The sequence below is a fragment of the Lontra canadensis genome, unplaced genomic scaffold (assembly GCF_010015895.1).
Source record: "Lontra canadensis isolate GAN:19392208 unplaced genomic scaffold, GSC_riverotter_1.0 scaffold84, whole genome shotgun sequence".
Lineage (NCBI taxonomy): Eukaryota > Metazoa > Chordata > Mammalia > Carnivora > Mustelidae > Lontra > Lontra canadensis.
Window position 1 is genome coordinate 3,892,208 of NW_022631078.1, and position 116,984 is coordinate 4,009,191.

Below are 116,984 nucleotides of genomic sequence, written 5' to 3' on the forward strand. Positions count from 1 at the left end.
CTGGGGAATGAAAAAATGTAGCATGACTTCCAGGTGTTTTCTTCACCTGAACTCACTTGAGGACCTTGACGGGACTTAGGCAAGGGGGCTTACCTCCTGTCGCCCTTCATGCTGGTCCCTCCAGGACGCCAGGACACCCAGGCCCTCCTGCCACCATGCTGCAGTGGTCCTCGGAGCACCTCACAACAGAGATGGCTTTCCAGTAGAATAGAACAGCCCAGACCTTCTGGAACCTTCCTTCCAACTTTCTTCGACTACCAAATCAGCAAAAACGATCTGGTCTAGTGTGTGTGTGCCTTTGGCCTCTCATCCTGCTTATGAACTCGCTTTCCCTATGGTGATTCCCCTCTATTATTTTGTCCTAAGGCCACAATTAAAAAGCGATCACTGTTGTCTGGGGCCCAGAGGCCTGGCTGGTTCATATTCGCTGGTCGGGAAGGCAGCTGAAGCCGGCCCTGGCAGGAACTCCTTGGCAAGAATAATGGGACACGTATTGGTCCATCGGGTGCCCGACCCAGAGCACGATATCAAATATGAAAAGTTGGGCTCTTGTGTAATCAACACAATTGTCTCCCTGGGCTCTCATGGGTGGTTAAGAAAAGGAAACGCAGAGTGCACTGGTGTGGCCTGGTTGACAGTGGCCATCGCTGCCATCGTCACCATCATCACTTGAATGATGAGTGAAGTAAGGTCGGACACAGGCACGCGGCTCCTGACAGGTGCAGAGTGCTTCTGGACTCCGGGTCTCCAGTGCCGCGGGCTGCCATCGGGGGCTGGGCGGCCGGGCAGGGATCACTGCCTCCACTTTGCAAGTGCAGAAACTGAGGCTGGGCGGATGGCGGTGACCCGGGCTGCTGGCCCCTGCCAAGGTGAGGTCTGACTCGGCCTCTCTGGCTCTGAGTCAGGCGGGGCAAGGGCCCGGCTTGCTCTTCTCCCCTCTGCTTTCCACCAGGTAGCTCCCTGCCCTCAGCACTTTCCCTCAGCCCGCTCCCACGCCCCCCACCCCCGGCCTAGGCTCAGGAAGGTTGATTGGCCAACATGGATCATACGCTCCTCTGAGAGCCAGTCAGAGACAGGAGGCAGCTCTGCCCACCAACGGCAGCTCCCACCCTAACCCCTATAAAAAGAGTGGGAAGGCCTTTTCCAGGGGCCCTCGCTTCTGTCGTCCCACTCTGCCCCACCCAGGAATCCGGGAGTGGGAGAAACCTTCCCAGATCTCTGAGGGCCTGGGCCCCAGCTGCCTGGCCCTTGCAGACTTGTCCCCCAAATTGCAGGCAGGAAACCAGAACCCCAAGTGGTTTCTCACTTCTTGCCCATCACCCCAGGCTTCCATTCCTGTGATCGGACCCCAGGTCCCCCCTTCCCCACCAAGACCCCAATTCACCGGCATCCAGAGCTGCTGAGACGACTTCCTGGACTGTCCAGGCCCATCCCGTTCCCCCTCTTCCCAGCAATTCAGGATGCCCAGACCCTGCAGGTCTTGTGCCTGGCTGGCCCCGGCCTGGCTTTGACAGAATAATGCCCCAAATGAGGGGCCTCAGAAAGGCAGGAGGCCCCAAAGGCAGCTAGAGACCCCACCCTGCAGAGTGGAAGTAGCGCTCATTTGAATGACCAGAACGCCAGCCACAGTGAAATCCTAGCAAGGGTGACATCCCCTGTGGGGCTAAGATCTCAGCCAGTGCCAGGGTCCGGGCTGCTGAGATGAGCTGGGGCATGGGAGGAGAGAGGCTCTGAGCCCCAAGCGGGGTCCCTGCCTAAGAAGCTGGGAAAACCCAGGGCGGGGGGCACCTAGAGGAGGGGCATGTGTGGGAGCGAGGGGCCCGGATGCTGAATCCCCGTGGGTCCCAGGGTGCTACTGAGCATGGGCTAGGCTGGGCTCCCTGCCGATGCTGAGGGTGTCGGGAGACCCTATAGACTGGGCCCGTCCACATCTCTCTGACGCAGGGCTTCACAGATGAGTGGAGTTCGGTGTCTGATCAACTGACTTTGAATCCCATGTCCCTAAAAAGCTTGCGACTTGGGCCATGGTGTCCCTCTCTTGGAGCCCTGTCTGCTCACCTCAAACTCCTCGGGTTCTGGGAACAAATAAATGAAGCACCACAGGCCGAGTGCGTGGGGACTCCCCGTGCCCTGGGGTCTCTCCTTCCTGATGAAGACAATCGTTATTTCTCCCCGGTGATTTCTAGAGGGGACCAGAATCCCATACACAACACCATCTCCTCAGGCAGGGCTGGGCGTGGGGCATGGGGTGAGCCTGAACCACACTTGTCAGAGGGCGGGTGTGGAATCGGAAACGACGCGGGTGGGAAGCTATTCCTACGCACAGGCTGGGCCCCACCCAAAACCTCTGCAGGGGGTGGGAGGGTGTCTGAGAAGGTGTGAAGGGACAGTCCCAAGAGCTTTGCTAGTGGAGAACCTCTTCTTGAAAGACCCTCATGCACAGGCCACCAGGAGGATGACAAAGCTGTTTCTTTCCCCACCTCTGATGAAAAAAGACGGATGCACAGTGCAGAGAAAACCCAGCCATTCCCTCGCTGACCACGCAGGGTCCACACTTAAACCTAACAGGCTCTGTCTCTCCCGAGGAAATTCTCCTGCTTTAACAGATCTGTAACACACCTTCTAAGTGCTCCCCGAGGCATCGGGGCAGGGCAGGTCATACTTGCTACTGGACAGCACCCACGTCCTTGGACACACTGCATCCGATTGGCGAAAAAAGTACCAGATGTCAAACTACGTATGATCAGTGCCGAAACTGGTTTTCTCTCGGCGTCTAGACTGGCTGCCCCCTGAAAAATGTCTTTCTTTTCTTGATCCTTACCAATGCCCAGTCACCCCCCCCCCTCTGCCAGGGTAGAGAACGGGAGCAAACTTTAACCTTGGAGTCAAAAAATAAGCAAGGTTTTCAACAGACAGTTGAGTAACTGGACTTGTTATTTAAATACCAAAATACACCAGATGAACTTATTCATCTGGCTTAATACATGTTGGCCTAACGCTAAGACAAATACATCAATTTAAGAAATGTCGATGGGGACAGGCATGGTTGGTGTGGCAACGACTTGGCCCGGAGACACAGGTGTGGCCGCATGGCACGGACAGGCCCTCAGAACCAGTACTCGGAGACAAAGATGTGCACGTTGACAACGTTTCTGTGGGACACCACACCCCCGACCACATAGTTCATCTCCAGCTTCAGGACGGCATGGAACGGGCCCACAATGGGCCGCACTTGGCGCACGACACCTAGGGAGAGAACAGAAGGCATCTCAGACCTCCTCGCATCCCACACGGAGCCAGACGTTTGAATCCCCTGTGTAGTAACGTCTACCTCTGGTGGTCGCCCCTGGGCTCTGTTTCCACCTCCAGAGGACAAATGACTGTGAGTTCATTCTGGCCATCTACCTGACAGAGGATTTGGAAGAGCCTAAAAGCGGGCCTGGTGTGGCGTAGACGCCCGGGAGACACCCGTCCGTCTCCTTCCTACCCACCGTGTCCGGTTCTGACCCAGCAGAAGGAGCAAAGCACATGTGATCCTGTCTTCTGTGACACGGAAGATCACAGTGGAGGGTGACACTTGAGCTCACTGCTCAGTGTTGGTGGGAACCGATGAGCAAGAAGCATCTGCCAACAGAGTCTCAGAGCATTGCAGCCTGAGCAGCGGGGCCTGGCCAGGGCCAGAAGGACAGGCGGGGACAGGCGATGGAGGGACCACACGAGGGCCATGACCGGCAGCCTGCAGTATGGGCTCTGCCAGGGCTCAGAGTACAGGGCTCAGACAAAGCCCAGCTTGGAAGACACCCTGAGATTTAGAGGGGAGCGGGATCGGAGGGGAAGAGCAGATTCTGTAACTCTCTCCAAACCGGCGCCTGGGCATCTCCCTGTCTCTGGGCCAGGCTTTGCAGGCACCTGCTTGCCTCTGCAGGACACCCAAAGGCTCAGAGCAAACTCTCCTGCCTTCTGGGAGGAGACAGATGGGACTACGGTGGGCATTAGCCTGACCGGACGGAGTCGGGGAAGGCTTCTTGGAGGAGGAAGCAACACAAGCAGTCTGCAGGTGGATGGATCCCCGGGACATGGCCAAGCAGGTGCCACCAACAGCTGTTGACATCTATGCATGAATGATGTCCAAAGTCCTTTCTCCATCCCACCTGCTCTGATAGGACCTGCCCCAAGTCACGTGCTGTGGAGGGGTGGGTCTCCCGCTGGACTGCACAATTTCCGTGGCTGATTTTTAGCTACAGAGGCGACGTCACTGAGGCAGGGGTGGGAAGTGTGGACCAGCGCCTCTCAGCCGACTGTGGTGGTGTGCTGCCCCAGCATGTGGGCAGAGAGCAAGCTGGGGAGTCGCAGCTCCGCAACCATGTGCTGTGAACTCCCCCGATTGTTTCTGCATCAGACTACTGACCGCCTCCCCCCGCCAGACCTGGGAACCAAGCCCAGGGCGGTGTGCAGGCCCCCAGGGCCGTGTCTCTGCCCATGTCAAAGGCTTGGGGTTGGGAGGCCTGCAGGCTGGCAAACGCCTTCTGCAGCGGCGCTGGTTCCCGGTCAGGAACGCCAAGTTCACGGTCAGAAGGGGAATCTGGGTGTGCCATTCCCCCTTTCACTCTCTGGGCTCATGTTTCAAAAGTGAAATGCCCAACAGCCAAGGTAGAATTCCAGGCTATTCTAAGTAAACAAGGGCTTTTGCTCTGATGGAGAGATATTCTGCAGGTTGTCAGCACCCTTCCTCTGCCCCTGCCCGGCGGTGACACCGTGGCTTTGTCCTGGGTGAACGCCGAAAACAGCTTCAGCTGTTAAAGACGCGGCTTGTCAGCGGCCCCTGACGGCCCGGCCACTCCCGCCGGCCCCTCCCGGGCATAGAATCTGGACGGGTCGGTGGGGGATCCCCGATAGCCCCCCTCCGTGTCACCCTCTCCTCTCCCCTGGCCTGAGGCCCACAGTGCTACCTGAGGCCACCAGTGGCCTGGGTTACCTCCTGACGTCTCCCACGCTGGGGACAGAGGTTACTGCTCTATTTCCAGTGCTCAGAGAAGTTTCTGTGTCTTCAAGGAAGAGGTGAGAGGCTGGGGGAGCCTGAGAATGATTTTGGGACAGAGGAACAGTGGAGTGCAGAGTACATTTCTCCAAGTAACGATCAGATACGTATTTATTTCTATTAATCATCATTCTGTTTATATAGCATATAATTAATATGTGATACAGATTATAATTTTATATATGTTATTATTATAATGCCAAATATATAACTAGATAATATGAAATATGTAAATATACTTATTTAGAATATATTAAAAATCTGGGGCGCCTGGGTGGCTCAGTGGGTTAAAGCCTCTGCCTTTGGCTCAGGTCACGATCTCAGGGTCCTGGGATCAAGCCCCGCATCGGGCTCTCTGCTCAGCGGGGAGCCTGCTTCCCTTCCTCTCTCTCTACCTGCCTCTCTGCCTAATGTGATCTCTGTCTGCCAAATAAATAAATAAAAATCTTTAAAATATATATATTAAAAATCTTTTATATAAATATATAAAAATATCTATTTTAAATTTATATAAAATTTTCTATATCCATATATTTTATATAAATTTATGAATATTATATAGAAATAGAAAATGTATACATTTGTACATTAAATAGAAATATTATAAATTATTATGCACACACACTTGAACAGCATGAACAGTTCAGACCCACAGACGTTCTGAGTGTTGCCAAGCACACACTAAGGACGTGTGTCAAGGAGATGTTGGGCTGTCCTCGCAGCTCAGCGTGGGGACAGGGAACGGCGGTACGACCCCAGAAGAGCTTGTTAACCTTCCTGCGTTTTAACGTGCTCTTCTGTGAAACAGCAATGAAAAAAAGCAACCTTCAAGATCACAAACAAAACAAGCAGGAGGACACCTTCCTCCTCCACCCCCAGAAATGACTACTGGACGGCCAAAAAGCATTTTGCGATTCCAACTTGAATGCGACCTGATGTTCAAAGTATGGCTGAATTCTTGCCTGACGGGAAACCAGAGCAAGTGTTGAGTATTTTTACTGGATTGATTTTAAAACTGGACTGAAAGGAAGGCCCCAAACGTGTAGAAAACATTTGTACGATATCCGTCGCGTTGGGCACTTTCCCAGGTTTTGTCTCTGCCGGCCTGGGCCGTGGCTCATTACTCGGCTGCAGCTCAGAGATGAGACAAAGGGGTGTGGGAGGAAGCCTGGGGCTGTGTTAGCGAAGGGGGCACTGGGAGGGGCCACCGGGAGGTGGGCCCGAATCTGGTGCAGGTCACGCTCAGAGCCGGGATTTCCTCAGGGTCTTGGCAATTAACAAGAAAAATGATTAAGGCAGAACAAATATGCGTGTTGCCAGTGGGAAATAAGAAATTGTGAGTGCATGTAGGAGGGCTCAGAAGCATGTCCCCTCCTTCCCACCCCCCAGGTCCCCCACCTCACCAAAAGGGGCTTCTCGGCCCCTTCCCTCTGACCCGAAGTCAGCACTAAATCCCCACCTCTAACCACAAACCCAGCCAACCCAGGGCTCCCTTTCCAGGCCACACCCACTCTGTGGACCTGACCATGACTTCTTCAGCTCAGCCACGTTTCCCCTGGAGCTCTGGTCCAGGTGAACATGTTCCCTCCATTCCCAGCATAGTCCGAGCTTGAGTTCTACCTCCTAGTCCTCCCTTTGACCAAATCCAGGTTTTCTCCTGATATCACTTCTTTCTTTACAGCTCTCCTACCCACTCCTATCCACTCACCATCCATCCACCCAATCATCCATCCACCCACCCACCCGTCCATCCACCCACCATCCACCATCCATCCATTTATCCATCCATCCATCCACCCACCCACCCACCCACCCATCCATCCATTCTGGCTTCCTCCCCACCACTGATTCTAGACCAGCATCCATTCAGAACCACCATCAACCTTCCTACTGCAGGGAAATAAGCAAGGGAAGAAGAGAGACTCGTGATGCCCATCTGTGACCCCATAGAGTTTGGAAAGCCTCCCCCAGGGGTCCAACTCCCCTCCCACCCCCGCCCATCAACTTGATTCTGTAGATGTGATATTAGTGTCTGCTATGGACCAGGCTCGGGGGACCAGCTAGACCACTTAGGTCTTTTTCCACGAAGGCTCCCCAGCCCTGGGGTCCATGATACCTCAACCCCGCGGCTATAACGTCACCTCTGCCCATGGCTGGGAAGCTCCAGTCAGCTCCCCTTCAAGGGAGATGGCATCTGCTACTCGGGCGTCCCACTGTCCCCAGCACGGGGCCTGGAGCCCGACGCAGAGGGAGCTCCATTGTGATGACTGAGTGAGATAAAGGTGGAGGAAGAAAGAAGGCAGGAGGGAAGGAGGAAAGAAGAGACGGCAGTCCTTGAAGCCCCACAGTCTGGGAAGGGAAACAAAACTCTGTCCTGAAGGAAAAAGGAACCACAGAAGGTTCTGGAAAGATGGTAGTTAATGACCAGTCTAGCAACAACATGCAGGCCAAAGGGAGGCATGCTTTTCCATCGTGCCTGGCGTGTCCACCTGACCTGTTGGGGTCTGTGCCTCCCCAGCATCCTGGAGCCCCAGAACAACAACAAAAAGACCACGGTGCCGGGTTCAACTGTGTTAATCTTCCAAATCCTCGTCCTTGGCATTTCTGCTTCGGGTCTCAGATGCTGCTGGTATTCCTCGGCGTGTCTGTGCCTCTTAAAGATATAATTAAGCCTTTTTTTTTCCCCTTTGAAAAATGTAGGCCCCTCGGGCACGTCACCTTCACGTCTTGTCTCTGCTTTGTAAACTGCAGCTGATGTGCTAGAAGCCGGGAACCCCACAGGAAGCACAAGGGTCCAGCGGGGACCCTGGTCATCCCAGGGGTCTGTGGTCAGCCTTCCTGGTCCTCAAGCCACACCCCTGCTCCCTCCCCCCAGCATCTGCTGCTCAGAGTGGCACCCGAGTGCCCGTCCGTCGTTTGAAAGGACGGAAAGCAGCTGTGGAGCTCCCTGCACGGGTCTTGTCTCTGACACAGATGCTGATCTAGGAGGAGACCCGGGATCATAGCCTCGGGTTCCGGGGCTCACCGCACACAGACCAACGGTGTGACCTTGGGCAAGTCACCACGCGTTCTCAAGGTCAGTCTTCAACCCAGAAGCCCTGTGATTCTGACCGACGAGGTGTAACGGCGTGAACGGGACTGTCGGAGAGGATTTTAACAAGCCAGATGACGCATCAAGGAACTTCGTGGTGCTCTCATGTCCGTGGAAATGAACCATGCGTTTCAGAGAGATCCAGCTTAGGAAAGACGGGTAAGAAAGTCGCAGCCCACAGAGCAAAAAGAGTGAGGAGCTATTGTTCCTCAGAGACAGGCTAGAGAGCCATTGCTCTCTTGGGGGTCATCAGTCTCCACACGGCCGTGAAAGTCCGGAGGCCAACAGCCCCGTCTTTCCCGGCCACTCCGGTGTCTCCGGTGTGTGGCACGGAATAGGTCCTTTGTCCTACTTTGCACGTGACACACAGGAGAACTCGGCCCACATTTGCTGAATGACTGAATGAACGAACGTACACGAAAACATTAAGTACAGTTCGTAAAGTGGAAACTGTCACCCGGAAGGGAGAGCATGGGGAGCGGGAGAACGCAAAGTGGTTGCGGGTCCTTGAGTTTCCTGGCTCGGGTGGGAAGGGGATGGCGAGGAAGAGCCAGGCCTCATTGTCTGGCCTTGGTGGCCACCAAGCAGAGCCATGAGCAGTGAGGAAGGCGGACCGCTGGCCCGTGAGGACAAGGTGCTGGGACCGAGAGCCGGGCAGTCAGAGGAGACCCATGTGGTCCCGACAAACCCACACGAGACGGGCAGTCAGGATGGGTCCGTCATTACGCACGTCTCAGTGAGGTTTCCTCAGTACCAATGATGGTCCCTGCAGAGGAGAATGAAAAGCACAGACCAACGGCAAAGAGGAAAACCCAAGAAAACAAAGATACACTGTGGCTACATAGAAAGCAAAACACTAGATGGGGTGCTTGGCTGGCTCAGTCGGGAGTGTGTGATGCTTGATCTTGGGGTCGTGGGGTGCTTGGCTGGCTCAGTCGGGAGTGTGTGATGCTTGATCTTGGGGTCGTGAGTTCGAGCCCCATGTCGGGCCTAGAGATTACTTAAAACAAAGCGGCACCACCAGAACTAGAGCACGGACGGGCTGGGACAGGGACACGCAACTGGTGAAGGGGAAGGGAAATGAGTGGATCCCACATGCCCATCTGTTCTTAAGTCCTCACCACAGTGCCATCAGGAACAGACCTTCCCCACCCTTCCCTGGGAGGAGTGGAGTGGGCTCGAGGGCTGGATGCCCCAGGTCACACAGCCCACACCTCCGGAAGCCATCCAGCTGGGACGGACCCAAAGCTCAGCTCTTCCCATCCCCTGCATCTCTTTCCTCCTCACAGTGCCACGTGACATGGAGGAAGCTTCCAGAATGCGCTGCCTTGGCCTACATCAAAGGCAAGAACGGCAGAAAGGAATCATGAAGCAGTCCCGTCTGTAATCGGCAGTAGAGGAACTGAGCTCCTGAAACTCCGTCTTTCCTTCTTGCCCTAAGAAACACCCAAGCAGGTGCTTGGAAGGAAGGAGGAGGGTGTCTGGGCTGCATATTTAAAATACCAAATGGCCTTCAACATGTCTCCGCAGAACTCGCCCTCCGCACTTCTCGATTATTATAAATGTGCTCCCCCCACCGGCCTCCCCGGAGCTCGAGCAGCTTGGACCGGGCGGATGCAGGCGGCCGCACAGGAGGCAGCCTCCCCGAGGCCAGCTTTCCCCTCCAGGAGGAAGGGAAGGTCGCTCTGCACTAGACCTTTCAGCCTCACTCTCTGACGCGGAAGCCGACGTCTCTATGGTGCTTTGTCCTCAGGACGCCCACTCCCGTCTGCCGTCTCGTCCTCCTCAAGTCAACCTCACTGTCTGTGCTCCTGGAGGAGGAAACCGGCTCCATGCGGGGAAGTGAGTTCTGAGCGTCAGGGAGTCAGTCCTGGGCCACAGCCCCCTTCCACGGAGCTATGTGGCTCACCAGAGGAAGAGGAGGCTGGGCCCTTTTCTGGAAGGGACTCACCGTCTAACGCACTGACTGTAACAGTTGGCCAAAAAGCCGCCCATGAGAGAAGGGATGAAAAATCATTTCCTGTCCCTACCCCTGCCTGCTGGGGTCCTTCAGCCCCAGACCCAAGCTCATCTGCTCAGATCCCCCCAGATGCCCCCTCCCCCCAAATCTGTTGCCCTTCTCCAGTCTCCAGAGAACGCGGACCCCTCCTCAACAGGCCTCCTGGCTTCTGTCCATCCCACTCGGTCACCGTGGGGACAGATGGCTTCCATGCACAAGAGTGTCCAGACCCTCCTGTCTGCTCCAGCCCCAACCCCACCCTGCCTCAGGTCATACCTGACCTTACAACACTTGCTCCTCACCCCCAAAGCTCTCTCCTCACTGCGGCCACAGCCAGCTTTCCAGAATGCAGGTCTGATCCTGGGGTTGTGCTATGGCTCTGCCAAAAATCGTGTCCCCCCCACACCAACCCCCAGCTCCCAGCAGGTGAAGCACCTTGCTCGGGTCCCCCACATTCTTAGCACTCTGCCGCTGCCACACTGAACCCCTCGCAGTCCTCCCAGGAGGCGCAAAGGTCATGGAAAGGCAAGTGTGTCTTGCCAAGGGGACTTAGGATTAGGGCTGGGAGTACCGGGGAGAGATAAGTCCTGCCCTCTGCTACATCACCTCTTTCTTCAGAGGTGATAAGGCCCCAAGGAATTAAGATGCCGGCCCAGTGTGCAGCTGCCAAGTTCAGAGCAGGCCCCCCAAGCCTCCACCGCTGGCTGCAACACGGCGCCCGCTCTTCTCTTTCCTTTGGCAAGCATGGAGCTGGCGCTGTGGGCACAAGCTTGCCCAGAGCCGGCGTGGGACCTCGTGGAGCTCTCGGCCCCCTGGGGGAGTCTGACGTAGAGGGCGAGGCCGCAGAGACTGGGGAAGTGAGGAAAGAGGCTTCCGTGGAGCTTGGGGGAAATGCTCACCCCAAACTGGGCACTGGCCACCCCAAAAGCGTCACCGAGGAGCTCGTCTCGGCTGAACGTCGGCAGACAAGCCGGCCTGGCAGGCACGGTCTGGGGGCGTGCTCAGAAGCGCAGCCGAGGGGGATTTCAGGACTGGGCTGGACCCCGAAGAGTAGGACTTCGCCCTGCCCAAGGTCGCCCTGGAAGGTCATGCCCCAGGAACCCCACACAGAGTCCCGACACCCCGTGTGCTCTCCTGACTCACACTCCCTGAGCCCGAGCCTCAGTTTCCTCCTCTGTGGACGGGGAGAATCACCCATAGGCCTGCTGCAGTTAGGATCCCTGACGTGCCGGAAGAGTGCCTGGCTCACAGCTGGGTCCCAGGGGTGTGAGTTCTTTGTCTGCTGGCGGTGACAACTGGGACGCTGGGGTCCCTCGTCTCAGCCAAAGAGTGGACGTTCCTCGCAGAGTCCGTCCAGAAATGCCTGACATCGAGGCTCTTCCTGCTAACAGATGACGAAGGCATCTGGGTCCAAAGGCATCTGGGTCCTTTGCACATTATGGTTGTCAGGCGAGAAGCCTTGAACTTTCGGATTTTCACCCAACTTTCCTTTCTCGAGTTTGCATGACATGCCTCCACTGCTGTTTGCCTAAAACACTGTATTTTTTTTTTTTTTAATAAAGAGCGATTTATGAGTGTGCCCAGTGCTATCAAAGGCTTTTCCAAAGGTGCATGACAGCGGCAGCAGGAGGCTCACGAATCATCCTGGCTGGGCACAGAGGGTCCCGGGGGCCACCTCGGGGGATGCTGAGAGTCTGCTCTGGAATCGCTTTAACCCCGTGGTGACTCTGGAGTTCAGCGGACCCTGGGCCTGGGTGGTGACCTCCTAGTGTGGTGGGTGTGTGCACACACGTGTGTGCGAGAAAGACTGATGGAGGGGGCCGTTGCACAGAGGAGCCCCTCGTAGGTCCTCGCCTCCCGGAATTCACAATCTTTAGAAGAGCAAATCCAGCAAATCCAGCGAGAACTCGCGAGGCCGTGACCACCGCGCCGCTGCCGTGGGCACGAGCGTTCCTCTGCTCTTGTTCCAGAAGGAGCCTCCAGTTATCCTGCTCGGAGCATCTCCCCACATCCTGTTCTCTGGGAGGGCCTTGCCAGGCTCACCAGGGGCCTGGGCGTCACCGAATCCAATGGGTGTGCCCTCCTCTGGGACACGCCTTCCCCTCTTCCAGGATATCAGGGCGGCAGGCACGGCGGCAGGCTCGCCGGCTCACCCCGACCTCGAGCACAAGGGCTGTGCGCCCCGTCTCTGCCTCTTCTCTCTGTGTCTATACTCCCTCCTCGGTGAGCTCATGGGGTCTCGGGCTCTGACCACCATCCACACGCTAACGTCTCCCAGGCTCATCGGTTCCACGGAGTGCCACCGTGGGGCTGTGGAGTCCTGATCCCAATGTTCAAACTGAACCTCCAGCCTCCCCGAAGCTGTCATGTCTTGGCCTTCCCCTCTCAGCAGTCTTCTCTTTTTTGGGCCAAAATCTGTGGGGTTATCTGCCCTAAACCACCCCATAACAAAACGTGGCACCCCCTTCCAATGACACCTGAATCTGTCTCCCTCTCACGCCTTCTGCTGGGCCCACATGGGGGCCCACCATCACCTCAGCTCAGTTGGCTATGAGATCCTCGGCCCCACACTCGGAGTCAAACTTTAAAGCATTAGGTCATCTCACCTTTCACCTCAAGACCCTCCTGTGGCTCCCACCTCACTCAGTGGAAAAGCCAGAGGCCTCGAAAGTCCTTAAGACCCCGCCTCACCAGCCACCAGCTCATACCTCTGTTCCAGCCTCATCGGCCTCCTTGCTGTGGTTCAAAGACACCAGGCTTCCCGTTGCCTCAGGGACTTTGCACATGCTCTCTGCCTCACATTTCCATGTGGCTCATTGCCTCAGCTCCTCAGGTTAGACAACCATCTCCAACTACCAGATTTAAAGTCATTTCTCTGCCCCACATCCCACCGTGCCCCTCCTCCTCTCCAGCCCTCCACGTCACACTCACCACCCCATGACCATGAACATATTCTACTAATTTCTTATCTGCTCCCACCCTCTGGAATAAAATGAGTATGTGGCAGGGTTGCACGTCTCTCTAGGTCACTGCTGTGTCTCCTGGACCAGGACCTGCTCTGCAGGGCACAGACATTGTTTGCTGGAAGAAGGGATATGAGACGCGTCCCCAAAGAGGCCCATCCAGGCTGTTGTGGAACACAGGGGAGAAGCCAAATACTCAGTCGGTGGGGGTGCAGAGGACAGGCAAGAGGAGAAAACAAGGCTTTGAGGGATGGATAGAAGTTCACCCAGAGGAGGAAGCAGGGAACGTCCTAGCTAATGTCCAGAAGAAGAGAGAGGCCATGGCTTCCCACAGTCTGAAGCACAGGCTGGGGTTGCTGGAGACAGTGGACAGAGAGAGAGGAGGGACAAGAATGCTGAGCGCTGAGGAGGACAAGGACAGGCCTAGGTGGAGGACATCTCTCTGGCTGGGCAGCGGGGGCTTTACAGTTGGCTGTGGGGGTGTGAGGGGAGCCACTGTAGAGGGTCCCCAGCTCCTGGCTTTAGGAACCGAGTGGCTAGAGCACCTTTTGCCGTGACATGGAAACACTTTGCTGAGAGAGGAGGGATGTTTGGCCGGGCTCAGCTGGGCCAGCTCGGACCTCTGGGGCCGCTTGAGCAGGAGTGGGCTTCCCTGCATGCCTCACTTGGGTGGACTCCAAAGCCCTGAGCCCCACCGAGCCCTCGGAGGGTCCAGTGCGAGCCTGGAGGGCTGCCTGGGGGCATCATCAGCTGTGTGATGGGGTGACCTCTGAGAGTCTGTCAGTGAAACTGGCGGTCGAGAGCCCTTCTCATAGGGCTCTGGGGGCCTAAAGCTGTCATTTGAGCATGGTGACTAGGTCAGGCACAGCACTGGGTCCTGTGCCCTCCACCCCATCTCTGCTCCCTGGGATCCCAGCACAGGGGCACAAGGAGTGTGTGTGCCTATCATCTCCATGCCATCCCCTTCAAGAGACCCTCCCACCTATCCTCTACCTCCCACCGCCCTCAGTGAGGCTGCCAGCCCTCAGGGTGAAATCAGGCCACAGCCCATCCCCTGCCCCGAGGCAGCTGGGCCGTCACCCCAGGAAACATGCTGGCTGTGGGCCAGGGTGTGGCCTGGGGTGACAGGCGGGCTGTGCCTCCAGGAGGAGAGAGAGCGCCTAATCCCCAGGATTTGCCGTGAAAGCCGGGACAGGGCCAATCACTCGTCACCCGGCAGGGACAGCCGCACTGTTGTTTTTAGGTGGAATTTCTCAATGTCATCTGTAATGTGTACTGATCCCAGGCCAAGCTTTCTGAATCAGGCCGCAGGACGGGGTCAGCAGCACATGTTTAACCCCTTAGGGGGTAATGATTTTAAAGAGGTGATCTGCCCCACCTGCTGGGACAGCTAACTGGGACCTGAAGCCAGATTTTTGGGCAAGCAAGCGCTTTGCTCCCTGGGGGTGGGAGTGGCGGACAGAGGCGCTGTGAGCTTGGGATCTTCACTCACAAGGTCTTGTACCAGGACGGCCATGTACTAGTCCGTATGTTGTGCACCGCACATGGAAGAGGCTGCAAATGGTAGCCCCCTAGGGTTTTGCAGTGCACAACATATTCAGCTGGATGCGGCAGGCCTGCCACAGACCAATTCTCTCTCCCTCTGAGACATGAACAGGTACGGGGCCTACAGGAGCTCAGATGGCAGGACACTAGGGAAGGTAGGAGACAGCTCCATGAAAGCAGGCTCTGTGGCTTGGGTGTAAGTTGGCAGCCCAGTGCCCAGGCCGGGGCTTGGCCTAGAGTAGGAACCCAGGATGTTCTTGCTGAATGAACGAGATAATTCAAGGATGGCAGAACTTGGAAGGCACAGCCTCCACCATCCTACTTCTGGCTGGGCCTGCCTCACCCGCCCAAGCCACAAGGATGGCCCCCAGGCAGCTGGAGCTGCTTTGGGGTGAACACCCCCGCGCTGTCATTCCCTCAGGTGACACAAAGCTCTCACCTGCTCCAGCTCCGAACGGCTCCCCACCGTGGCTCATTCATCCCTAACAACCCACCCAGCCACGTTCACGCATGCGAGTCCCCTCCAGTCCTCCTGGTTATCAACCCAGCAAGGCAAGTATTGAGGCAGTTTTGCTGAGATGAAAACTGAGGCTCAGAGAGGTTATGCGAACTGCCTGGGGTCACACAGTTAGAAACGGGAAAGCAAGAATCAAGCCCAGAAAGTCTCACCCTGAGTCCAGGGCTCCGACCGTGGCCACAAAATCACATTTTGCCCCAGAAGAGCCACCCCAACTACTGATAATTTTCAAACAGTAAACTTGCCATCGAGTAAGAATCCTTCTACCCACAGATGAAATCGGAATGCTATTTCAAAGCTTAAATGTTTTTACTTTGCTTTAAGAGGGGGTACTGTATGAGGATGCCCGCGCCCTGGTTGGCTTGGACAGCGGGGCAATTGGGGGCCGCCAACCCCTCTCCACAGAGGAGGCTCAAGTCCCATTAGGATTGACTTTCTGCACAGTCATTGCAGGCCAGGCACGGCTACGAGCCTTCACACAATCCTTCCAACTAATTGCATTAATAGGTGTCTATAATTAGGGCACATCCCTTCTGCACCTAACTGGGAACCATCTCTAAGGTGAGTGGGACAATCACGTGATCCTCCATTCATTCCGTCTTTACTGAGTGCAGAACCAGCTGCCACGGTGCCAGGGCGAGTTTCTTGGGGGCCCAGGGGCCTCAGAGCAACCCACGAGGCCAGGGAACTCAAGCCAAAGTAGGCACGTTGCCGACCAGCTCTCCAGCTGCAGCTCTGACTGCTGGCTGCAGGGCCCAGGGCTGGCCGTTCAGTTTTGTCTTACAGCAACAGTGATGCCATCCCGCCAGGCAGCACGAGGAGGGGTTTGCTCCCAAGTGTCAAGCTTGCAAAGGGCTCTGTGCACGGGGATGAGTGAACGCACACAGGGGCCCCAGATGACTTCTCCCCTCCCAGGTGAAGCTGTGAGCAGACCCTCCAGACCCTGGCCCTGGGTCCAGGATGGCTTGGCGCTGCGGACGCGAGGCTGAGCCTTGATCTTACAGGGTCACCCTTCTCCCAAGCCAGCAAGTATCCCCCATCTCAGAAATCAAACCCTATGTGTGTACCCCCGCCCATCTTCATGCTCCTACAGACCTAGATGCTTAGCCTCCCCCATGCCTACACACACCTGCACACACTCACCTGGAAACTCACACCCACCCACCCACACGCACCATGCACGCCCACACATGCAAACACACACACACACACACACACACACACACACACTGTCAGACCAGAGGGCTTTCCCAGAAACAAAGTCACAACTAGAGTGGGATCTGAATTTCTCTCCAGACCCGTAGGTTATAATTAAAGCATGTTTCTAGCCAGAGTCCTGCCCGGCCTACACATAATCCCCTAAGGTGCAAGTGCCCGTAGAGGGTGCGGCTTGGCCCAGGCTGAGCAGCTCCCCACGGCGGTCCCAGAACCCCGTCCCCACCAGCCCGCTGTGGGCAGACGGGGAAGAGGCAGGCCCAAGGGTCGCGAGGAGCAGCCCCCGCTGCGGCCGCCTGTGGGAATGAGAATGAGTCGGCCCTGGTCAGGTGAAGGACCAGAGAAGGCTGTTTGGGACCTGCTCCCTCCCGGCACGCGGTGTCTGAAACCCGTCTCTTGACCATGTGGGCTTACAGGGGCTCTTTACTCACAAAGGGGTGACCTGAGGCCCAAGACCCCACGGCTGGGAGGCCTGCAGCTGTTCAAAAGGAGATGCTTCATGACCTACCCCTCTGACTACTGCCGCCAGCTGCTAGTGGTAGAGATGCCCGCCGGTGTAGACCAGAGGAAAACGGGGCTGCACCATGGGGACCATCAGGGTGGGAGACTCTGGAGACAGGTGGTCCAGGTCCAAACTTCCATCCTCAAGTGCTCCCCAACTGAGAGGCTCCAGCAGGCAGCTTAGTTCCCCCGGCCTCAGTCTTCTCATCTGTGAAGTGGGGACAACCACCACGGCGGGCTGCGGAGGGATCTAGAAGCACCATGGGCAGTGCACGCCTCCCAAGAAGCACTGCACGCCTCCAGTGGCTCCCTGTGGGCCACCGAAGTCCACGGAGGCCTGGCCCTGTGACACTTCCAGCCTCTCTTCTTGCCCTGCTCTGGTAGCACCAGACTGTGTGGGTGTCTTCCCAGACGCTGCCTCTTGTCACATTGCCCCTGGGCCAGGAATACCTCTTGGCCTTGCTCACTCCTACTCAGCTATCAAGACCCAACTCTCGTGTCACCTCTTCCAAGAAGCCTCCCTTGACCGCCTGTGGAGCCGGCTGGGCTGCCTCTCCTCTGCCTGTCCGGCACATTCCACTCCGTGCTGGAAGGGACAGCTTTGGTGTCCGCTTCCCTCTGTGGGCTGGGAGCAACCAGAGAGCACAGGGTGCCTCCCAACCACCTCAGCCTCCTCGAGCCGAACCGGGGCTGGGCCACAGGAGGCCCGCATGTGTTTCTTGGACTCCAGGGAAGGTTAGGTGACGGGGCGACAGCGTTGGCAAGACCGCCAGGTACACCGCACTCGGCGGGAAGCAGGAGGGGAGCTGAGGGAGAGCTGATGCGCAGGTACAAGCGCTCGCGTGCCTGCAGCCGCTGGAGGTAAAACCTCATTCGGTGGCAGGTCCCCGGGTCCATGAAGAGTGCGACGTTACTCCAAACCCCAGAACCTTCGGAGGGTACCGCTGAGAGGCGTTGCCCAGCACAGACAGTTAAGGCTGAACAACACTTGAGTGGAGACGTGTGTAGGGGGTTGTCTTGAAGCTTCCAGACCACACGTGATGACTTACGACCACGCCCCCTTGAAGTTGATATGGTCAAGATGTTCAAAGCACCATCCCGCTGAGGGTGGGAACAAGGTCCGGGAACAGCCTTCTCTGGTTCTTCACCTGGTCAGAGCCGAGCCTCCCAGGTGCCACCTCCTCCTGGCAGCCCGCAAAGATTTGCTCAGGCAGGGGCCACCAGGCTCCGCACCCCAGCACCTCTGTGCTCTCCTGTCCCGCTCCAGAGACAGTGAGCTCCCTAGAGGCAGAGAAGCAGGGGATGGCGTTAGCACGGCCAACATTGGATCCTTGCAGACCGCCAGGATGTGAGCAGAACGGGACGGGAAAGCGGCTGCTGGAAGGGCCGTGGGGACAGCACACACGAGAAACCCGCACCGGAAGCTATGATTCATGCCCGTGTAAAGTCCACACGGGATGGTTTATTTCTGGGATCTCTGCAGCCAGAACGCGGGGATGGTCTCGGCACAGTTTGAGTGGAAAGACTGGTCAGATCTCACGAGGCCCAAGGCTAACACCGCTGGTGACGCTGATACCAGGCTGTTCTTTTGTGTTCCTGCTCGTTTTAGTAAAAGTAGAGCCTTCCCCGCAATCGTGCAAAGACTACAAAAGGGAACTCCCCACTAGCTGCGGAAGAGCAATTAGCAAGCCCATCTCGTTTACTTCAGCTCACTTTGGGGCTGGGAGGGCTCCCTAACTAGTAGTTTTAGGGCTGTTCTTATCTTAATTATCATCATTTATAAGGGATGTCTGCTAATACAGTCAAATTTTAGGATCCTCACCTCACATACCAGCAGCCCGGCATGAAGGATTCCACTCCAAGCAGGAAACGTAGGACCCAGAGAGGAATCGCGGCTCCATCCCAGTCTGGTGGCCCTTTCTTGCCGGGGACGGTTTTGCCTTGGGAGGTGGGACCCACGGAGGCTGTGTGACTTCTGTGTGCTTCTGTCCCTCCCGCGTGGCCTTGGGTAAACACTCGATCACTTACTGTGTGTCCACAGCTGATGGGGAACCAAGGCCCGTCCCGGGCCCGCACAGAGCTCACACCGCACGTGGCTGACGCGCTGTCCCGAGGCTCCCCGAGTACCCCCAGCTCACGAAACGGGTATGTGGCAGGAGGGGCTGACTTCCAACAAGCCACTAAATTCCCCATCCATGCGCCCGCTGGCCAAGGATGGGTCGGGCCTGCACACAATTGGAAGGTGGGTCTAAAAACCACTTGGGCTCCACGCTGTCCAGCTCCTCTTGGATTTGGGGAGGTTTTCACAGAAATGTTGGCAAAGCTGACCCTCAGGATAGACAGATTTTATGTTCCTGTCCTCGGAAAAAGAGCTGAAAAGAAGCAGGGAGGAGGGGGGGGTGGCAGGGAGGACCGAGGCTCTGAGACTCGCCGGGGCCCTGAGGCCTGGGGAGGGGGCGGCCCCCAGCGGCGGGGGGGCTGACAGGACCCGGCCTGCGCCCACTTGGCCAGGGCCCCCTGCAAGCGCCGAGCCAGTACCAGAAGGGCCCCTTCTCAGCACAGCCCCTGACCGCAGCCTGTAGCCCGCAGAGCGAAGTCTGAGCGTGGGGCTGGGTGAGGAGGCCTTCGTCGTGGCCCGAGGGTACCTCAGGCTTTAAGAGGGCATTTTTTCACGGCCTAAAAATGCTTTCTTCATTTTTCTCTGACAGCTGGTGAAGGAGGAATGCAACAGGATGGCCGCGCGGGCTTTGGGCAGACAGCGGGCTCAGACCTGGGCAGAGCCGCCTTTATCCCTGCTAAGAACGGGCTTTTAAAGGATACATTAGGGGAATATCTGGCCCTTTTACGTTCTGAGTGGACTTGGAGCACTTTCTTCTTCTGTTATTCGGGGGCAGAATGAGCTCTGTGGCCTCAGGGTCCTGGCACTTGTGCACACCACGTTTCTCTGGGACCCAAATCCTCCGTCACTTTGCCCAAGTCAGCCCCAGCCGTCAGCGGGCTCTAGCCCTGGATGTTCGGGGAGCACGGGGCTCTAGGCCTGCTTTGCCCCCAACACCGAGTGGCCAAGGACAAGCCTCCTGCTCTCCTGGCTCTCACTAAGTGTCCGTCGCTTCTTCACATGTGTCAAGACTCAGCTCAGACCTCACCTCCTCCAGGAAGCCTTCCTGACCTCGGTGTCCAGTATCCATATAGGGCATGGCCTAAAGCAGGCAGGTGTTCAGCTGACACCTGTGAGTGGGTCAGTGTCCGGTCCCAGGCAGTATGGGCAGCGTGGGGCTGCACATTAGTTCTCTTTGGGCCCCAGGAGCCCCCCCGCCCCACATCCTGCTGGTCACACAGAGAGCAGGTGTGAGTGGCCCCAGAAAACACTTTCTTCCTTTCCACTGACATACAGGGTTCCTAAGACGTTGCTTGAAATGAGAACTGCACCCCTAAAAACAAGTTGGCAGATACCCCGGCCCCACTGAGTTTCAGATGCCCGGTCCCAGTGTGGTTGTTTAACTCCATTCCCTTCTTTGCCCGAGGGAGACGATCGCACCCGTCCCTGAAGGTATTGGTGAGACCCAAGAGGCGTGCGGGGTAAACAATTTGGCTGCAGCTCGTGGGCTACTCATGCCTGGGCTCAAGTCCAGCAGCAAACCATCCACCACAGGTGGACAGGCCTGGAGCTGCGCTACCCCGGCCACCCCCAGGGGCCCAGGAGCTCCTGAGATGAACAGGAGTTATTTGGGGCAGAGGAGGAGAGGGAAAGAGGTGGGGCTAAGGAAATGCAAGGAGGAGACCCAAGCAGAGAGATAAGGCAGCCACCGGTGGGCAGAGACAAGAGCCCAACCTGAAACCCAGCCCAGGTCCCACCCCAGCCAGACCTTGCCATCCGGACTCCCCTGGCCTCAGTCCTCAATCTGGGAGCTGACATCAGCACGAGGACCCTGGGACCCCATGCCAAACCCCGGCCAGATGGATGCCCGGCGATCACAGCGAGGAGTGGAGGAGGCCGAGTCCGCCGGAAGCCGAATGAATTCCCCGGGGCTGGCCTGGGCCCTCCTCCACGCAGCCCCAACCCGGATTCCAAAGACCAGGGCACGCGTGACCAAGCGCAGTGAGGGACAGCACATTCCATTCCCAGGGGCTCCATTCGGTTCCCCACTCTGCCCTGAGGCACCGTGAGAAGCCTGGCACACCCTCTCGCCTCTCTGGGCCTCGGTTTCCCCCTCTACAAAGCAGTTGGAAAGAGATGGTCTCTAGGAGCCTCCAGGCTCCAACACGCCAAGATTTTCTGCCCCAGTGGATGGGAAGCTGCAAAACAGAGGCTCCCAGGTTGACCCTGTCTGGAGTACAGATGCGGCTGGAAACATGCACTGGTGGGCACTGGATCCGGGCCCAGCCGCTGCTCAACCCCCAGGCGTGGGTCACCCAGGAAGGATTGAGCCGGACCGTGAGGCACAAGCACTACAAGGTGCCACCCCCTAGAGAGGCCTCGTGGGGCCACAGAGCCCTGTCAGTCTCTTCAGTGTCAGATTTTGATGATCTGTTTTGGGGTCGTCGCTCTCCCCCGCTGGAATGCAAAGCCCCCCGGGGCAGGGTCTGCGCGGTGTTTATTCACCTGTGTCCCCGCAGTGTCCAGTCCGGGCTCCCGGACAGATGGGGGCTCAGGGACGGAGCACAAGGGAAAGAGAGAGCGGGTGAGGCAGAAGGCTCTGAGTCCGGCTCTTACAGTTCCAAAGCTGTGACTTACCCTGCAAGGGGGTGATTCACTGTGCCAGGGGGTGAGTTACCCGCCGTGAGGCAGTGTTGCTGCTCCCCCGCCGTCTCAGCCTCACGCACGGGGCTGGGAGGAGGTGGGCTTCTGGAGGCCAGTGTTGGCAGGTAGCGCTCACCACGACCCCCCAAACAGGACAAAGCCTGACCCTCCCTCCTCCTGTCTGCCCTCCTCCCCGGGGCCCTGACTGTAGGGCCTGTTCATCTAACGTGGGGGACACTGAGGCCCAGGGTGGGCAGTGACTCAGGGCAAGCAGCCAGTTTTAGGACTGCTGACAGCCCAACTGCATCCCTCCCCCTGGAATCCCAGTGAGGACTGATGTACCATTAATTGTAATTAACTAATTATTCCTGCTGCCAACTAGCGGAGGAGGCGGCTGGGGGTGGGGAGCCCCTAAATGACTCAGTCGTGTTTACAACATGCAAACCCATTTAAGAGCTTGTAAAGTCGCTATAAATGGCTCTCTGGCAACAGGGGAGTAACGATCCCGGGTCTCCAGCTGCCGCGGTAACAACGGTTGGCGCATCCGGGCGCAGGGACCCGGTTCGGAGATCCAACAGCGCCACCTAGAGACCCTGTTCCGAAACGCTCTGCAGAAGGGACACCGCTGGGATCCAGGGCTGGGACACCACAAAGTCCATGCCGCCCGCCCACAGTGGAGAAACTGAGGCCCATGCGAGGACAGGGCCTGGCTCTCGGCTGCTCATCTCTCATCTCAGAGTCTAAATGACCGCTGTGACAGTTTCTATCCCCCACGACCTCGAGGTCTCTAAAAGGCGACTGTTCAGGAGAGGTTTATGGGCGAGTGCCCTTCCCCCACTCTCTGCTCAAGGGTTGTGCGCCTGACCCACCGGGAGGGACATCGACTGGACACATGGCAAGGCAAGCGGTCTGGGGCTGAGGCCGGAGCGCAGGCTCAGACCCCTGTTCGCTATTCCCTCTGTCACGCCACAAGAATAAACTCCATCAGGTCCCACTGACCAGGGACTGTCCGAGCTCTGAGACAAGTGCGTCACCTGTGTGATATCGTCGGTTCATGACTGTGACACAGAGATCTAGTAAATCCGCCCATTCACAGGCAGGACATCGAGCCCCCCAGGGTGGCCCCCCGAGACCTAGCACACAGCCAGGAGCAGATCCCGCTCCTCGTCAGTAATTGCCTTGAGGGGCAGGAGGAGGCTCCAGCTGGCCCTGAGGGACAGGAGGGACTTAGGAGGGGACTCAGATGGGACCTGGGTTGGCCCAGAGAGGTTTCCCCAGCAGCCTAGTCTCACGGGCCTCCGTCGCCCAGGCGGACCTGAACGTGCCTGGCCACTCACCCACAGTCATGCCATCCATGTAGCGTTTGATGATATCGAAGGAGTCCCGCAGGTTCCCTTCCGTGATGTCGAAGATGATGTCGGCATGGTTGGCAGGATACACGGGCATGATGGCCCGGAGAAAGATGATCTCTGCGGGAGGGAGGCACAGCTTGGAGCCCCTAGAGACGCACCCTTGGGTCCCGAGAGCCCAGGGCCGGCGAGCCCCGCGTGGAGAAGGCAGAGGGGGCCGAGGGCTCACAGGTCATCACCTAGACGCCCGTTGATCAGTGGGGAAACTGAGGCCTGGAGAAGCTTTGGGTGCTCCCTGAGATCCTGTGGCTAATGGGCAGCCATGGCAGAGCTGAGGCACAGTTAGTCATTAGTCACAGATCTTCGTGGAGCTGGGGAGAAGGGGAAGGGGGGTGGATGCGGGGACAAAGGGGAAGAAGTCAGCAAGGGCAGGAGAGCGGGGTGGTCTGCTGTCCTGTGGTGATGTGGGTCAGAAAAGCCACTTTTCAGGGTGGACTGGGCAGTCTGGTGGCTGTGTCCATCTCCCCGGCTACCCCGCATAAAGCAGGGCCAGATGCCCTGGGCTGGGGGCACAAGGCCCTGATTCTACCCTGGCTCTGGGCGATCTGGAGGTGTCTTCTCTCTGGACCTCCATTTCCTCATCTGTAGAGTGAAGGAGGCAGACGGCCAGTGGCCGCTAAGGGTCCTTTCAGCCCTAAAGGTCAAGGTCAGGATTGCCTGGGGCCCAGATGTTAATAGACATCCCCAGCCACACTCAACTCCCTGTAGAATCCACTCCCAGACCAGCACTGCCCTAGAGGCCACAAAACCGGCTGTTAGGGGTTTCGGAAGGGTTTGTCTGTGGTTTGGTGGAACCTGTCATTTGGCACAAGACAAACACCAGACAGTGACTTCCTCCGATGCAAGCCCCTGCCACCCTGCAGAGTTTCTGGGCCTCTCCTTTTTCTAGAAGAACGGGTCAGTGTGGGGGGGGGATAGGGGGGATGGGCTGCCCGCTCTTTCAGGCAACCATATCCTTGGGGAGCCTCTCCTGCCCTCAGCACTCCCTCCGCCCCCCACAACGGGGAGCTGTGTTCTGGCCTGTGCTCCCGTGTCTCCGTGGGAGGCTACCAGTGTGTAGACATGGGGTTCGGTCATGCTGGCTCAACTGCACCTCTCCCCTCAGGGGGCCAGGGAGCTCTTCCTGATTGCTGTGCCCCAGAGCCTGGTCCTGAGCCTGATATCCCGGAGGCCCCATCCACGTTTGCCCCATGAATCAATCATGGTACACTCCTCCCAAGGCCAGGGATGAAGACGCCACAGAGGAAGGGGTGGCCAGAGACCATGGCAGCCTCAGCACAGAGGCTGCACTCCCGGGAGCAAGGCGTCCAGGTGCCGAGAGGGTACCGAGATGCAGGTCCCACCCCTGCAGGAAGGGTGTTGTGATGGCCGGTCTATACAGCTGGCCAGGAGCCGCCTGCGGGGTGGGGCTGGGAACCCTGACTTTCTCCTGGGCTCCCTGGATCCGGTCTAGCCCCTCAGTCTCCACGGCGACCTTTCTGTGTATGCCCGTAGCATCGGGCCCAGCCCTGTGATGGCTCCCAAGAGCCTCGCAGTGGAAACCTCCGCCCCAAGTTAGGGCTTACCCCTCCCAGCCTGTCTCTTGCCAAGCCTCTCCCACTCTAGCCAGGAAAACTTGGCTTTGTTCCTCCGATACCCACCGCCCCCCAAACTCACCTCCAGACCTTTCCAGATGAGTTCTCCACCTGGCACCTTCCACTCTCCTGGCTCCCCACTTTCACTATTTACCTCCTACTGACAACGTGGGCCCCGGCATGGAAGCCACTTCCTCCCAGAAGCCCTCCCTGATGCCCTAGTACTTGGCGCAGAGTCAACGCTCAACAGCTGTTTGCCGAACAGCGGTGACCCAGAAGAAGCGTTCTCCTGAGTGGAGAGCCAGGAACGGGCCGGCGTGGTGCCGTGCGCCCTGGGGACACCGGGAGCTGCCGAGGCCACTCCATGTCTTTACCAGGATGTAGCTCCTTGGAGGCCGAGCTCTTGGCTCAAGCTCCACTCACCTTCAGGGCGGGTGAACTCTCGGAAGGTGGGCAGTGACACGACGGTATGCGAGATGGTGTGCACTGGGTCCAGCACGCAGGTGACGTCATTGGGCCGGCAGGACTTGACGCAGCGGACGGTGTCTGTCTTCTCCTGGCGGAGCCTGAGGGGAATCACAGCACAAGGGGCGGATGGGAAAGTCGGAACTGCCCCTCCCCCAGAGACCCAGGTTCCACGAGGAGCCGCAGGTGGCCTGACCCAGAGACGGCCCCACCGGAGAGGCGCGGTGGCCTCCGCGGCCCAGCTACTCGGCGGGGCTGCCGCAGAGCCCTTCCTGCCAGCTGGACCGGGACCCACACTCCGATGTCCATCTGCCCTGGCTGTGGGCAGGCGAAGCTCTGCTGTTGGCCCAACCATATGGGCCGGGCTTCAGTTTCCGCCACTGCAGATTCACGGGCTCGACAAGTGTGTGTTGAAGCCCTACTGGGTTCGAGGCACCAGGGACGCCGAAGCGAACGTGAGAGATGTGGTACCGCCTCCCCAGAGCCCCCAGCCAGGTGGGTCACAGGGCTAGGAAGGGAGGGAGCCGCAGACGTAGTGCCCAGCTCAGTGCCTAGCACGAGGAAGTCAGACCCCCAGTGTCATGCGACAGACTGGGAGTGGGGAGATGGGGGGGGGGTTTGTTTGCCAGACAGATTTTAAATCCTCCTTATTGTAAAATAAAACACAGATACAAAACCTACCCGGAACAAAGACACCGTTTAATGAGTATTAACGATCGCCGCTCAGGTCAAGAAAGAGATCCTCCGTCTGCTACCCGAGACCCCCTCATGTGCCTGCACCAACTTCAACGCCCCTCTGCGTGCCTGCCCCCTCCCAGGACCCCTGTCCTGACGGTGCCAGCGTCGCCCACCTGGCTTTCTTTGTGGTTCATATCACAGGGGCGCATGCCTCGAGACGTAGCCGTTTAGATTTGTCCGTGAGAAAAGCATGCTCTCAAGTCCTTTTTAATCTATGGGTTTCCTCTGTCTCTTCACTTCCCAGAAGTTGATCTGTTAAGGAGCTGGAAGTCTCTGAGCCATAGCGCCTCCTCCAGGCGGGCCCACCTACTGCACCCTCCCGGTGCTACACAGCGAGTTCTGTTCCCTGCGTTTCTGCCACCCTGGCTGCTGGATCCAGACCCGATCAGATGCAGCCCCGGGCCCTTTGGCAAGATGATAGTTGGTGACGTCTCTTCTATCGGGGGGCACCTGGTGTCTGGTTGTCTCTCTCTCTGTGATGTCAGCAGCTGTCGATGCTCAGGGCCTAGACCCGCTGATTCATCGGGGATTGCAAAATGCTGGCAGTCTGATTCTGTCGTTTCTTTTCAGTATGTTAGTTGGAATACTTCTGGAAAGAGCGCTGCCCCTCATACGTGGTCTGGTTACAGGGGGGATCGTTCATAGAAGAAAAGGAAGATCAATGCCCGATTCTTGCCTTGTTTTTACAAGTTTTCAGGATCATGAACTTTCTCTCTCTCCATCATCACCCAGAGCATACCCGTTGATTTTTTTTAAATATCAGTATGAACTCATGGATTTAAACTATTTGATGGATTTCAATCCATTGCAATTATTATCCTTTGCTAGAACTCAAGCTTCCCCCTCTTTGGTCAGAGGGAAGATCAGAGGGGCTCCAGGAATCTTCAGTAGCTCTCTTACTCTATGTCACAACAGGGTGGTCCGTCTCATCTTGTACTTTTCCTTCCCCAGCTACTCCTCCAAAAAGTCTTGGGTTTGTTTGGTTTCTTTTTAAAGTGGAACATGGTATTTCAAGACTACACCCTAGGTACCAGTTATGGTGGGTGCTGCTGGCTTCGCCCTTGCCTCCAGGCCTCTTCCGTGGATTTTTAAAGGTAAAATATATCATGAGTTCCTACTTCTATTTCTAATTCAAAGCAAGAACCACACAGTCGTTTAATCTCTTCTATATTACAAAGGAATCCCTTTTCTTCCATGACAGAATCCCGGCTCTTAGGAACACAGGAGATGATAGAATATTCCACAATTATTGATGTAATTATTCCATATTCTGACACGTTAGTCTCAGAAGAGCAATGCTAAAATTATCACCACTGACATAAGTACTTAGAATAATGTTTGTCTGGCAATGTCCTCCCTACTCTACCTGCAGTTTTTAACAGATGTGCTCTTTCTACATTGTTTGAACGTATAACAATTCACAGAATATGATTTCCGTATAATACTCACTTGGTTGTAGCGGGATGTGTAACTATGCCTAATGCTTGCACAGCAATACTTTTGCATGTTGGTAATACTTTGTGTCCTTTGTGCACACAAGTCTGTTTTGTTGGGTGTATAATCTTGGCCTATGTTTTCTTGAGGATCCTAAGTATTCACCTTCTTCTAGCATAAGTGTTGCTGTGAAGAAGTCTGATGTCAATATAATTTTTCCCCTTAAGCATTGTTGCTGGTTTTACCTAGATGCCTGCTAGATGTTTGTCTTCTCTTTCTTTCATGGTCTGATAACTTTATAAGACTATGTCTTGGTATTTGCAGCTCTGAGTAGGTATGTTCAGGCATGCTGTGTGTTTTCTCAATGTCTATTTTCAAATCCTTTTTTTTTTTTTAATTTCTGGGAACTTCTTTGAGTTAGCATTTTTTAATACTTATTTCTTTCCTTTGTTGTGGGCTCAGTCCTCAGAGAATTCTATTATCTGTATGTTGGGTCTTCTTTGTGTGTCTTCAATGTCTGTCACTTTCTCTTTAAGCCCTTTCATCTCTTCTATTTCTTTTTTGATCCGTAAAATTTGTCTTCTTCTTGGCCACTCTTTCTCTCAAATATTTATTTCTGCAGTTATAATTTTTTGCTATAATTTTAAATTATTTCCTGGGTTCCATCACTTCATTTCTCAATTTTTCCTAATTCTGACTTACAGTTTTCATCCATTTTTTACCATTTTCCTAATGCTTTTACTTTGTTTTGCTATAGGTTACAGTTTTGATCTGGATTTGGAGCATATCTTTCTAGTGTGCCTATATTATGCAGAGAGATGCCATTCCATTCCTTTTCATTCTTTCTCTTACAATAATTTTATATGCAATTCGGCATTGATACTTTTTGGTTGATCATTTCCAAGTGAAATTAATTATCCTGAAATTTTAGAAAAAGGCATATTTACAGCAGCTGTTCTGCTTCACAGAGCTCCCTTTTCTGTCATTTGCAGCAACTTGCTTTCTAATATTCCTCTACATTTACCTGGACTTTCTTTATCTGCAGTCTATTGTCTCCTTCCTATTCAACTCTGCATTTCGCTTCCAACAGCTTCTCCATAGTGTGAGATCCTGACCTTAATGCAATCCTTGCTGGCTCCAGTTCCAAGAGTTCCTAGGGGCTAGATGGCTCCATTCCCTCTAAACGTCCATGAGCTCTCGCACACACTGCAATGGAATGAGTAAAGTGTCTCCCAGTCTCAGCCGCTGCTCCAAAATTTTTCTATTGTATTTTCTAGGGAATGTCTGTTGACTCTTCTGGAGTCTTCCACTGCTTTCTTCTGCACAGGTGCTAAGACCATGCAGGTGGACATGAACTGTATCTTGGGGTTCTTAAGGATATCATGTCACCTTGTTTAGTTGGGCATGTTTTCCGTGATTTGTCCAGCTGTCTGTGTGTTTTGGGTTGGGATCCAGAGAGCTTCAGACACTATGCAGCCACATCTTCCCAGATTCTATGTGCTAGAGAGTTCTCACACATTGTCTCATTTAATCTCCACAGCTTTTCCCTCTATACCACATTGCCTCTCTCTTTAGCTAATAAAACGTCCTATTCTATACCTGGGAATGACAGAATAGGGATTGTATCCATGATTTCAGAAATAAAGCCAGACTAACAATCTGACCAGCACTGACAAATCCTGGAAATCCCACCCTCTTCACAGCATTTGAGGCAGCAGGGGGGCAGGGTTTCAGAGAAGACTCCAGAGCCAGGCTTCCTGGGTTTGAATCCCATCGCCACCTGATACCAGCTGTGGGACTTTGGGCAGGTTACTTATCTTCTCTATGCCTCCAAGTCTTCCATGTGAAATGGGGTAATCATAACAGCATTTTCCTCACAAGGCTGTTGGGAGGGTTAATAGAGTTAAATGCTTGGAGCAGTGCCTGGGCCTCAGTAAAGAGTACACGTGTTAGCTATCATAGCTATGATTATTATCATTATAATAATGACAATCATGATTACTATCATTTACCCTTGGGAGCTAGAGTTAGTACAGTGATCAAGTCAGAAGAACAGAGGCCTAGGAGTTAGTCAGAGGTGATGGCAGTGACCTTGGACACATTCAAACCCTCTGAAGCTTCATTTCCTGTTCAACTCAAGGTCCAAATGAACACTCAATTCCTTCCAATGAATGAAGAAGCCAACACTTACTGACTGCCTACTATATATACACCAGATAATGCCTCATTTGCAATTGCAACTAATCTTCAAAATAACCCATAAGGAGGCTATGAAGCTCTGAAAGGCCAATGACTTATCTATGACTTTGAGTAGTTCATAAAACTAGTAAATGTCAAGGAGGACATTCCAACTCTTCTTTCTTTTGTTATATTTCTGCCCTGCATTATCTCAGCCGCACGAGGTAGGACTATCACTATGTAGCCCCAAGGAACTACAGGGTAGAGATGAGCCTTCAGGTAATGCAGATATAGCCCCTCGTGTGCTCTCAGGCACACACACAGAGACAGCAGAGGTGTCCTAAAATGGAATAGGCCACCTTAAGATGTAGGGAGTTCCACAAACAAAGGAGAGTACAAGCAAACCTGGAAGGTCCGTTGGTGGGAATGTTGCAAAGGGGACTCTGGCAAATCCTGTAAGGTCAATGCATGGCCTCTAAAGCCCTTGAGAGCTTTCCCCCACTTGATACTCCTATGGACATGAAGGAAAAATGTTTCTTCCAACCTGAATAATCTGTATCATGATGAAAGAATAATTGAATGCAATAACTAGATCCCTGCTGTAACACGCTGACTTCACAGAAGCTGATATTTGAACTGAGCCTTGAAAATATCATCCATACCTCCAACCATCCATCATCCATCCATCCAGCCATCCATCCGTCCAACTGTCCATCCATCTATCCGTCAATCATCCATCCACCACCCATACATCCATCATCCATCCACCATCCATCCTTCATCATCCATCATCCACCCAACACCCATCCATCCATCCATCCATCCATCCACCATCCACCATCCATCCATCATCCATCCACTATCCATCCATTCATCTATCAACCATCCATCCATCAATCTGTCCATCCAACCAACCATGCATGCATCCATCCATCTATATGTTTATTCAGATGTTTACTGAACTCCTTCTAGGCCAAACACTCTGAAGTTGTAGAGAATACAGACATAATCCCTGTCCTCAAAAGGGCCCCAGGGCAGTAGGGATAATAAAAAGTAACAAACATAAGATAACAGGGAAAATGTTCAGATGGAGTATGTCCAGGGCTATGAGAGCTCAGATTAAGGAAAGTCTTCACGGAGGAGGTGATCTTTGAGCTCACACTTCAAGGAGAATAGCAGTTTGCAGAAGGATGGCATGGCATATGCTAAAGACAAGGGCAGGCACATTCAGGGAAGGGCAAGCAACTCTGCATGGCTAGAACAAAGAGGATGAGCTAGGATCAAGCTAGAAAGGTGGGCAGAGCCTTGAATGCCATCCAAGAGAGTTGAACTTCATCTCTTCATAGAAAAGAACCACAGAAGGTCCTAATGAGGGAGGGACATCACAGACCAGCCCTTCAGAGGGGATCCTCTAGTTGTAGCTTGGAGAATACACTAGAAGATAGGAGACTAGGAGCATGTCCAGACCAGACATGATCAGAGAGAGGTATGGGAGACAGATTGGAGAATTGAGGTGACTGGCTAGAAGCGTGCATGGTTCCATGGCAACTTCATTGCTGCTTATATCAAAAAGGACAGGGCACAGTTTCCTGTATGTCCGTCTCCCCTACTAGACGGCAAGGCCAGGACACCCTCCCCCACCAACTTACATGTCATTGTAGAAAGGATCTTAGGATCCTGCAATATCCTTTACTTGATTCCTCTGTGGCGTTCTGCCTTCCCCTCTTGTTTCTGCTTGGAAACAGCATCGGCAGTCACAGAAAATGCTAGAGACATGAGCCAGTGTTGGCAGAAAGTCATCCTTTCCTTCAACAGATATGGACAGACACGTACTATGTGTTAGGCACCTCACCAGGAGCTAGGGACACATTGCCAAATGAGAAGGAGCTGGTCTCTGTCATCACAGAGGCTTCTGGGTGGTGGAGAAGACAGATGTGAAACACAGACACGTGGGAAGTACAAACAGTGATAAGCATAACGATGAAGTGTTATGAGAAAGACTCAGAGGAGATGACAAACCCAAGGGTGCTGAGGAAGGTCTCACTGAGAAAGGAACGCTTAAGCTGAGCTTCAACCAACTTTCAAGCCAAGGGTGCAAAGCATGTGCAAAAGGCCTGAGACAGCAAAGAACTCAGCAGTGTGGCTCAAGGAAGTGACCAAGGGGAGAACAATTCAAAGGCAGGCTGGAGATACATGCAAAGACTAAGTTACACATGGCCTGAAAGGCACTCTGGGGCCTTGTGACGATGGTTTGGCTGGAATCATGGTGCGGAAGATGAAGAGAGGCAGGTGGGTCAAGGCCCATGCTGAACATACTGTGGTAGAAAGGAATTATCCGAGTTGTGGAACCCTGTGAAGCCAAGGTTCAAATACCAGTTGTGTGATCTCGGGCAAATCACTCACCCTCCCCGAGTCTCTAGGGGGATGAGACACCTGCCTTGCACCCCTGGAGGTAATGCACAAAGGGTCTGAAGCACGCTCAGTGGTTCCCATGGGCGGGCACATTTATCGTGTTGTCCTTTACCGCCTCCTGGCACGGGGGCAGAACCCCCAACAGAGGCAACCAACCTTATTTAGGCAAGAGCTGCAGCCAAGATTCTACACCTGTGTCCAGTGTTTTCCCACCACAAGTTCAGGCTTCTCATCAAGACAAACAGAAAAGAGGCTTGAATCTCAGAATCAAGTTTTTCTGACTCCAGTAAACGGTCAGCTCCATGCGATACAGCAAGGAAACCTAGCAGAGCCAGAAGCCCTGGTCCCGCGGCCCGGCTCTGCCACAAACGGGCCACAAAACCCTGGCCAAGCCCCCTCCCTTCTCTGGGCCTCGGTTTCCACGTTTGTAAAACGAGAGAGGAAGGAGCTCAATGGCCTCAATGATCGCCTCCTCCCTTGGGCTCAGCGCAAAATGGAGAAGAGATGTTTATCCAAAACGATACAGGCGAGCTTCCTTCTCCCCGCCCTGCGGCTCCCTGGTGAGGTGTTCGGTGACCTCCATCAACAGGGACCCCCCCGATGCACGCTACCATATGACAAACATTTCTCCGTCACCGCACGGGGGTGGGCTGGGCAATGGCAGGTGCCTGGCGCCCCCTCCCCGCGCACGGTGGTAAACAGCGCGGAGTCCCCACAGTGCGAAATAAAACCAAGGCACGCGAAGCACGCTGTGTAGGGATCGCCTGCTACGACTTTATTAAAATCCCGGAGGGGAGGGTTAGGAAAGCGACAAGAGGGAGCCCCGGGCGGCCCAAAGCAAGTGCTCAGAGCTCTGCGGACACAAAGATGAAAAGCTTGGCAACAAAGGAGCTGACGGTGTCGTGGCGGTAGAGGTCCATCTTGACGGTCAGGAGCAAGTCCCTGGGCTCAGGGACAGGTTTGGTGAGGGCCACCACCCCACTGTGGTGGCTAACCTTCCGGGTGGTGAAAAAGCCCTCCTCATTGCCGCCGGTGATAGCCAGCTGCATGCTGTCCCCAGGGACGGCATTGGAGGGGCCCATGCGGAAAACCACCGCGGGCACTTGGATGTTGGTGGGGAAAGAGAGGTGGTAGTACGTTATTCTCAGAGGCAGCTTGGGGCACTCCTGATTCTCATGGCAAGGCAAGCGCTCGCAGCGGCTGCAAGAAAAGTGGACAGAGAGACAAGAAGAGGGTCAGAGCAAATTCAGCAAGCGGAGGGACAACAGAGCGCAAGGGAAAGCGGGGGGCTCGCTGTGCGGGGCCTCCCGCCACCCTCTGGCCAGTTCGGCCAACAGGAAGAGCCCCCCTCACTCACCTGCGGGAGGTGCTGTGGACCTCCGGGCCGCTGACTCAGCCACTAGCCTCTTCCAACACCCTCAGGGGGCCCTGGGTGGCTGGGGCCTAGGGCTGCGCCGGGAGTGAGGTGTGTTCCCTCTCACTGGCAGAGCCCCACCCCGGGCCACGCTCACCAGGCACACCCTGCCCCCTGAGTGTCGTCCGGGAGCCTGGCCCCTCACCCAGACAGTGGTCGGGGTCATACAGGGTTCTTGGTGGGTCACAGAGAGGACCCCGGAAGTGATCATCTCCGCCATTAGCAGTCACGGCTGCCGCCATCTATCAGGCGCTTGGACATTCATCATCAAGCTTTCTCTAGTGGGAACACAGGAACTGCTCTGGGGCCATGGGTTGAGTGCCATTCTTCAGATGAGGAAACTGAGCCCGGAAGAGTTCGGGCCTTCCCAAGGCCGCAGAGTGAGTGAGGAAGCCAGATTCGTGCTCTGGCAGGGAGGTCTGTTCCTCCGCCCCCTCGCTGAGCCTCGTGCCCCAGGCGCAGGTTCCTGTGGGTCCACAGGGACAGCCAGGGCTTGGAATGGAGGAGAAGACAGGTTCTAACTTGCTGTGACAGGATGGTGGTAGTTCCTAACTTCCTGTAACAGGATGGAAAGAGGTTCTAACTTCCTGTGGCAGGTTCTACCTTCCTGTGACAGGATGGGGAGAGGGTCTGACTTCCTGTCACAGGTTCTAACTTCCTGTGACAGAATGACGACAGCCTCTAACTTCCTGGATGGAAAGAGGTTCTGACTTCCTGTTATAGGTTCTAACCTCCTGTGACAGAATGATGATGGCTTCCAACTTCCTGTGATAGGATGGAAAGAGCATCTAACTTCCTGTGGTAGGTTCTACCTTCCTGTGACAGGATAAGGAGAGGGTCTGACTTCCTGTCACAGGTTCTAACTTCCTGTGACAGAAGGGAAAGAGCTTCTAACTTCCCGTGACAGGATGGGAAGTGGTTCTAACTTCCTGTCACAGGTTCTAACTTCCTGTGACAGAATGACGACAGCCTCTAACTTCCTGGATGGAAAGAGGTTCTGATTTCCTGTTATAGGTTCTAATTTCCTGTGACAGAATGATGATAGCTTCTAACTTCCTGTGATAGGACGGAAAGAGCTTCTAAATTCCTGTGACAGGTTCTACCTTCCTGTGACAGGATGGGGAGAGGTTCTGATTTCCTGTTATAGGTTCTAACTTCCTGTGCCAGATGATGATAGCTTCTAACTTCCTGTGATAGAATGGAAAGAGCTTCTAACTTCCTGTGACAGGTGCTATCTTCCTATGGCAGGATGGGAAGAGGTTTTGACTTCCTGTTACAGGTTCTAATTTCCTGTGACAGAATGTGACAGAGCCATCATCATGGCTCCTAATTTCCTGTGACAGGATGGAAAGAGACTCTAACTTCCTGTGGCAGATTCTACCTTCCTGTGACAGGATGGGGAGAGGTTCTGACTTTCTGTCACAGGTTCTAACTTCCTGTGACAGAATGGACAGAGCTTCTAACTTCCTGTGACAGAATGGACAGAGGTTCTGACTTTCTGTCACAGGTTCTAACTTCCTGTGACAGGATGGAAAGAGCTTCTAACTTCCTGTGACAGGATGGGAAGAGGTTCTAACTTTCTGTTATAGTTCTAACTTCCTATGACAAGATGGTGATAGCTCCTAACTTCCTGTGATGGAGACAGAGACAGGTTCTAACTTCCTGTGACAGGATGGGGACACGAACTATCTTCTGCCTCCTGAAGGCTGGCCTTCACACTCTGATGGCAGCCACCTTAGGAAGTGGAGCCAAAGTGCATAGCCCTATGGGGTATGGCAGAGCCTGTCCCAGAGAGTTCTGCCATCTTGACCGTGCTGGGATGCTCCACCCGGAAACAGGTACTGTCCTAGTCCCCTGTCACGTCTCCCTTTCAGCCCTTCATGTTTCCAGGCCTCGTGTCAGGTCACCTGGACTTACTTTACACTTGGCGAGTGTGGTCTCCTTCTACATCCTATCTCCAGCTCTTTATCGGGACTATTAGGAAATCATTTCACTTACTTGGCCACTTGCCATTCTGAGCACTTAGAAAGGACAGCCCTGGAGTGAGCTCCATGAGCCTCCCTGGGGGATGGCCCCCCATGGTAGGCGACAAGTCAGGCACGGGGGGCCCAGAGACAGAGGGGAGAGACAGTAAAGAAGGTACGCAGAAGAGGGTGCTTTGAGGGGCGGCCTAACCCCAGGCACACCTAGTCCAGGCCAAATGGGAGTGTTCCGGGTGACCTGGGAGACCCTAAGGGACGGCGCCTGGCATTGGGCTGGGTTTCTCCTTTGTGTACTCACGTCGCTGTCCCACTTTGTCTTCCTGTTCTACTGATGGGACGGTCAAAGCTCAGCGAGGACACGTCCTTGACTCCACGCTGGAGTAAGCGGGGGACACAACATCGCGCTCCCTGGAAAGCCTTCAGGCGCGCATGCGCAAACACGCACTCACCGGCTATTTCAGGAAGGGCCTGGTGGGTCTGGCCAGCAGGTGGCACTAGAGTCTCCTTCATGGGACTTAGGCGGGCCCACATCTGTGTGGCCTGTACCCTGTCCAAGGACAGGGTTTTGATTGGCCAGATGCAAGCGTTAGCCCAGCATGTGTGGGGGGGATCGTGCAGTAAGCGTGACGCTCTGGTACAGCTCCCGCAGGCCTCGTGCACCAGAGAATGTGACACTCTTCCAGGGGCTCCCCTGACCCCAAAGCCAGAGTGCCCCAGCACTGTGTCTAACAAGGCGATCTGAGACTGGCCCTTTCTAGAGCTCTCCTTTCCCAAGGGCCAGGCCATGACTCTATGGCTTCATCTCCAACACCCAGCACGGGACACTAGTATGTGCTCAGTAAACGGACACAAATAACTACGGCCCCCGTTTCCCCGTCAGTTCCAACCTCAACGGTCCTTCCCCGCTCTACCCTGCACTTACTGACACATCACAGAAGTCCTTAACTACTGCATCTGGGAAACTGCCTGCCTGATTGGGCCCGACACAAAAGCCTTCGTTAGTGGGTATGTCTGGGCCGAGGAGGGGCCGCCATCACGCAGAGAAGGGCCAGTTCCCGGGACCGCACGCCTTGGTTTCCATCTCATCGTGTACGAGAGAACAACGTGCCCCACTTTTTCATTCAACCAGATGGATCAGAACACCCTATTATCTGAGAAAGTACAACTACTGAAAGTTGGCACACACCGGAGAAGGAAGGTCCTCCAGGCCCAGCCCCTTCGCCTGGGAGGCTTGGGCACCGGGCCCCCCCCCCCAGGCTGTCTCACGCTCACAGCCTTCCCGGCCGGCACTTCCCTGACTTCCACGCTCTTGTCATTCTGGAGAGAGGCCCCAGGAACAGGCTGAGGTGGGACACTCGCCCCTCTGTCCACCCGCAATATACCCTCGGGCCCAGAGCCACGCCAACCAGGGCTGCCCGGCCTTGCTCTGGCTTCCAAGACCACGAGTGTCAGGGCTCGGCCCTGCTGAGGGGATAAAGAGGATGTTTTCAGTCCCATCCCAGGCTCTAGAACATTTGGACGTTCCTCCTATGGGTCGGAGGGAATCGTGTGGTCAGGATCTTACCAAACGACATGATCCTAGAGGCCCAGCCCTGTGGTTTGTGTGGCCCGGCCTGCCGGGTCATGCTCCAGTTACCACCCCTCAGCTGCCAGGGACACTGCCCAGAAGGAGGCTGTGTGGAGACAAAGAGGAAGTCTGAGGCCCAGAAAGAGAAAGAGAGAGAACATGAGCGCCTTCAATCTTCCCTCTCGAGGCACCCGAAATGCTCACCTCAGAAATGCTGGCTACTGGGTCTTTCCTAATGCAGCTCTTCTGAATTTTACAAATTGCTTTCTGAAGGTCAGATAATAAATTCTCTAAGGGGACTTTTGATGAGGAGGAAAAGAAGCCATAAAAATGGTAAACTCCAGCCTGAGCCGTTAGTGGGGCTGAGAAGATCGGCCCCTCCTTGCTGGGAGCCCTGGCCAGCCTCCTGCCCGTGTAGCTTCACAACTTGTCCGAGGCTGACACTAGGCTCACACTAAACTCTGAGTTTCCGTTAACCCCCCTTCCTGGGAGGGGGCAACCAGGATAAGCCCCGTCCTGTGGCCACTCAACCTGGGATTCCGGTCCCAGCCCCCGCTTCCTACGATGGGCTCCTAGCTGGCCTATGATACCTCACCGGGATCAGCCAAGGAGAGGAGTGTAACCAGATGGGCTCCCATGTGTAGGGGTGGCGGCCCCGGCCACCCAGCCCTTCAGAGCCCCCACGTAGTCACCCATCTGAGGGTGGGGCAACTCCGCTGGTCACACGGTCAGTCAGCCACAGAGCAAGAACGGCAGAGAACCTCCCCGTCGGGCTTGCTGCCCCCCGAGGTAGAGAAACGGGGATGTCTGGTGATCGTTCTCCTCCCCACGACTTTTTCTAACCATGGGCACTGGGGTGGCACTGGGCTGGATGCCTGGAGCTCATTACCGCTAATCCTCGCTAATCCTCGAGGTCTTGCCAAGCAGGTGTTGCAGACGCAGAAAGGACCCCTGGGTGGCCAAGACATTGACCTGAGGCCACAGCCCCGACAAACAGGAGAACAATTTTGGAAGCTTAAAATCCCAGCCCGGGTTCTTCCCATTTCCACACAGCCCCTCAGGCCAAGCCCGGACCTGGACACCAGGGGCCTCACCCACCTTCCCTTCATCCATGAACACTGGCAGTGAAATACGCCTTTGGGGTAACTACTCACACCCCACCAGGCTGAACCCAGTGTGAACTTCATGAGGGGGCTCCGCCCCACAAACCCTGCTCATCCCATGCGAACCGGACGGGGGGACATCACCGTCCCCTTGACGACTGGAGTATGGCGGCTCCGAGAAGCTCAACAGACCTGGAATGGACTGAGCTGGGAGGCAGACATGCGTGAACCTGACTCCAGGCCAGCATCTTTCTAGAACGCCTCAGCATCCCCACGGGGCTTGAGAGCACTCAGCGGGGCTGGTGGTCCCGGAGTCGGGTCCAGACTCGGCTCCCAGCTCCTTTCTCCTCCCCCTCTGCTGCACCGCTGGGTGGCGCTGGGGAGCAGGAACATGTGTCAATCTTGGCCATTTTGGGGGGTGTGGCTGGAAGACTTCCTTCCCTTCTCGCCTGTGTTGTGGGTGGGGGCCCACTTTCTGTTCTCACGGAAAATGATGAGCCCCCTGGTTATCCGTCCCGGGCACCGGCTGATGAATCAATCCATGGACCAGGACAGACTGAGCCCTGGAGCATCAAACCCCAGTGAGTGGAACGCGGGTCCAGGTTCCCTGCTGAGCACCCCATCTCACAGCCGGAACCCCTTTGCTCCCCTGTCCACGGCCCTTCTTCCATCCCACCCACCACCCCTTCCCTCTCTGCCTGACTCAGCTCTTCCCTCTCCCTTCACTCTAGCCTCGCCTATTCCAGCACGCCCTGCCCCCCACTCCAGCCCCGTGGGGACCCCACTACACTCTGTGGCCACTGCTGTTCCGTCTTGTGCCCTTAGTAGGCATGGTTCAGGGGTGGGAGGCTTTGCAGCCCGCTGTCTGCCCATGGTCCCCAAACAAGTAAATGACTTTGCCCAGTACGCGCCAACATGCGGCGGTGAGGGGACCGGTCTGCCCCTTTCAACCACGACCTTGACACACAGCGTCCACCTGGCAGCCGGTGGCTTGGGAGACGTACAGATCCCCACAGGGCAGCTGCCTCCTCTGGGTTTCATGGCTGGGTGTGAAGGAGAAGTCCACGCCCTGCGCCAGCCGGTCTTCCAGAGTCCTCAAACTCAGACACAGACAAAGGCCCCGGAGAGCAGGCACTTAAAACACACAATGGCAGCCCAGCCTCGAAGTGAGGACACAGAACTTTCTTAGCAGTCAGAGGAATGGCCTCGCTGCCCTCTGGACCTCCGGGTAACCCACGAGGTCTCTGGAAGGCTGCACACTCGCAGACCCAGCTCTGGAGGGGCTGGGAGTTCACGGGGGTGCAGGGAGGGCGCGAGCGGCTGCATTTCCAGGAGGGCAAATATACCCATGCTGGGGGAACACAGCAGGCCTGAAGACGTGGGTGGCCAGAGGGTGAGCGCAGACCCCAGGAGGAGCCCAGAGGGCCGCCAGGGAGACGGGTTATCTGAGCATCTCCCGTTCTGGCACTCGGCGAGCTGGAGGCCGGGCCAGAACCACAAGCCAGGGCAGCCGCCTCAAGGCTGCGCAAGTGGACACCGAGGCCGGGTGCACCAGCCAAGAAGGCCTTGACCCTCCAGCGGGAGCCGCCGACTCAAGGTTGAAAGGCCGAGTCATGGTCAGCCTGGCCGTGTGAGGGCTTTGAGCATTTCCAGGGGTTGGAGGGAGGAGTCACGCATCTGTGCTCCCGAATCTGTCCCCCGTGGACAGCTCTTCCTGAGACTACAGACGGGGCACCCAACGAACCAGGGGCAGGGTGGTGTGTAAGGAGACCAGAGGGTCCTCACTCTGCCCTGAGGAAGGGTGTTTCTAGAACATTCCAGCACACATCCCACTGGCCTGGGAGGGAGGGAGTTTCCAGTGACATGGGAACACACAGCTTCAAGTCTGGGACACAGACCCTTCGTGCTGGGCCCACACTGTCACTGGGCTGAATGGAATCTGGCTTTTAGGAAGTGGGGGGTCATGGATGGAGGATGCCCCAGCAATCTCAGCTTTCCCAGAACCAGCACTACCTTCATCTGGGTCAGAGGACGTGTCTGTGAGAAAGCTGAGGCCCTGCGAGCTATGCCCCTGCCCTGGTCCCAGCCTGGGGAAAGCACAGGCCTGGGCTCCGCCAGGGTAGGCCTACCTGCCTTGAAGTCATTCCCCTGGCTCTCTGCACTCTCCTGGCGTTTGGGGGCTGGAGCCTCAGGGGTCCCCCTGGTTTCCCAGGGCTCCCATGGCGGGGGGTGGGCACAGTCAGTGAAGTACCCGCCCAGCCCAGGAGCCATGGCCCACGGGAAGGCTGCCGCGGACACACCCCAGGGCCCCGAGGGACTTACGTGTCTGCGGAGCGGCGGTAGTTCTTGGGGCACTCGAAGGCCAGGCAGCGGAACCCCCCCTGGATGTTGAAGCAGGTCTCGTTGATGGAGCAGTTGTGGATGCCGGTCACACACTCATCAATGTCTGTGGGAGACCCCAGGGCAGCCCGGTGAAGGCGGAGGCTGCCCGCGTCCTCGCCATCCCGGACAGGGAGCCCAGGCCTCCCACCAGAGCCCCTTCTCTCACAGAGTATCGGTGTTTATAGTTTGTACTTATTATGCACAGTTCCTGGGGTGAGGGGGAGAGGAGCAGGCCTGGAAGGGCCCCATACAGCACAGGTGAGGCGACCCGGGCTTAAGGGAATTCTAGGCTGCACCCGGGGCCCGAGGTCAGTGACGCTGGGGGCACCGGCCTGAGAAGACCCTGGACGCAGGGAGCTGTCCCCTTCCCACAGCTCTCTGGAGCAGCCCCATGGCAGGGTCCGGGGGACGCCACCACGCCTGGGAGGCATCTGTGAAGAGGGGCCAGGCGCCTGATGTTGGTGGCAAAAACAACTCCTAATGTCAAAGACGGAGGTTCAGGAATGTGCTTCTGCTGGTCCTGGCGGAGCACCCGGGCTGCGGTGAGGGAGGCTGGCCAGAGGCAAGAAAGTCATATCCTCCGCCAGAAAGGAGAAAACAAAGAGACTTCCACCCAGAGCTGCGGGCGAGCTGAGTGGGTCCCTCCCAGGAAAGGCCGCAGTTCCCGCCTGCCTTTGATCAAAGTCACATTCTTCATGACCAGAGCTGACAGGGCAGAAAATGGGGCCTCTGGAGCCTCTGGGTTGAGAGTCCCGTGGAGGGGGGGGGCTCTTGAGGAAGGGGCCCACAGACCCAAGCTCTGTGACTCAGCTTCTGGGGCTGTCCCTGGACCCATTCCTAGGGTCCTTCCTTCACACATATCCACCCGGCATCCCCTCTCAGTTGGCAAAGAGCTCAGTTCCGGAGCTCACGATGACCCCTAGAGTGCTCTTAGACAAGGAGCCGAGTACAGATGCGTGTCACTGGCCCCCTCATTTAGCCCACACTGGAGCCGACCCTGGCCCCAGGAGGACCCTCATGGCCATCGTGCTCAGAACTACAGAGACAGGTGAGCACACACCAGAACACGCCCGTCCTCTCACCCAGGCAGGCACCATCAACACTTTGGGACAGAAACCTCCAGCACCTGCTCCCCGTTCTGTCCTTAACTCGTGGCAGGCTCCCATCAAGGGTTCATCGGGTGGGAAAAATGCCATTTGGAACGAGTGGCCCTGTGCTGTGGAATGGGGTCTTCTGGGCGCCGATCTCCCCTTTCCTCCTTGGCTAGCATCTTCCTAAAGGCTGTCATCCCCCATTCTGGCCCCCTGGGGGTGTCGAGGGCCCAGCAGGAGGATCAGAACCCCCTGAAGACAAGTGTGCCAGGTACGGGAGACCCGGGTAGTGTGCAGAGTCCTCCCGTCCCTGTCCCAGATGCCCCCATCTGCGGTGTCGCCCCTGGGCCAGGGAAACACATGCCCACAATGGGGCGGGGGGGGCCGCCCGGACTCAGCTCCCCGCACTGCAGAGCCTTGCGCACGGCCTGGGCCACCCCAGGGGTCCCGCACGCTCACCTTGGCAGTTGCGGCCGTTGGGGGCCAGCCTGTACCCAGACGGCGGGCAGCTGCACTGGAAGCTTCCAGCGATGTTTACGCAGCGATAGGAACAGATGTGGCCGCCGGTGGGTAGGGCACATTCATCGATGTCTGCGACGGAAAACACCCCTCAGCATCCCGACTGGGCTCCGGCCAGGCCGCGATGGGGCATCCGGACACAGGAAGCCTCCGGATGCGGGGGCGGCCTCAGAAACTATCATGCCAGAAAGGGAAACTGAGGCCCAGAGAGGGGAAGGGGCTGGCCTAGGGTCACACAGCGAGGTGGTGGTGGAAAGCGTGGCAGACTGGGGGCTCCGGGAGGGGGACGGCACACAGGACGGGTGATCCGCAGGCCCCTGGGGCGTGCTGATGCCGAGGACAAATGTGCTCATAGGGCCGCCGGGGGGGCCCTAACAGCAGCTGCCTCGAGAGCCCGCGGTGCACCAGGCACCCTGCAAAGCCCTTCCAGGCCGACCTCCGCTTTAATCCTCTGACAGCCTGGCAGGTCTGGGCTCAGCTCTCGGGGGCAGAGGACACATGGCCCCGGCCAAGGGGAGGCAGAGCTTCGGGTCAGGCCTGCGAGTGGCCCCCTGGGCCCCCGCTGTATCCCAGGGTCACCACCAAGCCCGGCCACACGCGGTTCCTGCCATGCATTTCCAAGGTCCGGGCCCACATGACGCTCGCCGGTTACGTGTTCGCTGCTTTCTATTCCTCACTCGCTATGGCTTCTTTGTATGCAAATAAATCTCAGCTGGAGGGGAAAGGACCCCACCACCCACCAGCCCGGAAGGGCGTTCAGCGCAAGGGGGTTGGGAGTCCCCTCCCCTCGGCCGAGTGGGGTGACCCCACCTTCGCAGGTGACGCCGTCCACGTCACTGAGCTGGTAGCCTCGCCGGCAGTAGCACTGGTAGGAGCCGTACACGTTGGCACACTCCTGGCTACAAGGGCTGCTGCTGCACTCGTTCACGTCTGAAAGACACGGGGCACCGCAGGTCCGTGCCTGGAGCTGGCCGCCCACCCTGCTCCTGGGCGGGGCTGGAGACGCAGCAGCTCCCTCAAGGCACCCCAGAGGAAGGGCCAGAAGTCCCGTGGCGTTCAGCACTCGCGCTTGGGGCTGGGGACCCACCTGCGGTTGTCCTGAGGGAGCACGGCCCCCACTCCATCCCCCATGCCGGACGGATCTGGAACCTCTCATCGGGACCACAGTAAAGCCTCCAGTCTTGGCTCCTTCCAGTGGGTTCTCCCCAGCCTACCGCCAGGTCAGTTCTAGTCCTCAAACGGAGCTCTGATCACAGCCCTCCCCGCTGCACCCCAAGACAGTGCCCTCCGCAGAGCAGGGGGCCTGGGTGTAGAGCCGAGATGCCAACATTCCTAACACGCCAGTGCTTGGCACGCACCAGCCCACTGGGCAGCGCCGGGCTCCTGCTCTGTCTCCTTCCCTTAAAGCAGAAATCAGCACACACCCGGCCCACCACCCGGTTTTGTAAATCAAGTTTTATTGGCACATAGCTACGCTCACTCCCTCATTTACCCAGTCTGTGGCTGCTTTTGCAACGCAGAGGCAGAGGCGATAAGCTACAACACAGAGCGTAGCTGGCTGAGCCTGAAAGATTTACTATGTGGCTTTTAGGGGAAAAAAAATGCCAACCCCTGGCCTAGAAGTCCCTTCTCACATGTATTTACTGCTGACTCCTAGCAGGGCAGGAGGGGTGAGCAGCTTAGAGTGTCCATTAGCTTCTCACCCCATGTTTTGTCCTACAGTAACCTCGTGCCCAGCCTGGCTATCACCTGCTCACCAGGTCGCCTGCTCAGCTCTGCCCCCTGGGGTTTGTTGTCACATCCTACAGACACTCCTTGAAGGCAGAGACCACGTTCTCGCTATCCACCTTGCCAGGGGGCCTTTATAAATGCTTAGTGGAATGATGCGGCCAAGCTGGCCAGGCCCTGGTTTTCTGTCCCCAGCGTGGCCACTAATGTAGATGTGAGTATCTCCTCTCCGGTCACTTCGGAGTGACAAGGAATGGCATAAGCCATGAACGATAGCAGCAAGGACATCGGCGGTCTCCACAGATGGCACTTTGTCTCGTGCGGGACCCTGCCCTGGGATGAGCTCGTCCCATGCTTCACCCTGACTCCCGGTAAGGTGGGTCCCGCCACCCCCCGCATTTGCAGAGGAGGACGCTGGGGCCCAGAAATGGGCCTTACTCCTTCAAGGCCATAAAATGGCAGAGCTAGAATTAGAACCCAAGCTCAAGGGAACCCAGCCCACGTGTGAACAGTTTCCTTGCCGATACCCATGCATTGGGTCTGTTCTTGGGGGCAGATCCGAAATTCTTGTGGGGACCCTAGGGTCTAGGAACCCATCTCACTGTCCAGCCTCCCGTTTGAGAACTGTGCGTCCTGGATGCCTCTGAGCATAGTGGACTTTCATGATCCTTCCGTGGTTGGCCCAAAAGTTGTGCGGGACAGTGGGAGAGGATCGCTGAGGGCTGCCAAAGCTCTTTCCTTTGCTGACCCCAGACCCTAATTCCCGTAGAAGATGTGATAGCTGTTGAGCACCTACTGTGCTGAATGTATGACCCACCATCTTGGTCCATGCCCCAAGGAGGCCGGTGTTCTGTGCTAACCGAAACACTCGGCACAAAGAGCTCCGTCCAACCCCTACCAGGTGGACGGAGAGACCCGACCAGACTTCAGCCTAGCTTCTACGGGACCAAGACAGGAAAGCCTAGGGTGACGGGCTTGGAGCCTTAAAATGCCTCCTAAAAAGCTCAGTGCTGGGGCACCTGGGTGGCTCAGTGGGTTAAGCCTCTGCCTTCAGCTCAGGTCATGATCCCAGGGTCCTGGGATCGAGCCCCGCATCGGGCTCTCTGTGCAGCGGGAAGCCTGCTTCCCTTCCTCTCTCTCTCTGCCTGCCTCCCTGCTTACTTGTGATCTCTGTCAAATAAATAAATAAATAAAATCTTAAAAAAAAAAAAAAAAAAAAGCTCAGTGATGCCCAAAGGAGAGACTCAGTATTCCGACCAACACCTGACAACATGTCCTGGCCTCCTCTTTCTTACGAGTAATTACTTGATAAAACTTGCAAATGCAAACCCTCTCTCTGTCCCTTCGAGATGTAGCCTCTGCAACCCAAGAGTCTTTCTCCAGGATGCAGGAATCATGCCTTCGAGACGTGATCATCAGGAAGGGGAGGCCCCCGTCTCCCATTCTCTGTGGGAGGGAGGAGCTGGTTAGCAGGTGCAGCCGCCTAAGCAGGCTGACCCCCCCACCCAGCATCGTGTAGGACGACTCCTGAGCATGGCCCAGCATTTCAAAAGCCTGTTGCCTTTTGTTTCAGCAGAGCTGAGATGGATCTGCACTGATGTCTCTCTCTGCTACTGCAACAGTCTGAGTAAAACCTGTCTTCCAATTTACTTGAAAATCTGACCTCCCAACCCCGTTTCTCCTGTTAGGGCACAGGGGCAGGTGACATCGGCCACTGCCCCCAGTCAGGTGAACACAGGGTGTGTCAGACGCCGCCAAATCCCACACTCTCGGCCACAACCCACACAGCTTCTTCGGCTTATCCACCCCCGTGCGTGGCCCTGGGCGGACGCCCCCAGGCGCTCCAGGGCCCAGGAGGGACTGGGTGAGCAGTCCTCTCTGACAAGCCACCTTTGACAGGCGCTTCCCCAACCAGCGCGTCACCTAACACGTGCTGGGGAAACAAACTCGAGGCCATCCCGTGGGTCTGCAGGTTGAGTAGTGGCTCTCCCCGGTACCGGGCATCCCGGAGCGCCCCCCCCCCGGCCACATGGCCTCACCTTCACACGACCGGCCGTCGGCAGAGAGCCGGAAGCCCACAGTGCAGCTGCAGAAGTAGGAGCCGGGCGTGTTCTCACACTTGTGGCCGCAGAGACGCCCGGGGTAGCGCCGACACTCGTTGATGTCTGCAACAGAGCGGACGGGGCCGGCTCAGGGCAGCATCCCCCACCCATGTCACCTCTGGCCACGAACTCCCAGTGTCCCCACTGTCCACAGCCACATCTCTTGGAGGAGAGAGGCAGAGTGACTGATCCCAAAGCCCCCAAGAGTCAGTGGGCGTGCTGGGGGCCACTCTTGGCCCTCCTGTGGACGTGCCCACCTGCCAGTTCTCCACCCCAGAGCCTTGAAGGACGGTCCGCTGGCTCAGACACGCGGCTCTGGTGGTGGGTGGGGCAGTTGCCAGCCCTCCCTTCCCCCGAAGCAGCCTGGTTTTGGGGTGGCAGGTGGCGGCCTGCAGGGGTCTGTCCCGTTCCCAGCAGGGAGACAGCCATACCACCATTCATTCTTCCGCCGTGAGCCCTGACTCTGGGAAGTCACTCGTGCTTCTGGACATTTGGAGAGCCGGCTGTAGTCTCCTACACCCCTGCCCGCCTTGGGTCGAGCAGAGCACCTGCTGTATGGGTGGGGGCCTGGGTCGCACCTGGGAGTGCAGCGGCAGGGCTGGAACCTGAATGGGGGTCCCCCATCGCGGGGTCTGCTCTCTGGGGCTGCTGCACCAGGACTTTCTCAGGGGGCCACCCGGGGCCTGCAGGGACGCCCACGTACCCACACACGTCCTGCTGATGCCGTCGAAGTAGTATCCAGCCTTGCACTCGCAACGGAAGCTTCCGGGGGAGTTCATGCACAGGTGCCCCGGCCCACAGGGCTCGGCGGGGGCCGCACACTCATCCACGTCTGGTGAAAGAGAATGACGCGTTGAAAAATGTTTAGTGTGGGTTTTTCTTCTCTCCCTAAGATGATCAGAAAGGAAGACAAGAAAGCAGCAAACTAAAATGTACGTTGACAAAGCAGCATTATTTATTCCTCAACACGATGTCACAGGACACCTGCTGCGTGCTGGGCCCCGTGCTGGGGAGGCAGCTGACCCAGATGCAGCCCCTACGCTCAGGGGCCACCTACTCTGGCTGGCCAGTGATGGCCCTGGGAAAGGCAGGAAGTACCTAGTGACCCGGGGGAGCCACCAGGGAAGTGCTCTGGGAGTCGGAGGGAGAAGGACTCCTTCCAGCTAGCAGGGATCTGGGTCCAAAGGAATGTAGCAGCAGGTGGGCAGAGGAAAAGGTGTAAAAGCAGAAAACCACACAGAGAGGAAAGAGCAGAGCTGGCTTAGGGAGCAGCAAGACCTATTTCATCTGAATTATAAGGTTTGCGAAGTTGGGGCCACCTCAGGAGGACTGAATTGTAAGCAGGGTCACTGCCTGTCCCCTCTCACCACTGGAGATTGTGAGTGGGGAGGAACAAGGGAGCTTTCAGCTCAGGACACCCTGGACAGACTGAAATGGACAAAGCTGGGCACAGTGGGAGGCTGGCATCCTACTGTAACAGTCCCAGCAATCGATAAAGGTCTATGCTTGGAGTTGAGCAGTGGGATGGATGGAGAGGTAGAAACAGCTTCACTTTGGGGATTTCTTCTCCCCTTCCAGGGAAGGAAGGGATGTGCTGGGAGCAGATAGGAAAGTTCATATCAGACTGGTTCTCTTTTTAAATACCAACCAACACAGCGGGTTCCCTCCTCGTTGAGATGGTAACCACGGCCACAGTTGGGCACATTCTTCTGGCATGTGTAGGAGCCCTCTGTGTTGATGCATGTCTGCCCAACAGGGCACGGGGCACTGATACTTAAACACTCATTGATATCTACAGCAGGGAAGACAGAGCCAAGGTGGTTAAACACGGGGGGCCTCCAAAAACCCAACGACCCGATCTCCAAAACACCACCACATCCCCTCCTCACTGCAAAACCTCACCCAGAGGTACTATGAAGCCTGCTCACCCTGAGCCACACACCAGCCCCCCAGCTGGCTCCCAGATCTCGCCAGCACATGCCACCTCAAAGACAACATGCCTAGGCCGTGTCCCTGGCCCTGAACCTTCAGCCCATCCGTCTTTCCCTGCACGGCATCTGAGGCTGCCTGCCTGGCTCTCGGGGCCTCCCACTGTCAAGTGGCCATGTCCCTTCTGAATCCCACACGCCCAGAGAGTGCAAACCAGTAAACGCACAAGGATAAACGCTCGGTCCTCCAGCTCCCCTTTGGTGCAAAATCACAGAGGCAGGGGCACCTGGGTGGCTCAGCCGCTTAAGTGTTCAACGCTTGATTTTGGCTCAGGTCACCATCTCAGGTTCGTGAGATCACACCCCCATCAGGCTCCACGCCAAGTGTGGAGTCGGCTTAAGATTCTCTCTCCCTCTCCCGCTACCCTTCCCCTCACTCCAGTTCTCTCTCTCAAACAACAAGCCATGCAGGCTGAACTTCTTACTAGGGAGAGAATTCTAAGGTTTTTAAGAATTGCCTTCTCAGGGCACCTGGGTGGCTCAGTGGGTTAAGCCTCTGTCTTTGGCTCAGGTCGTGATCTCAGGGTCCTGGGATCAAGCCCCACATCAGGCTCTCTGCTTGGCAGGGAGCCTGCTACCCCCCTCTCTCTGCCTGCCTCTCTGCCTACTTGTAATCTCTGTCAAATAAATAAATAAAATCGTAAAAAAAAAAAAAAAAAGGAATCCCCTTCTCAGATACTTACAAAGCATCTAGGGGACAAAAAGAAGGGAGTGATGGTAGAAGACACCCGAGCTGACGTCGGAAAGAGGGACCTGCTGTACTTCTCCCCTCCTGGCCTCACCCCAACCTCCTCAGACTGTGGTTGACCAGCCGCACCCTCCCCCTTGAGTCAGCCTCTCCAGCCAGTGTAGCACTTAACAGTTTACAAAAGCACATAGGTCCCTGCTGCCCTCGCCTGCCACAGTTGGCCTGCGAGTTAGGCAGGGCCAGGATTATTCTCTGCGTTTTATAAACAAGGAAACTCCCCCAGGACGAGGCTGGTCCCAGGGACCACTCAGCTCTATAATCAGGGAGCCCCGCCTCCCAGCCCTTAAATCAGGGGTGAGCAAACTGCAGCCTGCCGGCCAAATCCAGCCCACTGCCTGTTTTTGTCAATAAAGCTTTATTGGAACACAGCCATGCCCATTCTCTTACATACTGTCTACAGCTGTTTTCACAAGCTACAACAGAGACCCCATAGCTCATGAGGCTGGTACTATGCAGCTGCAGGGCTGTCTGCCGGTGGCCGGAGGGGAACAGGCAGGCTTGTGGGGTACCAGATGGTTCCAGGTTCCCCGGGAAGATGAATGTGGTTGCCCATGAGGTCAGAGCTTCCCACCACCTCACACTGTTCTGGAGGGAGTGAGGGTGCCGTCGGCAGAGGTGTGCAAGCTGAAGACCCGGGTGCACACAGGGGAGGGGAAGCGGCCTCTTCCAGACAGCCTTGAAACTAGCATTGGATCCCGACACGCTCTCTCCTTGTACAGAAGTATTTGGGATGACCCAGTCGTTTGTTTTTTTTTTTTTAAATGACATAAAGGTACTGATGTAAAATGATGTCAAAATACGATTGTTAAGGAATGGGTGGGGGCGGGGAGCATGTGGCAGCTGACTCTGGCCCCATTTGCATCAGAAAAAGAGCCTCCAGAGAGCGGGAGCTCGGAGAGGCACACAGACTCTGCTGATCTAAACAGAAATGTTTCCTTTCTGCACTTTGGGATTTGCTTGCATTTTTGTAAATAAAGATTATACATATATACATATTTTATATATATACAAAACTTTTGAAATCAAGAAAATTTTTTAAAGAAAGAATCCTGAGTCTGGTTGCAAGGATGGTGGGCCCAAGAAAAGGGAGGCTGCCCCAGGTTGAGACGAGGGGTGCCTCATGGTTGGTTGCAAACATTCTGAATCACCAGGTGCTGGCCGGTGGGGCTCCTTCGGGGCTTTCCTGCACTCCCCCAGGCTCTCCCCGCGTCTAGGGGAGGACACGAAGGGGGCCGTCCCCTCCCTCCCGCTACTCTCCCACCTTGTCCCTGCACGCTCCGCACCCCATCCGCACCCCACAGAGTGAGAGGTGGGGGCCTCCCCGACACTTGCCAACGGCTCCTCCCCACGGGCATGGGGGGCTGCGCCTGCTATGAGTCAGGGTTTCCATTCCGAACGGATGCCAGCCTCCTCGCAGAGCCCCCACCCAGCGCACAGCAAGTCTGGGCAGGCCCTTCCTCCCTGCTGGCCCTGGGAGGGCCAGTCAGCCCCAGGCTCATGGTCCCCTGTGCTGGGTGGGAGCTGGGGAGGGGCCAAGCCTGGCCAAGCTGAGCCCCTCCCACCTCATCCCTGCTCCGACACTTCCCCACACTCCCGCCCATCCTGTCAGGGGGGCTGCTTTAAAGAAGAAGGCTGGGGCAGGGCTCCAAGGAGGCCCCTGTCCAAAGTGGGGGGTCACTGTTGTATTTGTCTTTAAACATCCCGGGGTGGTTAAAAAAGGGGGGGGGGGCGAGGAGAGCTTTCAGTCCAAACTACCATTCCAAATCAAAGAACAATACAGATTTCTCTGAGAGGCTGAGCCAGACCTAGGACAACACCTGGCCATCCCTCGTTCACAGACCCTTCAAGGAGGGTAAGGGGGCAGCCCCAGGGAGTATGGGTTCTAACAGGTGGTGTCTGCAGCTCTCATCTGGAGAGAAGTCTTCCTGTCCTTAAGGGCAGGTTCTAAAAAGTTTCTGCAGAGCAGAGGCCAAGGCCAGGTCTGCGGATCTAGACGCCAAGGCCAACAGCACGCGGTGCCTGAGCCGGGAGTTAGCCAGGCTGAGTCCAGGAGCAAGGGCAGGCCCCTCCCGTGTGTAAAGCCAGTGACAGGTCCGCTCCACTCCCTGCCCCTCCCTACCTGAGCTTCTGGCCAGGCCTCCTGCGTTTGCAGTTTACTATGTTCCCATGGAATTTTCTTCCTCCCACAGTGGTGGGGTTTTTTGGGGGTGAGATACATGTGACAGAAAATGTGCCACTTTCCCTAATTTTAAGTCTCCAGACAGGAGGCGTCCACTACGTTCGTGCTGCCATGCAACCATCACCACCGTCCAACCACACAACTTTTTAATTTTCCCCGACTGAGACTCCCTGCCCAGTCAATACCAGCTCCCCACTCCCCTGCCCCAGGCCCTTGGCACCTCCCACGCTCCTCTCCACCTCTGTGAAACTACTAACACGGAGTATCTTTCAAAACACGTTTTTAAGACCACAGGCACTTCACCATCCTCTTGTTCGATCCTTGCCTCAAGCCTCTAAGGCAGATGGCATGAATATTCCCATTTTACAGAGGAAGAAATTAAGGGCCAGAGGAAGGGAGTCAATTACCTTAAGTTCTAAACCAGGTGTAGACTCCAAAACTGAAGCCAAACCAGGGCTTTTGTCTAAACCCGGGGTTGCTAAACTCTACCCCCGGGGCCAACCCCAGCCTGTACCTGTTTTGGTAAATCAAGTTTTATGGGGACACGACACTGCCCACTCGTTCATGTATCCATGGCTGCTTTCCGCAGAGCTGAGCCCGGATGGCCCACGAGGCCTCAATGTCTGCTCCCCGGGCCTTGATAAGATACGCTTGCCAACCTCTGCTCGGAGGCCCCCCACGATCCGGAGACATGGCCCAGCTCCGGGGCATTCGCCCCGCCTGGGGGACCCTCTCAGCCCTGGTGACAGCATCTTACCAATACAGTTGCCTAGAGCATCCTGTATAAAACCATTCTTGCACTGTAGCTTGGGTCTGCAGCGGAAGGATCCCAGAGTATTCTGACAGATAAAATCGGGGAGGCAGTTATGAATACCACTCTCACACTCGTCAATATCTGGTACATCATAAAAAAAGGAAATTGTTAGCAAGAGTCCTGTCAGAAACATCTCACAACATTTAAAAATCACAAGAACGCTTTTTTTTATATGCTCATTACTCAGACTACAACCCAAAACGTTCCCATAGAGAAATCACATTAAAAAAGAGCCTTGGTTGGCCAAATAGTGCTCGCATCGCTTAAGATTGAAAACTCGCTCTCTCTCTCTCTTTTTTCCCCAAGGCTCTTATGAGGCAAACTTTCTGTTATATGATAAATATCGCAGGCATTTTCCTGGCGGTATGTGGGATTTTTTTTTCCTTCACTTGAGGCTAAGTGCATGTTTAGTTTAGATAATAAGCAATGATCTTCGTGGCAATAAACACTGTCCCTCTAAAGTTATTCATTCTGAAATCGTCACGATATTCCAAATAGGAGCAATGGTGATTGTCATGATTGGACACGTTGGCTGCCCTTCCCCTGAAGTTCATGGCTGTCAAGTGTTCCAAAGCGTATACTCAGCTGGCTGGGCCCCTGGGTTCTCAGGGCCCAAACCGCCCGGCAAGGGTGGAGAGGAGCGAGCTTGCCCAAAGACCCTCAGACGTTAGGAGGGTGTGCTTGGCCTTTGAGTTACTCTTGTAACTCGACCAAAATTTTCACACAAGTGGTTTCGTCATTCTGGAGGGCTGGAAAGCCTCAGAAGAAAACTATGTCCTCAGAGATCCTCAGCAAAGCCTTATCTGCCAAATGACATCTACGGCTTGGCAGGGAGAGGCCGGCAGCCAGAAATGTCATGTTTTCATGCAGTGGAAGAGATTATGTTTGAACTCTGAGGAAGCCTGGAGTCGGAGGGAAGGCAGCTGTTTTCAAAAATAATTTTTTTGGGGGGGCGATGCGGGGAGAAAGCACATGGAAGCACCTGAAATTCACCTCGGGACTTGTTCTGAAATGATTCTGCCCTAAGCCCTTCCAGAAATGCAAACTCACCACTGTCATTAACTCAACGTTACAGTAGAGAAGGTAAATCTTTACCAACAGCTTAACTGGGCAGCGTCCCCGGACAGTCACGGGGTGCGACACACGGCACCAGGGAACCCAGAGCCCCCCCGGAGCCCGGTGCCGCCTCTACCAGCACATCCTATCTAGTCGCGGGGAGCTGAGGTGTGCGAACCCAGAGCATGTCATACCTTTGCAGTCATTGTCCTCCGTGAGCTCGTAGCCAGTCCCACAGCTACTGTCTCTCTGGCAGCGGAAGGAGCCCGCGGTGTTAACACAGGACTCTCCGAGCCTGCAGTTGTGCTCGCCCATGACACACTCGTTGATGTCTAGGAGAGATGGAGGCAAAGCAGGAGTAACCAGCCAGAACCACGGGCCCCCACGTGCTTTGTCGCAAAGAATGTTCCAGAAGGCGTGGCGCAATTGGTTCCCAGCCTCTGTCCAGTCCCCCACGCACGTGCCTATGTGGGGTCCTGGGCACCACCCCCCAATCAAAAGCAGTGGTGTCTTTCCCCTGCTCCGTTTCAGATCTGCTGCTCTCTCTGAGCACCCGCGAAGCAAGTGCCAGGCCCTGAACCCGAGGCACGTGATCCTTAAGGCCTCTACGAGAGGCGATCCCCTTCCTCCATCTGCCTCGCCTCAGACAGGAGGGGCCAAGAGAGGCCGAGGGACGTGCCCAGGGCTACTTGGCAGATTCTGGATTCAGAGCCTGCTCAGACCCCCAAAGCCAGCCCTCTTCCCCAACACGGTGCTTGGCACCGTGCACCGTGGACTCCAGGGTACGCTGGTTTTCACCTATGGGGTGGGTGGGGGCCCGAGGTGTGCAGGGTGGGCCCTGCCCAGATGTCAAGTCGAGGCAGAGGCTCCCAGTGCGGCTGCGAGCCCTGCCGCGGAAGCATGGCGACGGTTACCTTCACAGGACACACTGTCAGGCAGCAGCTGGTAGCCCACAAAGCAGGAGCAGACCACCTCCTCCCCTGTGTCTCGGCACTGTTGCTTGCAGGGCCCACCGCCTGGAATCAGAACAGATCAGAGCAGATGTGAGCCACGAGCCCAACACACACCAGACACCCCTGGGTTTCCAGTTCTGTTTGGCCTGGGCCAGAGCAAATGCCCTTGGGGTGGACGACACACAAAGGTGGGCTCCCCATTTTGGAGGCCTCCCTCTCCAGCCTAGCGCCCCTCCCTTTCCTTGGGAGACCCCCCAGGATCTGGCCCGGGACAACCTTGCGGCTGCTGCTTCAGGTCCCAGCCCTGGTCTGACAAAATGGCAGCACGCCGGGCCAGCCCTGCAGGCTGGAGTGGGGCTAGGCAGAGAAGCCAGAAGCTGCCGTCCAGCACAGACATGGAGGGGGCCATCCTGTGAGGGTCCCTCAGTGTCCCTGGTACCCCCCATCCCCCACCAACCACAAACCCGCAGGCAGCTGGGTGATGCTCAAAGAGCAAATCTCCCCGGGACAAAACTCTACCAGCTAAAGATGTGGCCAGAGTTCTGACAACTGCCGGGCCTGCAGGCTTCTGCCCGCTTCCCCAGCCTCTTCCTCTGTCCCCCACCGCAGCCCTCCCCCGCGCCATAGCCTGCCAGCCCAAGTCTGCGTCTGCCTGTCTCCACTCCTACTGCCCAAATCTCTGTCCCAGGGGCACCTTCCTGGCTAAGCCACTGGCTACGTCCTCCCCCAGGAAGGCCTCCCACACCCCCCAGGGAGCTTTCTGGGCTCTCCGCCCTCCTCCAGCATCCCCATCGTCCCCCCCCGCCCCCCCACCCCTGTGCTGATGTGTCACCGAGCGCGGACCCCATCGTTTTGTGATTGCGCTTGCTCCCCGTTAACGCGCCCACCACAGGGCAGCCTCCGAACGGAACTGGGGAGCAGACTCGCCAGTCTAGACATGTGGGAATGTTCCATGAGAGAGAAATGACCTTTTATCACATGAAAAACAAACCTGCCAGGCCCCACTCTCTTTAAATTTGCAAATGTCTCCCTGCGAGACAAATGGATACTGTCCACGGCACCCGCTGGGGCTCCAGGACCCAAAGTCAAGTAACACTCCCCCCGCCCCAGGTGTTCTCCCCTCACAGAGCCTGTGTTTAGGTGGGTGCTGCGGGGTGGGGGGGCTTCTGACGCCCGCTTCCCGTAGGGCCCCTCCCTGTGAGCCCACCAGGCCCCAGCTCGAGGGGAAGGAGAAGGGGGAGCCCAGCCGTGCAGGGAGGGCAGAAGGACCTGGGTTGCCTCACAGACTGAGGGCTCATCCCATGTGAACCTGAGCAAAACCCAAGGTCCAACTCCCAATGGGATCAGCCCTGACTCTCCTCCGGGAGGCGGCCTCACCTCTGCAGCGGTCGTTCAGGTATGGGTCCTCCTGCTCCCCCTCCATCTCCGAAATCTTGGCTGAGGGGAAAGAGAGGCAAACGCAGTGTCCGGCATGTCTCAGCAGAAAGAAACCCTAAATACTTTATCTCTTTTTTTTTTTTTTTAACATATTCTTTTAAAAAAAAAAAGATTTTATTTATTTATTTGACCTAGGGAGAGAGAAAACACAAGCAGGGGAGTGGCAGGCAGAGACAGAGGGAGAAGCAGGCTTCCTGCTGAGCGGGGACTCGACCCCAGGACCCCAGGATCGTGACCTGAGCCGAAGGCAGACGCTTCACCGACTGAGCCCCCCAGGCGCCCCGCTTTATCTCCTTATAAATATCAGGCAGTCATGCCCATTTGGGGAGCTCAGGGATTGCCGAGGGACGTTAGGCACTCACGTTACCTGCCTATTTCAGCAAAGACAGCTGCGGCCCTGCTCTACACCGGGCCACGGCCCCCAAACCTGAATCAATGTGCCCAGTAAAAACTTGTCGTGATGGGGTAAATGGTGTCGCCCCAGAAGATGTTGAGCCCTAACCCCCCAGTACCCACGCACATGACCTTCCTTTCAAGAAGAGTCTTAGCAAAGATGATTGAGTTAAGGTGGGTGAAGGTGGGCTCCCGGCCAGTACATCTGTGTCCTTCTAGAAAGAGGAAAGTGGACACAGAGACAGGCGTGCGCAGAGGCAAAATGACAGGAAGATAGAGGGAGGAGACGGGCCACCCATGCCCCCGAGGCTGACAAAAACCAGGAGAGCTGCTTGGAGTAGATTTTCCCCCGGAGCCTCGGGGGGACGCAGCCATGCCAATACCTTGATTGGAGGCGTCTGGCCTCCAGACTGGGAGATAGAACATTCGAGATAGAACATTCCTGTTGTTTGAGCTCCCCCCTCCCACCTCCAGTCCATGGAGCTTTGCGAGGGCAGCCCCAGGAAATAAATGCACATATACGGCCCACCCGCAAAGCCCCGTGTAGCCATCAGCAGGCGCTCGCTGGGCTCATTCAGACGAGGCGTCTGAGTAGATCTGCTCTGCGGGCTGAGCCCTTGGCAGAGACAGGGCCCTACTCACAATAGGAACGTCAACCAGCGGATTCCCCTACTGTAGTCTGATGGGGTGGTTTTCCACTGGCCATTCTGGGGTAAGAGAAGAAACGAATTCATCCCTTTAGCTTGTGTAAGACAGCCAGGGGCAGGAAGGGTCCCTAAAAATACCCAAAAGCCACACCCAGGGAAGTCGCAGCCTCATCCACAAGAAAGGATGGCAGCGATCACAGTTCAGGCACGAGTCGGCAGCTGGCGTGACGGCGATGGGCGGGAAAGCGTAAACCCATGTGTGTCTGTTGCATGTGCGAGAAGCAAGAGACACAGAGAAAACACGGAAAGGAAAAGTGACCTGATGGAAACACAATTTCTCTCTGTGTCAATTTCCTCTTCCCTCTGCTTTCTAAATCTGCTAACACACCCACGGTGAGTGTGTAGCACACTCACACCAGAAAAATGAAACATCATCAAAAAGAAACGTATTAGGAATTCCGCTTTAAAATTCAATACAATGTAACTTACACACACTAGGCACAAGGCAGGCTCTTTTCGGGCTGTTAAAATGTGGTCAGGGTCCCCCAAGTAAACCTTTCACTTGGCCAGGAACTAAGCAAAAGGCCTTTAGAGTGTGAATCGTCTCTCCCAGGTCAGGAGGCCGGGAGCACCTTTGCTACGGTTATTCAACTCGGGGACTCTTGGCTCCCTTGGGGCATTCAGTCAAGGCCAAGACACAGGGCAGAGTGTCGGCCAGGAGGACTGTGAGGAGTTCTCGCCTGGGTAAGGAGGCCATCAAGGCTTCCATGGCGTTCCTTGGGAGCCAGCGAGCCTGGCACAGAGCCACTGCCAATCCTGCCAGAAAGAGAATCCTAAACCTGGGCTCCCCCAGCCTCCATCTTCCCATCTGTAGAATGGGGGAACCAATATATATCCCAGCACAGTTCCTCCCAGACTCTCTGCGGTAAAGGGACAGGGCTCTTTCCCCCATCACAGGCTCATACCTTGATAGCATGTCATATGAACGAATTACCAGAAAAATTAAGTTATGAGAACAGACATACAGGCCCCTGTTTAGATGAAACTGGTATTAAGTTACACTCTCAGATGCATATAAAAGTTTCTAAAAGCTTCCTCTCGATTCCCAGACTTATTTTGTTAGAGGCCAGCAGCGGTCTGTGGAGCCTCTGTGTGGGCCCATGGCAGCACACAGTAGGCCCGTGATAAGGGTCTGGGTCTGGGAGGAGGAAGGGCAGGGAGTCCTCACAGAGACTTTGAGGAGAGTCTGGGGCAAGAATTGAAGCAGATAAAAGACAGAAGAGAAATAAGACATCTGGAGCAGCAGCAAAGCTCAGAGACGGTTATGGAAACAAGACATAAATCAACAAAAATCCTCCCCAGAGACACAGGAGAAAATCTCCACCAGGACGAATAGTTTGGGTTTGTTTAAAGTGAAAATATCATCTCTGGTTTCAAAAGTCAAGGAGGGAGCCAGAATGCGGTTCCAGACCTTCTTTATGCCTGAGATATCTAAAATCAGCCCCATGGCATCCATGAGAAATCAAAAACAGAGGGAGGCTGGTCTGCTTGACCCAGGACAACGAAGCCACCGGGGTCATGAAGCCAGGGTGATAGGCAGCGTGACTTAGGGAGCACGGTTCTGTGAACTCCTCCTTCCTAAGGCCTTCCTGCCCGTGACCCACCTAAGCTCCCTTGAAGCTGTCCTTGGGGTCACTCGCCGGTTTGCTGAATAAGTATCTAATTGTTGAAAGAACACAGCCACTTATTAATAAGGTACCCCTCCCTGCCTGCCTCTCTGCCTACTTGTGATCTGTCAAATAAATAAAAATCTTAAAAATAAATAAATAAATAAGGTACCCCTCCCTGCCTCTTGTCACCACATCATTGGCACCAGGTGGAGAGAAAAAGGGCAGAAGGGCAGAAGGCCAGCGTTCTCCCTCCCCTGGGTGTTGACCATGTGATCTTGAGCAAGGTCAGCCACCATGCTGACTGTTGGAGGGCTGTTGGAGGGACAAGGAAGAATTGCGATGGCCAGCATTCATGGAGTTACCCAAACACTCTATACTCATTCTCCCATATAATCCTCCCAGAAACCTTACAAAGCAGGACTATGATTATACCCATTTCACAGATGAGGGAACAGAGGTCTGGTACATCTGTTTATTTAAAATACATGTTAGGATAGAGACATGAACCCAGATTTCTCAGGTTCCGGCTCCCAAGCCTTCAGTCCCCCTCCAGGGCAGGGCTCTCTCAGAGCAGGTAACGAACTCGAAACTGATCTGACACCTAGAATCAGTCTGTGCTGAGTTAAGGCAGCGGCACACGCGTGTGCCCCACTCCCTGTAATTTCATGTGTTCACTTGCTGGGGTCGCCGTACCCAGAGACAGGGTCAAGCATCAGTCTGTATTTGCTGTGACCATATATTACTTTTTTTTTTTAAGATTTTATTTATTTATTTGAGAGAGAGAATGAGAGAGAGAGCATGAGAGTGGGGAGGGTCAGACAGAGAAGCAGACTCCTTGCTGATCAGAGAGCCTAATGAGGAACTTGATCCTGGGACTCCAGGATCATGACCTGTGCGGAAGACAGTCACCTAACCAGCTGAGCCACCCAGGCGCTCCTGACCTTATTTTAGATGAGATTAACATTTAAATCAATAGACTTTCAGTAAAACCAATGGCCCTCTGAAATGTGGGTGGGCCTTGCCTAATCGGATGAAGGCCTTCAGCGTAGCCCCGCAGCAAGGAGGAATTCTGCTAGCAGATGGCCTTTGGACTCAAACTGCAACATCAGTTCTCCCTCCGTTCTCGGGCCTGCTGGCTCAACCCGCAGACATCAGACTTGCTGGCCCCCACGATCGAGGGAGCCAATTCCTTAAAATAAATCTCTTTTCTCCGCATCCTATTGGTTTGGTTCCTTTGGCTAGCACTGACTAATGCCCTGGCCAGAAGGCAAAAAAGGGGGTGGGGGAATTACCTGCTTCTTGGATGTCCCCGATGTCGCTGGGGGCAAAGTCTGCTGTCTCCTGGCCCTTGACGCAGCATGCCCGGAACACCAGCCCACACTGGTAGCCGACCATGAGGGTGTACTCGCAGCTCTGGCCCGCAGCCTGGGCCGCCCTCCCCAGCAGGCAGCAGTGGCAGCACCTCTGTGAACACAAGCGGAGAGTCAGGGTGGAGAAGCCACCCAGCACTGGAGCGCCCCCAGGCCTCTCTGATCCCATATCCACACCGCCCACGCAGCAACGACACATGGGACTTACTCTCTCTTCTAAAGGTTGGCCGTTAGCATCTCAAGCATGCTAAGCCTGAGGCATGCTGTCCCCCAAACAGGTCCCGGGTTTAAAAGGAACCTTAAAGGGGTTTGCGTCCAACACGTACTCCCCCACACCAGACTATACCCATCAACATCCCTGCCCCACCCCACTCACATACCTCCAGGAGAAATTAGCTATGACAGGGGCGCTCTGAGGGTCACACAAGAGCTCCCCAAGCATCCCCTCCTTGTGTGTGGTCTACAATTTCTCTACCAAGCCCGGAAAAATGAACAAGCCCTTGTCTCTTCCCTCCCGAGTGCAGGGGGTTTGGGCAGCGGAAGCAAATCGTGCATTTAAAAAGCACGAGGACCTCGAGACAGGTCATCAAGCGAGGGACAGAGTTACCGCCTGTCACCTTGACCCCAGTGTTCCCAAAAGTGACACCTGAATCCTGGGGACAGCACTCAGGCTGATACAGGAAGAGCCCTATTTCAGTCCTTACTATCCTAAGAAAAAGCACAGAACTTTCCAAAAGGCCCAAAGCAGGGGTCAGGTGGTGTGGCTTTACCTCAGTTTCTCTGCGGGCTGGTGGGTCTTCTATCCCAATGGTTCTACAACCTCTGTGCCAGGAAAAGTTGTGGGGGGGGGCCCAGTTACCTCCTCCACCTTCCAGGACACAAGTAATCCTTCCGGGAAACACTGATCACCCATCGGCCAAAGTGGCCAGTTCCTGCTCCTGCTAGAATGTTCCGTGTCTTTTTCACACCTCCCTTTCTCTCTAGTCTGGGGACATGGGCGGACGGCGTCTGCAGAGCCCCAGCCCTGCCCGGGGAGGCAGTCGCTAACGCCCAGGCTCCTGGCTTCGGGGGCCCCGTGACCAGACCTTCCCACCCTCGCCCGACCCAGCTCCCGCACGCCAGAAACCTCCTCCCGTGAAGGCCCAGGAAGGCTGAGGGTGGGCGAAGGGGCTTTGCACCCCCAACTCCTCCATGGGGAACCTCCCTCTGCCCTAATCAGTGTGAAGAGAGAATCCCCAGAAAGGAACCCACCCCCACCCCCCACCCAGAATTCAGACTCCATTCCAATTCGTGCTCCTTGAAATCGCTGCCTGGCCCTCCTAACAGAGAATGGGAGAACTTTCTTCCTGGAAACGCAGCTCCGACAGTAACCCAGCTGCCCAGCTTAACGGCCGGCCGAGCTCCTTCCACTCAGGCTTGTTTTTCTCTGGCAGTGGGTGGTGAGGGAGGGACAACCTGGTTAATTTGTGGTTTCGGGCCCAGAAAGCAGTCAGGAACTCCTCCACCGGCATGGGAAGGTGCAGACCCCCCACAGGGACAGAGGCCCCAAGGGACCGTCGCAGACCCAGGCTGCCTGGCATCACTCACTCGGCACTCACCTCCCCCTGGGCCCGATGGACCCAGGGCTGCCTCGCCAGACCCCTCCCCTGCAGGTCCTGGAAGCATCCTGCCAGACCACTCTGGAGTGGCCTGAATCTGAATCTCTGAATCTCTCTCTGAATCTCTGTCTTGTCTTCTAGGACAGTTTGGGAGGTCGTGTGTTCTCAGAGCCCCCGTGGGGGACCCTTGTGAGCTCCGGGCCACATGGACATCGCCCTGGCGGGCAGGAAAGCTCCAGGGCCTCCTGCTCCTGGCAGACGGGGGTAGGGACGCCCGCCTGGAACAGTGAAGAGGGTTCTGAAGGCCCCAGAGCCTGGGTCACCTCTGCTCTGATCTCTGCATTCCGGCCGGAAGCCCGGGGACTGGATGTCCTCAGGGCCAGCCTGGGTCCCTTCGTCCCTGTCTCCTCCAGGTCGTCCAGGGTTCCCTGATTAAACTGCGGGGGCGGGGAATCCGAGAAGCGCCCTCCTCCCTCCCTGCTGCTCGGAGGAGGCCTGCGCAGGGGCTGAGGCAGGAGAGCACCCAGGCCTCCAGCAGGGGACGGGGCGGCTGGCGGGCGGGTCGCACCTTCACGAATGTAGCCTCGAGGCTGGCGTTGTCTCCATGTGGCGTGGCGCAGCTGTCCTGCTCGTTGGCCAGGTTGATGCCCGTGGCACAGTGCAGCTCCTCCAGCTGGCTGTGACAACACTGCTCCTGGACCATCCTGTGCGGGGGAGGGGGAGTGCTGAGGACAGGGCCCTGGGAGGGCGGGGCCCTGCGGGGTTGGGGGGAGGCGCTGTAGTCCCTCAGAGAGGGGAGCTCTGGCCTCACTGGGTGCCTCCCCTTCCCAACCTACTGCCACCCTCACACACACACACGCACGTGCACACACACGCACTCGCATGCCCACACTCACTCCACCCACCACCCACTTACACGCACACACTCATTCACACCTGCATGCATACACACTCACTCGCACACACTGACTCACACACACACACTCGCCCAGTCATTTGTACACATACTCGCCTGCACACACTCACTCACACACGCATGCACAGTGCTCTCACATGCACACATGCAGTTGCATGTGCCTGCACACACATTTGCAGGCACACATACTCCACCCCCTCACCAACCCCCCCACACTTGCATGTACACACGCACTCGCATGTGTTCACACACAGATGCCCATATGCAGCCGCCCACGCTTGCACACACACTCGCAGGCACACATGTGCTCTCATACATGCACACACACCACAGCCGGTGGATGGAAGGTGCTCCCGAAGTGTACAGTTAGAAAGGCTGAAAGCAGAGAGGTGTCAGGCCCCCACCGTCCCCTGCCTCCACGCTGCAGGGCCGGAGCTCTGCACCAGGCTTCCCGTTGCTTCCAGAACCACCTGGAAGGATCTGTCTATGCTCGTGATCCTACACATTTCACTTGTGCTTTCAGTGAATTTACAGATGACAGGTATTCCACCGGATTGGACAGAACAGCGACCAGACAGGGGCGCATCTGTCCATGCATTCAAGGACGTTGGCTGGGCCAAAAACAGTGTTAGTGAGGGGGGTACTGGAAGGGTTAGGCACTGCTGGTGGGAGTCACAGATGCTGTGGCAGCTGTCAGGCAGCTCCTTGAAAAATTAAATACACAACGAGCAAATGGTCCAGCGATCCCACTGGCGGGTATACACCCAGAAGAACCGAAGGCGGGGGCTCAAGGAGGTCCTTGCTCATGCACGTTCACGCCAGCATCATTCACAGCAGCCAGAAGAGAGAAGCAACCCCATGCGGTGCCCACCGAGGAAGAGCCAAGCAGAATGAGGTCTATCTGTACGGTGACACATGATTCAGCCTGAGCAAGGAAGGACACGTTCCCGCCCCTGCTAGGACCGCACGGACCTGGCCTCTCGTCCTCGTTCTTCCTTGCCCACAGCACAGAGCACCTTCTCACAAACCCTGTAGTTAACTTACTGTTCCATCTCCTGTATCCTGTAGAAGAGCTTTTGTCTGTTTTGCTCAATGATTTATCCCTGTCTCATTGAGAACGTGCCTGGTGCTCAAAGTGGCCCGAGGTCTTGGGCAAATTTAAATTTAGTTACTAAGAAATGTCGGCCCTTGGTTCGGGTTGGGATGCAGGTGATATGTGCACGGGGGAGCCTCAGAGCTGCTGTTCCCTGACGGCCCCCAAATGTGTCTCATGTTAGAGGCTCCGGCGGAAGCTGAATGCCCCGGGCTAGAGCCCGCGTGCGCAGAGAGGGCTCATCCCTCCCGTGGTCCTCTGGGGTCGCTCCCTCCCCACCCAGTGGAGCTGACTGCCCCCAGGAGGGCTCGTCTGCTGTGTTATCCCATCCCACCTTGAGTGACGCCCCACTTTGAACCAACAGCCCACACTCGGCCTCTGACCTCTGCAGACTATGTGGGGTTCAATCCCCAATGTTTGCTGAGCAAAGGGGAAGCTATGCAGGGGTCTGGAGGGGCACAGACAGTGACACGGCTAGAGCCAGTTCAAGTCAACGGCTCACTCTTCACCAGGAGGCCTGAGACACATGTGCAGCCCGGCCCGTGAGTTCCCCAGGACGAGCCAGCTGGCCTCCTGGGGCCTATCTGGCTTTGTGGTGCTGACTTTCTCCCTGCCCTGTGTCACTGTCCCAACCCTGAAGGGCTGTTGTCATAATCCTTTTCCACGTGGGGACGCCGGGGCCCCGAGGTGGCTCACATCACACAGCCAGCAACCCAGCCCCAGTCCATTGAAGCTGCCGGGCCGGGCTGCTTCTCATGGGCACAGTCTGTGGACAGAACGCTCGGCGCTGCCCACCAGCTCCGCCCCGGCCCCTCTGACGTTTCCAGCCCGGGGCTGCACTCGGGAGCCAAACTCCCAGCTCTCACTGCTCAGATGCCCCAGAAATCCCAACAGCCAAGTGTCCTGTTTCCTCTTCCTTCGTTTGGTCCACAATGCTCTGGACTTCTCAAGAATTCCCTAAACCGAGATTTACATCGTCTGGCCGTGCTGGCAGGCCGCACACGATGCTCACCGCCAACAAAAACGTAAAAGTCCGGGACGAGGCGAACAAGCCTGCCCTACGCATTCTTTCCGTGACAACTCTCGGCCCAGCTGCCCCCAGCCCGGGTGGGGCTCGGCTTAGACCGGGACGGGAGGCACAGGAGAGTGGGGGCTGCTCCAGGAGGGAACGTTGCCTCCCCGACATTTGCTCCCCAGGTGAGCAGATCTGGGTTCACGTCCTAACGCTGTCACCTACCAGCTATGCCTGGGGGGCTCAGGCTCGTCATCTGGGAACAGGGATTAATAACAGGTTGAATGAGGTCACGTGCCACAGGGCATGGCGCAGACGACGAGCTTCCCACAGGCTTGCTGCTATTACTTTCATGGTGACGGTCAACGTTACAGATCTGCATCCTTCACTCTAAGCTTTTCTCTTCCCAAAATTTTGCGGGAGCTTGGGTCCATTTAAGGGAAGAGGAACCACGGATCCATGAGCCCGTCTGGGGGACCTCTCTGCTCCAGATTGGCTCGTCTGTGTTTTTGGGGTCTGAAGGCTGTCCACACTTTTCACTCGCCAGTCACGTGATCGCATCCGACCCCACAAAGGACCTGTTTTTGTAAGGAGGCGCCTGGCTTGGCCGCAGAGCCCGGTGGCAGCAGAGAGAGCAGCAAAGCCGGGTCTCCCTGCTCTGCAGCCCGGGGAAGGGGAGAGATGCCCCGGGCATCCCAGGAAAGGGGAGTCCAGTCCCATACAGGGACGTGAGAGTGCAGAGGAAGGGGGCAGGGGGGGACCCACCAGGTCTGCCACAGCCGGGGCCGGGGCCGGCATGGGCCTGTGTGCCAGGCTCTGCCAGGGATCTTGGCTCACGCTGTCCCCCTCCTGCTGCTGCATTCCGCTAAAGGAACATCGTTCTGGTAGAACGGGGCCGTCGGCACACGTACCTGCATTCCTTGGATTCCGAGGTGTAGGGCAGCGAGCAGTCCCTGTGCTGTGTGGCCATGCGGTGTCCGTCCGCACAGCAAGCCTCCATGAGGGTGTCTGCGGCTGCTGTGCGGGGAGAGAGCAGCGTGCCTGGTCAGGGGGGCGACTCTGCCCTGGCCCAAAGGAGGCCCCCTCGGACATGCAGCCCCCCTCCTGCTTCCCTGGGCCCCCACTACAGGCCAGTCCAGTCTGAACGGGCCTGCACACGTCCGTGAGTCGCTCCACAAATGTGAACAGAAAACCCACTGGGTCCTGGGCTGGAACACACAGCCGCTCCTTCCTAGAAGGGCCTGACACCTGAACGGTTACCTTCCGGATCCAGATCTGATGGGGCCGCAGCTCAGCCCCGGAGACCCGTGCTCCCCTCCCCGGGCTGGCTCCCTGCTCCAGCCAAGCACCAGAAACTCGGACAAAGAAAGCCCAGACGGGTCAGGAGGACAACAATGGCAGGAATGGCTGACAGAGGCCCGAGCCAGCCGCCGTCCAGCCCAGCAGCAAGGGGGTCCAGGCACCCCCAACCTGACTCTTAGAGGGCCAGAAATGGGGGCGGCCTGGAGGTTCCCAGCAGGGCTGACACCAAGGCAATGGCAACCCAGGAAGGCTCCCCGCCAAGGAGAGAGCCGCCAGGCCACCGGGGACGAGGCACAGCAGAAGCAAAGACTCGGGGGAAGGAGTGGGAATGGAGACCGCACAGCCACAAGCCCCTCAGGTGACAAGGAAAGAGCCAACGTTTCCAGACCAGCTTCTAGGAGCCACAGCTGTGTTTTGTCCTTTACTTTCCCTACGCCCCTTGCTAGCAAGGCGCCAGTCCTCCCCATACAGCGGCCAGCAGCTCTTGCCCCTGATCTGCCCCAGACCACGTCCTCGCCCACAGACAGGACAGCAGAAGGGCTCCCGTGGGTCAAGCAGCTGGCCGCGCAGGCCCTCACAGCTGGACGACGGCCCTCCAGTCCCAAGCCAGGCTCTCAGCCTCTCCCCAGCTACTGTCCCGATGAGCCCCACACCACGAGGGAAGGAGACAGCCTCGGTGTGCCCCAAGGGAGGAGCAGCCAGGCACAGAGGTGCCCTCTGCCCAGGAGACTCCCATGGCCAGAGCACTGCCCACAGCCTGGGTGGGAGGCCGCACTGTGACGGGACGAGTGAGACTGGGCTTCAAGAAACGCCACGTTTTCTTACTGATGATGGCTTCCCGGCACCCAGCGGGGTAAATCCTGTAGGGCTCGGCTGAATTTCTTGGCACCGTCGCGTCGGCCTTGGGTGTTTTGTTTGGGCTCATTATTCTTCCAAAGCCGGGCCCCAGAAGGGAGGCTCTCTCTCTTGAGCTTAACACGAGGCTATGACTTCCTGAAACATCCCCCTGCCAACCTGTTCCCAACTGTCCCAAGTACATCTGTGGTCAGACCGAGTGTGGGACATGCTGCCCTTGAACACCATGCTCACTGCCCACCGAGAGTGACCGTCTCCGGAAAGACCCTGGGACAGTCGGCGCGCAGCTGCCCTTTCCACATGGCCGGAAGGAAGAGGGGTTATGTCGCCTGGAACGGAGTCAGGGCCACCGCTTCCCCGGGCTTCCAGGGATCTCTGAGCTGCACGGGGCGGAGAGTGACAGACCACCCGGTCTGCCACCCCTGGCCACTCGGGTCCTCCCCCGCTCAGCTGTCCCCCCTCCTCATTCCCCAACAACGCCATCTGTGAACATGGGAGAGTCGCCATGGGGTCGGGGCCTGGACAAAGCTGCCTGGGGTCACGGGTCTCCCTGCAGCACAGCAGGGACATTCCCACAGAGCACTGGGGACAACATCGGCGGACGTTCCCACTCACGCACCCACTCGCTCATTCATTCTTGCCCTGAATTTAAGAAAAGCACTCATGAAACAGGGGACTTTATCTGTTGGAGATAAAATATGACCTGTAGTTCACCCAGGGATGAGTGTGACCCAGCCAGGAGGCTGATCTCCCCCAAGCCGCCAAGCCCAGCTCCCATCCACCCCGGCTCCAGCTGGGCCCACCCGCCCTCCTGCCTGCCCTCCTGCCTGCCCTCCTGCCTGCTGTCTCACCCCTCGGCCTTCTCACAGCCTCTACGGTCTCCAGGGCCGGCCCATCCCGCACCCCCCAACAGGGCGCCCTCACTCCTGCAGCCTGCCGGCCCACCAGCCTGGCCAGGGCCCCTCTACTCGCACACCACAGCCTGTACGTGGAGCACAGCACCCTGCTTCCCAGTGATCCCACAGCCTCGCCCTCCCACCCACAAATATCTGCGACCTGGGCCTGTCTCCTGTCATTACGCCCTTGGCACAAGGCTGGCCAGTAGCCGCTCCAGAGCGGAGCAGAAAGAGCCTGAGCTCCGGGCTCACAGCTCTAATCCTGGCCCCGGCTCCTTCCTGCTCTGTGACCCCGGGCAGGCTGCCTCACATCTCTGCGCCACAGCTTCCCCGACGGTAAAACGGGGCTTGGGGTACCTTTGCAGAGTGGCTGAGCAGATGGATATAGCTTCTAAAGTTCTTGTTTTTTTATTTATTTATTTGAGAGAATAAGAGAGAGAGAGCATGAGAGGAGGGAGGGTCAGAGGGAGAAGTCGACTCTCGCTGAGCTGGAGCCCAATGCAGGGAGCAGTCCGGGGTCTCCAGGATCATGAGATGCGCCGAAGGCAGTCGCCCAACCAGCTGAGACACGGAGGGAGGTGGCTTCAAGTTCTGAGCACACAGGGAGCTCCCAGTAAACAGTGCTTGATTATGTGTTAAAGGAACAAAGGGGCTTTGCATGCCATGCATGGCCTGTGAGAAATGGGGAACCGTGGCCCTGGGCTGGTGTGCGGAAGCCCCCCAGGGATGAGCAGCACCCCCAAAGCCTCCCTTCATCCCTGAGAAAGACAAGCACGGGGGAAGCTCAGGCTCCCACGGCCTGCTCAGTGGGGTGAGCACTCTGTGCCCTGAGCCGTGGAAACATCTGGAAAGGATTCTCACCGGGGAACCTGAGCCTTCTGAACCTTGTTCTCAGCAGGACAATAGCACGGTAAGTCCTTTGCTCAGTCCAGAAATTCTGGAATGTCCCTGGAATGCTCCAGGCAGCCACAGAGCTGGAACTCGTGCAAAGCAGAGGCCTCTGGGGGCGGAGCCGGGTGGGAGCCACAGGAAGTCCCCGAAGGGCCCATCAGATGGGCGATGGAGAGCCCCCCAGGGACCATGGCCGGACTGGATGGTGACGAGGCCGATGTGTGGGGAACGCGGGGCATCACTGTCCTCACTGGAACAAGCGTTCCTGACACTCAGTCAGCCTCTCTCACTCACCATCTCGTTCTCCCTCCACCCCTGACCCTCCTGTTGACGTCACCAAGCAGGGCGCACGTGTCACACTGTCGAGTAGAAGAGGCGTCTTTTCCGACCCCTTCCCCCTCTCTTGGCCCCTTGGCCACCTCCTGTATTTTACTCTCAAGGGAGGAACAGCTCTGGGGGGAGCATCTCTATCCACACACTGTCATTCCGAAAGCTCCGAGTGTCTGCTTCAGCCGGGGCAGCCAAAGGAGAGGGGCTGGATCACAGGGCAGACCTTCTCGAGAGCCCCAGACACAGAGCTACAGCCGTGCCAGAGGCTTCCCGGCTCACACGGCGCTCCCCACCCCGCCGCTGGAGCACGGTGGCCGGGGACCGGTTTAAAGCCAGCACCTGTGGCCGAGGGGTGGCCCGCTAGAGCTGGGCTGTCGGGCTGAAGCTCGCGGGCTTCTGGTCAGGGCGGAGGCACAGACTGGGGAATGAGCGGAGAGCCCCAGCTGCGAGTCGGAGGGACCCGAGGGAGGACACCGGCCCCTGTGCTCCTCCGCAGAGCAGCAGGGCGCAGGGGAGTGCGGGATCGGCGTCAGGCAGACCTGGGTTTGAATCTCTGGCCCCTGGTCTGCGACTCACCATCCCGGGGTAAGTTCCCGAAGCATCTGCTCCTCGGATCTGGGTCCCAGTCTGTGAAACAGGGCTTGGCCCGAGCCAGAGGGTTCTTGTGGCCGGCTGGTGCCCAGAAGGCAGCCGGGGGTCCTCCTACTCCCCTTCCTGCTCCATCCCCACTCAGCACCGTCCTTCAACCGGATGCCTTAAGTGTCTTGCCACCAAGCTGTCACATCAGTGGCTGCACGTCTGGAACCTGGACTTCGAATGTAATTATGAACAGAAGCAGCCAAATGGAGTGAAGTTGCCACACAGTGATGTGAACATAAATGCTAGGGTGTCCTGGATCCCTCCGGGACCGTGCCTTGCCCTCCCGAAACCAGTGGGCGGCCAGCTCTGCGCAGCGGTCACTCAAAGTCCCTGATGCTTTCCTGCCAATCTCTCATCCCACTGCTCCTTGGCCTGGGCTCCGGGACCTCTAGGCTCTGGTCCTTCTCTGGCCAGCCCTGTCACCTGCTCACCTCCAGACACTACCCAGTTCTATCGGGATACCCCGCAGCACCAGGCCTCACCAGCATCACTGCCATCGCTCAGGAAGGGAGTGCTCCTTACTGAGTGCTCCCTCCGTCCCAGGCTTACCCAGCACTTACTCATTCTCACAAGAACCCAGAGAGGCCGGCTCATGATGTTCCCCATCACGCACATAAGAAAATTCCAACTCAGAGAGTTTAAGTGAGGAGCCCAAGGTCACACAGCCAGAGGGGCCAGGGAGCAGCAAAGCCAGGCATCAGGCTTGGTTCTGAGAGACTCCTAGGCTGGTCTAGTCTGCCTCCTGGGGAATTCGAAACTCCTCTGGGGCAGGGATGGTATCTTCCTCCTCTCAGTGACCCTGAAGCATCCGCCCATGCCCCACACAATCAGGGAGGCTCAGTGCCAGTTGAACAGGACGGATTGGCGACAGACGTCTTAACCAGAGCCTGAACAGCAAGTCTGTCCTTGGAGTGTGGGGTTCACTGCAAACACGCTTCTTCACAGGGAGGGAATGACCCCAAGGAGCAACACGTGATCGGAGCCAACCACCCTGAAGAGCGGGGCTGCTTAGAATTTCCGCAGGAGCCGGGGCCATGCTGGCGCCAGGGTCTGAGATTCCAGAACTGCCATTTTCTTGGCCTTAGAGACAGCCATCCCCCACCCGTCAGAGCTGCAGGGACAGGAGGGGTCTTGTGGAGAGAGGGGAAACACCCTGCAGAATTCTCTGGAGTCCTGGCTCAAGATGTCAACGGAGATGCCCTCTGTAGCAGGTCGGTCTCTAGCAGACAGGGAGCGCCCCGTCCAAGAAAAGATCTGGTATTAACTTGTGTTCTGAAACAGAAAAAGCCTCCCGGCCACTTCCCAAGTGTTTCCTTTCCATGGGGCGGGACCAGGCTGTCAAGGCCACTCCCAGCCCTGGACACAGCTCTTCCAAGACCCTTGCCAATTCGAGAGGGACACAGAGCGGTCTTTGCTGTTTTCACACTTGTCCCCATCAGAGTGAACAAGCTTTACTCTGGTGACGAATATCATGTTAAGTCAGAAAGGAGGCACGGTGACCCAGGGAAAGAGGGCTAGATAGGGACCCCCAGGCCAGTGCCCCCACCGTGTCCCTGGTGCTGACCCAGGGACAGGTGCTCGCTACAAACATTTGCTGTAACCTGGACAGAGAGAATGAAAACCACTACCTACAGTGTTCAGAGGCTGGAGACCCCAACAGGCTGCTCTACTAAAATCAGCACGACTGTCTGAACCATTCTTCACCCTCCCCCATTCCCATAGAATAATGGCTATGCAAGCGCCCTTGGGTTAAATTAAGTTAAATTAACTTGAACTTCCCCACAATGGTTTAAAAGCTGAGCATGTAATAGTGAACTAAATGCTTCACTTAAAACGTTTGTTGTTGGGACGCCTGGGTGTCTCAGTCAGTTACACGGCTGCCCTGGGCTCAGGTCATGATCCCGGGGTCCTGGGATAGAGCCCCATGTCAGGCTCCGTACTCAGTGAGGAGTCTGCTTCTCCCTCTCCCTCTGTCCCCTCCCTGCCCCGCTCATGTTCTCTCTCTCTCAAATAAATAAATAAAATCTTTTTTTTTTAAATGTTGTTGTTGAAGACGTCATGCTCAGTGAAATAAGCCAGTCCCCAAAGGATCAACCCTGTGTGATTTCACTTACGAGGTTCCTAGAGGAGCCACAGTCAGAGACGGAAAGTAGACGGTGGGCACCGGGGGCTGCAGGAGGGGGAGATGGGGGCTGTCCCCTGGGCACCGAGCTTCAGTTTTGGAAGATGAAAACGTTCTGGAGGTGGACAGGGCAGTGGCTGCATAGCCATGGGAATGTACGTAATGCCCCTGAACACGGCACTTAAAAATGGTTAAAATGGCTAATTTTATGTTATGTGTATTTTACCAAAATAAAGAAAATACATTTTAAAAAATCGAGTGTTTACAGGACACCTGGGTGGCTCAGCCATTAAGTGTCTGCCTTCAGCTCAGGTTATGATCCCGGGGTCCTGGGATCGAGTCCCACATCAGACTCCCTGCTCAGTAGGAAGCCCGCTTCTCCCTCTGCCATTCCCCTTCCCTGTGTTCCCTCTCTGTGTCTCTCTCTCCATCAAGTAAATAAATACTTTAAATAAATAAAATAAATTTAAATAAATAAAACTGAGTGCTCGCACGCCGTCTTGTACCGCCCTTCGTTCAGAAAGGACCTCGATGTTCTGCTGATGCTCTCACGGCTGTTCTCAATCATTGTTGTTCTACTGTGCGAACCTGCAGACCGCAGGGAGGGTTGACTTGGTAAACTACTTCGGGGCGCCTCCCGGGGGCAGTCTGGTGGTGACTGCAGCGTTACATAAGCAAACTAGGTGACCTCAAACGGGAACAGGTAAAATGTGAAGGAATAAGGTAAATAGAGGGCGGCAGCCACTCCTAAGCCCAAGGAAGAGCCCAGGGCAGGCTCTCAGAAGGTGACCGGGAGGCCGTGCTTCTGGAATCGCTTCCCCAGCAGCACACAGTAAGAATTCAGCGCTGTCAGTGGGAGGGAAAGCACGAGGAGGATCCCAGGCGGTGGCTCCTCCAAGACACAGGACATACAGCTGGGCCAGGGGTGGGGAGCAAGAAGACAGGGTGACACCTCCCCCTGGAAACCACCTCTCACTGGTACCACCAAGGATTTCACCGTGATTGACAGATCAACCCGGCACTGGTACTCCCACTGGCCAGCAGCCCTTCCAGCAGGACATCAATTCACAGAACTCCCACGCAGAGGCCCCAGCACATCTGCACGGCCTTCGGCAACCTGGAGCCAACGAGGCCAGCACCGTTTCCACCCCTCACTCCTGGCAGCGATGCCAGTATCAATGACACTACATAAGGGGACCCCCCGCTGGATGCCCACCCATGCCCACTGTGGGGCTGTAGGTGCCCTTAAGAGAGAAGTGGTCTGCAGTCTTCTCTCTCAGATCACCTCCCTCCCTTCTGAGCAGAAGCTTTGATCGGGCACAGTTTTCATCTCCAGTTCCCATAATCTGTGAGTTGGATCCACAAAGCATTACACTAAATATAAACGAAGAATAAACTCTCAGACCTCCTTAGCCTTTGACACGACCTTCCAAGGGAGGGCGACGGACGTGTGGGTTAAAACCGCCCAGACCCAGACCCGTCTCCTCCTCACTGAGCCTCCTTTTCTCCATCTTTCAAATGGGGTAGTAACTGGGGAGGGCTGGGAAGATCGATGTGATAATTCAGGCAAAATGCTTTAATCAGTGCCCGACTGCAGACTGACTCTTCAAAATGGAATCATCACGGAAGTTGCCGCACCACCGTGGGGAGGGGAATCACACAGGCCCCCAGACTGACCCATCGTCACGGGCCTGACACCCCACCACCTCCCTCCGGGAAAGAGATACCCCTGCCCTAAGTCACTCACTGGTGAGCAGGTGGACAGAGACAGCCTGATTCATGGGCACTGGATACCATAAGTCACCCCAGACAGCAGCTGAAACGAAATTTCTTCCTGGTGAGCTCTGCATTCATAAAGACTACAGTGTAGACTCTGAGTCGTGGTGGTTCTGACCCATGCAAAAGGCATGCCACGTGTTTGGCACCACGCCAAGGCTCACGGTCTAGAGCAGCTCCCATTCTCGTCAAGTGGTCAAGATGTGGGCACATGCTCTTTCCAGCACCATAGATGCCAGCTGGCAGTCAGAGGGTATCTGCACTGCTCCTCAGGTGGAAGCTTCCAGAATGTTAGCCTGCCACCTATCATCCTCCCAAGGGCTCTAGGCAATGCCTGATGGCCCATGAGCAGGTAAGCAATAAGCCAAGTTGCTCAGTGTGCCGTGTTGTGGTGGGGTAGGCCCAGGGCTGGAGCTCCAGAGGCCCAGGTCTGCTTACAGCTCTACCATTGAGGGTCCTTCCATCTGGAGCAAGGCCAGGACTCAGTTTCCTCACCTGTAAAGTGGGTGGAGAAGTTGGCCTGGAGTTCAGCAACAGCTTGCCAAACCCCACCGTGTATATGGACAATGTTCTGACAAAATTCCCGCTGGATTGCAAGGAAATGAGCGAGAAAGGAAATGGCCAAGGGAGGTTCCCCACAAGTCAGCCTGGTCCCGCTTAAAAGGCTGTCTCTCATTCTGAGACCTGCCCTTCCAAATGGCCCGTGTGTAAAGGAAATGGTGAGAAAGGAGGTGGTGAGTGGTTGGATCTCTGCGTTCTATTTTAATATTCTCATGTGGCAAAATAAAAAATAGACGAGTTCTGGGCATAAACAAGAAGGGAGGGGAAGGTGTGTCCTCAGAACTAGCCAGCAAGTCAATCTTCTTGGTTTTCTCGGATAATCTCAAAGCAGGAGAGGGCCTCGGGTGTTTCAGAATGTGAACAGGGTCCTAGTGTGTCCCATGGGTCCCCTGAACTTGACATCCTGCAAAGTTTGTGCCTCATCGGCTCCAGAGCAACTGGCTAAAGCTATGGCCAGAGTTGGAGGGGGCCCCTGGGGTGTCCAGGGCCCACATCCCCAGGAAGCCTGAAATGCAATGAGACACCCACAGGAAATGGGGACCAAATAGAACCCTGTGAGATTCAGCCCGACCCTGCCAGGGACCCTCCCCTCCTGAAGCTGGGGAGCCAGCAGGAGTCCTGCCCGGGCCGCAGCCCTCGCCCTATGGCGCTCATGCTGTCCTAAGTCCCCTGTATATTCAAAAAGCCCCTCTATGGCTGGCTCAGTTAGTACAGCACGCGATTCTTGATCTTGGGGTTGTGAGTTCGAGCTCTTGGTTGGGTGTAGAGATTACGTAAAAATAAAATCATTTTTTTAAAAAGGTTCCTGTTACAACACTTGCATGTGCAGGCTCTATCTTGGGCAAGGGATCCAGAGGTGAAAAGATAGAACCCTGTCCCCAAGGGGATAGCCCAGGGAGACACCAGGTCATCGTCACTGGGGTCTAGTGCACAGTACCCCCCCACATCCCTTGCAGGTCTAGGATAAGGACAGAGCCATCTCCCCCTTCAGGGGCAGCTGACCTCCCCAGGAGGAAGCGGGGTGTGCTGGAGTCTCCCCTCACGGTTTCACACAGACCCACAGGCGCTTCAATGCTCACACACCGGCCCCTGTCACGAGACGGGGGTCTAGCGCACGGAACCAGCAGGCAGGAGGCCACAAGAATGAAGGGCCAGAAGGCAGATCTCAGAAGGAGAGAAGCACCTCCCAGATTGCTCCCTCTTGGCAGTGACCTCCTGTGACCAAGGCCAGTGGACACGGGGGACAGCCTTACCTCCTGACGTCTCTACATCATCCCACCCTGCGGGACACATTCCCCACCCCCACCCCCCCCCGCCCCCAGCACCCTTTGAACTCAAGGCCACCTGTCATGCGTCCGCTGCACCTGGCCTTTGGAAGCTGGAGCTGGGTGGTCCTGGGTCCACACCCTTCCTGGGACTGGCTCATTCACACCCACATCAATTCAAAGATCCTTTCCTCCAGAAGTCTTCCCTAACCACTCAACACACACACACACAAACACATGCACACACACGTTCTCTTTGCACCCTGAACTTCCTGGCACCAAGCACAAATAATTAACTGCATGTGTACTTAGCACCCCGGGGGCTGGGACGAGCTCTGCACCCTGGCCCACGCCGGCCTCAGAGCAGGCACTCGATAAATTCCTGGGAAAGAGCCAGAGGACAAATGATCTTATGGGATCCTCACGACTCCAGGAAACAGGATCAGGGAGAGATTAAGCAAGCTGCCCCAGGGCACAGAGCAAACACAGAGGTAGCCTTGGAGTCTGGCTCCGACTCAAAGCTCACCTACACCCCCGTCACATGCCAAAGGACACTGGCTTCCTCCCGGAGCCGGACTTAGCAAAATCAAGACTTTTCGGTCAGAAAGATAAATGAGGCAGGGTAGTGTCCTGCAGAAGAGCACAATCTGAGGGGCACCCGGGTGGCTCTGTTGGGTGGGCGTCTGCCTTCAGCTCGGATCACGATCCCAGGGTCCTGGGAATGAGCCCCATGTCGGGCTTCTTGCTTGGCGGGAGAGCCTGCTTCTCCCCTGCCTTCTGCCACCGCTCCTGCTTGTGCTCTCTCTCTCACATAAATAAATAAGATCTTTAAAAAAAAAAGAAAAGAAAAGAAAAGAAAAAGAACACAGTTCAAGAGTCATGCTTCCAGGTTCCCGACCCGATGGAGCCACTCAGCTGCTGTGCACCCGCAGGCACATTACTTGGCCTCTCTGAGCCTTGGTGTCTTCACACCCTCCTTTGTGGATATGAGGATAATAACAGGCGTGGGGCACAGAGAGAAGTTCTATCTTTTCCTCAAAATCAGGAGCACACGTAGGCAGCAAAACTTATAGTACATTTGACTCCAGCAGGTGACATGATCCAAAAGGAAAAACAGGTTCAAGAATGATAGTGGCTCACCCCATTAGCAAACAAACCACCAACCACAACCACACGGGCCCCTCCCATCTCAAAACCAGTCCTGGCAACGTCCCAGGGGTTCTGGGAAGCCCCCGAGCAGGCCCGTTACCTCAGAGCTTCTCCCTCCTCAAAGTGCCTGGGAGGGCTCAATCCCCCGGCCCCTCCGGCCCCCTCTCTCCATCTCCCCTGCCCGTTTCTGCAGCTTCATCCTATGGGCTGAGACTGCCATATTTCTGTCTGCAGCCTGATCGTGCCTCCAAGCCCAGACTCCACCGGATGCCTAGCAGGACGCTTACAGGGTCCACTAGGAACCTGGACTCTTCTACCACCTCCCGGGGCCCTACTCCATTCAGCCTTCACTGGCTCGGTTATTAGCAATCACCCTCCACCCAGCTGCTCGCCCCACAACAGTGGGGTCAGCCTGAATTATTCCTTCTCCCTCGCCCTCTATCCCCCATCCCAGGGCAAGTCCCAGCCACTCAAGATCCCAGACGCCCTAGATCTATCCACTTCCCAGCGGCCCCCTGACTACCACTCGGCCCTGGACCCCGCAGAAACCTCCACGCCGGCTCACTCTGCCTACTCTTACCACCCCATAGGCCCTTCACCACGCAGCAGTCCAGAGTGACTTTTAGAAACCTGAGTCAAATAATGTTATTCCTCCGCTTAAAATCCTCCAGCGGCTTCCCAGTACACTCGGGATAAAACCCACAAGTCTGCACCCTAATTTTTAAGGCCCTCCCATCTTCTGCAGCTCCCTCTCCCCCCCACTCTCCCCCAGAGGCACACGCTCCCCTCCCTTCCCTCCAAAAAACCCGCTCCCACCCGGCGCCTGGAGCCAGCTGCTCCTTTTGTCCAAAAGCTCTTCCAGGGCTTTTCCACAGATGGTTCCTCACGACTCACACCTCAGCTGGCCATCACCCTCCTCCGCCCACTTGAGAGGCACCCTGTCTGCTGTCCCCGTCACGGCAGGTCACGATCACTGCGGCACTGGCTCCTGCCGATACACCCTAGCGAGGGCATCTGTGTGCGCAGCGGCTTGAACAGTAGCCCTTGAAAAGATACGTCCACGTCTTGCCCCCAGAGTGTGGGCTTATGTGGACTAAGGGTCTTTGCAGTTGGAATTAAGGATCGATCTCAAGGTGAGCTCCTCCTGGGTCACCTGGGGGAGCCCGGAATCCCACAAGGAGTGTCCTCAGAAGAGACACAAGAGGAAGAGAAAGGTACGTGGAGACAGAGACAGCCACGAGCCCAGGAGCGGGGAGAGCGAGGACAGACCCTGCCCCAGAGCAAAGCCCCACACGACACCGTGACATTGTGGCCCCCGGGACGGTGAGAGGCTAGACCTGTTGTATTAAGCCGCTCGGTTTGCAGTCATTTGACCTGGGGCCACAGGGGACCCACAAGGCACACGAGCACCACAAGGCATGGTCCTCATCTGTGCTGGGTCCCGGGGGCCTCGTGCTCGTGGAGTACACAGGTGACACGCTGACAAATGATGGCAGCATGATGAACAGCTCCGCGGGGGCCAGGCCAGGCTCGAAAGGGAGGCTCAGGAAATGTTTGCTAATAACACCCGAGAGACAGCTGACAAATGACACCGTGGATCACCTACTTCCTCCTTCTGGGCCTCAGCTTCCCCACCTACACCAGGAGTGGACCAGCTGATCTGTGGTTTCCATGTCCCGATAGACAAACCATTTCTTCCCAAATTCACCTCAAGTGCCCTTCATAAAACCCATCCGGGGACCCATCGGACCCCAAGGCTGGTTCTTTGGTTCTTATATCTTTGCTACCATCTGGTAGGTGTAGGGACCCCAGAGGGCCAGACCCTCCCCACCCCCTGGTGTGGTGTCCCCTCTGAGTGGCTGGAAGCCAGCAACGCAGGACGCATCACAGACCGTCCGTGTGGAGAAAAGAAGGCTCTGGGTCCTGGCCGTCAGGAGCAGTAACCAGGGCCCTTGGCAGTCGGGACCCCCAGGAAGTCAGCAACAGGATGGGCAGGAACCCAGTGTCCCCACTCCCAGCGCTGGCCATGTCAGCCCAGCCCTCTGGCAGGATCACTTGGCAAGGCCAGGGGCACATCAAGCAGGAACAGGACCTGAATGATTTCCAGGGCCGTCTTCTCCAGATGCCGGGCCCGCCCTGTTGTGTCTGGAACCCAGGACCCGCCAAGAACATTTTCCTTTATGAAGGTGCCAGGAAAGGGGCGACTTTCTACCCTGTGGACAGTTCTAGACCTCACCCAGTGTCCTGTGGCCAGAGGCATCCGTTCCTGCATGCACGGCCTCCCCCTGAAGCAGGAAGGACGCAGCCAATGTAGGTTCCTCGGGAGAGGGGGAGGGGTCCTGAGCCCCACCCCCAGGTGGCAGCAAGGAGGTCCTGACTTGGGCCGCACCCAAGAGAGAGGCAGGACTGAGAGCAGACCTGGGTACCTGAGCAAACAGCCCTCCACCACCACAGCCCCTGCCTGCGAAGGACAGGACAGGCTTGTCCTCTGATCTGAAAACAAGACAGGTGTCATCACCTTGGGGAATCCCACCAAGCCAGCCACGAGCCCCTCATGGCTTCTGTGGTCCCCCATGGATGGAAAACACCAGCTCCTCCTCAGGACCCCCTGCACATGCAGCATTTGTCTATGGGGTTTAAGTGCTGTCCGAATGGTTTTTATTTCCCCTCATTAGGCTTAAGGCACGAGAACCAAGTGGTCAGGAATCTGGGGTCCTCTGTCCTGGCCCTCGATGGACCACTGTATTTCCTAGACAAGTTACTTAACTGCTCTGGGCCTTCGTTGAGACGTCTGTACAATGAAAATAAGGACAGTACCTTCGTCATAGGATTGTTGAGATTGTTAAATTAGTAACTACATACAAAATATGTCAATTTTAAAATTTCCTAGAGCAGAGTGTGTTCTCACTCCGTACTTAAGGAGAAGCAGGGAGAGTATGGGATTGGTCACATGGGGAACTGGAACCAGTCTCCTCTCCTCCTTTGAGTGCCGGTCCCCACCTGCTGATAACATGCAGGCAGCTGGAGCAACCCATTCCTGACTCCCTCCTGACTTGGAGCCTGGTGAGGACCAGCCTGAGGGCCAAGGGAGGAAGCCCCAGCGGGGAAGAGCTCCGGTCGCAGCACCCAGCCTCTGTCCTGCCCTGCCCGCTGTGACTTCGACTCCGCCAGCCTCCCTGCACACCCCCTCCTCAATGAGCTCCCTCCAGGCTGAAGGGTCTCTGATCTCAGGAAAGCTGACCTAATGGGTGTCCCCATTTGGTTAGGCAGCCACATGTGAGGTCATTACCAGGACACTGGGACCCTGCAAAAGCTTTTATGAATCAAATTGCTAAAACGTGATGTTTTGCAAAGGAGAGTCTTATATTGGATCAAGCGCACCAGCAGGGGACCGTGCGGGCCAGCGCCCATGGTTGTCAGTCTTTATCTGCAAGGCTGTCCAGACCGCACCCGCTGCTCAGAGCCCTGCCTTCGACAGAGCAGGAGGGAAGAGGACACGCGTCCATGTCCTCTCGGGCCTTCTGCGCTCTTGCCTGTGCTGCTTCCTCTGTCTGGAGCCCCGTCCTCCCAGCCGTCCTCCCCAGAGACCCAGCTGGCGCCTGCCAAGTTGCGGGCTGCTTTCTTGGTCCTTGGGGAGGCCGTCCCCGACTCTTCCCCTATGGGGCTGCTTTGGAATGGCCTGTCCACTCCTCTGCCTCTCCTGGGGGATGGGGAGCCCCACAGGCACAAGGGCCAGGCCTCGCCTCTCCGTGCCCCCACGATTTAGAACAGCGTCTGGCCCAGAGCACATACTCAGTGTGTGGAGGTCTGAGGAGGCCAGCAGAAGCCCCTTCTGTGTGACCTTTCCCAACACGGCTTTGGTTCTCGACCGCTGCCAGTTCTGAGGCGCTCCTGGGGAGCTGGGAGGACTTTCAGAGCACTCGTGGGGAAGAGGACCCTGACTTACCCTAGGGAGGGGGTCACGCAAATAATAGGTCACACTAATCCAGCCACTGTGGCAGGCACGGTGCCATGTCCTCCCCCCACCCCCCTACCGCCAGGCACGTTAAGGAGTCGGTTTCTGCTATCTTTGTTTTACAAATGAGAAAACCACCAACCCATCCTGTGGGCTTTTCCAGGCGGATACAGGCCAAGTTGTTTCCTGTCCTACAGAAGCTCATGGCAGCCAGCTGGGACCCCCAGATGACTGAGCCACGCTGTCCCTTCTCCCCCACCCCCACACGCCACACAGTCCAGCAGGGGTGGCAGAGGGGGCCCTGAGCGGGGGGGGGGGGGGGGGGGGGGAATGCCCCTCAGGCAGAGTCAGGAGAAGGTGTCACTTAGAGTCGTGGGTCCCACAGGAGGGGCCGTGGCACTGTCCCCCACCCCAGGGCACCCTGAGTCTCATCTTCGTGCATCCAGCACTCCAACAGGCACCACCAGCCCCCTTCCCCGGCTTAGCCTGTCCGGCCCCCACCACCAGCCTGGGGAAGTTCCAGCAGCGGGGTGCAGGCCACGTGCTTCCAAGCCAAGCCCTCTCCCTCTCCCGTCTTTGTTCTCCCTCCCAGAGACTTGCTCTGTAATCAGTCAGCAACGCTGCCCGCTGGAGCTAGAGGCCAAGAAAGTCTTGGAGAAAGCAGTCGGCCTTCCCCACTGCCCTCCTCCTCTCCACTCCCTCCCACCCCACTCTCGGTAAAGCTCAACAGGACAGACATAGGACAGACAGTGGCTGGGCTCTGTCCCCTAGCATGGAAGGTCGGCGCCCCCCTATACTGCTGTGACCAGGCAAAGCGAGCCACCACACATCAGCGACGGGGCCCACGGCTGGATGGCCTTTCCCAGCGTCACTTCTAAATTCCATTCCCTGGTGTACTGCCCCGCAGCCCCCACTCCCAGCTCTCTGGAGGGTGGGCCCATGTCACCCCAGGGAAGCCGCAGACGCAAACCAGGGAGCTCCAGCTCCCTCCCCCCAAACCACACCACACTGCTGAAACTCAAAAGAGGGACCATCCCGAAAGGAAGGGAAGGCCACGCCAACCGGGTACGTGATGAACAGGTCTCCTTCATCACATACGCTTGAAGTCAGGACCTCCTGGATAGAGACGATGTGCACCCCTCCAGCCTGACCAGTCCCCGTGTCCCTTCAGAGTCAGACACGGCCAGGCTTCAGGGGAACCTTCTCACACCCCGGGCAGAAGAGCACAGTGGAAAGGAGCAGGCCGAGCTCGCCTATGCCTTCTCTCTGGGCCTGCCCCAGTTACCCCATCTGTAAAATACACAGGAGCCCCTGGGGCCCTTTGTAGTTCCAACAAGAGTTTTGCGTGGCCTCCAATCAGAGCCACCCCCACCCCAGGGTTTTCAGTCCAACCACCAGTCACCTTCCCATGAATGCCCTTCGACCCTCTGCCTCCCAGCTCCTGCCCAAGCACCATCCTTCCACCAAGTCTCCAGTGAGGCCCGGGGGGACCAGGATGGCTCTCGCCGCCAAACCCCTGGGCCCTTGTGCCTCCCATGCCATCTCCCCCACAAGGTGCCCCCAGCAGGCGCCCAGGACAGAGCCGGAGCTCCGGGATCTGCTGCAGCCATCGAGCAAGCCCAGAAGCACCCGCAGAGCTCTGCCCTCTGCCCCCAACCTCTCCCGGCGACCTTCTGACCAGGGAGGAGGGTGGTCACCTGAGAGTTGAAAAGAAACTAAGCTAAACCAGAGATAAAGCATCTAGGATTCTGAGGGTGGTCAGCGGCTCTTCTGGGCCTGGCCCCATAAGAACAAAGCCTCAGGCCGGCAGGCCTGACTAATGACTGATGAGTCATGGGTCAGCGGAGAGGTCAGAGGCCACCGCTGCTGCTCTAATCTGCAGGGCCTCAGGGTTCTCCTGCCCCATCTCCCGCCCCCAACCCAGGAGTTAGGCCTTGAGAATTAAGGGAGAAAGAAGCGCCATCCCGCTGCCGTCAGTCTTAGGCCAAGCACTGCCAGAGGAGACTCATCCCCCCTGCCACTGGGTGGGTGGGCTTGGAAGGGGCCTGTCCCCAGCCCCAGCTGGGTGTGCAGCCTGGCTGAGCCTCTGCCTTGGGGCCCTCTACGTCCGGGGAGGGCAGACAGAGGTTTCCCCATACAGGGCTATTTCCCTAAAAATCTGTCTCCAGACTGCTCCCTTCTTTTCTGATTTTTCCAGTCCACATCCCCGGAAACCCGTGAGTGGCAAAACACTGTCCCCAGTCTCAGTCTTCTCACCAACAAGCTGGGTACAACAGCCCCTACCAAGGGGCGGAGGTGGGGGCAGCGGGAAGAGCCGGGCGCTCCGGACAGAGCGGGGCACCCGGGGTTCAGTCAACCCTCAGCCAGGCCTTCCCCGCTCGCCTCGCAGCCTTGGCCCCAGGGGGAGCGTGGGTGGGCACTAGGGTGGGCCTCACGAGGCCGGGTTGGGGGGGGGGGGGTCAGGGAGGAGGAAATCTCTTCTTTCACACAAGTGCCCAGGTCATCGAGGCGGTCAGGACCAGAGCCAGGAGCGGGGTGAGTGGAGGGCACGGCCCGCGCACACGACCCCGGAACCGCGGCGGGGGCGCCGCGCCCAGACGACCGCTACGACTACGGCTCCAGGCCTCCCGAGGCGTGCGGGGCTGGGAGGGGAGCCACCAGAGCGGGGGCCGTGGACGTGGGGCGCCCCTACCTCGGGCCGCCAGCAGCGCGAGGCCGCCGAGCAGCAGCAGCGGCAGCGGGACCCTCCTCGGCGCGGCGCTCTCCATGGGGCCGGCGGGCGGCGGGCGGCGGGCGGACAAAGGCGCCGGGCGCGGGGCGCGGCTCCTGGGCTCCACGCTCCGGCCGAGCCTCGCAGCCAACGCAGGGCCCGGGCTGCGCCGTTCAATTATCCCGCCCCGGAGGAGGGCGCGGCGGGGGCGGGGCCGGGGGCGCGCGTGCCCTCCCTCCCGGGTCGGGCCGCCCCTTCCCCGGCTGGGGCCCGGACACCCCGGCGCCGAGGAGCGCACGGGCCTGCGGCCGGGGGGCGGGAGCGGGGACCCCCAAACCTCTCCCGGGGCGGGCCGAGAAGGTGGGCGCGTACGGACGGGGGGCACCCCTCCCCGCCCCCCCCCAGGCGCGCGTGAAACCCGATCCCTTTCCCCACCGCGGCCGGAAGGCGGGCGGCGTCTCCAAGGTTCTCTCCGCCCGACCCCGCGGCCAAGGCGGGGGGCGGGGATCAAGGTAGCGAGGAGGTCCCCACCGGTCCGAAGCGCTTTCTCTGGGGGGAGACAGGGAGGTGTCCCTTCGAGGCGGTGGGGGGGACTCCCTGCAGGACGTGGCCTGCGGGCAAAGCCCCGCACCGTCAGATCGCTTCCCGCCTTCCGCCGTCCCGCACACACGCATCCTCCCGGGCCTGCAAGTCCGTGGCCGTCCCAGCTGGGTCCCGGCACCTGGCGCGGGCCTCAGCGCACTACCAGTCCAGGGGGGCCGACCTCGAACCAACATCCCAGCTACAGGGGAATGTGCTGAACCCGGGACCCCGATGCGCAGAGGAAGAGATTTTGTTTTGCCGAGAAAAAGCGGCCTTAGAGGTGGGCCTACAGAAATTACCTCTTTGTGCGGGAATAAATGGCTGAACCAGGCAGTTGTTCCTGAAGGTGAATTAGTCTGTTGGAACCATAAATACATTTGTTTTAAAGAAGAAAAAAGGAAAAAAAAAAAAAAAAAAAAAAAAACGAGGGCCGTCCGTGAAGGTAGGAAGGAAGAGAGGAAACCCACAGGAACCCCATTCAGGGTGGCCCCCCCCCCCATGGGCCCTTCCCCTCCCAGGTTCACAGCCAGCAGGTGTCAGGCATTAGGGTGTTGGTAGCAGCACTATTCAGAACAATTAGAAACTGCCAGGCATCCCCAGCAACAGAATGGAAACATGGTGGGGCACCCCCAGCACCCCGGGTGCTGCAGGGTTCCCTCGATGGGAAGGACAACAGTTTAGTGGTCAGGAGAACCATGGTCCTTGGGGAGCACCAGGGAGCTTTCTGGGGAGCTGCTTGGGATCTAAAGCTTGGTTTTCTAAAGCTGGGTATTGGTTATAAGGCTGGGTTCCCTTTGTGAAAACGTGTCCCGCTGTTCATTACTATGTGTCCTCTTCTAAATGAAAGTTGGATTCAGGGCACCTGAGTGGCTCAGTCGTTAAGCGTCTGCCTTAAGCTCAGGTTATAATCCCAGGGTCCTGGGATCCAGCCCGGGATCGGGCTCCCTGCTCTGCGTGAAGCCTGCTTGTATTCCCTCTCGCACTGTCTCTCCCTCTGTCAAATAAATAAATAAAATCTTTAAAAAAAAAAAAAAGTTCTATTCAAAAATAAAAAACAAAAAGACAAAGAACTCCTGTCTTCGTAGGATGCTTCCTAAGGTGGAGGTTTGTGGAGAGTCTAGGAATGATCATAAAAGGGGTCACTTGTTAATTCCTCGGCTAAAGATGCCTCCCAAAAGAGGCAACTTAGGGTTGGCCCTTGGCAGATGAGCAGAGGGTACAAAGGGTTCCCTGCCCAGGGCAGCGGGGGAAGGTTATCTGGTCCACTTCGCTGGGGTGTGGGCTGTCTGCGAGAGGCTGAGAGCTGCCGGCCCTTGGATGGGGGTGGGTGGGGAGCTCTGAGCTGGGGACGGATTGAAGACTGGTGCTTAGGTATGGTTTTTGCTTTCTCTAAGCCATGGGAGGAAAGAGGGGCCTTGGAGAGAGTTTATAGTTCAGAGTAAATGCAGTATGTGCAGTGGGTATTATGGGCCAGAGCGTTATTTTGTGGCTACAATAGCCATGGAAGGTCTTAGTGCTCCCATTCTGCAGATGAAGACACTGAGGCCCCGAGAGGCTGGCCAAATGCTCACAAACTAGGCGACTGGCTGTGCTGGGATTTGAAAGCAGGCCGGCCGGGTCCCAGGCCTGGGCTCCTCTGGGAGTGACCCGTATGAACGCTATACACGTGGTTTCACCGCTGCCCCAGGACTGGACATCTAGGGCGTTTAAGTTGGGCAGCGGGGGTGGGGGAGTGTTTAAGCAATCGTGCTGCCGTGAAACCTGCATGTTCTAGGCTCAGCGTCTAGGGCAGAAGGGGAGGCCTTAGGAGAGCCGCTCTGCACCCAGGAATGGACTGATACGCTCAGGTCTCCGCCGAGGGGCACGGCCCAGCCCGGAGTCTGTCCACCCGCGCGCCTGCACGGAGTAACATCTTCGTTTCATTTGCTCCACAGGCGGAAGCAACAGGCGTGTCGCTGTTTCGGTGTATCATCCGTCATCTTCAGATGTCTCACCACGGAGCTTGAAGGCATTTCCGGGGCTTCCTAGCCATTTGTGTTTCTTTTCTTTGTGACTCCTTTTATAACGTTTGCTCGTTAATTTTGGTAATAGCAAAGCTGCTTATTGTAGCGAGCGACTGAGAAAAGACGTGGCGTCCAACAGCAGCCTGTCTATGGTGCATCGGGTTAGAGTCAACTCTGCCCGTATGCCGTGCTCCAGGGAATAGTGCACGTTGCAGAAAAGGCTGAACAGGAGGCCGAGGTAGAAATAGGATCTCTGCGAACTAATATTATGCAAAAGTAACAAAAAAAATTGAATATGACTGCGTAGGTCCACCCTGCAATTACAGCCCTAGGAAAACTATATTCACGTGGCTAAAGAGCAAAAGGGAACTTGAAAGAATGGGATATTGTGTTTACTAGTGAAAATTTGTTATTCAAATGTAAAAAAAAAAAAATTTTTTTTTTTTTTTTAGGAAGCAGTTGCGACTGGAAAGGAGGAATTGTACCAGAAACCTGGAATGGTCTAATCCCTATACCTAAACTTGACTGAGTTTCTGGGCAACAAAGTAAAAAATCAGATTATGATCACTGTTTTCTAACCAGAGAGCGTGCAATCTTTCATCAGGAGAGACCAGCTTCTTCCAGCACAGATTTCTAACCGTTTTCCCTCTGGGTCCTTATGTAAGAGTCAAGAAACTTGAGGAGAAGCAAACTGCATGTCCCGTGTCATTTGCAGAAGATGGGACTGGTCTTCCCAGAGGCTCCCCGGGGGCGATTAGGGACCACGGAGCCCCCCCCACCATCTGACCCCTGGGTCTAGGGCAAGACGACATCCCCCCCCGCCCCCCTCCCCGTTCTGCTCCAAGCAGGAAGCCATCTGTCATGTCCCGCTGTGACAGTCCAGCTTTCTCCCATCTCAGAGGAGCCTGGCAACTCACTGCTCCCCACCCCCCGTAACAAATAGCTCTCCGTTTGTCTCAAAGATCATTGTTGGCACACGTGGACTGTTTTTCTCCAAGTCAGAAAACAAATGGCTTTGGCGCTGCCCAAACTCTGGAGGACAAGCCTCTTGTGGTTCTTGTATGTGCTCCCCACCCCGAAGGCAGTGGCTGCCTCCCCCGACCCTCCCACCCAGGCCCAACCCAGCCCTGCGTCCCTGGCTCACGGCCCCCAGAACACCCAAGCACCTCCTCCCCTCCTGCCTCTTTGCTCCCCTGGCTCCTTTTGCCTTTTGGGCGTCTGCTAAGATGCCACTTAGCAGAGGGCTTTTGCTGCCCCTGTGCCCGGGGCCCTGTCCTACACCATTCCATCCCCTTTATGACAATGTTCCTCTTTATACTCCTTTACTTCTTTGTTCAAGTGTTGGTTTTCTCTCTGGCTCTGGACCTGTGAGCTCCCTGAGGGCAGGGACTGGGTCCGTACATCTTCCGTGGGCAAGAATCCTAGCCTCTGGCTGGGCCTCGTGGGAAGAAAAGCAGGGTTCTTCATCAGAGACACCCAGCATTACAACGTCCACTGGGCTGGACATTGTCATTCTGTACAATGGCCGAGGAGACTGAGCCAGGAAGGGGGCAGAATCCCTGACGCCCGTGTAGCCGTGTGGCTCAGCCCGGGGCAGCAATCCCACCACCTCCCCTCCCGGTTCCCGTTCCCAGCCCCTCTGGGTCCCTTCTCCGGGCTATCCCAGGGTCTTTTCCTTACTAGGAAGGTCCTAGGGACCATGGCATGACTAGAATGACAAGTGAGAAGGGGTCCTGTCCCCTCCAGGTGGCTGCAGAAAAGTAGAGATTCCAAATTACGCCCAACATCCATAAAAGACACACAATTATACACAGAATAGGGAAGGCCACTGGGCTCCCTGGATCCCCCAGCAGATGTCTCGCTCTCAAACTCCCACAGAGCAGGGCACCGAATCAAGGCCCACACTGGGAGCCTCCGCGTCTAGTGACACCTCTGTCATCAGGGAAGGTCACGACCAGGGAAGCTCCTGACCAGGGGCTTCTAATACTTCTGTCTCCCCCATGACACCTAAAGACGTAGAATTTCCACACGCCCAGCGTCCTAGCATGCCTCGGGCCCCTTCGATGGCATTTCACTCACATGGCCGGCCGTGAGTGAGTCACTGTGTGACCTCTGTTGTGCATCGAGCCAGGTAGGATCGTGAAAGAAGCTGCCGGCTTCACATGGACCATTGCAGACACAAGAGGACGGCCATCCACGAGCCAAAGACAGAGGCCTCAGGAGAAGCCAACCCTGCTGACGTCTTGATCCCAGGTTCCCAGACTCTGGAACTGTGAGAGAATGTAGTTCTGTAGTTCAGACTCCTGTGGAAGGAAGGAAGGAGGGGGAGCATGCAGCATTCCAGAGCATTCTAGAACCTCAGCTGTTGTGATGTTCTAGGATCAGAACTATCAGGGCAAATTCAAATAAAACCGCCATCGTTCATTCTTGTGTTACGGGTAAGTCTTTGAAGGACGTCGCTCTGTGAAGACCCAAGCTCCAGCTCCATCCAAGCAGAAGCCCAGAAAACAGAAAAACCGAAGAGATTCTGTCTTTGGGGGACCTGGCATGATGTTTGGGCCATCCTAAGAGTTGTTAAGTGCAAGTGGGAAAAATGAAAGTCAACTAGATTAAAAGCACGGAGCTCATGTGGTTAAGTTGTGTGCTGGGGGCGGGGGGGGGGGGCTATGACATGTTGAAGCAAATGTAATTTTGTCTTGACAAACATGAGAGGATATAACTGATCAGGTTCTGGAAAAACTGCCCCTGATGCCTTGGGGACAGGGGTGGGAACTCGGACTGCCTTGTGTTTGAGTTTTTGGTTGTCCCAAGACAGACCGCGTGTCTTGCGTTCCTTGCCAGAGAGAGTGCTTTGGAATGGGATCTCGAAGCTTCCTGTTAGTCTGGGTTGCGGAGTCGCAAGTGGGATTATAACGGCATCTCCCATTTTCTCCCCTCTGTTTCAGGCAGTGCCCTCATGAGGCATCCCTCCTCTTCCCACAACAGAGCCTAAACCCGTACTTGTCCCACACCGGCCTCCTTGAAAGCAGGGTGCTGGCCCATGCCCAAGGGGGGCTAACTGCACGCAACCCCCCAACTTTGTTGTGGGAGCCAGTAACGGGACGAGGCGGCGTTGGTGGCCAGGCCCTTCTGTTGGCAGCGAGAGGCAGCAGCAGCGAGAACATGGAATTTCCGGGGTCAGTCCTGGCAGCAGGGAAGCCATGGTGGCAAGGGGCACAGTGGTGGGTGACAGTGACATTGCCAGAATCTGGATACAGCCCTGGCTTTACTCCAGATGCCCCTGGTCGAGCCCAGATTTTAGGCTCGGTTTGCGGTATTCCTGATGATTCCGCAGGCTGCCTGGTACCAGGCCAATAACTTTCTTTCCCTTTACATTGACCCGCATCTGTGGCAGCTAAGAGTCCCAACTGACACTTGGGCTTGCTTGTTACGGGAAGAGGAGCGGACCTTCCCACAAGGACCGTGGGCCCTGGGAAGAGTGGCTCTGATGTCCTTGCAAGTCTGAATGTGATCTCTGAGCATGGCTTTGGTTGCCTCTGGTGGGAAGAACTTCACAGCGTCGCGGTTGTATGCAAGAGAGCTGGCTTGAGTTCAGCCAAGACAAGCTCGTATGCATATAGAGAGAGAACAAGAGACGGAGGTATATTCGCGTGCCGAGAGCAGCCAACAGGCAGAACAGTGTGGGCACCGTCGGGGAATCACAAACCTCCATCACTCCCTCTTCTTGGAGAGCTGAATCCCTTACTAAAACTTCGCATTTTTTAAGACAAATCTTACAACGTCCTTCTTCAGTCCTCAGTGCTTTGTGTGCGTGACTGACATTTCACTGGGATACAGTTTCCATCATGTTTCGCACGTTGTTGCCCATGATGTAAAGGAAAGCTGTAAGATTTTACATATCGAATCTGTACGACTATATGGGTATCGTGGGCAATTACATTTATTCCCACGAGATTTATGATAGAAACATGAACATAAAATGGGAGCCTAAGAACTGGTGTGTAGGCGAGACCAGTGATGAAGTAAATCTATGGCAGACCCCGCTCTGGGATGTGATGTAATTCTGTGAACGGACAAATGTGAAGACGGAGGTGTTTGCGTCTTAGTAAAACCAATAAAAAAAAAAAAAGCAGAACTTGTACTGAAATTGTACATATACATACTGTAGGTACACCAGGCTTTGCTAAAACATCCACGAGTATGGAGAGATACTGGAAGGAAATTAGGAAGAAAAAAAGCCGTTTCCTGGGGGTGGTGGCATTTCTGGATCTCTCTGCACTGAATATTTTTGTACCCTCTACGTGTGTTACTTTTTCACCGAAGAAAAAGAAAATCTGAAATAAGCCATACCGGTGTTTCTGCAGGACTTGTTTTTACAAAGTCAGGAGGGATGCTCCACCCCCGGAAAACCAAGCACTGTTTCTTTGTTTTGACGTCTTCGTTTATAAGACACATTTAACTATAACCACATTGCAGAAAATCAGGCAGATGGAGAGAAAAATTATCCACGATCCCACCCTCCGACAGAAGCCGAACTGTGGGGCCTTCTTTTCCCGTATTTTGCATGCATAGTTTACATAGCTCGTCTCAGGGTGCATAATTTTGTAACCTGATTTCTTTAATTAACATTCTACCATAAACATGCTCTGTGTGGCTGCAAAGCCTCCATCGCCATTCCGTCTCGGTGGGCAGTAAAACGCCATCCAGCTGGGGAAACATCGACTCATTCCCTTATTGGGAATTTGAGTTCCTTCCAGTTGCTGATATAAGGAATACTGCAAAGACCGTTTATTTGCTCATGAGGCTTTTCATATTCGGGATTATTTCCTTAGGACTAATTCCCAGAAGTCAGATGAACGGGTCAAAGGGCAGATGCTGCCCCAATGAGCATCTCTCCCGGAGCTTGCCGAGTCACCTGCCGTTTGCTGGAAGGACAAATGATTCTAATTAAAGGCCCAAAGTTTCCCCATAGGCTCCAGCTGTGTGTGTGTGTGTATGTGTTGGGGAGGGGGGCGGGTCTCTACAACCAGAGCAAACTTGCTAAACCGAACGGTCAGTGCCAGAAATCTCCGCAGGTAGTGTTTTTCTAAAAGGAACTCAACGGTCTTTTGTACTGACTCATGATTGAGGGAAATCCACAGAACCTCGAGTCTTACAGAGTGTCTGCTTGGCTTAGCAAGGAGCTGCCTTGGGAACTGCCACCATCCCTCCCTACCACCACGCCCCCACTCGGTTTATCAAGTGCTTTCCTCTCTCTCTACCTCAAATTGTTCCCATTCTACAGGCGAGAAAACTGAGGCTCAAGGGGGTGAAGGGACATGCCTGACAGTCCACAGTGACTCAGTAGCAAAACCAATGCTCATCGAGTCCCTCCAGTCCCAGGGCCACTTCAGAACCAACCCGTGCTGGACTGGATTCATTCACTCTGCAAACTCTGAGCACAGACCTGCGCGGGGACCTCCCTCGTGGAGCTCGCGGTCTAGGGGAGACCTACACCAGCCATTTCAGTGCCAGGGAGAGCCATGGGAGCCCCGGCAAGGGAGGGGCTGCAGGGAGCAGAGGGGCTCAGGGTTGCCCACAGAAGGGTGTCAGGTGCGTAAGGAAAGGAGGAAACTGGGAGGAGAGCGCGTGGCGAATTTGGGCAAGTGGGGCACGTCTGGCTCTCGCCAATGTCAGCTCCTGGTCTCCTGGATGGAGACATTCATGTGAAGATAACCCTACAGGAAAACAATCAGGATTCCCTCTATAGCGCACAGAGCGCCAACAGTGCGAGAGACCGCAGAGACCGCAGTTACCGTCGCACACCTCACGGCTGTTTGCTTCCTGCTGCCTCTGGCCGCGTGGTCACGTGGCGGTGTGGCCAGAAGGAGCCTTGCCGGCACACAGACCTCACAGGGAGACGGTGGCCAGGCCCCTGGGCGGTCCTGAAGGGCCACCAGGTGGGTGGCTGTGGCCATGGCACTGCCCAGAGTCTGGCAGCCGCATGCCTGCCCCACCCCCGGGCGCCGGGGGCAGTTGGGCAATACCGAGGGGATCTTGCGGCATCCGTGCTGGCTGCCCGCTGTCTGCAGTACTCCGTCCAGGACCTCAGGCTACCACTCGAGGTCCCTGGGACTCTCTGTCCTGCCTGCGGCCTTCAGTGTCATCTTCACTGCTCCTGTCGGCACGATTGGCGGACTGTTCATGCACCCATTTGTTCAACGAGTACTTTATTGAACAACTACTGTGTGCCAGGCACGGTTGTAGATGCAGAAGTGAACCACGGATGAAATCCTGCCTCCGCGGAGCTGACACGAGGGTGCGGGGGATTTCCATCGAGATATGAAATGTCCTTCCTTTGCCTGGGGCTGCCATTCCCTCACCTGGGAAACCCCTCATCCCCGGCAAATCCATCATCATCCTTCAGAAGTGCCTCAAGTGCTCCCAACTTCCCAGGGACAGTCTAATGACGGGGCCGGGTGGGGGGGGCATCTCAGCACTGCCACCCCCACCCGCCCTGACCACATGGATACAGAAGCTTCGCCATCATCTGACACAGACTATATTGTATCTCACCACGGAACGGGCTCTGACCTTACCTTTGGTTTTAGTTTCAGCCTTAACAGAAAAGGTGCCATGTTCACTCCAACATGGAAAGAGTCGGTCTGGGTTTTGGATTTCACAGTTCACCAGGCTGACCTCGTTTACGACCACACTTCACGTGCTCTCACGCTTCAGACCACCAGACACTTTTAACTCCCTCTGAGATTTCGGGGTTGATGTCGGGCACAGCCGGGGGCTCGGTGGGGGCAGGCTGGGATGCCGGTCTCTGCCGTCAGCCCTCTTCTGGATCTCCGTGGCCCTGGTCCCCCGAGCCTCACCCTGGCCGGCCGGTGCTGCTGTGGACCATTTGCCCGGCTCGCTCAGCACAGGGCGGGCGGCATCCAGTTCATCTCGGACTCCCGCTCAGGGCGCGGCCGGGCAGAGGGCGCATTTGTCCTGCATCCGCACTGAGTGTCCCGTGGAACCGTGGGAATGCATGGATGAATGGGGCTGGCTGATGAGTGCGTCTAATCAGACCAGTGACCTGTCGGCCCCACGGCTCAAAGGCAGGCTTAGCCAAGCTCTGCTGAGCCACACACAGCACAGCCTTGAGTCCTCAGACTGCACTGTGAGGGAGGAATATTGTACCCATTCTACAGGTGGAGAAACAGGGCCTCGGGAAGGCCCCAGTGCTCCCCTCTCCCCGGCTCTCCCGGCTCCAAGTCCACAGCTCCATGCACTGAAGTACCCGAAAATGAACAGGAGACTCAAATGGGTCAATGTAGTGAATTCTCCCCAGCTTTCCAAGGCGTCTCAATGAGGACGAAGCCAGGGGCCGGATGAAGCGTGGGGGTTCTCTCAAAGCGCAGGGATCACCTCCGATAACTCAGCCTGGGTACCGCTGAGGGGCAGTGGCCCATTTACAAGAACCTGGGACACCGTCGGGCAAGCAGACCTCACGCAGAGCCACATCGCCAAGCCTCGTTTCCAAAACGGTATTTTTAAAAATTCTATAAGCCACAGCTTAATCACATTAAGGGAAATCAAAAGCCCAGAGAAAAACGGACACTCCCACCGCCCTAACCCAGGAGGCTGACTTTTCATGTTCCTTCCCATTCTTGTTGATTTGCAAGGAGGATTTTTACAGCTGGAATCACGGCATAGATACAATCGTATGTTTAGGGGTTTTTTTCACATAAGCATGATTTGGGGAGAGGGGGCAGAAGGAAACAGAGAGAGAATTTTTTTTTAGATGTATTCATTGATTTTGGGGGGGAACAAAGGAGAGGGGAAGGGGCAGAAGGAGAGGAAGAGAGAGAGGCCTCAAGCAGACTCCCTGCTGAGCACAGAGCCCCATGTAGCACCTGACCAGGGGCTGGACCCCAGAACCCTGAGATTATGACCCGAGCCTAAATCAAGAGTCGGACGCTTACCCGACGAAGTCACTCAGCGGAGTGCCTGGTGAGGCAGCTTGAGAGGGTTCAGATGCAGGGATCATTTCTCCTGGTGGGACATTTGCTGAGCTCCGGTGCCGTGCAGGGATCTGGGGAGCCAGGGGTCAGCCTGGAAGGCAGAGTGGAGCTTCAGGCACAAAAGACCAGCTGGGGAGACGACCTGCCTCCAACACGCCCCCTGTCCCCCTGCTCCACGTATTTGCGGGGTGTGGAAGCCGCTGGGCAGGGAGCCGGAGAGCTGGATGGGATCAGGTTCCCAATCCATGCTCTGGGAACAGCGACCCCAGAGACACACTGACCATGATGAAAACTACAACCTAGACCCTTCTCTGCTCGCTTTCTGGTTGGACTAGAGTGAAATGTTCCTCATAATATTTACAGATTAGAGACAGTTTTGTATTTAGATTTTTTTTTTTAAGTTAGAAGCAGGAATATGTTTAGGAGTTGAGGAGAAACCACTCCCAGAGGAGAATAAAGTCCCCTGAAGCCCCTCTGCTTTGCACACACAATGTCCAGCATTCAGTTAAAATCACAAGACATGAAAAGAGTAAAGAAAGTATGACAAATAATGAAGAGAAAACAGGTCAAGGGACACATAACCACACTTGAGGCAGATATGGACCTTAGCCAACCATTAAAGATAGTAATTAAAAATTTAAAATAGTAATTAAAACTGGTAATATCAAAGGAAATAAAGAAAGATGGAGGCAAAATAATAAAGGTAGATTTTTCAATGACAAGGACAACAAAATGAAATCTTTAGAAAGAAAGGACCAGGGGCGCCTGGGTGGCTCAGTGGGTTGAGCCTCCGCCTTCGGCTCAGGTCATGATCCCAGGGTCCTGGGATCGAGCCCCGCATTGGGCTCTCTGCTCGGCAGGGAGCCTGTTTCCTCCCCCTCTCTGCCTGCCTCTCTGCCTACTTGTGATCTCTGTCTGTCAAATAAATAAATAAAATCTTTTAAAAAAAGAAAGGAAGGAAGGAAGAAAGAAAGAAAGAAAGAAAGAACCAAATAACCAGATCGACGTTCTCAAATGGAGAAATTAAGTGCCCAATGGAAAGGTTTAACAACAGACTAGGCACAACACAGCACACAGAAAATGAACGGAAAGACAAGTCAGTGAAAAATATGTATACTGAAACATAGAAGAGGAAGAAGAATAATTTTCTTAAAGTACAAAGGATAACAGATCTATGGTTTTGTAGTCAAAGGGTCTTACGTATGGTAATTATAGCCCCAGAAAAAAAGGGAGGGGCAAACCAGCACTCAGATTATAGCCCAGAATTCCCTGAAAACAAGGAAAGTTGTCAACACACAGGTTCAAAATCTGACTCAGTTTACCCCAAACAGGATAAGCACAAAGAAGACCACGATCTAAAGTACAGAATAGTCCAACTGTTATAAAACAAACACAAAGAAAAATCTTACAAGCAGCTGGGAATAGGAGTAGGGGCAGGGAGACACATTCCCTTCAGAACACCCTTGATGAATTAAAGCGGGCAGAGGAAGGAGCCGTGGGGAAGGGTAGAGCGCCCTGGGTAGATCACAGAGACACACAGACAGGGTCCCTCCCGGGGAGGCTCACAGGCTGGGAATGACACACAGGACTGCCATCCCTCGTGATCTGTTCATGGCAGACGGAGGGTCGGAGGGGACGAGACAGGTGACCCAGGCTGGGATGGCGCAGTCTATCCACAGAGGGAAGGTCTGATTGGAGTCCTGAGCAACAGGTGAGAGTCACCGATCAGAGAGGGGACGTTCCAAACCAAAGCCACCAGCCAGGCCTCTCTTCCCCAACGTTGGGACAGCCTCCAGCCCACCTCCTAGGGCCTCCAAGAGTGCACAGTCCCTGTTCTTCCAGATTCCCCCAGAACTTCTCCTGGGAGTCAGTCACCCCTCGAGTTCTGAGGGAGGCACGCAGAGCAGGGCGAGGCCTTACCCAGGGACTTGCCTGCATCACTGCTCTCTCCCTCCCTTCTCTGGAGTCCCTCCCTCCAAGCAAAGCAACTCCTTGGATTTTAAGGCACTGTCTGCTCAGAGTTCCAATAGTCCGTGTTGGAAATGAAAGGCAGAATGGCTTCCTTTGCCCTGAGCCCCGGATCAAAATCCTTGGGGTCCCATCCATTTAACACACCTCTTGGTGTCAAACGAGAAGAATCCATTTAGCCACTGTTAGTGAGCACCTAACGCTGTCGGGTGCTGAGCTAGGGGCTGGAAATTAAGGAATAAACGAGTCCCAGGCCTGCCCTTGGGGAAGGTCCTTAATGAGAAACATCTGGGGGGCCAACCATGGGGTAAACGGCTTTCAAGCCAATGCTCTGTAATGCTCTTTCTTTTGTCTCCCCAGATGGGGTTAGCTTTGGAAGTGCGTTTGACAAGTACTTTTTACAACCTGCGCTGCTCCCCAGTGCAATGTTCATTCTTGGCGCACAAGAACCTTGGGGCTGAGGCTATCCAGAAAGCATGAGAAAGTTGGGAGGTATACTATCGCCTCATTTCATGCCTAATCTCAAATGCCAGTTTCCCAGGTTTGAGTCTGGGCCATTCAGAGTCACAGTGGGGACACAGGCCAAGTAAACAAAAAGCAAGCCCGAGCTGAAGATGGGGAAAACACACGCACGTCCTAGAGGCCATTGTTATCTATGCACGACTGAACCCTGCAATCGAATCTGAGACATTCCCCAGAGAACGTGCATATTTTTATGGCAGGTTTTGTATAAGCCTAATCTTTCTCTGCACACGAAAATCACTTTCATAAAACTTCCCCACATGCTCACGTTCTAGGAAGAGAGCATCTGTTGGCAATTCTGAGGTCTTATGACTTCATTCGGAGCCAGGGAAAATTCAAAATATATTTTTTTAAACTTTAATAGAAAAATGAAACGGCCCGTAAAGATGTGACCTCTACTTCAGAGACACAAGTAAGAATTTGGTCATAGGGATTCGGAATTCATAAGACTTTAGAACTGATCTCCCCCCCGCCCCCGCAAAAAATCCTTTCCAACACTGAAGTCACCACTGAGACCCCAAGTGAGGGGCGGGGCTGCCCGTGCGACCCTCTCTGCTGTCACAGAACATTCCATCTCCCCTTTAAAAGCACCACACAGTAAGCACTCAGTGATCAAGGGTGTTTGGAAAAGAACCAGTCCCCCATGAGCACTTCCCCCCACCCCAGTATTGCAGTATTGACACTTCTCCCTTCAAGCAACAAGCTTTTGTTTCTTATTTGGACAATTTTGAATGGAGAGATTTTCAAAACACACAATACATGTCCTCGCCTTTAGAAACAGAATGCGAGCTTATTTCATTATGTTTTCCTTTGATGGTTTCTAGCCATGATGATGATGGGACACAGTCCTGCATCTTCAAGAGCACGGCTGTGTCTTGCTTCTCCCCACCCAGGACAGACATGCACTGACGGTTTGCTGACTGACCCTTTCCGGGAGTGAAACTCAGAAACCGGATAGATAAGGAGAGGGGGATCCAGCAGCCTAGGACAAATGACGCCAAGTTCTGAGAATTTTCCTTGATGAGACTGCTCCCTAGAACATTTGGGGTTATGGAACCAAGGCATAAGGACAACCCAGATAGAGAATTCCAACTCCTGCACCCCGCTGGCCCGCTAGCCATGAAATGCTGCCCAAATACCATGCAGTGCCAGCAAGACGGCTAGCTGGGCTTGAGCTGAAAAGAACAAGAGCCAGTATCTCCCACTTGCCCTTCCCTTTGGGGAGGTAGCTGCCACCTCGCTGGGCAATGGCTGCATAATGCCGGAATGCCCCCTCCCTTTTGTTTTAAAACATGCTGATGCTTTATCAGAAGCTTGTGATCTCAGGGTCCTAAGAGTGAGAGAGAGAGAGAGAGAGAGGAGAAGTGAGGCAGAGAAACGGAGTGAACCAGTGCAAAAAAGGCAACAAACAGAACCACATGTACATACTTTAAATTTCTGAGTATGATAGGGCTCACGAAAGGCTCTAGCACCTTCTCAGTGTCTTCACAAAACTGGAATTAGAATTACTGACGGGGCTTGCAAACCAAAGGTCTGCAGCCAAGATCCACAAAGAAGGTTTTTAAAGAAGTATGCTTTGCTCTCTAGCCACAGACCCCACCACTCCCTATTACAGATGCAGCTGTTTCACCTGTTGATCTTACTGGTTCAGCCTTGAAGCCATTCCAGTTTGTAACTGTTGATCCGGAAGAACAAATCCGTTCATTCCACATTTGCTAAGCTCCTACTGTATCCGTAGAGGTACTGACGGACAGAGAGAAGACTCAAAGATTCGTAAGTGGATTACATCAAACATCTGAGATAAAAATGACACCAATTGTACACAAACTCAGAAAACAGGGAAGGGACTATTTCTCAACTCATTTCATAAGGCCAACATTGCTCTCTTGCCAAAACCAGACAAGAACACTAGAAGAAAAAGAAATTGCAGCTTAACATCTCTCATGAATACAGACACTAAAGATCCTTAACAGATACTGTCAAAAATCACATCCGACAACGTATCAAAAGGATAAGACATTGGGGCGCCCGGCTGGCTTAGTCTGGAGAGCCTGTCACGCTTGATCTCAGGATCATGAGTTCAAGCCCCACACTGGGTGTAGAGATTACTTAAACAAATAAAAATTAAAAGGGGGGGATGGGGCACCTGGATGGCTCAGTTGTTAGGCATCAGATTCTTGATCTCTGCTCAGTTCATGATCTTGGAGTTGTGAGATCGAGCCCTGCCTCGGGCTCTGTACCAGGGGTACGGAGCCCACTTAAGATTCTCTCTCTCCTTCTCCCTCTGCCCCTCTCCCCCTCTAAAAAAGAAAAAAAAAAGGATAATACATCATGACCAATTTGGAGTTATCATGGAAATGCAATGCACGTTTAACATTTAAAAATTAATCAATGTAATTCACCAGATGACATAAATTATATAATAATTTCTCTCTATGTGTGTATCTCATCATTTGATTTATTTGTGCACATCATCATTTCTGTGTGTATATATAGGAACAAAAATACATATATAGAAATAAATACCTATAGAAGCTGCATTTCACAAACTCAATGTCTATTCATGATAAAAAGTTTCAACAAACCAGGAATGGAAAGCAGGCATTCGATCTGATAAAGGTCCGGACGCAGACTGACAGTGAACCTGCTGAGTGAATGTTCCAGGACATCTGGGTTATTCCAGTTTTGGCCACCTAGAATAAAGGTGCAGCAAACATTGGTGCACAGGTTTTTGGGCGAACATAAATCTTCATTTCTCTGGGATAAAAACCCAGGGAAGACAAATGCTTGGCAGTGGGTGGGTGGGGGCATATGGTAGTTGAATATTTAATTTTTAAAGAAACTGCAAAATTATTTTCCAGGCTGGTGGTATTATTCCCATTAGCATTCCCATTAGCAAAGTACGAGTGATCCAGTTTCTGCACATGCTCACCAGCATTTGGTATTGTCATTATTTTTTGTTTTAGCCATTTTGATGGGTGTGGAATGAACCATCATCCTACTATGGTTTTAATTTGTGTCTCCCTAATGACTAAGGATGTTGACCATCTTTTCATGTGCCTATTTGTTTTCTGTATAGTTTTTTTTTTTAAGATTTTATGTATTTATTTGAGAGAGTGAACAGAAGAGATAGAGAAAGTGAGCATGAGCAGTGGGGAGGAGCAGAGGGAGAAGCAGACCCCCTGCTGAGCAGGGACCCCCCCCCCCCGACATAGGGCTAGATCCTAGGACCCCAGGATCATGATCTGAGCCAAAGGCAGACATTTAACCAACTGATCTGCCCAGATGTCCCTGGTTTTTTTGTGTATTTTCTTTGGTGAACTGTCTCTTCATGTCTTTTTTCCATTTTCTAATTGAGTTGTTTGGGGTTTTTTCACTGGTGAAGGTTTTTTTGTTGTTTTGTTTTGTTTTGTTTTTTGAGAGTTTTTGATCTATTCTACATACTAGTCCTTTGTTGGATATGTGGTTTGCAAATATTTCTTCCCAGTCTGTACCTTGTCTTTTCAACTTTTTAACAGGATTTTTCACAGAGCAAAATTTTTAAATTTTAATGAGTCAAATTTATGAGTGTCCCCTTTTCTGAATAATGCTGTGACCATCACCTCTAAGAAGTCTTCGCCTAGTCCCAGATCCCAAATATTTTCTCCCATGCTTTTTTCTAAAAGTATTACATTTTAATTTCAGTCCTGAAACCAATATTATACTATATGTTACCCCACTAGAATTTAAAGAAAATTTTGGAAAAAATTGTAAGTTTTACATTTTACATGTAAGTTTGTGGTCCATTTTGAGTTAATTTTTTAATGGGTGGGAAACTTGGGTTGATGTTTGTTTGTTTTTTATCTGATGGACGTCCAGTCACTTCAGCACCATTTGTAGGAAAAGCTATCTCTTCCCTATGGAATTACTTTTGCACCTTTATCAAAAGTCAGTTGGGCATATTCAAGTGGGTCTATTTCTAGGCTCTTTATTCTGTTCCATTGATCTGTATGTCTTTTCCTCTGTCGATGGAACAATTTTGATCACTACAACTATCTTGATCACTACAACAGTCTTCAAACTGGGTACTTTGATTCCCCTGCTATATTCTTCCCTTTCAAAACTGTGTTAGCTGTTCTAGTTCCTTTGCCTTTCCATATAGATTTTGAGACAATCTTATCTATATATTGTTCAAATCTTGTTGGGGTTTTAAAAGGAATTGCTTTAAACATGTACGTCCACTTAGAGAGAATTGACATCAATACTGTGTTGTCTTCCCATCCATGAACAAGGTATGTCTCTCCATTTTCTTAGCTCTTCTGTAATTTGTTTTATCAGCATTGTATAAATTTCATCCTGTGTATGTTCTGTCAGGTTTATACCTAACTATTCTACTTTTGAGTGATTATAAATGATGTACTTTTAATTTTGGTGTTCACATGTTCATTGCTAGCACATAGGAAAGGTAGATTTCTATGTATTTATTTTATATCCTGAGATACTGCTGAACTCACTTATTAGTGCTAGGAGTTTTTTGCAGAATCCTTGGCATTTTCTATGGAGAAAATGATGTCGTCTGTGAATAAGGACAGTATTATTTCTTCCTTTCTAGTCTGTAATGCCCTTCATTTCCTTTTCTTGCTTTGGTATACTGGCTCGTTCTTCTAGTACAATGTTGAGTAAGAATGGGGAGAGCAGACCTTACCTTGTTCCCAAGCTTAGGGGAAAAGCATTCCGTCTTGTACCATTAAGTATAAGGCTAGCTGTAGGGTTTTTGTAGATGCTCTTCATCAAGTTGAGGACATCCCTATCTGTTCCTCTCTTCTGAGAGTTCTTTATCATGAATGGGGTCTAATTTTGTCAAATGCTTTTTCTGCGTCAGTTTATATGATCATATTATTTTTCTTCTTTAGCTCATTAATAAGACATCAATTGATTTTGAAATATTGAACTGGATTTCATTTCTGGAACAAAACTTATGTGTATAAATCCCATGTGTCATGGTGTATAATTCTTTTCATATATTACTAAATTCTACCTACTAGTATTTTGTTAAGGATGTTTGTATCTAAATTCATGAAGGATATTTGGTCTGCAATTTTTTTGTTTCTTTTTTTAAATTGTTCTTTCTTTATCATGTTTTGATATCAGTATAATACCGACTTCATAAAAGTGAATTTGGGAAGTGTTCCTCCTATTTTCTGGAAGAGACTGTGTAGAATTAATAATTCTTCCTTAAACATTTGGTAGTATTTTTCAGCAAAACCATCTGGTCCTAGAGATTTCTTTCTTTTTTTTCTTTCTAGGAATTTTAAAATAATGAATTCAATTTTCTTAATAGTTGTAGGGCTGTTCAAATTATCTCTTTCATATCAAGTGATTTGTGGTTAGTATATGTTTTCAGAGAAGGTGGTCTATTTCATCTAATGTGCCAAATTTATGTGTGTATAGTTGCTCATAAATTTCCCTTATCAACCCTTAAAAGCAGGATCTGGAGTGATAGTCTCTATTATATTCCAGATGTTGACAGTTTGTATATTCTCTCTGTAATTTGTCAGTCTTGCTGGGTTTGTCAGTTTTATCTTCTCAAAGAACCAACTCTTTGTTTTGTAGACTTTTTTTTCTTCTTTCTTCTGTCTTCTGATTTCTGCTCTTTATTATTTCCTTACTTCTTTGGGTCTATTTTCCACTTCCACTAATCGAATCTTGAGGTGGAATCCTGAATTACTGATTCGAGGTTTTTCCTCTTTGCTAGCATATGTATTTAGTGCTATAAATCTCCCTCTCAGCACAGCTTTAGCTGTGCCCACACATTTTGATATGTTGTATTTTTATTTTAATTCAGCTCAATGTATTTTTTTTTCCTTTACTTAAAACATCCTCTTTGATCCATGGGTTATTTGGAAGCATGCTGCTTCCTTTCCAAGTGTCTGGAGATTTTCCTTTTAGCTTTTTGTCATTGATTTCTAGTTGGCTCCCATTGTGATTAGAAAACATACTGTGCTTTTTTTTTTTTTTTTTCCTTCTTTTAATTTTCTTGAGGTTTGTGTTCTGGCCCAGGATGTGGTCTGTTTTGGTGTGTGATTCCCAGCAGCTAAAAGAACGTGTGTCCTGCTATTGTTGGGTAGAGGGTTCTTCAAATGCTGTTTAGATGCTGTTGGTCAGTGGTGTCATTGAGTTCTGTATCTTTGTTGGTATTCTGTCTGGCTGTTCTATCAGTCACCAGGAGAAGCATGTGGAAGTCCCCAAGTATAAATGTAGATTTATCTGTTTCTTCTCTCAATCCTACCCATTTTTCTTTCACATATTTTGCAGCTTTGTTTCTTGATGCACATTCAGAATTGGGGTGTGTTGTTGATGGATCTATCCTTTAATATCGTATAATCTCTATCTCCAGTCCTTTGCTTTGCTCTGAAATCTACTTCATCTGATATTATTAATACAGCCACCTGCTTTCCTTTGATTAATATTTACATGATCATTTTCTACTCTTTTGATTCTAACCTGACTATGCCAGTGTAAGTGAGTTTCCTGTGGATGTCATAAAATTGGGTCATTTAAAAAATCCACTATTCTAGGGGCGCCTGGGTGGCTCAGTTGGTTAAGCAACTGCCTTCAGCTCAGGTCATATCCTGGAGTGCTGGGATCGAGTCCCACATCAGGCTCCCTACTTGGTTGGGAACCTGCTTCTCCCTCTGACCCTCCCTCTTCTCATGCTTGCTCTCTCTCTCTCTCTTTCTCATTCTCTCTCTCAAATAAATAAGTAAAATCCACTATTCTAAGATGCCTGGGTGGCTCACTCAGATGGGCTTCTGACTCTTGGTTTTGGGTGGGGTCATGGTCTGGGATGGTGAGATTGAGCCCTGTATAAAACCCTGCTTTGGGCTCCATGCTTAGCATGGAATCTGCTTGGGATTCTTTCCCTCGCTGTTCCTTCCCCAACTTTCTCTCTCTCTCTTTCTCTTTCTCTTTCATAAATAAATAAACAAATAAATAAACAAAATCTTAAAAATCCACTATACTAACTCCTGTCTTTTCACTGCCAATTTCTGTCAGTTGTTTTCACATGGGAAATGATCATTTACATTTAGTTTAATGATTGACATATTAGGGCTCAAATCTCCCTTTTGTTTTTTGTTTTATATTTGTTCCTTTTTTTTAAATTTCTCTGTGTTTGTCCCCTGTCATCCTGTGAGTTACTTGAATATTTTTTAGAGTTACATTTTCATTTGTCTCTCATGTTTTTTAATTTATTGTTTTGAATAACTGTCTTAGTAGTTACTTTAGGTATCACATTATATATACGAAGCTTATCACAGTCTACTGGTGTCATTTCACCAATCAGAGTGAAGTGTAGAAATCGTACCTCCCTTCAGGTTCCTTTATTCTCCCCCATTTATAGTTGCCTAAAATATTTCCTCTACATATATTTGGAACCACATCAGCCAGTTTTTGTTTTAATGTCAAAGAAAATTTAGAAAACTCGAGAGGAGAAGGAAAACTCATTGTATTTTCCCATCCTTTTCCTTGCTTTCCCAATGTTCCAAGGTTTCCTCATTTTATTGTTTCTTTTTTGTTTAGAAAAATTCCATTCATAATCATTTTAGGACAGGTCAATTAACAAAAGTTCCTCCTTTGTCTGATAATTTCTTGGTTTCCCTTTCCTTTCAGGGATAATTTCCCTGAGTATAGAATTCTGAATGTTTCTTTCCAACCCTTGTTAAATATGGTGCCACTTTCTTCTGGCCTTTGTGATTTCTGATGAGGAGTCTGCTGTGATTGGAATGGTTTCCCCTATGGGTAGAGTGTCTTTTTCCTCTGCTGCTTTCTAGAATTTTTTCTTCATCTTTAGTTCCCAGAATTTTGACTATGATGGGTCTTGGTGTGCATTTATTTAAATTTATCATATGTAGAATTTGTTCACCTTCTTGAAACTGTAGTTTATGTTTTTTTGCCAAATTTGGGACGTTTCCAATGATTATTTCAGCCCCACACTCTTTCTCTTCCCCTTCTAGGACTCTGATAAAACAATATTTGATCCTTTGATATAATTCCATGGATCACTGGGACTTTTTCATACACCCCCCCCCAGTCTGTTCTCCCTCGCTGTCCAAATCAGATGATTTCTGTTCTCTCTTCCAGTTCACAGATTCTTTCCTTCATCTACCTCTTATTTCTCTGCTGAGACTTTCTATTTTTCCTTAGCTTTGAGCATATTCATAATTGCTTGCTGAAGCATTTTTATCATGGGTGCTTTGCAATCTTTACCAGATAACCTAACACCTAACTATCTCAGGGTTGGTATCTATTTATTGTCCTTTTTCATTCTGTTTGGGATATTTCTGGTTCTGAGGGATTTTCAACTGAAACCTGGATATTCTCCTATTACGTATGCAGTTCTGGATCTTATTTAAACCTTCTGTTTCAGCTGGCTTTCTCTCATACCATTCTGGCAGGGGAAGCAGGGGCCCTGCCTCATTACTGCCAGGTGGAGATAGAAGTCCTGGTTTTCCATTCAGCCTTCATTGACATCCAAGGTGGATGCTTCCTGTTCCCTCTGGGGGGGTGGGTGGGTGGGTAGGAGTTCTGGCTCCCCACTGAGGCTCCACTGAAATCCCCCCAGCTGGGAGAGATAGAGATGCTTTATTACCTCTTTCCACCTTGAGCCTTGGGTTGGGGAGGGAGGAGGGTTGTGACTTTGTTACTGCTGGGCCATGGTGAAGGTCCCGGCTCTATTTGGCCTCCTCTGACAAAACCCCCATGGGGAAGAAGGAAGATGTCTTTGTCACTGCTGAGTTGGGGGAGAAGTCGAGACTCCCCATGTGTCTGTACCAGCACCACAGAGAGAGACCTCATTACCAGCTGGCTGGAATGATGGTCCTGGCCCCCTACTCAGCCATCTCTGACACCAGCCCTGTGGGGATGTTAGGGCCCCTCATTACAGCCTGGTTAGGGTGTGTGGGCAAGGCTTTTTTTTTTTTTTTCCTGTGTGTTTAGCTAAAGTAGGGCAGTTTTTGTCTAAAAGTTTTCTGTCTTGTTGGGCTGCCCTTTCTCGGTCCTTTGGCTAGAGAGAACAGGCTTTTGTTGGGCTTCTGGTTGTCTGTGCTTGCTGGCATTTCCAGATGGCAGCTGCCTTGGCTCCAAGTCCAGGTTACATACAGCAAAAGAGAACCCAGGAACTCACTACCGTGTTGTTTCTTGCGTCTTGAGGACTCTTCTCAGCCTTTCTCCTCTCCATCTTTCAGAATCTTCTTATATTTATAATAAAATGCTCATTTTTGAGGTGTACTTAGTGAAAGGAATAAGGAAAAATGCATCTGCTCTGTCTTCCCAGAAGCAGAAAAGTCTCTGTGCTGTTTTTGCAACTTCCTATGAGTTTATGATTATTTCAAAATGAGAGGTTAAAGAGAAATTTTAACGTAGGCATCTCGCCAATTTTTTCACAGATCAGAATCTAAGAAAGCTTTCTTACTCAAAAAGAATAAAACAATCCATCGATTGAAGTCAGTGCGTGATAAAATCCAAAGGGCGGCCGCTCAGAGGCAGGAGCCAGCGTGGGGCTAACTTTGGCAGGGGTGGGTTTGCCAAGGCAATGGGCCCGTGGACAGCACCGGCAGTGCCCAGGGAGATGGGGCTGGGCTGGCAGCTCAGGACTTGTGGTGTGCTGTCTCTGAAGATTATGAAATACTTTTTGGGACACCTGGGTGACTCCGTCGGTTGAGTGTCTGCTTTCCGCTCAGGTCATGATCCCAAGGTCCTGGGATCGAGTCCTGCGTTGGGCTCCCTGCTCAGCAAGGAGCCTGCTTCTCCCTCCCCCTGCCCTTGTGCTCTCTCTCTCTCTCTCAAAAATAATAAAATAATAATCTTTAAAAAAGAAAAGATTATGAAGCATGTTTCAAATAAAAGGCACCACTCCTACGAACCCTGTAGGTTCCTGACTTTGATTCTGCAGTTGGTACCTGCCCAGGAGGCACACAACTGTAGAATGGGAGCTGGACGAGCCGGCGGGTGCCACCTGCCTGACCCTCCTCTACAGCAGGGATCGAGGTCACAGCCACAGCCACAGCGAGGGGGATGGAAGTGGGGCCCAAGGGAGGCCGTCTGTCTGCCCTCGAGGGGGGACTGAAGGAGAGGCCCACCGCGGGGACCCAGCTGGCCAGCCGGCCTCCAGGCTGGAGGAGATGGGAGCATCTGGAAAACATCACTCACTTTGACCAATCAGTGTTTAAAAGCCAAACAAAGCCACAGCGAGCACAGCCGGGTCCCCCCTCCCAAGTGGAACAGCACAGCTGGGTGTTTCATTTGACCTCGCGGTTGTTTGCTGCCACGGCTTCCCTGGGGACAGCGGGAGCCTCTTGTGATCAAAGGACACATCTACCCATCTTTAAGTCCCAGGAAGTGGCTTGATCTCCCAAAAACAAATTCATGCCTGCTTAAGGAAAACCGGAAATGGTATAGTTCCGCGGTTCCATTGTTACTCCATTCCCGCAGCAGCCCCTGGGGTGAGAGCTGGGAATGCGGATAGAAGCCAAACTAAGCCCCAGCCCCAAGCTGTCCTCCATCTTGTGGAAGACACGGAAGGACACGAGTGCGGGTAGAAAAAAGTGACCACCTCTTACTCGAGGCCGTTCGCGATGGTGACCACTCCCTCTTCCTGGAAACAGTCCCCTCCTGCTCCACCGTCCCCTGGGTCTTCTCCTGTCCCCCCAGCCACAGCCTCTACCTGCTCGTCCCGTGTTGGGTCCTGGATGTCCTCTCTTCTCTCCCCACTGTCTCTCTCCCGAGTCCCTTCTCCCTCTCCTGCAGATCCAGTTACCATCTCTTTGTCACTCACCCCCAAATTCACAGCCCAGCCAAGCCTTTCCCTCTGAACCTAAACACACACGCATCCAGCACCACCTCTGGGATATCTCCGGGATCTCAGGACCCACCACTGGCTGCAGGGGGTGGCCGGTGAAACTGGAGAAGGCACAAGATGTCCCTTGACAGCTGTGTGTGGCTGGAGCAGCAGGGCCCAGAGGAAGCAAGGAGAGAGCTGTTCTCGGAAGATCAAAACCGCTGCGGCTCACGTAGGTATTGAAAGCTGAAGAAGAGGAATTTGCCAGGCAGACCAGATGGGGAGGGGATGTCCGGGGGACAGACGGCCTATGCAAAGGTCCAGAGGCATGACAGGGTTTACTGAGTGCCACTGTGGCAGAGTGGGGTGTGGAGCCCCCAGGAGGCTGGGCTGTGCTGGTGCTCAGCAGGAGGGAGCAGAACAATGGAGTCAGATTTGCGTTTTTGATAGAAGCTTGGCCGTGTGGTTCCCGTACTCTCACATGACAGCCTCAGTGCCCACATCTGTTAAATGGGGCTAATAATAGAACCTACCTCCCTGAGTGATGGTACAGATTAAACAAGAAAATGTGCCTGGCGTGTTGTAAGTGTGGAACGGTATGGCCTATTTCTTTGTGTCTCTGTCATTGTCATTTGTCAGGCCCTAAAGCTAAAGGGACTGTTCTGGAAACTGTGGCTGAGCTGTCACGAGTGATAGCGTCCTTGCTGCGGGAAGTCAGTGCCACAACGTGCGAAGCTGCCTGCCGCACACAGACGCCAGGCCAGGGGCTGCATGGTGGCCCGGAGGCCACCTGCCGCAAGCTAGCAAGAGACAACGCCATCCAGGAGGCAGGGGTTTTTCCAAACTTACCAAGCTCTGCGTTCGTTGGGAGAGGGACCTGGGGGCTTCTTCAAATTCAGACCCGCAGTCCTGGGGCTCCTGGGAACAGTGAAGGGGACTTCACTGTCTCTTCCATTTGGGGTGAGGGCTGGAAGCCAGGCAGACTTCTCACTGTGGTGTTGGGGGGGTACGGGACCCTTGGGAGAGTGATCCGCCCCCTGGAGCCCCAGGTCAGGGCCCCTTCCCCGGAAGACATCTTCCAGCAGCAGTGAGATGCCACATGAAAATAAAGCCCACAGAATTTCAGAAGCATCTGTCGCTTCTTGCTCTACCTGAGCGCGTGTTCAACACAGAAACTAGAGCCAAATCAGCCTGGAGTCAGATCTCAGGGTCCCCACGCCCCTGGGGCTGAGCCGTGACCCCCTAGGGCTTGGTTTTGTCATCTAGAACATGGTGCGTGGACGACAGCTCCCACGACGCACAGCAGACGATAGCCCAGGGGACCAGAAGCTCAGATGGGAACCACCACAGTGCCTGGCACACAGCAGACGCCCCAGAAACTGGAGCGACACCTCTCCACCCGGGGCGGGGAAAACATGCACCAGTTCTTTCCACTGACACCGCTAGGAGGTGGTGAACCGGGCCAGAGGTTTATTTTAATTAGCAAACAGCAGGAAAAGTTGATTCAGGAATGTGAGCCCTTGATGATTTCCCCAGGTGGTAGGAGAAAATATCAAGTGACAAAAACAAACTGACAAACATTCTTGAGGGGAAGAAGAGAGAGAGAGAGAGAGAGAGACAGTCCAGTTAATGGCACTGCCTAAATATAGCAAAGTATATTTTTGTAGAAGGCAAAGTGGTGCCCAAGCCGTGGAAGAAAATACGGCTCCTTCCCAAATTTTCCGCCCAGCTCTTTCTTGAATCGAGGCGGCAGCCGCTTCTGGAAGCGTCCAGCCGAGCGCGACAGCCCCGTGAGCCTGGGTGCTTGGCGCCGGCCGGCAGGGGGACAGGACTTGGCAAGCTGCCATCCCTTCTCGTAAAATCCTGCAGAGCGGCTGGGCTGCGAGCTCTCTCTCACCTCCACGGGGCTTTTCTCCGTCTGCGGGTTAGAAAGGAGCCCGTGAACCCAGCTCCACAAAGGGCCGCAGAGGCAGGTTTGGCCAAAGAGCTGCGCAAACCGCCGGGAGGCCCTGAGCACCCCCATCCCCCTCCCAGCCCCTAATTGGGAACAGGTGAGTGGAGGCGCCCACGGGGAGTCGGCCACGCCGTCTCTGACAGCAGCATTCCCACCGAATTCCTTCGTCCTGATTTCGACACACACCAGCGCAGCCCCATGCAGAACCAATTACACCAGCCTGCAGAGGAGGCCGCGGCTCCCGCCAAGGTGGCTGGACGTGGGCGCCTGCGGAGGCCGCCCTCCACCCCCCACCCACCCCGGTCAGCTCTGTGATCCGTCTCTGCCCACAGCCCACGCCCGCCTTCCCGGAGGAAAACCACACATCGTCGATCATGAGTTTGCTGAAATGGGGGGACGTTTCCGTGGATGTTCAACAAATTGCTGACCACAGAGCTGACCGCTCCCAGGCACTGCTGTGGGGGCAGCCCTTGGGAAAGGGTGGCTGGGGCTGTTAGAGCGAGTGAGTGGAGAAGGAGGACTTCCTCTCGCAGATACCGGTTTACAGCCGTCCCCCGGCCTTCCGGACCGAATCCAGAAGAGGTGCTGGGTGGAGAGGGCCGGCCTTGGGGCCATGGGAGCTGCAGGTAGGGGAGGCTGGTTGGCGTGGGATTAAAGGACGCATCCATACACGCTTCCTAGAGAACCTCCTTTGAGGGCCAGCGGTGACCCCACTTTGCCCCAGGCTCCGCACCCGCAGCAACCCCGGTCCCCGAGCTGTGGATGCTCACCGGTGCTGGGGGGCGGCCAGCCGGGGACTTTGCCAAGGGAGAGGGGACAGAGAGAGAGAACGTTCCATGCACTGTGCTCTGCTAGATGGGCACAAAGGCAACGCCACCCTCGTGTTGTTCATGACCCTCTGTGGGGTGACACGGCCTGGAGGCAGGTCCTGACTCCACCGCCAAGTGTGCGACCTTGGCCAGCGACTCAGCCCCCCCAGAGCCTTCGTTTCTCCTCCGCAAATGGGCGCGCTCGTAGCAGACAGTGCACAAGGTTGTCATCAGGATTCCATGGAATGACCCAGGCCTAGGACAGGGGAGGGACTCCACAAGCACTAATCCTTCTCCGGTCCCACAGGAGATACCACCAGCAGACGAAATCCGCACTGAACTCCTACTGGCTTTGCCTTCTGGGTCTCCGGGGGGCAGAGCGGTAGGGGATCTGTTTCAGGGAAAGAGGGTCCACGCGTTCAGGGTCGCGCAGCAAATATTATTCCCTGGCTGCCTTCTAGGAACGAAGCAAAACAAAGCGAGTGATAGAAATCTGTTCTGCATCAGAGCTCCTGGAGGGAGCAACAGGAGGGCCCCTCTGCTCCATGGACGTGCTGGCCCAGGCCCAGGGGAGAGGAGATGGGGCCCAGGGTGGTCTCTGTCCCCCCTCGTTATTTACAAGCACGATGCCCAAGGGAAAGGTCACTAATGTTTGGAAAGGGGGCGTGGGGGAGTTTGTGGTCGCCTTATGTGCCCAACGCCCAGCGCTGACCACCTACTGCCTCGCTAACACTCTCCCAGCTTCCGCAGCCCACGGGCACTGGTCCAATCTTTTGACCTTCTCCAGGCTCAAGGTCCTTTTCAAGCTGGCTCTGCCTGTCTCGGGCCCCTCCTTCTAGAAACGTTCCTTTCCATCATTCGGAACTACACATGCTTCAAGCCCCACCCAGCAGAGACCGCGTCTGAGTCACCTCCACGTCTGGGGTCCTGCTCTGAGCAGGTGCCTGATTCCCACCACCGGGCCCCTCCATTCCAATATGTAGGACACACTGAACGGGAGGAAGGGCATAGTCTCACCCGGGGTGTCCTGGTCTCAGGGTTGTTCCTGGAAGCCCCCTCACCCCCACTACATCCTACGTAAGACTTCAAGTTGTTCTTACTGACATCATTCTCAGAAGGTAGGATTCAAGTGGAGATGCCCAAGGATTCAGATTTCAGCTCAGGTCTGGGAAAGAGCCACAGCCAAGTGGGATCTGGATTTTTCCAAAGATCACCTTGGCTGGAGGGGTGGGGAGCAGGCTGTTGGTCAGAGGCTGACTGCAGTGGTCCAGACCCTGGAGGAGGCCCCCAGACCAGGACAGGGGCCAGGCGGATGGAGAAGGGGCGACCAGAGCTTGATAGACGTGGGTGTGGCACGGGTGGTGGAGGGATAGTCCCCGATTTCCTGCCCAGGACCAGGATAAGGTGGTGCCTTTCGTCCCTGTGGGCTTTGCAGACAGACGAGCAGTTCTGGACACGCTGAGTCGAGATGCCCGTGGGACAGCCGGGTAGGGATTTCTAGTAGCAGAAAAAGAAGCTCAGAGAAGAGGTGGGGGCCAGAGGTTTTGTTTGCACTCTGGGACATTTCCTTCCAGATGGGGGACTCCTTCACCCAAGACACTTCACTCCAGCCTTCCTGATGCCCGGAGACGGGAGGGGGCAGGTGACCCGAGTGTTGCAACATCCCGAGGTGATTTATAGGGAAAACGTCTCTGTGTTTGTTTCTCAGTGCAGCCTTCCAAGAGGGAATCTAAAACCCCACATTCTGATCCTCAAGTGTAATTTCCAGTCATTCCCACCGACAACATTTGGTTCTTATTACCAAAAGATACTCACACAGATGTAGCATTAGAAACTTGGCTCTGGTGGGTAAAGAAAACAAGATAGCCAAGAGCATTGCAACAACCCTCAGACATTTACGATTCCAAGAAACGGTTGTTGGATCTCGCCTCCAGAATGGCCATTTTCCGTGAGGTTCTGCGTGGAAGACAGCCAGCCCCTCGGTCAATTTCAGCCGGTCTGTCTGAACTTGCACCCAGAGGCCCCTAGACAGTGAGCGCCTTAGGGACAAAGGCCTGGGCATTGTCTCCTGGCGTCCCCACCCAGACACACGGACTGTGCTCCCTAAGGGACAGGTCAGGACAAGCTAGTTTTTCTCTCTTGACATTTCCTTCCAAAGGTTTCAAGGGCTTATTACAGGGAGAGGTGGTTTCTCTGAGACGGAAATGGGAAAGTATTTATAGAGAAGTAATGTTTTGAAATTAGATGGAGAACTTTACCCTTGCCTCTGTCAAAGTCTAGGTCATGGTTTGGGTCTGTTCGGTGACATTACCGGTATAGAGCTCACTTACAAATCCTGGGTATCCCAAGTGTCTGTTTAAAGATTTGTTTATTTTTATTTTATTTTATTTTATACTTTCTAAAGATTTTATTTATTTATTTGACACAGAGAGATCACAAATAGGCAGAGAGGCAGGCAGAGAGAGAGAGAGGAGGAAGCAGGCTCCCTGCCAAGCAGAGAGCCCGATGCGGGACTCGATCCCGGGACCCTGAGATCATGACCTGAGCCGAAGGCAGCGGCTTAACCCACTGAGCCACCCAGGAGCCCTATGTATTTTTATTTTAGACAGAGAGAGCAAGAGTGAGCACCCAAGCTGGGGGAGGGGCAGCAGGAGAGAATCTTCAAGCAGAAGCTCTCCTGAGCACGGAGCCCAGTGCAGGGCTGGCTCTCACATCCCAGAGATCATGATCCTTGAGCACAAACCAAGAGTCTGATGCTTAACCAACTGAGCCACACAAGTACCAACCAAAGATTTATTTATATTTGAGAGAGAGAGAGAGAGAGAGAGATCCCTCCCACTTGAGTCAGTTTATTTTTACATAATATTAGCTAACAATGGGGCGCCTGGGTGGCTCAGTGGGTTGAAGCCTCTGCCTTCAGCCAGGTCATGATCCCAGGGTCCTGGAATCGAGCCCCGCATCGGGCTCTCTGCTCAGCGGGGAGCCTGCTTCCCCCCCACCCCCTCTCTCTACCTGCCTCTCTGCCTACTTGTGACCTCTGTCTGTCAAATAAATAAATAAAATCTTAAGAAAAAAAAATGCTAACATTTCTGACATCTATCCTATACACCGAGCACTTTAGTGAGCCGTGTCCTTTAATCCCCATAATTCTGGGACGATGGTATGCTTCTTATCTCTGTTTTATAGATGCAGGAATGGGCCTTGGAAGGTCATTTTTCCTGGGGCACACAGCCTGTGAGAGGCAGAGCTGCTGCATAAGGCCAGGGAATGTGGCTCTGTGGCCTACTTCCCCACTGTTTCCAACTCCTTCTGAGCACCAACGGGAGGCCACGGCGGTGGGATGCCTTTCATGTACTTTCATTCCCTTACTCCTCTTGGTAACGCTGAAAGATAGGCCAGCGTTATGATCCCATTTTACAGCCAGGAAAATTGAACCTCACGGAGGGAAAGCTCCTTTGTCTTCCCATAGTCCCCAGGACTCCACTCTTCCCTTTTCAGCACCTGTGCCCCATCGCTGCGTGGGAACTACAAGGGTCCCATCAGACAACATGTCTCCATCTGTCTCCCCCAGTGCCCACAGGCTGACAGGGGAGGGCCCCAGCCCCAGGAGCCCCCTGGACCCCCTGGGCCTCGGGGTAATTGTGGACGAGCCAGGCATGTCTCGGGGAGCCCTGGAAGGAAGCAAAAGAAAACAGACTACTTGTAGCTATTTCTGCATGGAGGAAGCCCATTTCCAAATACCAGTGCCTTCCTGTAGACACCTCCCCACCCCCCGTCTTGTGCACACTGCCATACGGAAGGAATCAGGAGACTGGTGGACTTCTGTCCCTCTTCTGGGGCTTGCTTGCCCGGAGGGTCTGAGTCAAGGCCAGGAAAGCCTCTCTCTTCCTCCCTGCCTGGTGCTCCAGTGACCAGACAGCTCCTGCCCACCCACCAGGACCTAGCATTCAACTTGCCACCTTGCAGCCGGGAGAGAGAACTGGGCTCCCCTCCAAACAGGCTTGAGTCATCCCGGAGGCTGCTCACTGGGAGGCAAGCTCCTGGAGCCCATTCTTGCCTGGTGCCGACAGACCCAGGAGTGGCACGTGATGGAGACCCCGCCTGGACCGGTTCTCTGCGCATACGGCATGCTGGGTCTTCCCATCGGCTCGGCTGAGCGAGCAGGCTTAGCTCCAGTTCAGAATGGAGAGCAGATCCAAGGTGGGCCGTGGGGCCACACAACTTGGGTCCCCATCCGGGCTCCGTGCTTTGTGGTTTCGAGCAAATCCCTTTACCTCTCTGAGCCTCGGGTGACACATCCCAATAGGAAAACGGGCGCCACACGGGGCTTCTTCACCTGGCACCGCCGAATCCTGAGAGATCCGTGGAGAAGACTGAGGAAGGCATGAAAGAGGTTGGGGGGAAATCGCCTCCTTACTTCAAACAACATAACTGAAATGCAGCGCTGCCATCCATTATGAAGGTAGAGAGCCTTCCGGGGGAGTCTTAGCAGCGCCTGGGGCCTGGCATCCGTGGCCCTCACTACTTCAGAGTTATAACAGCCACTAGATCGGTCGCCTGGTCTTGCTACCCAGCGCACTAATTTCTCAATGCCCTTCCGACAGGTGTTCCAGGGGAGGAGAGGAGACTCGGCTGGACGGCAGGGGCTCTCTGAACTCTGCAACCGTGTGAGGTCGCTCCGTGCGCACAGCCCTCTCACCTCACTGGCTAAGCCACTGGTCGGAGGGTTTGAAGAAAGGCTGACTTTTTTTTTTTTTTTTTTTTTAAGAGACAGACAGAGAGGTGGGGGGAGTGGCAGAGGCAGAGGGAGAGAATCGTAAGCAGGTTCCACACACTCAGCACAGAGCCTGATGCAGGGCTCGATCTCACCACCCTGAGATCAGGACCTGAGATCAAGAGTCAGGTGCTTAACCGACCGAGCCCCCCAGGAGCCCCCTGGAGAAAGGCTGACTCTTCAATGCCCAGGGCAGGCCCCATGGGGCAGGCTCGGCGCAATGCATCGTTTTGGGAGAAGACGTCAATTTTTGTAACAGAAATTCCTTTCAAACAATTGCTAGGTCTCCAAATCTTGGGTCATCCTGTGCCCCTTCACATGGCGCCCCCCACCCATGTCTGCATGCCTGTTCGCTCCTTCTTAACATTTAACTGGAAGCAGATCACCTCTACTGCGGCTTCATCCGGCCTCAAGCCACCATCCCCCCCACTTGGATAACTCCTGTGGGGCCCCCTCGGGTCCCCTGTTTCATCTCTGTTTCCTTCCCACACACCAGTGTTGCCACAGCAGCCAGAGGAGTTGTCCCAAGTGCAAGTCAATTGTCCCTTGGTCAAAACCCTCTAAAGGCACCCATCTGTCTCCCAGGGAACATTAAAACTTGCAGAGGCCGGTATAGTCCTCCCTGCTCCCCTTGCCCCTCTCTCACACTCAGCTCCAGCCACACCAGCCTCCTTGGACACGCAGGCATTGACCCTCCCCAGGACCTTTGCACTCGCTGTTCCCTCTGTCTGGAAAGGCTTTTGCCCTCACACTTTCAGGTTCTTATTTCCACATCTCCTCCTTGCTGACACTTTCCCAGGTGTGGTGGACAGAGGATGTGTGGCCCAGATTCCTCTGGAATGGGAGGAAACTTCCTCTGGAAGCAGGAATGGGAGACCTGCTTCCCAGCTGCTCTTGCCCTCCTCCAGAACTGCCTCAGCTGAGGAAGGCCACACCTCCTTCCAGTGGCAGCCTTATCCAACGGCTGACCAACACAGCACAGAAAGGCCTGATGTTAGATGTTTCTGAAGGCTCATCCGTCTGCAGAGTTCCATGTGGGGCTGCCTGACGTCTTTGTCGGACCTTGTCACAGCTCAACTTCTCCCTCTGCCCAATCCTGCCTTTTCCTCTCCCCCACACATGCTGATCCCAGCTGCCCTCCCTAATAAATGTCCCGTGCACTAATCTAACCAGTCTGCTTCCCAGGGAACTCAGTGATATCAGGCACCCTACCCGAAAGTGCAGAACACCTGCTCAAACGCATGCGCACTCGCCCCTTCCCTTTCTGCTCCTTAGCGCCCATCCCTATCTTCACTCACAGATTGACCTGCTTATCTTATTCACTGTCCTCCCGCCGGAATGGGAGCCCCATAGGGACAGGAGTATGTTTTGTTTTGGTTTAACTTCATTGTGCAGAACAATACCTATCACTATCAGTACCCACTCAAAGTTTGTTGAATGAATGAGTGACAGAACAGGCATGCCATCCTTGACCTGTGGTCCAAATCCATTCTAGATGCCCTGTGCACTCTGACATCATGAGTTAGCATAATTGGTTTGGGGAAACTGATTTTAGATCTTGACAACTTGCCACCAATGAATCCCATTTTGTTGTGCTCTAGATTGTGTAGGTCCTGATTCCGGCTCTACTCACCTGACCACATGAGGAATGTTTTTGTTTTTTTTGGTGTTTTTTTAAGAGCTTCATCCACATGGCCATTAAAAATGTTGGATAGAACGAAGTAGCTCTCACAGCCATTTTCTTGGTGGTATTCAAGTTCGCTTGAGTTGATTTCGTCCACGTATCTGTTTGCTTGTGTCCTTCTGCCCCTCTTAGCTGCATGCCTTGTTAATTACTGCAGCCCAGGGCCTACCGCTGCTCCCAGCATGTGGTAGGGCTCTCGTGGTTGGCCTCATCACCCCTAGCAGGTGGGTGCCATGCTCCCCCCACTAAAGCTAGCTGGTCATGCGGATGTCTTGTGACACCTCTCCAGTACCACTCAAGGTCATGCTGCCTGGTGTTCCCCATGCCCACAGGAACACCGGTCCTTGGACTCCTGGCACCCTCCCTGTATCTCTAACAGGAGTCCCACGGAGCTGAGCCACAGCTATCTCTATTGTCCGCCAAGCCATTACAATTAGGACACACTGTGTGCCAGGATTGTCCTCTCCCCCCTGGGGGAGTGTTTCCCCGGCAGCTCCTCGATCATCAGACAGTGGCTCCCCAGTGGATTCATCCCCCTTGTTCTCTGAACACGCCCTGAGCATGCCTGAATGCTGAGTGAACCAGCTTACGCTGTGAAACTCACACCACACAGTCCATCAATCCGTGCAACAAATAAATGTCAGATAGTATTCAGGGCTCTGGGCAGGGCAGGGCAGGGATGAAAGCAAAGTCTCTTCCCTCAGGGAACTTACCTTCTAGGGGCAGGTGAAGGCCAATGACAAGCATGAATAGCAGGGGATGGGCGCCACGGAGAAAAACAGAGCAGGGCGGCCAGCGTGTTCTGGAGGAGGGGTGTTGTCATCGTATGTGGGGGTCAGGAAAGAGCCTCACCGAGAAGGTAACATTGACAATGAGTCTGTAAGGAGAGGCTAGAGTTGGCCACATGGATATCCAGGGAAAGAACATTTTAAGGTAGGAGAACACCCAAGCACCAAGCACGTGTGGCAGGAATGAGGCCAGCATGCTCGGGGAACAGCAAGGAAGCAAGTGTGGTCAGAGCAGAATGAGCAAGGAGGGGGCAGTAGGAGAGGAGGTCAGGGAGACACACGGCGGGGAACGAGGTCACGTGGCCTTGAAGGCAACTGGCCCTCCTCTGAGCGAGTTGGGAGCCACTGGAGGGTTTGAGCAGAAAGACCGCCTGACTTGCATTTTAACTTTGTCTCTGTGGCTTCTCTGTTGAGAAAGAATGTGTGTGAACAAAGGGAGAGGCAGGGACAGCATCAAGGACACTAATGCAATCAGCCCGCTGGGAGAGAAGAGGTCGGACAAAGAGCCGAGAAGGCAGTAAGAAGCGGTCAGATTTTTTAAAATATTTGGAAGTCTAGCCAATAGAATTTGCTGATGGGGTGAATGTGGGATGTGAGATAGAGAAAACCCAGGAATGAATCCAAACTCTCTGCCTTGAGCAATTGAGAAAGTGGGATTGCCATCGACGGAGACGGTGAAGGCTTGGAGGAATGGGTTTGGGCAGAGTTCTGTCCGGATGCGCTGACTCGACGGTTGGACACCCAAATGGGGCTATCAGGTGGGTGTTTGATGCTGAGCCTGGAATCCAGGGTGAAGACCAAGCTAGAGACACACATGGGAGAGCGGTCACCCATCTTCTTGACCTGGGGCTCAGCTGACCATTCCTTCTAGGTCCTCTAGGAGTCAGAGTCCGACTCCCTCTTGCAAAAGTTAATTCTAATCTTTAAAATCTCTGTTCCTCACCTGGAAAATAGAAGTGGCCATAACGCATCAGATTCATAAAGGTTCGAGTCACATGTTGGGTCTGTGCCGTGCCGGTGTTGTGCTAGACGCCATGAGCATCAGCCGCGGATGGGA

At 54.7% G+C, this 116,984-nt stretch overlaps 1 protein-coding gene across 2 annotated transcripts; it reads right to left on the minus strand.

Annotated features, from left to right (window-relative positions):
- Positions 1-2,450: 2,450 nt before the first annotated feature.
- Positions 2,451-82,154, minus strand: FBLN1 (fibulin 1). Of its 2 annotated transcripts, XM_032882779.1 has the most exons (17): positions 82,016-82,151; positions 64,494-64,599; positions 61,130-61,265; positions 58,886-59,057; positions 54,824-54,883; positions 53,408-53,509; positions 52,688-52,825; positions 51,381-51,518; positions 47,357-47,500; positions 46,412-46,540; positions 45,646-45,771; positions 42,689-42,808; positions 41,819-41,950; positions 40,209-40,332; positions 25,017-25,159; positions 22,948-23,079; positions 2,451-3,246 (listed from the first exon to the last, which is right to left on the minus strand). In XM_032882779.1, exons 1-17 carry the CDS (start codon positions 82,089-82,091, stop codon positions 3,107-3,109), a joined length of 2,118 nt encoding a protein of 705 aa, XP_032738670.1. In that variant the 5' UTR covers positions 82,092-82,151; the 3' UTR covers positions 2,451-3,106. The 2 variants fall into 2 exon arrangements, with proteins under 2 accessions (XP_032738670.1, XP_032738671.1); XM_032882780.1 differs by lacking the exons at positions 2,451-3,246; positions 22,948-23,079; positions 25,017-25,159 and adding an exon at positions 32,570-33,020 and having other exon boundaries at positions 82,016-82,154.
- Positions 82,155-116,984: the final 34,830 nt, after the last annotated feature.

Bases quoted from the DNA above. Each gene is read 5' to 3' on its own strand.
- FBLN1 (XM_032882779.1), bottom strand. From the start codon at position 82,091: ATGGAGAGCGCCGCGCCGAGGAGGGTCCCGCTGCCGCTGCTGCTGCTC. The intron at 51,519-52,687 runs GTATGACATGCT...ATGATGTACCAG, and splicing joins GGAGGACAATGACTGCAAAG to ATATTGACGAGTGTGAGAGT. The intron at 23,080-25,016 runs GTGAGTGGAGCT...TCCCTCCCGCAG, and splicing joins AGAGTTCACCCGCCCTGAAG to AGATCATCTTTCTCCGGGCC.